The following is a 114,570-nucleotide window of genomic DNA, read 5'->3' as shown; positions in this document are numbered from 1 at the left end:
ATAATGAATGGATAGGCACATTACTTTGACAATGACTGCAAAATCTGGGTTATCTACTCCCTATTAATCAAGTAGGACAGTGATAGAGGTCAAAGCCAGGAGTGTTTCTCCAAGGACATGGATGCAGTACAGGAAAGAATTTAACACTCTGTCATGAGTAAAGTTGACTGAATTCATCTTCAAACAGCTGCACTTTAATCTCAACTAATCAATTCACTAGAAACACATCACTGATCAGTAATCTCTATCCATTGTGACTCCTACCCTAATTATGCACTGTTGAAAACCTTTCACCCATAGCTCCCAGTTTATGCATGTTGGCAGCTACTCAGTAATGCAAGCCACATAATCTAAACATATCACACAACAACAACTGACACCCTTCCTCTCTGCTGCAGGAGAAGGTAGAATACAGGAGAAGGCAGCAGTGTCAGAACTGGGGAGAACAAGCCACTTCCAGTTTTAAACCTCCATGTAAAATATTGTGCCTCCAGTAAACTACAAAGACCTTTGCAATGACTTCCAGCATCTGGTGAATTCATAATCATCTTCAGCGTTTGAAAATTTGTCAGTATTTAGTTATATTATTTCCCCACTGATATTAATGCTGAACATATTTCCACAGGTAATGCTTTGTGTTGCTTTGTTCCAATAGTCAGACTTAATGGGTGAGATCGGAAATTGATGGCACATTACCAAATGCAATCAGCTCCTCATGCAAGAACATAACATAGCAATTTCCAGCAGGTATCCCTGAATAGCAAATTGTACTTCCAAGGCCTTGCTGAGTATTCCCCTTCTTCCTGTGGCAGTAGAACCCTATGGCCACCTTGGATAAGATTAATTAATTTATTGCAAATGCAAGAATTAACATGGGACACTTTTGGTTTGTACATACTAATCAAGCTGTCTGAGGAACCACGAGCATTTTTTAAACACTGTGCTTGACATTTTTCAGTCCATGAAAACACTAATTAGTTATTACTCTCAAATTTCGGTGTGGAGTCTCTCCACCTAAAGGCACAGTGGAAATAATCTTCACTACATGACAAATACAAGAGAAATGCAGGCAACAACACCAATCACTACACATGGCCTTTCTGATCCCACTAAAGCCTTTGACTCAATTAGCTGGGAGGATTGTGGAACGTCGATTGACCAGTGTCAAACAAAGCTGTATTATTGGCCCAACACTTTTTTCAATCTTCCTTGCCATATTGCTGCATCTCAACTCCAAAACACTTCTCATAGGAGTGGAAATAATCTTCAGGATTAGTGGCAAGCTATTCAACCTATAACAACTACACTCCAGAATCAAAGTCACCCAAACCTCAGTCATCAAACTGCAATTTGCAGTCAGTGTTTGCATTTACACACACTATGAAACTGAGACACATGAAATGATGGACCATACACTCAATATCCACAAGACAATGGTTCACTATTAACCCACCCTGCTGCATCACACTGCCCTCTGACAACAAAGATTCAAGGCAAGACTTGGGAATCACCTCTCAGTGAAGGCAGACATCAGTAATAAAATTCACCATCGTCATCAGTGCACCAGCACAGCCTTTGATTGATTGAAGAATAGGGTGTTGGAAGATTATGACCTCAGACCTGACACAAAACTCCACCAGGCAGTGGCAAACCCTGTCTTCCTATATTTTTTGAGACTGGGCTACCTACAGTACAAGAACAAGAAAGTTACCACCAACACTGTCTCCACAAAATCCAACAAATTCACTGTAGAATATGCAAGTTTATTTCAGTACTTTCTCCAAGGCTGATATCCCCAGTGTTGAGGACTCAAGTTACACTCAGTCAGCTTGGCTGGGTAGGCCACATTGTTCACATGAATGACACGAGCTTCCAAACAGAAAGAGATTACCAGGTGACAAAGAAAAGGATTCAAGGATGTGATCAAAGCCTCCTTGAAAAATACAATATCCCCAATGATGCTTGAGAATCCCAGGCTAAAATTGAAGAGATGGCACTTGGATGGTATGAGTCCCCAGTATCAGGAGGATTTGGATGCCCTGCATACCTGGTGAAAGGAACACACCATCTAACAAACCATCTACCTGCCCACCCTGTCAGGCACCTATTGCCCCATTTGTGGAAGGGTCCGAGGTTCCTACGTTTGTCTCATCAGCCACCTCAGTACCAACAAAAACTATGGCAGCAATTCATTCTCAATCCCAAGGGACTGCCTAAAAAGGATGCTTCCATATATTTGTTTTTTCCCATAGGTTGCCTTTTCAAAATCTCTTTGCAGTATTAACAAGAGCATCATCTTCACCCACAAAGTTTACATCATTTTATTATTTTTCCTTACATTATTGGCTGTTGCTCCTGTGTATACCTATCGAACATTTGGTGGTTACTCAGTTGAATCTTCCAGTTGGATATATAATACACTTTAACAGCTCCTGACTTGAATTCACTGAGTTAAAATCATGGCTTAATCAGCCAGTGTATGTAAATATAAACATTCATAAAAGAGCAAGAAAGCCATTTATTTTTAGAAATGAACTAACTTTTGCTTAACTGTCTTGTAAAAGCCATTACAATTTACTTCAATTAACCAGTTTTATTCATGTAATTTAACAGGTTCTGTAAATACTGAATTAAAGCAATCTGCTCTCTTGATGCAAAATTATAGATCAGCGAAAGTAATTTTTGAACACAGATCTGAAGTTCAAAACAAGGCCAAAACAGACTGCCATTTCTTTATTAACATGACATTATGTGCTCATTGTCCCCTAAGCATGTTTGGCCACCATTTTCTGGGGGAGGATTATTGCATTGCCGGGTCCTTTTCTTTGTCTGTTCACACATCAGACCAGGGAGACCAACAGCTCCACTTGCCACCAACAGCCACATCTGAAACATGAAGAAACAGCCTTTGCCATGAGTTTGAACACACCAGAAATTAAAAAATAGAAATTCATAACAGAAAATATTAGAACAAAAATGAACATATTCTTTAGAATTATTACATTTCATTTTTTTTTCTATCCTGTATGGGTCCCTGTTTACCCCAGTTGTAAGTTACTCTAAAGCTAGCCATTAGGGGATTTATATTATGGGCCTAATTTTACATGAGTAATCATAGCATAGCAGCAAGTAACTGTAATACTGGCTATTAGTGGGTACACGATATTGATCCAGGAGTAATGGAGGTGAACATGTTGATATTTACAATCAATTCCTACAAAACCAATAGCAGCTGCCAAATTTCTATGTATTTGTACATCAGTGCAAAAGTTCTAAAGTTGCTTTGTACGATTTAGTAAACTTCCAAAGGTTTTGTCCTCTCCACCATGGTGAAGGGAGATCATTTGAACAGATGTGATTGTAAGTTCTTTATGAAGTAGTCTCACAGTGAAATACCCTGTACATAAGTAAGATAGTTTCCAATTTACGTTCCCAAAATTCATTGTTTTCTACTTTTTGCATTGTATGACAACTGACATTGAGATCTAGCAAGAAAGAGATGGTGGATTCAAATCCACTTCAGTGAAATGTATCATGCTAAATCTGCAACAGCATGTGACGGCTGACTATTGGTCTAATTTAGCAAGAAATTATCTTCTGGTATCAAAAATAACATTATCATTTTTCTCCTTAATGCAATTAGTAATGCTTACTCTCCCTGGCGGTAATCTCGCAGGCAGCTCCACGGAAACCAGCAGGGCATATGCATACACACTGGGTTCCTATAAAGATAAAATAATTTCATTACTGATATTTGACAACAAATTCAAGTTTAATTCTGTTGTCTTTCATTGTAATTAGCTGGTATCAACCTGTGCTGTCCAGATGAGTACAAGGATAGAGGTTGTAAAATGTGGATACCATTGTGTCTGGTTTAATAAGAAGAAAAGGGAGCTGGTTTGTCATTCCATTGGAAAAATGGAAGAAATTGTTGCAAATGGTTTTCAAAATAGAAATCAAAATCCAAGAAAATCCTATTATCCCTTGAAAAATGGGAAAAAAATACTTATTTAGTTTCCATGAAATAATGGCTCCCCTTAAAATTTCTAGCTTTAAGGAGTAATTGTAAAATTCCATTTTAAAATAGAATGTATTTTCTTCATCATTAATAACCATTAACGATCAAGGAAGTTTCATAAATTTTTAGAGAATGTGATTATTACGTAGAATAGAAAAAACCCATTCAGAGAACACAGACTTCATATTACCGTGATGGAAAGCAAGATTTTTGCTATTATTTAGGTCATAAAGTCATAGACAGATTGAGTGTGGAAACAGCCCATGAAATATTAAGTACCTTTTTACACTAATCTTACTCTAACCCATTTTATTCCCCACACATTCCCATCAACTTCCACCAGATTCTACCGCTCACCTACACACTAGTGGCAATGTAGAGTGACCAATTAATCTGCTAACCCACAAACCTTTGGCATGTGGGAGAAAACCTGAGCATCCAGAGGTAACCCGTGCAGTCACAGGAGAACATGCAAACTCCTCACAGACTGCAACAGAAGTCAGGATTGAATGCAAGTCACTGGAGCTGTGAGGCAGCAGCTCTGCCAGCTGTGCCACCCACTTGAAATTACTGTGTTAATTCTAGGGAAGAAGAGTTGTTCATGTTTAAGACCCACATTATTGATTGTCCACTGGTCACTGATTGGGTAATACCTTTAAGAATAACGACTCCATTGTTGTGACATGGAGCACATCGACAGGAACTGGATTCGATCAGGTACTCATCCAGGGCTCGCCTCATGTTGGCTTTGATTCTGTTAGCATTCTGAAATGTGCTTGAGGTGACTAGATCATAAAGTGGTGCTGGCTGTAAAGAAAATAGTGTATAATTAGTAAAAATACACTGCATGTATGAAATAAAGATCTTCTGTAATACAGAGAGAGCAGAGCCACAGAAAGATGGGAACCAGGCTCTCTGCCTTGCAATCACTTTTTTTCTGCATGCTCGAAGATTTAGATCCCAGAGGCGTGTGTGATCTGTCTCATATGGCTGGGGGTGAGAGTGGTCTAACGACATATGCTTCTAAAGTTATTACAATCTTCTGAAGGCTATTGGGGCAAACAAAGTAACAGATGACAACATATACATCGAGGTACATAAATCTGTGCCAAGTGACTGAATGATGTGAACCCTTGTATCACTGGTAGCATAGTATATTGCCAATGTGAGGAATATTCACAGCTGGACACTCTAGACATCTTCCCACTGGAGCACCCGGAGAAAACCCATGCAGACACAGGGAGAATGTACAAACTCCTTACAGACAGCAGCCGGAATTGAACCCGGGTCGCTGGTGCTGTAATAGCATTACACTAACTGCTATGCTACTGTGCTGTTGACTGGAATTAATGCATTGTCTCCAATAGGATGTGGGAAACGTGTTAGAATAGCACCAACCACGAGAGCTTCCATTGTACATCTACACAATACTAATTGGTAAACGCGTCAATTATGTTAAGAGAAATTCTTGTCTGGTAACCTGACGCTCATAATACTGCTAGCACAAATGAAAGTCCTAAGGCAAGCCTAGAGTATTCCATTGTTTATCATATGCACACCACATATATTGACAAACCCATACAGACACTCATATATACTGTATGTGTGCACATACTGCTTGACATATATGCACAATACACACATGTACGCACGCACGTATGCATGCACACACACATGCATGTGCGCATACAGTAATTCTTAGTACTTTGACTGTTTAACAGTCATTGTCTAGACAATAAATTATTTGATCACAGCTTTGCTCTAAAATGCATGGTCATATACTGAAAAACAGTATTGACTGCAGGCTGGGTACTTGCTAATTGTTGATCCCACAATGTCAAAATAATAAGCTGTGATATACTTAGAGTCTTTAGCCTTGAAATTCTGGATCTGAAAGGGGATTTTATAAATATCAAACAGAAGTAAATTTAAACCATTAAAATCAAAGTAAGCCAGAACAGACAGAGAGAATTAATTAATATTAGTGATTGGAAAATTTAGTACTGGTTTTAGCAGCAATCAAAGTGCAGAGTAAGCTTGTGGGTCAGATTGAAAACATGCAAGTCATCCATTAATTAATTAGATGCTGTGATGGGAGGACTAGATATTTCCGTCTGGATTCATAGACCAAGACTATATCTCTCATCGAAAAATGTACTGCGATCCTGTGGAAAAAATGGTAAACCAATAGGAAGCAGAAATAAATCCAAACATAATGACAAAGAAACAGAGAAAAAAAACCAAACAGATGATAAAAGAAACCAAATTTAAAAAAAACAGGAATAGTCAGAAAAGAAAGAAAAAGAAAGTACAATTATAAAAGAAAGAATTCAGATAACTGGAGATAGTTGAGAAAATATCAAATATATTTTTGTCCCCACGAAGGCTACTTCCAAGTTTTTGCATTTACACTGGAGGGGAGAACTTCCCCTTTCTTTCTCCCTTTGCCACAGTGGAAAATAATTGTTAATTTGATGTTTATGATCTCGCATTTTATGGGCTGTGGAGTTCATTTACATCTGGAAGGAGAAAGGGTAAGAAATCTACAAAGATGCATATCAAATTAAGGTCTGGAAGCTCCAGCATTCAGAGTGCAAAAGATTCACACCACTTGATGACTCCCATTAGTAAAAAGATTTACCTTAAACTTAATGACTTCTGGATTGTACTCAACCGCATCGCCCCATTCCTGCATCAGCTCCACAGTTGGAAGCTCTTTGTGAGCAAGAGCTGTCACATGCTCACTTGCTCCTCCTCGCCACAAGTATTATGAAGTCTTCGTGTATTTTGATTTGTAATCCCCTCTGGTATATAGGATAGACATTGAATTAATTTCAAAGGAAAAAAGTAATGAAAAATATTCCCTGTTATTCCACTAATTTTTTTCACCACTTATCTTCAAAGATGATGTATAAGTGCCTACAATGGAGTGGAACCTTCTGTTACCTCAACCAAGTAGCTCGTCTACTTGGATGTGATAGCATTGTCCAGCCTTCAGGCAGAGGAGCAATCCAAAGTGGCTTCAATCCTCTTCCACTAGACATCCACTTACATTTCACGGAAGGAATCACAAGATATTTAACAAGGATTGGATCCAGGACTGATCTTCCCTGTCCCAAGCCTGCCTGTGAAATCACCTGCCTTCCTGGTTGTGATCACTTCATCAGCAACTTGGGACCTGCCTGATCTCTGTATTTCAATATCAAATAGTACAGTATAGTTAACAATTGAGTTATAAATAGAGCCCAACATTTATTTAGATTAATGATTGCCTTTCGAATAAACTTGCATTATATGGATATGCACATCTTTGTATGAAAAGCTGTAATAGTAGAAATACCTCCTTTTACATTCAGAAGACCATCACAACCTGCACCATCAATTCCAAATCCAACCCAGACTCCTTTAATATTGGCTCCTATATTAAAGCCTGCCTTTGCACAGTCCTTTACATCATTCAATGTGTAACCTAAAGATTAGAGGAAGAAAAATGCTATCAGTCAAGATTTTAATGGTTAACATTAATTTTATGAATTACAAGGCTCAGAATATTATAAAAGTAATAAAGTAAACAAAAGCAATGATGTCACAATTATCAATACATTAATGCTGTCTACATTTGCATCCATCAAACAATTTTTCTTCAGTTGGAAGCTGTTTATGTGGTCCCCATGGATTCTAATGGAAATACTCCTTCCATTAAAATGACATTTTCCTCTGGGCACGATGGATAAACTGTCAGCTCTTCTCCCAGATGAATTGAAAGACTCCTTTCTAGTCTCCATCAGTGTTTTTGCCTCTCAGAAATCAATATTAAAAATAATAGTTAGCTTTCATGTGTGTTTAGGCACTTGTACATTTGTGGATCGTTTTGGACTGAAACTCATTGTTCTACATTGGTACCTCATTTAATTCTTAGGATGCATTTCTGGGAACGTAAGCACTAATGGAATCAGCATCAAAAGGGGTAATTACAGCATTATATATACACAGAGAGAGCTACGTTACTGGCACTGCATCTGCCAGTAAGCACACGAGAATCTCTGCCCTCCCACATGGATCAATATGCAGGGGCTGCTTGTGAGGGCAGATATTGGGTGGATTGGGGTGACCAGTGAGGATGTTCAACATTGAGATGTAGGGCTCAGGTTCGTGCTGGCTGGCACAGTGAATACAGGCCATTGTTGGAGACTGGCAGAAGCTACTCCATGCATTGACTGACCACCCGAATCTTATGGTCTCTCTCATCATCTCCTTTTGGATCCAGTGGGAGCTACTGTCTCCTCTTCCCTTTGTCTGCCTGTACACTTCTCCCTACTCAAATGACTTCTCTATGTAATAAAGCTTATTGACCAGTGACCAGAATGAAATAGGAAAAGCTAAATCATTATCTGAATTGTTTGAACTCAATAGTGAGCTTGGAAGGCTGTAATGCTTCTAATTTGCTGTGCTGCTCCTTGATGTTCTTTCGATTGTCCCTGCTAACATTGAGCGTCATTTGAATTGTGTAGGAGGCATAAGACAGAAAGCTCCATATAGAAGTGCAACAAAGAATTAAAATGACTGGCATCTCTAAAATTAGGGTCATGCATGTGGTCTGAAAGAAGATAATCTGCAAAGTGGTCTCCCGATCCAACTGGCTTCACAATGTAAAGGAAACTGTAGTGAATATGCTATAGTAAGAATTGCACTTATCTCACAAGGAAAGAGATTGCATGGTCCTGGGTGGTGGGAATATGGAAGGTATTGCATCCCTGGTGGTTTCCATAGTAAGGTAAAAGAGTTTGCGAGTGGACCCAGGTACTTAAGATAGTATATTCCCTCAGAATGCTGAGGAGAGAAGGGAGCGAGTTTATGTTTGCTGATGGTATCGTGCTGGAGATTCAGGAGTTGGAGGAACATGAAGGCTGGTGGATTTGGTAGTGTTCTCAAGGGAAACCCTCTCATGGTCCTGAGAGGGAGAGATACTGGTTATTGGTTTATTATTGTCACATGTACCAAGACACAGTGCAAAACTTTTGTTTACATGCCATCCAGGCAGATCATGTCATGCATAAGTACATCAAGGCAGTAAAATGAAAACAGAATTCAGAATATAGTGTAGCAGTTACAGAGAAAGTGCAGTGCAGCTAAACAATAAGGAGCAAAGGCCACAGCGAGGTAGATTGGGAAATCAAGAAAATTCATTGGGAAGGGTGAATGAGGAATATGTAACAGGCAGTAGAAGCTCCTGTCTATTGTGGTTTTTGATTCAGAAATATAGTAACTGCAGTTCTTTTTTCCTTTCAATTAATTCCCTTGATGTTTTTTTTCTACATCTTCAACATGCAAGCTCTTAAAGCTATGAGTTAGCTTCTCCTGATCATAATTTTGCTTCTATTGTTTTTTTTAATCACTTACAGTTTCCCACACTGTGGACTTTAAAACTTCAATAGACATACCAGGGGATAAAAAACTAAACCAAGAAAGGGATATTGAAATAGGTCCCCATTCAGTGAAGTATAAACAGCCACCTCTGGACAAGTGGTGTTATGTCATTCTGTGCATGTGCAAATTAATCAAGCAATCTTGGAAGTATTATGAGTTCTGCAATAATCAATTCTGCATGTAATGCACAGCACAGATAATATTCTTATCTATGATCCTTGCTACTCAGTCACAGAAAAATAGTGTGGAGCTAAAAGCAATGTGATTAGCTCGAAAGCAGCTGTGTAATTAATTTTGGATCTTAGGGCAGCACTTGCTTGGTTTGAACAATGGTCCTGTTCATTCACCGCAGGGCTCCATTGATAAATATGTCATGATTAGAACTTTTCTATACATCTACCACATCTTTTGGCACTCACGGGGTGCAAAAGGATACATTTTATCAGCTCCCAGCAGTAGTCTCCTAGCAGCGGCGAAGAAAGCTCCTCCTGCCAGCGAGTGAAAACATGACTCTATCTATATTAATACAGCCATTTTATTACCTCAAAAGGAACTTAAAAAATGGAAATACCTACTGACTTGGCAAAAAGATACATTAAGATTGGTTGCTATCTGACTATTTGAAATTTGCTATCTTATTATTCTGGAATTCATGAACATATGTGTCACCAATGTTCACAAAAAAGAAAAGGTAAGCATTTATAAATGTGACTTAGATCATGGTTTTGCATTTAGAAAATAGCTGTGAAACTGGATTTCAGCCTTCTTTGGTGTGGTAATCCTGCTTTGTGTATAGCATCAAAGGTCTAATTGGATCGTCCCAAAAAAAATCATTAAATTGACAAAAAGATACTAGAAAGCAGCAGTAGGAGGTTTAACCTAGAAACATGCACTCTAACTGCATCTATTTGGTTCCCACCAATTGGACCAAACTCAGCTGAAGGCAGCTTCCAACTACTTGCTGCACTTCAAGAAGGGCGTGAGCCCTTGAAGGCAGGTCTCCATGGCAGCCAGACAGCAGCAACACAAATTGTGGCTGTCATGAGGAGAAAGAGGCTGCAGGGTAGAGACAGACTGCTTTCACTTTCACTCAAAGGGACATGTGAGCTTTCATTAGAGAGGCACATGTCCCAAGGGGGACACCGTGTGCCAAGGGAGTCTGGAAATCAGCCTCGCTCACCATTCAAAGAATCAAGCAGGAGGTGGCTCTAGCTCTCTGCACTAGGTATGAGAATGCCAATTCATTCAAGCAATGCAGAAATAAGTGGAGATTGCATGAACTGTGATATCAACAATGTAAATAGAACATTGAAGTCAAAAAGCAAAAAAAAATGTGCAGATGCTGGAAATCTGAAATAAAAATAAAATAATACTGGAAACTCTCAGAGGTCAGGCAGCACTTGTGGAGAGAGAAAAAGAAATAATATTTCAGATTGAAGATTTTTCATCAAAAGTCGAAGCCATTTTGCTCAAGTACATATGGAAATGTCCAGTCTAATTTCCAATTGGCGCAATTTCACATCGTTAGTGTTGTTTGTGCAATCTACTTTATGTTAATTCAATTTATGCAAGATTTGCACATAGAAATGGGCATTAATCGATCTAATTTCTCAGCTGTTGTACTTAAATTCCAGGTTATTACTGAATCTATTGGGAATGTCTTTATTTTGGAAAGCATACACATGTAGAGTGGAATTTATATATAAATTGGTAAGATTTAAATGCATGGTAAAATGCACTACTAAAACTACTAAATGGTAATCTACATACATACAGCAAACGTTAAAAAAACGTATATTATGAAAATGATTATTCCATACCATTTAGGATAACTGAAGCACATACCCACTGGAATTATATAATGATATATTTGAACCTTTTTCTGTAAAATGATGAAGTTCAGAGATTAATTTATTGGCTTCTGGGACATGTGTGCAGTTAAGCAAAATAGAAAATCCTGCAGATAAAACTGAGAGGGATAATTATTTCATTTACCTGAAGAATTTCTTAAAGCAGATTTAATATCTCCGCTAAAATAGGACCCTGGGTTTAGAAGTGCATTGCAGAAGTGGTGTCACTAAGATTAATATGGATTCTGGATGTGGCAGAGATTGACCCCTTCTTGACTTTATTGGCGATACTAGTACACTTGGGGATGAATCTATAAAAATCCATTGTGGCCCCATCTGTGAATATTATAATAAAATAGAAGCAGGTAAGATACAAAATGTACTTCTTGGATCAACACTAGATGCCAGGGACACATGTGGGTCCTTAGCATCAAGCATTAAGTGGGCCATGTAATGGAATTTAAGATGGCGAAAACCACTTTCAGTTAGGGATAGTAAAATGAGGAGAATTAAGTTGTCTGCCAGGTTAAAAAAAGTTTGTGACATCTCTTGGAGCACTGCATGTACCCAGCAAAATTCAGGTACTCTCCTCCTTTACTCCTGCTGAGCCAAGTATCACAGTTTAAATAGTCATTCTAGTGTGGATAACTATTTAAAATGGGCTTAACTCCTGAATTTCTGCAGAGGAGAGTGATGGTGAGAGGCAATAAGAGATTACCCCAGATCCACTAAAAGGGAGGTATTAGGTGTTTTAGCAGGTTTAATGGTGGATAAATCCCCAGAGTCTGATGAGATTTATCCCAGGGTGCTTTGGGAGGCAAGGGAGGAAATTGCTGGGTTTCTGAAAGACATTTTAAGATCTTTGCTGGTTGCAGGTGAAGTGCCAGATGACTGAAGGACAGAAATTGTGATAGCTTTATCCAAGAAGAGCAACAAGGAGAAACCAGGTAATTACAAACCCATGGGTCAAATGTCAGTGGTAGGGAAGTTATTGGAATAAATGCAGGCGCAACTTTAATCAACTCTTGGAAAGGCAGGGATTAATCAAAGAAGGCTTTGTTAGGGGAAGATCCTGTCTGACCAATTTGATTGAATTTTTCAAAGAGGTAACAAAGTGTATGGATGAGGGGAGTGTGATAAATGTAGACTACATGGTCTTTGATAGTGGCTTTGACAAAGTCCCACATGGGAGACTTGTCCAGAAGGTTTGAAATCCAGGGCAGGTTGGCAAGTTGGATCCAAAATTGGTTTGGTAATCAGAGGCACAGGATGATGTTCAAAGGTTGTTTATGTGAATGGAAACCTGTGAGCAATGGTATACCACAGGGATCGGTACTGGAACCCTTACTATTTGTTATATACATTATCAATCTGGATGTGAATGTAGATGGCATGATTACTGAGTTTGCAGATGACATGGAAATTGGTGTGGTTGTTGATAACGAGGAGTATAGCCTGAGGCTACAGGACAATATTGATGAGTTGGTAAGATGGGCAGAGCAATGGCAGATGGAATTTAATCAATTAATAATTTAATGTAATAGATAAGGTGAATACACAGTCTTTTTCCTAGGGTTGGGGAATCAGAAACTAGAGGGCATAGGTTTACGGTGAGTGGGGAGAGACTTAATAGGAACCTGAGGGGCAACTTTTTCACCCAGAGGGTGGTCCATATATGAAATGAGCTGCCAGAGGAAGTGGTTGAGGCAGGTACATAAACAACATTTAAAAACCACTTGGACAGGTACATGGATAGGAAAGGTTTAGAGGGATGTGGGCCAAATGCAGGTAAATGGGACAAGCTTAGATGGGCATCTTGGTTGGCTTGGACCAGTTGGTCCAAAGGGCCTGTTTCTGTGCTGTATGATTCTATGAATTTATGACTCTATGCTTCTAATCCTGATAAATCCTGAGAAAGCATCCTATCTGGATGCATCACGGCTTGGTATGGCAACTGCTCTGCCCAGGACCACAAGAAACTGCAGAGAGTTGTGAACACAGCTCAGTGCATCACGGAAACCAGCCTCCCCTCCATAGACTCTGTCGATACCTCTCGCTGCCTTGGTGAAGCAGCCAGCATAATCAAAGACCCCACCCACCCAGGTCATTCTCTCTTCTCTCATCTCCCAACAGGCAGAAGATACAGGAGCCTGAGGGCACATACCACCAGGCTCAAGGACACGGTGATAAGAATATTGAATGGTTCCCTTCTTCGATGAGATGGACTCTTGACCTCACAATCTACCTTGTTTGACCTTGCACCTTATCGTCTACCTGCAATGCACTTCCCTGTAGCTGTGACACTTTATTCTGTATTCTGTTATTGTTTTCACCCTGTACTACCTCAATGCACTGTGTAATGAATTGATCTGTACAAACGGTATGCAAGACAAGTTTTTCACTGTACCTCGGTGCAAGTGACAATAATAAACCAATACCAATTCCAATACCAAAAATGTGAGGTCTTGCATTTCTGGAGGACTAATAAGGCTAGTACTTACATAATGTATAGCAGAGTCCTAAGGAATTGTCCAGCGTAAGCACAGTATTGAGAAATATAGGGACCTTGGATTCCTGATGGTGGTAGCACAGGTTAAGAAGTCATATGAAATAACTGCCTTCATTAGTGGGACATAGAACAGCAGAGAGGATATGGTACAACTATATAATAGATTAATTATGCCACAATTGGAGTACCATGCACATTTTTGGTCACCACACCACAGGAAGCACGATTGGAGAGGTGCAGAGGAGATTCACCAGGATGTTGCCTGGGATGGAGTGTTTCACTTATGAGAGAGACTGGAGAGGCTGAGTATGTTTTTTTTGGTGCAACGAATGTTGAGGGGAGACCTAATAGACGTGTACAAAATTATGAGGGGCATAAACAGAGTAGATAGTAGGAAACTTTTTCCCACACAGGTGTCTGAAAAGGCATAGGATCAAAATAAGGGATAAGAGGGGAATCAGAGGAAAAATTATCTTAATGGGCACTTGAATCACCAATGAAGGCCATGGGCTAAGTACTGGAAAATGGAATGAATATAGATAGGTACTTGATGGTCAAAATTACATGATGGGCCAAATGGCTTTTTTTCTGCTATGACTCTATGCCACATGCAGTGCCATAAGACCTCCATGGGAAGTTCAGGATAAGGGCTTATATTTTAGGAAATATTTTCAGTTTAAAACTTAAGTAGCATTGAATAAATACACACTTTCACTCAGCATTTTCTGACCGAGACATTCATCGCTCACCTAATGCTAACTTTATCTGTGTTGAGGGGGAAAATCTGCTCTTTTCCATCTGGATTTCACTACATTCAGCTTCTATCTATCTGTCTTTGTTCACAAGCATTACGAAGAAATGAACAGGATGTGACTGGAATTATTTGTTCCTTTTTATTGTTCATTCATGAGATATGGGCATTTTTGGTGAGAATAGCACTTACTTCCTCAACATTCTTAAATTGATTGGCTTTGCTGGACCAATTTAAGAGGCAACAAAGAATCAAAAGCATTGCTGTTAGTTTGACGTGACAACTACATCAGACTGATTAAGGACAGTAGATTTCTTTTCCAAAGGATCATAGTGAACCAAGTTAGATATTATATTAATCTGCCAGCTTCACTGCCACTATTGCTGAAACTGGCCTTTTAATTTCAGATTATTTGATTAACTGAATTTAAATTCCACAACTGTAATGTTGAATACCACCAGGTTCAGAAACAGCTTTTATCCTACATCCATCAGGTTCTTGAAGCAACCTGCACAACCCTAATCCTACCTCAACAACGAAACACTACAGACCACCTCTTGCACTACCACAGACTTGTTTTGCATTGCACTTTTGCACAGTCTTTGTATTTGTATATTTGAAAATAAACTCAGCTTGGACTTGGTGGGATGAAAACTCATGTCTCCAAGGCATTACTCTAGGTTGTCGATTACTGGTCATTAAATAACATTATGCTACTGTAACAATTGTACCCTTATATTTGTTCTTTTGATCATATATTTGATATCAATGCCAAGCAGCAAACAATGAAACAAAAGGGAGTTCCATCAAACAGCAGAAGGACCAAAAGCATGGCCAAAAGTAGCTTCACATATTCTTGTGTCCATTTCCAGCAATTCCTTGTGAGTTCACACAGATCATCACGCATTTCCCTTAACAACAAAAATGTTTAACTATCTCTAGTGCCTTGAAATCAAAGTTTAAGTGCAGTTCAATATTTTAGTGAGCTAAAACTAATACCTACCATTTTTCTCCAATTGCTTTGCATCAACTGCCCAAATATATTCATATGTTCCACCAAGTATGCCTTCACTCATGTAATGAGTTCCATAGTCCTTAAAGATTTCCCTGTATTCTCCATAATTGTAAGCTGTTGGCAGCTGTTTAACTCTTTGAAAAAAATCATAATGGAGCATCAAGTCCCTGGGTTTTACCTTGAACCGAGCCACTTGAGCGAGAATTGTGTATGGAATAATTGTTTTTTCTGAAATGAACCAAAAGAGTCCGATGATTGAAGAGCATAACTGGTGAAGTATTCAGACAGTGTAACTCTATTTGATCACAATGTGTATATGCAATATATAATCTGATCAAATGGAGCAATGATAAAGGAATGATGTCCATTCATTTCCTTAGTGATATTCTTTGAACCCATTTCAGATTATGATCATCCCCCTTTGCTTCTCATTTTTCTACAATATTCCATTTGTCAGTTAACACTAAAGTAGCACTTGACGAAGTGTGATGTCAGAAAGCCCCAGCAAAATTGACGTCAATGGGTAAAAGGAAGACAACATTCCACTGGTTTGGGGCATAATTGGCACAAAGAAATATGATTATGGTTGTTCCTCAAGGTGATGTCTTCAGACCTACCATCTTTATTTATGACCTCGCAATCGTAATGTCAAATAATTGCACAGTTGTGCAGTTGCAACTTTTCAAAGAATGGGGCAGTCCATGCTCGCATGCAACAAAACTTGAACAACAATCAGGCTTGGCTGCTAAATGGGTGAGTAACATTTACCATACAAGGATATGCTTGACCATCTCCAACAAGAGTATCTCCATTCACTTCTCCTTGGAATTCAACGAGAACTATCATTGAATGTCCTCACCATCAACATCTTGCGATTACCATTGCGCATTAATTTAATTGGACCAGTCACATAAATACTACGGTTTAAGAGCATGCAAAGGGTTGTATTCTAGCTAACATTAGTTGTTCTTGTTTCGTAGAACAGGTTTAATGTAAAAAAGATTAAATAATTGATAATCAAAAAATTCAACTCACCCTATCAGAAACATTCCCTTTGACCTACACATCCCACCCCCACCTTCTCTCCTACTGAAAACAAACTTAGATCTCTCTCTTTCACAGTTCTGATGAAGGGTCACAGACCCAAAACATTGACTGTTTCTCTTTCCACAGATGTTACCTGACCTGCTGAGTTTTTCTCAAATTTTCCTGTTTTATTTTAAATAATTGATACTTTGATATAAAAAAAAACAAACTGCTGGAGGGACTCAGTGGGTCAAGTAGCAAAGTAGTGAAATTTTTTATATTATTTCTCCTTGTCTGATCAGTCCTCCCCTATACCATATAAACATGCACTTCCTAGGAGAAGGGGGAAAATACAGTTCAAGAGGGAAACTTGGACTGTTCTCCTCTTTTGCTCAGCTGTCTTATTGTGTGAGCTTAGCATATATTTACTCAGCTGCCAGAGAAATTCCATTAATGAACTTTTATTTCCTAATCAATTTGGTGTAATGAGAAATTGTGAAGAGCAAGATCAATAAGAATAGTTTAAACTACACACTATCACATACTTACTGTTCCAGAGTATTTGAGGGTATTTTGCATCATTTTCTTGAAATTATTACTACTATAACTAATTCCAATTTCAAAATATGTTGGAATGTTGATTCCTAAACCAAAGTTGGTCTTCTTTTTCTTTGCTTCAAATCTGTTGTAGGTAAAATTTGAGAAAGATGTATATTCATCTAAGGACAGTTCAAATTTTCCTTCTGTCTGGAAAGAAAAGAGCACACAAGTGTGAAATGAGGCATAGAGTTGTAGAATCTGAATCATACAGCATGGAAATAGGCCCTTTGACCCATTGAGTCTACACTGAGCATCAGGCACCCATGTACACTAATACTATACTAATCCCATATCATTCTCCCCACATTCCCAGTAACTGCCACCAGATTCTACCATTCACTTACTCATTAGAGGCAATATACAGTGGCCAATTAACCTACCAATCTGCACATCTTTGGCATGTGGAGGAAGCTAGAGCATCCAGGGAAAGCCCATGTGCGACTATGTGCAAACTCCATATAGATTGAACTTGGTCGTTGGAGCTGTGAGGAAGGAGCTGCGCCATTGGGCTGCCCAATGAACTATTTTGAAATGATTCATGTGCAAAAAAATACATGTGCAAGTCACACTAAGATCATAGAATGCAATTAATATGTAAATGTAAATAATACTCAACTCAACTAAAAGTATCATGGATCAGGATTGTTGGTGTCATAGCAGATACTATGCAATGGGATGTTTTACATGATTCTTAATGAGTGCGTAAAGATAAATTTAGAACATGGGATGAGACTGCAGATGCTGGAGTCTAGAGCAACAAACAACCTGCTGGAGGAACTCAGCAGGTCAAGGATCGAAATGTCGACAATTCCTTTTCTCTCATAGATGCTGCTCATCCTGCTGAGTTCCTCTAGCAGATTGTTAAATTTAGAACTTATTGTGATTGCAGCACATGCAATTTAGACAATAAAAATTTCCAATGTGTAGTACTCTTTTTGTATAGCTTCACGGCAAAGAATAATTAGAGGCATCTAGATAGTTTCGGTCGATTATGTAAAGCTATCTTTCTGCCACATACGTAACTCCACAGTGTAAATCTATCTCTAGCACCAACCAGGGTGTTTTAGTATCCTTATCATGTGATTCATGTCACAGTACACTTTCTTTACATTGGGGCCAGAAATAATTTTCCACAGGAGATTCCTGATGCAGAGATCTTTACAAGTTTTAAGGAAATATTGTGTACTCATTTGAAGTTGTAGAGCTTTGCACGGAAGACTGTTTACGCCATCAAAGAACAATCTGATTAGGTTCACTTCCAAGCTCTTGACAATATCCTTGCACATTTTTCCCAATTCTCTTTTGCAGGCAAACATTGCCTTATCCACCACTCTATCAGGTTACGGAGTCCATATTCTAACCAATCTCTGTACAAAGATTTTCTTCACATTGCCTCAGGCTCTTAAGCTCTGCTCCCTCTAGCTATCCTTTCTTCAGCCACTGGAATCAGTATTTGCCAATACTTCATGCTTTTATACACCTCTACATCTCTGTCAAATCTCTTCTCTGTGCTAATGAAACTGAGTCTAGCTACTCCATTCTATCCATATAGCAGCACTTCCCCATTTCTGGAACCATACTAGTAAGTATAGGGAGAGGTTAGGCAAATAGAATTAGTTCTGGTTTGCTCAGGTGTAGCTATAAAAAATGCTCAAAAACTATAAAGATAATGGATAGTTGGGGTTAGCAAAGCAACACAGTTAAAGTGTGGGGAAACAGAGAGAACATATCAAACAGTAAAGGGTTAAACAGGTGGTATGAGTTTAAAAATACCCAGAGGATGAAGGAAACAATATGTGAACAGTACTGTATCATAAGCTCCCAAAAGAGAATGTGTATACACAAGGATATTCAACAAAATAGCCGATTAGATTCTGGCAGGGACTTTTCAGAAATCATTAGATATAGGCCAAAAAAATTAGGGAAAATGGAATCCAAATGGTGTTATTAAAAGCTGCGAATGAACAAGCCTAGAACTTAAATAAGGTTGAGATGTTTAAAATATGTTGGGGACATAAAAATGACATTATTAAAGTTGCAGAATATGTGTGGTCAATAGGCCAAGTCTACTTAACTCTGTGGATGTGGGGAGGGGTAGTCACAATTCTAATCATTTTATTGATACTGTAGCTTCAGCTACCTGGTTCATAAACTTTGGTATTCCCTATTGCCTCTCTATCTCTCTGTTCGTCTACACACTTCAAGCTTATCTCTTCCTTGTTTTAATTTCTTTTCAGGGGTCTTACGCTGTTTTTCTGGCAAACATCTTAAGACGATTAACTATAGGAAAAATTGTATGTCCAAGTTATTATTACTTTTGTTGGTCGAACACAAAACTGGTTACAAAAATAAGTAAACATATTCTGAACATTAAAAAAAGTTTTGCATTATTTACCTCAGGGCTGTAGAGTTCTAAATTGTATGGTTTTCTGAATCTTATGTTATTCATATAATATGGTGCACAGCTGCCTCCATAGTATCTGTTATCTAGAACAGATCCCTCCAAAGTCTCAGTTAAAATATTATATCTGTAAATGTATAAAACTGATTAATTAGACTACAGATTACATTCACTCACTCACATCGTGCTGAGCTTTCTCTTATTAAATTGATATTCTGCTCATAACTTTTCTCCCATTGCCCCAATGTTCCACATTTATTGTCCAAGACACTCTTCCTCTTTTCTGCATCATCTGTCACTGTGTTGGAGCATGATTCACCTCACAGTTTCTGGCTCTAATCCATTTTATCACAAAAGTATAAAACCCTGCATCACCCTACTAACATTAATAATTTCTTCCTCTGAAGCTTTGCATTACCTAATAATCATGTTTTCATTTTTGTCCCCTCAGTGTAGCATTGAGGAGGGCTCAACCCTTTGAAGTGCTATCTTTTGGGTGCAACATTAAACTGAGGGCCCATCCAATATCTAAAGAGGTTCATGGATTGTATTATGCAGAGATACAGCAGGCAAACCTGCTCTCTGAGTCCACTCTGACCATAAACACCTATTTACACTACACCTGACATTCATCCCATTCTTTTATTCTCCCCACATTCTCATCAACTCCACCCAGACCCTTATGCACCAACACATTGGGCAATTTACAGTGACCAATTAGCTACAACCTGCAAGGCTTTGGGACTTGGAGGAAATTGGAACACCCGAAGGAAACACACCCAGTCACAGGAAGAACTTACAAACGCCACAAAGACAGCACCCAAGGTCAGGATTGAACCCTATTATCTGGCACTTGAGGCAGCATCTCTACAAGCTGCACCACTGTGCCACACACTATGCCAAACCACAGTGGGTGCTGCAAAAATTTTAAATCAATAGAATGGGGATATACTATAACATTGACATGCCTCTGGGATCTGGAGATCCCTTTGGAAACGTACCCACTTCCAATATGTTGCACAGCCCAATATGGTTCGGTCTCCCTGGTGCATGCACTGCTAACTCTTCGGCATCCTTTCTCATCAGACTGATCTCCACAATCATCATCTCCATTACAGAGGAGCCTACGAGGAATGCATCGACCTAAAAAACACAGAATCTGCATTTCAGTCCAAAGCATCAAAATAAGGGGCGGTATTGAGCTTTACCTTGGTTGTCAGCTCGAATGGAATGCTGAAGGTTAGATGGCAGCACAGCTAAGTCCAGCAGCAGTTCCAGATTTCTGAGCTGAGGGATTGGATGCACTTCCTGCCCCCTTAAGTTCATGCTAGCCATGATTGGTATACAAGAAACAATCCCATTCACTTGAGTGGAGGCTTACTAAAGGCTAGGTACAGCTCAAGGCTTATTGTTTATTTCTCCTTATTTTGTGTTATATTTCTCCTTTTAATTACTTTACTAGGGAGTGGTGTATTTTTAATTATTTTAAACAAGATTTTTTTAATTATTTAAAAATGATTTAATTGATGTTAAATATCACTGAGTGTCAATAACATTTAAAACTAATGAGAACACTGTTGACCTCACAGGTGCCACAGCAGGTAAGATGAGCATGGGGATTGAGTGCCTGGTTGAGCACAATTTGGCCCAATTTTAGCTGTAATTTTTTGTAAATTATTAAATGATTGGAATACGTAGTGAACCAAATAAGGAAGCAACACCACTGCAGAGTATCCACAATATAATTACCTAAACTTCAGAAGATTTTAAAAGGTCCTCTTTTATTTAAAAACCAAATTATTCAGATAAAATGAGGAAGGAGGATGAGCACACGCTTCAGGGTAGTATTTTAACTAAGTTGATAGGAAGTTGAGGTCTAGTTCTCTGTTTAAAAAGGATACATTGAAACTTTGGCAACTAAGATTTTTCTAGTGCAGAACAAACATTAACAAAACAAGTTAGCACAATGTGGAGGCAATATGTAGAACACTGTAACAAAAATTTATGTGCATTCACAAACATGCAAGGTGATTTTGGTGGGATCTCTGAAAGTATCTATTCAATCTAAAGTATTTTCAATAAGACTGGTCAAGTAATGGGAATAAAAGATTCTTGAATGTCCAAAGAATTGACTATAACTTGGAAAGACCATTAATGAGTTCACAGTTGGAAACTTGCTTGTAGCTTGCTTGCAGATTGTTGTAAAAACTTGACTGTTCTCTCATGCCAACTCGGGAAGGGGAGTTGTTGTGCTGCTATGCCCTAAATGTACCTGCAATCTTCTTCTTAATGTTTGAGGGACAACCAGGGATTGGCAATAAATATTGACATGGAAATTTTATTCCCTTTTCACAAGAAAATTAAATAAAAGAATGAAGCACTACATTGGGTTTTAGAGAATAGATTTTCTCCAAATACATACAAGCTGCAGTTTCTGGACTGTCAAATTTTTCATTTCTTACTCAGCCATATAGAAACCTATGGTTCTTTATGGTGCAATGGTTTAGTTTTTGGCATCTCAATATCTGATGTCTATTTGCAGATCACAATATACTTAATAGACAGTTGTGATCTTTTCTCATTGGCTAGCCCATTGTGGAGGAGAGGACAACCACATTTTAACCACAGACTGAAAACAGAAAAACTATGGGAAAACCAACAATTACTCGTAAACAAAGCACAACAATCTTTGTTCTGCGTTCTGCTGGCATGCATTAGGATCTTATTTCTATTGTTAATAAACATCATAAATTTAAGTGAATTTCCAATTCTTCCAGAAAGGCAAGACTACATTTCACTGAAGACATTTGTTACCTGTTTCAGCACATACGAAGCCCTCACACAGGTTTATGGATCTGCAAGTGCCTCTGCAGGCCTTCTCTTCCCTGTCGGCAGAATCACATGATGCACCACCAAACTGAGAGGGCACCTCAAGTCTTGCATACCTGTACTTTATAAACAGAGAAGGGAAACATTAACATTAGCAGGTTGGTACCTAGAGATTGAGGATGCAAGATGTCAGTGATTAATTAAGTCTTCAGTGTGTGAAAACATGCCTTGAAGTGGCACTGTGCATTGACCTACTTTATTTTCTCTCAAAGCTGCGTGGAAGCAATATCTGAACATGAATGACATGCAAAGTGATCAGCAATACCAGGCCTTGGCTGAGCTACTGGGCAGAAGCTGCACTGATATTTTAGAGCCAGCATGAACCCAAGACTTTTCCCTTCAATCTCCTGCTATAGCAAGCTCTCTTAAAAGGGAAGTCCATACGCATTGGATCTACTTCACCAATGAATGAGTTGGGGAGTGTGGGGGAAGTGGTTGGGGGGGGGGGTCACGGGGGTGTGAAGGTGGAGTTTAGACATGTCCCTGATGGCTAATTGGACCAGAGCTGAGCTACCAGGGTAGGTTTAGTAGTGGTTGGGAGCCCCAGGATGAAATAGAATGAGAAGAAGTTTTACCTCAGGAGCACTCCTTGACATCAGCCCAAGTAAGGTCAAGATCTTAGAGTAAGGCCAGGTCCTGCAGCAAGACCCGAGCATGGATGGATCTTGGATTTGCCATGAAAAACTGTGAGAAGGGCACCAATAGGGCAATGAACATCATCAGCATGATTCTTTTGTGCCCAGCAGTCTCTGTGTATAAATGTATTATATTCTGAAGCCTGTGATCTAATTTCCAGATTGACACCATGCATACATAGGGTTCTGATCATGTTTAGCTATTGGAATTTAGATTAAATTTCATCACACATGTCATATCATAGAATTGCTAGTCATAGAAGGACATAGAAACAGGCCCTTCAGCCCACTGAGTCCATACTGAGTATCAAGCACCCACTTACACTAATCCAAGTCCACTTGTTTCCTCTGCATTTCCATCAACTTTCCCAAAGGCCCTACTGCTCATCTACACACGAGGGGCAATTTATAGTGGCCAATTATCCACACATATTTGGCAGTGGAGGAAACCAGGGTATCCAGAGGAAACACCCGTGGTCACAGGGAGAACATGCAAACTCCATGCAAACAGCACCACAGCTCAGGGTTGAATCCGGGTTGCTGCAGCTTTGAGGCAGCAACCCTACTAGTAGCAGGACCATGCTACCAAGATTTTATGTTCTTTAATGCTATTGGACAGTGGCTGGAGTGATATTCTGATTTTCACACAACCACATAGTTCTATAAAATATTTGGAACTCTAAATTTTCCTCAATATTATTCAAGCTGCATGAACCACATGCAATTTTTGGTACCATCCCCTTCCCCCTGAGGGGGGGGGGGGGGGTCATACACCCAAGGGTGGGAAACCTTGGCCTTGAGGCAGCACCAGGATATATCAAGATCATCTGGCTTGGAATGCAGCCACAGCTGTGAGTGGAGCCCTGGAAAATGTGGAACTGGTCAGGAAAGGCAATGGCATTTTGAATGTGGAGCTGAAGATCGGGCAGAGAGGTGGAAAATCTGGCAGAGGAAACCTGAAGCAGTTGTTTTAAGGGCTTTTGGTTTGGTATCCAGTCACCTGAGGAAATGATCTGCAGCATATCATGTGTCTAATTGTTCAATGGGAGACTGAAACCTCTGACAGAGCCCAGTCTGTTTGAGGGATGTGTGATGGAGACCCTTGGCGGAGTATCTTCAAATAAAGTGACTGATAGTCTTTTGGTTTAGAATGGTTTTACTTCTCAAGGTACGCTTTGGAAGAATAGAGAAGCTGTCAAGCTAATTGTTGACACAGGGTAATTAGCTCGTGCAGTACAATCGTAGAAATAAGATTTTCGGAACTTCTAATTTCTACCAACTTCCACTGCCACACTTACCTGCTTTTTCTGGCAAAGATTGCAAGTGCTCCATGAGGACCAAACTGAAAGAGTACAATCAATTGGCTGCGATGGATTCCTTAACGACCTTTTCCATTGTCTTCCCAACTTGTTAAAATTTACTTCGTTAGATCCATTAGTTAATTCCCCAAATACCTCTGTGCTGAAATCAGATGGTGATTATAAAAAAACATTAAAGATAGCATAAACAAAAGTTTCCCTTCTTCTGATCGCTGGTTCAATCGAGATTCCATAGAAGGATAACTGTCAAAAGCTAAGATTTTGACAAAGCTTGGGCTTCACATGGAGTAGCTATTTCTAAAAGGAAAAGGTTCAATTTTATAATAAAAAACAGGAATACTCAGATAATACTCAGCAGCTCAGGCTTCATCTGTGAGAAGGAAATGGAGTTATTGCTTCAGGTTAATGACCCTTCATCAGTCCTGGGAAGGAAAGAAAAGCTTATTAAGCTGCAGGAAGGCTTGTGAAGGTGAATATCTGTGATAGGGTAGCATCAGAGTGAACATGGGGATAACCTGTAACAAGGTTATCTGGTCAGTGGTGAATGGGAGCAGTTAGAGAATACAGCACAATGGCACAGCAAGTAGAGCCATTGCCTCACAGTGTCAGAGACCTGGGTTCAATCTTGACCTTGGATGCTGTCTGTGTGGAATTTGCACACTCTCCCTGTGATTGTGTGGGTTTCCTGCAGATGCTCCAGTTTCCTCCCACATTCCAAAGACACGCTGGTTGGTAGGTTAATTGGCCACTGTAAATTGTCCCTAGTGTGTAGGTGAGTTGGAGAATTTGGAAGCAGTTGATGAGACTGTGCACAGAATAAAATAGGGTTAGTGTAGGATTAGTGGAAATGGATGGTCGATGTTTGGTGTGGGCTTGATGGGCTGCAGGGCCTGTTTCCGTGCTGTATCTGTCCGTGCCAATATCACAGATGGATGACTGATACAGACAGAGAAATCTGAAGTTGTAGAATTCAATATTGAGTCCAGATGTCTTCAATGTGCCCAAACTAAAGATGAGGTGCTGTTCTTCAAGCTTGTGTTGGGCCTCATTTTAACAGTGCAGGAGACCACAGACTGATAGGTCAGACTGGAAATGGGATGGAGAGTTAAAGTGGCAGGCAACAGAATGCTGATTGTCCCCTGTGGACTGAACGCATTTGGTTTCTCCAGTGTAGAGGAGACCACATTGTGAACACTGACTGCAGTACACTAGATTGGAAGAAGTGCAAGTGAATTGCTGCTTTACCTGGAAAGACTGTTTGGCTCTCTGGATGGTGGTAAAGGAAGAGGTGGAAGGACAAGTTGCAAGGGAAAGTGCCATAAGGGGGGAGGGGGGTGGGGGTTGGTGGGAATGGAAGACTGAACCAGGGCCCCTGTGAAAGGGAGGAGAGGGAAAACATGCCTGGTGGTGGAATCACTTTGAAATTGGCAGTAATTGCAGAGAATGCAGATGCTGGTGGGGTGGAAGGTGAGGACCAAGGGTACTCTAAATTTGTTCTGTCGCAGAGGAGGAGGAGTGAAAGTAGAGGTGCAGGAGATGGATGAGATGTGGTCAAGGGTTTTGTTAACAATGGTAGAGGGGAAGCTGCAGTTCAGGAAGAAGGAAGACATTTCAGAAACACCTGTATATCTGGTTACCTTTGTTGAAAGTACAAGCAAATGTGAATCAATAGCAGGAGCATTGTTCAGAGAAACTGTTAACTGGTTTTACTATCTCCTGCAATTGTACATTTTCTACAACAGCAGCAGCATTCAATTCCTTGATCTTGGGAAATTCAGGTTATACGAAAAGTACCAGTTAACGATGAGCTCTTTCTTTCGATTTTCAGGGCTGATCAAATGAACATTAGAAGGAAAGAACCTGAACTGTGTTTAGCAAAATATGATTATTCAGGTTAACAAGACAGATAGCTAAAGCTTAATCATGAAGATGTGAGTGACATACTATAAAAATCCTTGCCACCCATTGCTGAGTCAAGTTTGAAGAAACAGTTCCTGACAATTTACAATATGTTGTTTCATCAGCTGTAAAACTCTCAAGCAGGTGGTGTTCATACTGTTTCTTTGATGAACTTGTGAACACAGGTACCTCTGCACAAGGGTAGTACCAAAAAGTGTTTTGTGGTGTCTCAGTTGGGACATGCAGGCAGGATTCAGAAACTAAAGGCAATGAGACCAATGCAGGAAGTTCACCTTTAGTAGCTAAGATTAACCTGACATTCTAAAATCCACTACACTGACCATTGTAGAACCCATTTAATTTCACCTCAAAGGCATTCAACTGAATGTTAACTCTCTTGTGCTTAAAATTAGTGAAGCAGGTCACAAGGTGAAACTGTTAGTCTTCCAAAAATACTGAAAGTCATTGCATGGCCCAATGGAAAGGGACATCCAATTACATGATGGCCATCAATGAACATAGGACATAGAACAGCACAGCATAGGAACAGGCCCTTCAGCCCACCTTGTCTGCATGAAACATGATGCCAATCTAACTAGTCCCATCTGCCTGCACATGATCCGTATCCCTCTATTCCTTGCCTCTTCATGTGTCCTGTCTAAATGCTCAGAAGGAGGAGACTATGGGTCAAAACTAGTCTTCTAGGCTGCAATAGGCAGATTCAGATGTTGCCAACCAAGTTCCTTAGAGCCCAACGATCCTGAAATTTTAAGAAATTCAGAAAGCTGCAGTAATATCAAGTGTACATGCCTGTAGGTCAGTTCATAGTTTAGAGGAGGTGTGCAGGTGGGTAAGTGTCATGACAAGTGGCTCTCTAAATGTTTTTAATGGTTTCACAGTCCAGAGAGGTCTCTACAATACAAACCAAGAAGTTTCGGAGCATCAAGAATGTACAAGGCTTAGGAAAGGACAGATTGAATGCTTATTACCTTCCTTCTTAAAAAGGTTCTAGTCCAGAGGCAGGATGTTGCATTAGGAAAGCAGGAGATGTTCACAGGATATTTGTGAAGCAGGTCTACATGACATCATGCACAGGATGAGAGAGGTTAATATATCTTACCTGCTCAAAGAGGAAACATGGGAGGCCTTACAATACACCACTCTGCTGGCAAAATAGTTCACTCATTGAGCTTGGCTGCTTCATTCAGATAAAACAACCCATGGCAAAACCCAGAAATAACATCTCATTACAACTCTGGGATTAAACAGCGTTCCACCCTCAGTTTTACAACTTAATAAAAGAGATACCATTAGAAATGCAACCAGCATTCAAAAGAAACACTGAATTCTTATCCTACAAGGTTTGACCTTCTCCCATTCCTCCTTTCATCTGTAGATATTGCTGACACATGCTGGAGTGCGGTCTGTATGGACACTGCCCACTATTTAGAACCGTCTCCAAACCTCTAGTCTTTACATGTAAGTGATTGCCAGCATTCAGAAACACACCAGCATGAACCAGAGCTCATTCCCAATATTGTCCCAAGCTCACATGCACTTTTCCTATTTCTTTCCCTTTATTATTGCCCAAGAATGCCAAATGCAATGGCATTGTCCCTACCAATCACTTTTTACTTTTCATCAACAAAACCTTTAGACAGAGGAACCTACCAGTAGCCATTGGGCTGCATTAATGCAGCATAAAACAGTATATAACTCACTGATTGAAGCATGATCTTGTAGATTTTCATAATACTCTAAACAGCGTACATCAACCAGCAGTCATAAGGCCTTCAGAATGATACATTAACAGTGATGCAATGTTTGCACCCTGCTCTTTGATCAATTGATTTTTTGATTTGAGCAGAGATTAACCCATCCTGTGGGTCATTTAAAAGCACTGACACATTTTCATATCATTAGTTTCAAAATTATGAACTTCATAATGGCTCTGGGTACAATTTCAACCCATCCACTTTCCTAAAATGTGTGTCGCATTGCTCCTTCATTACTCTGGATACTTAAATGATGCAACAAAATGATTGTGCAGTGGTCTTACCGGGATATTGGAGGCCATGCTGGTTTTATTGGTAAACGACTTCACTCTGAGCAAGTGCAAGTTGGAGAATCAGCATTGGATTTACATTTGAATGCAGGATCAAGGGAATGCTGCAATGTTAGAAGTGCTGTCCTTTGGATAAGACTTTAAATTCGGTCCCCAAATGTTCTTGCAGGAGGTGTAAAGTATCCTGTAGCACTGTTCTGAAGAAGAGCATGAAAGCCTTTCCTAATGCAGTGCTCCCATGGAGAACGGCCAGTTGGCTGCAGTGCGTGGGCCAGCTAGCTGGCTATGACCTCCATGCCTTTTCATAGCAAAGCTGAAGTCAGGAAATCACTGGAGACAGATGTTGTCACATCTGGCCTTGCACTCTGCTGCTGGACTCAGCATTGAGCCTGGGGACAAGGCTCAGTCATGCTGAGCTGAGGGGCTAGATACAGCTCAGCTCAACGTCAGCCGTGACTAACATTTAAAGTGTGGCCCCATACACTTGAATGGGACCCCCAGTTTGGATTGAAAAATTAAGTGCAGCTCAGCGTTCATTTTTTTCTTTGACTCAATCTTGATGTTTTTAATTGATGTCTATTATTTAAAAGAGTGTGAGCTGTCCAAAAGGCAATCCTGGGGTGGGACCAAAGGATCCACTGCCTGAGGCCTTGTTGCTGCTTGCAGGCTGCTCTGTTTCACAGGACAGCTGCTTGCCTGGGCTCAATTTGACCCACAGATCCACAAAAGGTAAGTGTTGTTGCAGGAGTAGAACAGGGGGCAAGATGGTTGAGTGTGCTGGATTGAGCAGGATCTGGCCCAATATTATTCCCTTATTCAATTGGCCTAAAAGTTGTCATCAGATTACTGTTCCTGGAAGCATGTTGTGAGCAAATTGACTGCTACCTTTCCCATATTACACTTCAGAAGTGTTTAATTCGATTTTGACTGTGAAAGGCATTATAGAATTACAAGTCTTTCTTTCCTTATCATTCAAAAGCCAAAGGTCTACCTTCAAACCACCTACTCTTTTAGGGAAGTCCACACAGGAATGGTGATTGTCTGCCTAAGTTTGCTCCCAGAGAATCTGGCCACAGTGAGATTCGCAAACAACACTTATTAATGTTTAACTCCCAGTGAGTTGGCATCATGGTCACTGCTCACAATTTGGCTCCAGGTTGCTAGATATGAACCTATATACTGGGATCAAAAAAAAACAAATTTAAGGAAAGTTCCCAGGAGAAAATGGAATAATTAGAGGTTCATGAGGTACAGTTCTTCCAGTTTGCATTTGGCCTGACCCTAGCAGGGGAGAAAGCTGAGGGCGGGTAGGTCGGTGTGGGAATGGGAAGAGGAATTGAAATAACATGCAATGGGGAATGCAAGATGGCCATTGCGGACAGAGTGCAAATGCTCAGCAAAGTGGTCGCCTAGGCTGCGCTTGGTCTCACCAATGTAGAAGAGGCCACGTCGAGAGCACCAAATGCAATAAACAAAGTTGGAGGAGGTGCATGTGAATCTCTGCCTCACCCGGAAGAGCTGTTTAGGTCCCCGGGTGGTGGTGAGGGAGGAGGTGTAGGGACGGGTGGTAAACCTCCTACGGTTGCAGGGGAAAGTGCCAGGGATGAGGAAGGGCGGATGGGGAGGGGTGAGTGAACCAGGGATTCACGGATAGAGTGGTACTTGTGGAAAGTAGAAAGGGGTGGAGAGGGTGGATGTGACTGGTGTTGGGATCAAGTGGGTCAAAAAAGACAATAAATGCAGTCTCTTACTGTAGGATTCAGTTCTCCTCTGCCTGCTTTTATTTATCTCATTCAATTTCAGTGAGCCTTAAGGCTCAGTCGAGGGAGATGAATCTATACTCATTGGAGATTAGAAGATTGAAATGTGATCCTATTGAGATATATATGTTTCTAAGAGGGATTGGTAGGGTAGATGTGAGAGGGAGTTTTCTGCAGCTGGAGAATCTTGTGTGTCATTGACCTGCAATGTTAATTCTATTTCTTTTTCCATCATTGCTGCCTGACCTGCTTAACATTTAAGCAATTTCTGTTTTTATACAGATTTCCAACAACTGGCGGTATTTTTTATTTTCAAATGGAATATTGGATTTTATTGCAAAGGGAATCAAGTATAAAAGTAGGGCAGTCCAGCTACAACTGTACAGGCCACATCTGGTGCACGGCATACAGTCTTGGTCATGTTATTTAAGGAGGGATGTCTTGCACTGAAGGCAGCTAAGGAAGGGAAGAGACATAAATGGACAATGTGAAATTATGAGCAGTGTCGAAAGTGGTAACAGAAGTTATGAAATTTCCAAGTTCCATAGGAGTGCAGAAAGCAACTTGGGTCCATGTGAGTTCCCATCACACTCTTGAAATGGAGAAAATGTGGGGAGTTAAAGGAGAAGCTGTTCAATGTGAGAACAAGTTCAGTCAGTCGAATGAGCATGTTGGCAGAGGGGAACTGGCTGGGCCTCTGTTCAAGGATGCAGCAGAAGGCTCTCAGACCATCCCGGTGTGGGATGGAGTTGTGGAGGGATTGTGCATAGGGCTACACTCAAACAAACAGGATCCAAAAGCAGGCAGCCAGCGATTTGGGGCAGTTCCCGATATTTCTGATGAATATCAGCTTAAATCGACTTTGGAATTTGAAGTATTGCACGGTTATACATCACCAATCTGATAATGTTATTTGAACAATTATTTGGAAAGAATTGTCTTTGTGTTGTTTCATAAGTCAACACTGTGTAGCCTTCACAGTATTTACAGGAACAAGGCAATGCTCTGAAAGAAACACATCAACTCAACAGCAAATCAAAATCAAAATAGTGTAGTTGCTGGAAATCTGAAAAGTAAATGGAAATGCTAGAAATACTCAGCATCTGTGGAGGGAGGAACAGTTAATATTTCAGGTTGACAACCTTTTATCAGTATTCCCTAATGAGAGGTTATTGACCTGAAGTGTTAACTGTCTTTCTGACTTGTCTTATTTTCAGCATTTTCTGCAGTATTGCAATTTGATAGTAGTGGGTTTAATGATTTAATATTAAATCCTTGGCTCAGAATCATCTACACACTCTCACTTCCTGTTTCCAGCAGGTAGGCTCAGATACCAGATTCATGCTCAATTAGAATGATGAAATTGACTCTATTGTCTTCTAATTCTCTTTAATTTTGGTGCTATCCAGTCCTTGGGAGGTTAAATATTCAGACGGATTCCTTAATTTGGAAACCAGTTGTCCTAAGGGGGAGTTTTAAATATACAAAGTTCCTGGAACAAGGAACATTAAATTTCTAAATCTATGTTTGCCAGCTGATAAATTAGTACAACACTTGCTAATGATGTTGTTCCACTAATGATTAGGATATGTTTGTGCTATCTTGTTTGCACATTTTACAGCACCGTTCTCCAATAATCAGAAAAGTTATGACTCAGAAGGAAGCCATTTCACATCTGTTGAAAATGAGCCACCCATCAGAATCCCACCTTCCATTGCCCTGCAGATCACAGCTCTTCACATACACATCTAATTACATTTTGGATATGATGAGGGTTTCTTTCTCTACCTGTTTCTCTGGCATTGAGCTCCAGACCCAGACCACCTTCTGGCTGCAAAAGAGTTTCTTCATCTTTAATCCTTCTACCAATTACGTTATACCTATGCCCCTTGTTTTTTTAAGCCTTTGCCAAGAGAAATACAAACACACGAATATACAAATTAGGAACAGGAGTAGGCCACTCTGCCCACTAAGCTTGCTTCGCTCTCCAATAAACTTCTGTTTGATATGACTATAATCTCGGTTCCACATTCCTGCCTGTCCCTGGTAACCTTTCATCCCCTTACTTTTTAAGGATTTATCTACCTTTGCCCTAAAAATATTCGATGATTCTACTTCCACTGCCTGAGTGGAAGTTCAAAGACTCATGACTGCCTAAGAACAAAGGTCTGCTTCACTTTGCTTTAAAGGGTGACCCCTTATCTTTAAATGGTGATCCTTAGCTCAATATTTGTATATGAGGAAACACTGTACCCCATATCTATCATCTCAAGACCCTGCTGAGTCTTATATGTTTCACTCAAGTCACTTCACACCTATCTTAGCTGGTCCAATGTTTCCTCATATGACAAACTGCCCATTCCAGGTGTCAGTCTGGTGAACCTTGTCTGAACTGCTTCCAATGCATTAATAACTTTACAGGAGACCAATACAACACACAGATTCAGTCTCACCAATGCTCTAGATAACTGAAGCTCCAAACTCTCTTATTTTGTGTCCAATTCCCTTGGCAATACGCCATTACATTCTGTTAGTTTTCTTAATTACTTGTCACAGCTGCATTCTAGCCTCTTGAGAATTATGTACGTGGACATACAGATCCTTCTGCATTTCAAAGCTCTGCAATCTCTCACACTTAGATAATATGTTTCTTTTTTTCCTGCTAAAATGGACCATTTTACATTTTTCCACATTATACTCAATTTGCCAGATACTTTCCCACTCACTTATAAATCTATATCCATTTTAAGCCTCATGTCCTCTTCACAACATACTTTCCTGCCTTATATTTGGACCAGCAAAAAATTTAGCAACCATACCTTTTGTGCTTTCATCCAAGTCATTTATGTAAAATGTAAAAAAGGATAGGCCCCAGCAATGATGCTAATGATATACCATTTGTTACATCTTGTCAACCACAGAAATATGCCCTTGCTATTTCCTCCATCTATTTGACTGTATTATAAGTATGGTTAGCACTGTAGCCATGTTACTGGACTAGTAACCCAGAGGACCGGATGAATAATTCAAAGATTTACATTCACATTTACCACAACAGCTGAAATTAAGTTCTATTAATTAATTAAATTTGGATTAAAAAGCAAGTGTCAGTAATTGTGATTTCGTATTTGACCAAATGTAAAAACGTAGTTTGTTCACTAATTTCCTTTAGGGATGGAAATCTGAAATTATTACTTGATTCTTTATGCATCCTTCAGTGTCTTGCTACATCAAGCTGTTGTTGTTGTATATTGCTTCATACAATGCAAGCAGTTCAGCACTTTAACTGGGTGCCTCTGATAAATGGCACTGTTAAACTGGTTTCCTATTAACTGTTCCAACTTCTGCAGCTACAAAATAATCCCTAGGTTCCTGTCTGTATCCTAATTATGCCAACATTGTTATGATGGAAATGACCTTCAAATTAAAGGCACATAGTAATTGCCCTGCAATGTTGTTTCTAATTAAAATACTGAATATTGTTTGGATATTTAAAACAATTACATTAAGATTTTCTCATTAACTCACTACAAGCCCAATTATTTTCAATCATTAAAATTCTTTGTTCCATCCCAATTTTCAATTTTATTATAAAATCAGCTGTAGCCGAGGAGGAGTAACCCTCCAAACAAGGTCCAATTTATTGAGATTCCATTATTTTGTGGTGTTTGAGAGTGTCATTCTCAATTTCACTATGTCTTTCATGCAGCTTAATCAACACCTCAATTATATATCTCCAGCAAATTGCTCATTCTGGTGAAAGGTCCAAATACCAAATGTCAGAGGTTAATAATTAGGATGTTCTGCGAATGCAATTAGCACAAATGGAAATAAATTGCAGATTAAATTATCAGAAAAGACCATATGTGTAAAATACAAGTGTGGCCAAGAGACAAGTTGATGTACTTCAGGAGAAGGAAAGCATTGAAGAATGTGATCATCAGATCTAGTGATCCACAACAAGGGGATGGATTTTCATACTCTGAAAGATCTTAAGACAAGAACAGAAAGTAAGGAACTAGTTCCAAAACACCAAAATTATACATTTAGCTTGATGGGTATAACATGATGACATAGCAGATGCATCAAATGTTCCCATTACCAAAACATTTCCTGTGAAAGCAATGGATCTTTGTGAAGATTTATTGTTGTATAATGCTGCACAGTAAACAGCAACTAATTTGCTAATAATGTAATTAAATCTCTGGCAAGAATGGACAAAGAAATGAACGAGGATGTGTGTTGCTGATTCATAACCAGTGCCTTCTGGTGGACTGGTTTAAGTATGACTGCTGCCCCTTCTGCCATCAAAGAGCCCACTAGCCTCGGCAGAAAATTAGGTAGAGATTCAGACAAGGTTAGCAACTGACAACGTCCCCATGTGAAAATTCTTCTTACTCTCTAGACTTAACAAGTTAAGTTCAGCTACTTGGGCAAGGCATTAGGAGTAGACTGCACTGGTAGTTTTTCTCAAAAAGAGTTAGTACTTCAGGAGATAATGGAAAGGGATTGCATAAAAAATTGTATATGAGAGGTCCCAATAGGCATTTGTTAAATATAATGAATTCCAGATAATGAATGTTGTTTTTACATATGTATATTTGCCACAGTATTACATGGTGAGTTACAGAAATCAATGTGAGTTGGTTTAAAAATCCATTGTATAATGTATTGTTTGATTAAGTTAAAAATAATGTGTAAATTTATATAAAGTGTTAGCTGAGGTAAGTTAAAATATGCAGAAACATACTCAGTCATATCCCTTTAATTTCAGTCTCAGGTTCAAAAATTTAAATTCTGCAAATGCAGAAAAATCAAACTAAATGAAAAGAATGGTTTGAATACCAATATTTACAAAAAGAAAATAATGGCAAATCAATAATCAAACTCCTTAAAGCCACTTTACCTAAAACACATTCAAAGTGTTCAATTGAACAGTGAGAACTTCTGTTTTTTTTATAAAATAAAATTTGTGTTTTGATTTTTTCTTTTCATATTGTACAAAAGTGATAAGAGTTTTGTCTGTTTTGAAAATGTCAGAATTTGTACTTGGTAACAAATTCATACTATTAATGTCCTGCTATAAATTATGTTGACGTTGTTGCTTCCTGAAAAAAAAGATTTTTTTTTCTGGACTTGTGGATGAATGGTTAATGTACTTTTCATTAAAGAACATAGAAGAGAGGTTGATATCTGCATAGTGATTCAGCAGTGAGCACTTGGACCTTGGATGACAAATCCGAATTGCTATAAGATTCAAACACGCTCTCCGTTTCTTTCCCAAGAAAATATTTCTAGCAGAATGTGATTTCTTATTAAAAAGTTCCACATCTGCAGCAAACTGTTAATCGACCCTTCCGATAGAGAGCACATCTCTTTCGACCTTGGCGCAATCAGCAGTTAATTCTTTAAAACAGCATCTGTCACAATTGTTTGCACAAACGGTAAGGCAAACCACTAATCCTTCATCGTTTCGTTTTTCTGCCAAAACAGAACGGCTTTGAGGAGGTGCAGGTCAGGCTGATGGATTTTATTTTGCACTCTGGTCCAATGGAGAACAGTTCAATGTTTTCCTGTAGCACACTCATGGCTCCAGCTGATTATTTCTTGCTCTTCTTTATCTGGGCATAGAGAGGCTCTACTGCCTGTGGGCAGACAGACACATGTTAAATTCAGAAACATTTTTTTTCATTGCACTGCACTTGCACATTGGTCTCTTTCCTCCTCATGCACCATAAGGATGTCACTAAACATTCATAAATGCCTCGAGGGATAAGGGTAAATTTCACCTGCTTGGTCTGGGCAGTATTCTGGTAAGGAGGCTTCCACACTCTTAGTAAAATCTGCCTGATTTTTATTCCATTGAAATCAATTTAAAGAAAGTTAGCCAAGAACTATAAAATTCATGTGACCTGATTAATGAAGTCAATCTACCTCATTGTAATGTTTGGTCAAAAGTACTCAGAATTTATGGTTTTATGCACTTTATTATCCGCCACCTTTACACCAGTGAGTGACATCATCAACCTGGGATCCAATGGTTTCCTACCTCACTGCTCCTACTCATGTTGATGTGCTTTCACACTCTTATCAAACTGTCTCTTATCTCACTGTCCTGTGGTTCAGTCTCTCTGCCCCATTTAGTTCAATGTGCTTTCTCACCTTTGCTATTTGCCCTGAGAATCAGCCTAACCTATCACCCCACCTGAGGTCTCAGTGCCACTTTTCGTCCTAATGTGTTGCATTTCTGCTCAACTTCTTCATTTTTCCGACTCACTGCCAACATTTGTTGAATTTGACTAATTCAGCCTTGATTGGCCGCAAATCTTTGCAAACCACTGGTTTCAACTTTTGAATTTCAGTTTGGGAATGTTAATTCCTTAGTTTTTTTTAAAAAAGTCTTCAGCAATAGTGCAGTCTGGAGCTTAACAGACATCAGTGAGTACATCCTTAGCAGGCTTACAGAACATGACATCTTAAATTAGAACAGTATGAATCCTGTTACAGTACATACATTCCATTGGTGCAGGCTCATGCGGTTATGAAGACTGATGAAAACAAGCCATGTTCAAACAAAAACGCACACAAAAGATGATAATACAACCAAAACAAACCACAATCCATGGGTCGCAGTGATCAGCAGCAGTGAGATGCGTGCACACCTAGAAAAGAGAAAAGAGATACCTACCCCAACCTCTTCTATCTAGCTACCGACCTGTGGGGTGAAAGAATCACCAAGCGAATCAGCGACTGCATCAGTGTTTGAAGGTGCTTCAGAACTAACAAGCTATGGAAGAGGAAAGGAAATCTCAGTAGTAGAAATGTCACAACAGGATAAAATGTCGGCACAACATTGTGGGCCAAAGGGCCTGTACTGTGCTGTAATGTTCTATGTTCTATATGTAATGTTGGAAAAGAATTTACAGTAATGCCAACAGTTGGCAGGGTTAATTAATTTCAAATGATAAAATGCTCATTTCCTCATCTTTTTTTTGTCCTTTTATCTAATCATTTCAGTTTCAGCAGTATATCCTGTCTATAGTTTACTTGTACAACTGTATCAAACCCACAGAACAATTCATCATTTGCCTGCCCTCTAATGGGAGTCTCCTCTAAATATCTAAAATGGTTGATCTGTTGTTTATTTCAATGTTGTGTGTTCTTTTGTCCAGAATTAACTGCTACAACCTTAAAACAACCAAATGGTAAAGCTGCTCACTTGATGGCTTAATACTCACAGCCACTTGCACTGTGCTGCTGCTCAGGTTATCTGACTCAGCCTCCACTTGGTCATCAGGGGCAGTTCCATCGGGGTGCAAGGTAGGTGACGTTGATGGTGTATTCTGATGGCAGCATGAAGTGGGAGAGGTCTGAAGGGGGGATGCCACAGGTGTACTCTGCCGAGGAGATGCCCCAGGTGTATGGTGGCGTGGGGATTCAGTGGGTGTGTGCTGACGTGGAGATGAAGTTGGAGCTGGGAGGTAAAGGTAAAGTTAAAATAAGAAAAATATTAAATGAAGATAAATAGTTCTTGTGCTGGACATTTCAATTACTTAGCCCAACCGTGAAAACATTTCTGTGGCTTTACACACAAGGAGACAGAAAGATAAATTACCATGGAACAAAATTGATTTTGTTTAAACAAGTTAATTTAAAATTACAAAATGTCACAAAACTCTATTGCTCTGTTAATGATACCCAATGATAATATCTAAAGACACCAAAGATATAATTCTAAATTCTCTTCCTCTTATGTACAAACAATGAAGGATAAGTAAAGAATTGCTATTCCATCCCATCCCTCTCCACAAGTGTGATACCTCATCTGTAACTCTGTAAGCTTCAGTGGAGATCACAGACCAGATAAACCCAACCAGATATGGAGGGAAAAAACCTTGCAAATTCTTCTCAGTTCTAGCTTGCAATCAAAACTAGACCAGTACATCACTCTGGCCCTGAATTCACACCAGAACCCATCTTTTCTACCTCTCCTGCTCCTAATTTGTCATTTTAATATTTGGTGAAATGTAGATGGGAATGTGAAATTGAGGTTACAGTGAGAACAACCATAATTTTATTAAATGGAGGAAATGGCTCATTGGCCTGTATAGCCCATCCCTGCTCCTAATTCATAGGTTCATATTGAAGGGATTCTTTGGATCAGCATTAGCAGACAAGTCAGTAGACCTTCTGGAAGTCTACAATATCCTGGAAGACTATTCTTAATTCTTCTCTCCCCTTCTGTCGGGCAGAAGATAAAAAAATTTGAAAACTCGCACCACCAGGTTCAAGGACAGCTTCAATCCTGCTGTTATAAGACTCTTGAATGAATCTCTTGTACAATAAAGATGAATTCTTAATCTCACAATCTACCTTGTCATGACCCCTGCACCTTATTGTCTACCTGCACTGCACTTTCTCTGTAACTGTAATACTATATTCTGTATTCTGTTTTTGCTTTTCCCTTTGTACTACCACAATGTACTTATATTTTGAAATGATCTGTATGGATGGCTTGCAAAACGAAGTTTTTAACTGCATCTTAGTATTTGTGACAATATTAAACCAATTATCAATTAATTCAGTCCATTCCATCATTCGAAATTTCTCATCTTCCCTTCCTCTGCAACTTGTTCACTTTGAAAAGTCAAGCAAACAGTTTCTCAACCACCAATTCTTAATCTATATCTGGTTAATTCTAATACTTGACCTTAATGATGTTCTACTTCACATACCCCGGCCCTTCCTGTGGATCTATGACTTACAAAAACACATACTTTTGAATTGCAACAGAACTAACAAACAAGATTTTTTCAGGCAGATTATGCCATCAGAATCTGATCCTGTAGCATTACTTTTTTGGGGACGACACAAAATAAATGAAATATTGTTGAAAATTGGGGATGTCATGCTAGCTGAACAATTGGGGTGTTGTGCAGTTTCCTGATTTTGGTTCCAGATCCTCCATGTGTCTGACGGGCAGATGCACAGTGGAGACACAAGAGGCGGCAGATGCTGGAACCTGGAGCATCAAAGAACCTGTTGGAGGAACTCAATGGGTGAGCAGCATCTGTGGAGGGAAAGGAACTGTCGATGATTCAGGTTGAAATCCTACATCAGGACCACACAGGTTCATCTAAACTGGAGTGTGCAATGTCACATCTGCATTCCTCAAACATGCATGTGGGCCACTTGCAAAGACACAGATTTTCACAGTGTCATGAAGCCTGCTTCTGCATGACTTAAAGGAGTACTGCCCAGGCAGACCTGAGGCCAGCACTGGGAACTTTACTCAGCTAGCGCCTCTTTAAGGTAGTTACACACAGGTCTCTCCTTCTGACCACTCAAACACCCTCATTTGCACCAGAACAACCTCCATCCCCTACAAGCTTTCAAATAATGCCCTACCAATACCCCTCCCTTCAATCTGCTGATCCACCCCAATTGCAACCATATATCCACTGACAATTGATACCCTCCCTAATCTCCAAACCCTTCTAATCAGCGTCAGGCTCTGTTAACCACTCCTGAACGCAGTCACCCACCAACTTTGATTATACCAGTCGATTTTTTGTGCATTCCACCACTAAAAGGTCCTTGATTGTTGCAAGATGTTTCAGTAATCGAATACCTTGGCCTTATGAACCAGTAAATTTACCAGTAACAAGCCCCTGAACAAATAAACTGACCAATGCACCTTTAGAGTTGCCAACCAGTTTTTGAATCTGCATTTTTTTAAATGACTGCACATCCCATCAATAAATTCAACACTGAAGATTCTTTTTAAAGAGAGATTTTCACTTGCTCACATTGTAATGGAGAAAAAAATGCCAATTTTAAAATTCTGTTATGATACCCCAATAACCTACATGTAAATACATTTAACAAAACACATTCAGAAATGTAGAACAATTCAGTCCACTTTGCATCCTGTGAATGTGTGTTCTCATTGTAATGATTTTTGGCCTATTGACACAATTACCATTAAAGGCTGCTGTGTTTTTTTTAAGGGGCATCAATGGCAAACTGAATATTAATATAGTTCAACTGCAACTATCTGGAATAATCATCAGTAGCTAATATATGAACTTGACCATGTATAGCCACATTTACCATTAAATCTAGAATTAGTTTGTGCTGCCTTTTAGAGTGAACTTTCTGCTGAGTTTTTCCTCAATGTGTTTGTTCAAGTAAGTTGATTTAGACTCTCAGATGGCTTACTGATTAAAGCCACTTCAAAACATGACATAAAGCTAAAGGGAGATCTTGGGACATGAAGCTTCGGAGATCTTGTCTTTGACTGAACAGCCAGCATTCAAAATCCAGTTCAGTGACCTTAATGAAAATCTTCATGTGTGAAATCAGGGATTGGCACCATCATCCTTTGCAATTTCTGCCAACTCCATCAAGATTCCACCACTGACCCTTATTCCCTTCCCCTCTGCTTTCAGCATTTTGAAGGGATCACTCTCTACGCAACTTCCTGTCCACTCTTCTGTCCCCGCCTACCCTTCCTATCTTATGGTACTTTCCCATGCAATCCCAGGAGGTGCTACATCCGTCCATTCACCTCTTCCTTTCCCATCATCCAGGGACTCAAACACTCTTTCCAGGTGAAGCACTTACACTTTCTCCAATGTACTGTACCGCATTCACTGTTCACAATGAGAGTTCCCCAATAATGGAGAAATCAAACGCAGAGTGGGTGATCACTCAATCCACAGGAGTGACCATGATCTTCAAGTTGCCTGCCAGTTTAATTCACCACCACACTCCCTCTCTGACCTCTCTATCTGTGGCCTCCTGCACTGTTACAATGAGGCCCAACGCCAGCTTGAGGAACAACACCTCATCTTCTGCCTGCGCACATTGCATCCTGCAAGACTCAATATCAATATTTCCAATTTTAGATCTTTCTGTTTGGATGAGAATTAGCCATTTTTGACTGCCATCCTTTTGTTCTTTTCCACTTTTTTGTACAGTCAGATGACATAACATCACCCAGAGTTCACAACATTAGCAACACATTACACAAAGAAGCTTAATGTTATCTTAACTGCCCTTTAATGCCTTATCTTGCCTTATAAGAGGAATCTCCTTGGTTCCACCCATCGCCCTCCTCCACCTCTCTTGCTGCCTAGACTAATTTGCTTCTTTCCTTCTCCATACTGATGAAGGGTCCCAGACCTGAAACATTAACTCTTTCTCTTTCCACAGGTGCTGCCTGACCTGCTGAGTTTTTCCAGCATTTTCTGTATTTGAATTGGGAGAACCAGGTTCAACTGTGATTATATTCTCAGACGAAAAACAATCAAACGTTCAGGTTCAGCTGTATGTACATATTGACAGAAATTACTGGAAAATAACAGAGACTTGAAGAACCGTGCCCAGGTAAAATGTACTTGAGGATGACAGAGACCTGTGAAACCATTCTGCAGTACCATGGAGTGACAGTAGAACCCTCATGGGCAGGTTTTGAGAGTGGCAGGGAGCAGTGGAACCATTCGCAGGATATGGGATGGGAGTGTGACAGGAATCTGTGGAATCTTTCCCTAGTGTAAAGTACTGGAGAGTGACAAATCTGTGGAACCATTCCCCAGTGTGAAGTATTGGAGAGTGGCAGAGGTCTGTGGACCTAAGCTCCAGTATAAACTATGAGTGTGACAGAGACTATGTCCCAGCACAATGTTAGAGAGAGCGACAGAGATCTGCAGATCTTTGCCCCAGAAAAAGTTAGTGGAGAGTGGCAAAACGTTGACAAGTCGTTCCTCAAAACAAGATGCTGGAAGGTGGCACAGACCTGTAGCACAGTGCAACACAGCAAGATTTTGGTGAGGGACAGAAACCCATTTTTCAGTGTCTCAACAAATTTGAAGAAAAGGAGTTTTTACAAGTTCACATTGTTACGGACTCAGTGAAAGTCCCTTTAAGATAGAGAGTGTGTGTGTATGTGTGTGTGGGGCGTGCTTACGTCAATAGAAGATAAAGGACGTAATGACGTTGTTGAAGAAGGCAGAAGAAGAAGGAGAGAGAGAGAGAAGGGAGAGAGACACCAGCCTGCTTGTTTTCTCTATCGATGGATGAGAAACAATAACTGTGTCTGCCACTGAAATCCATGTATGGAAGTTGGAAGTAATCCGGTGGAGTTCACTTTGTTGCTGACCTGTAGAAGGAAACAGGTATTTGTATGTGGACGACCACGGTTCGGATGCTTTTCGGGGTGAGGAAGTCACTACCGAGTAAACACTGAAGTGTCGTTTGGGTTCCATCGTGGAACATTTGGATTTCGTATGTACTCTCTCTATGTTTTTCTACATCTACATCTTATCTTCAGACAACGGTGGTTGTTGAAGAAGCCCTTGCTCATGTTTCACCTTATGGCTTGCGGAACTGAACTTTAAGAACCATTCCGGAACTGGGAGTTTTGGACTTTGTCACACACACACACGAAGAGTTTAGTTTTGGGGTTAACGTTCGAGGTTTAACATTCTTGAATTCTAACATACTAACATTTTTTTTTAACTTTTATTTTACGTATTATCATAAGTAGTGATTAATAAAATAGTTTTTAACACTGAATCATGCTCAGTGTGTTTCTTTTGTTGCTGGTTTGTGACAAAATGCAGCTGAAAGAGAAGATAGTAAAATTTAAGAAACTTACGTGAATTGTTTGATGATGGTGTGGAGTTGGAAGTTGCTGGGGTAAGATTTAACTGAGAAATATCAAAGTCATCTGCATCATCTATCTCCTGTGCCAATCCCACTTTGTTAAAGTAGCTTGTGAAGGCATCTGAGGTGCAGGAGAGAGAAGGTTGCTCATTTTTTCTCGATGGAACTGCTGGGGGTTTGGCCATCTGGAACTCTTTAAACATCTCCTTGCCCATTTTCTGTTTTGACTTCTCTTCTTGATGGCTGGCAATCGTGGGTTGACCAGCAGATAAGGCTGCTTTGAACATGGCAGTTTGTAGTGGCATTGGAGTTTGTGCTGACATGAAGACAGTGGGCTGAAATGGGCTTCCAACAGGGGCCCACTGCTGCTGCACAGCAAATAGGGTTGGCTGGCCCCACGCTGTAGGCTGGACTCCAGCTAACAAAGGATTGATGATGTTTTGGGCACCCGATTGCTGTGCCCAGACTGCAGGTGGTACAGCTCCCATTGTGACATATCCTGTTAAAACAATAAAAAAAAACATTAAAGTCAATTCTTGGCTGACTATTGACCCTTACTGACCAGAAACGTTGACTGCCTGATTTTCTCCATGGATGCTACCTGGCCTGCTGAGTTCCTTCAGCATCATAGTGTTTTTCATTTACCCTTACTTGCTCGGAATTTGGTCATGCCAAATAACGCAATCAGTCATAAGCATATAGTTTAACACCTTGGACTTTTGCTTGCTATCTTTGTAGATAAGCCAGAAACTTTGAAAGGTGTTGCCTCAGAAGATGAAATGAGGAGGGAAAAAGTCACTATTAAGTTGATTGTATAACGTCGCCAGAAGGAGTGGGCTTAATGCATTGAACAGACCTTTTTCCTGATCCAGCAGAATTGTTAACCGAGATGGCCTCCGTCTACTCTAATGGCTGGGTTTACCTGTGGGGACAGCAGCAGCATTGAATGGAACATTTCCAAACAAATCGGGTCTCCCAGGTGGCTGAGCACTTAGAACTCCAGAGGCAAATGCATCAGGTCCAAGGGCATTAGCTGGTGATGCTGGGGTCTAGATAAGATAAAAAAGGTGCAGACTTAATAATGGTGGTAATTAGATGCAGTACAAATGACTCTGTACCTGTTGAGCACAACTTTTTAAATAAAAAAAAATCCAACCTTTCTATATTCTTAGCTTTTGAATAGCTTTAAGAGCTTTATGAATGATGCCCGTGGTTGCAGAGAGATTACAAAAGTCACCTTATCATTGTTACAGATATTTTCTCCATATACCTAGAATTAAGTCTAATAAAATTGAAAAAATACATTGTGGGATTTCAGGACTTAAATATTTCCATTCATTTCATCTTAAAGTTGGTTTGAAGGTTCACAGCAATGACCTACTTACTGTCAGCTTTGCTGCTGTATCACATCAAATAAATGAAAATGCTTGATATTTTCCCTTCATATGTTATAGTAGTATAAAAATAGCAATAGCATTTTAAAGCTGGAACATTGCATTCAAGAGCCTTGAATATTACAATAAACCATCAATAATAAGGATTCTCAAAAGCAAAATAAATGCAATCTTTAACAATGAAATTTATTAGCATTTTCTGTACATATAATCCTGGGCAGTGGTAAAATTTGACAGCTTTAATCTCATCTAAGCCACTAAGATTGTGCTAGAATTATTTGAAACAGTATCAACCATCTGATGTAAACATTTACACAAAAGTTTAAAAAGTGACCTTGGATGTTGGATTATTCAATGTCCTTTCTTTACCTTGATTAGTTCTCTGTACAGTCAACAAACAAAGAGAACATAATTTTTGCCATGAAAACTTGAGTAATATTGACAGACATTAAAAATGATGGCACCTACCCCAGGAGATGTGATATCAGGGGGAGTCGACATATCACCAAAGAGGTCCAGTTGATTAATGGTCTGTAAAGAAACACATCAGCAGGACTATAGAGACATTTTATACACAACCAACATTGTTGTAAGCATTTAAACTGTGTGTTTTTTTTTGTTATAAATTTTGGTACAGTAGTGCTTTTGTACCCTATAGAGATCAAAGACAATCTGAGCATTTAAAGGGCATAGAATGATCTGATAGCAACAGAAATTATAAAAAATATTTTCACTTAGTCACTGCAGTTCCAGGGTACCTTAATCTTCTGATACATTAAAAGAGAAAGAAGGAAGATTTTCTTATCTGGGTGTTGAAACGTTTGGGGTGCCTTGCAAAAGGCTGCCAGAAATGTGCTGCTGATTGCAAAACTGAGTTGGAATGTCAGAGGATATCTAATGAACAACCAATCCCTTCAAGGTAGAAGAGCCTATCATGACTATACATTAAGAATGCAGGATACTATGTACCCTACAAACTCTTACAGTACCAAGAATGCACCCCATGAATACGTGATGTAAAAGGACATCTTTCACACCAGCAAGCCAGTCCTAAGTGCTCCTTCTCAGAGTATATTGGCCTCATAATTTAGAGGATACAAGTTTGAGAACTGGAACTCAGTTTTAAAAGAATTAGAAGTACGAATATCAGTAAGGGTAGGGTGACCAATTACTTTAAAAACTCAGTTGGTTCACCTTGTGCTTTGGGAAGTAATCTTGCTATCTGTAGCAGGTATAGCTCGATGTGTGACTCCAAACCCACAGCAACATAACTTAACCGTTCTCTGAAGTGGCTTATTAGACCCTCAGTTGTGTGAAGCCATTATATGCAGGATGTCCATCACCATCGTTGCAGGGCAACCATGAATGGACAATGAATGTCAGCCTTGCTACTCCACATCCTTGCAATGGATAGAATAAATAAATCTTGTTCAACATGCTTCCCCCCAAAAATATCCTTCCTTTATTACACATGCATGATGCAATCAGACCCACTGCAATCAACAAAATAGAAAAAAAGGCAGCATTTTGTTACAATTTATAATGCAGATGGACCATCTTAATTTGAAGAAAGACAAAGGGTCCACATTCAGTGCAAATCATTGAACGTTGGTGTGTGGACTTGGAATCCTGCCAGAATTTCCTCCTCCTTCACTGAGGAAAATTGAGGTCAAATGGATCACTTCTAACACTGTTTCAGCTTCACTGGAGATCAGCCCAGTCTTAGAAGTCCAAGCACTCTCACTTTGGGGCACATGAAAGGGGCACAGATGCATGGAAATTAGACTGCACAGTGGTGGTTTCTTCAATCTGATGTGATTGATAGCTATTTTTACCCGGAGTAGATAGTAACTGCAGCCATCTCCCGGTCACATCAGGCCAATTGAGAATTCAATGGGGCACCTTCTGGTGTGGTTCACCCTTGTGACCCTGACATCATTTCCACATTGAGGTACAAAGGATGATCTTATTCCTTGAGCAACACTCTTTCAGAACAATGCAGGGGAACTAGGACGACAATGTGCTGGGACACCCATTGTTCGGCATCTCTGGACTACACAGTGTCGGACTGGGAGGTCTGCAAGGTAAATAGTTTATGTACAACAAACAATCTGCTGATGGAACACATCAGGCTGAGCAGCATCTGTGGGGAGAAAGGAATTGTCAATGTTTCAAGTCAAAACCCTGCATGAGGATAATTCCTTCCCCCCACAGATGCTGCTCGATCCATTCAGTTCCTCCAGCAGATTTCTTTTGTTGCTCAAGATTCCAGCATCTGCACTCTCTTGTGTCTCCAAATAAATAACTTACCTACATTCAGAAAGGGAGGTGACCAGAGAGTGGCAATGATCAGGGGTAAATGAACAGCAGCTCATGTCAAGTTTAAAGTTAGATCTTGAAGAGTACTCTGTATTGTCCAACCGCTATTTTCAGGTGTTTACACTTGTAAATGTACACTTGTAGATGCAGTAATTAGTCCCTCACAGTTTTGGGCAAGATATCCGTAGGGGAAAGCTGCCGACTGGCACATTCCAGGCTGCAGGAGTACGTGCTGAGGGACACACTGAAACTGGGTGCAGCCAACGCAAGGGCTCCGTGGGGAAGGACCACAGTTTAGTGTTATTCCACTACTGGACAGGCGAGGAAGCCCCTTAAATATCATAAATATTGGACTGGGGTATCACCCCAGGGAACCACACAAGTGGCATCAGTGCTATGGGATTCAAAAAATAAGTTAACACTACTGAATGAACTGAACCCGAATGTAAAGGGTTTGCACTGTTTATTCTTGTATATATTTGTTTCTTATGATGAATAAAGTTTATTTTGTAATTAAAAAAAATTAGTCCCTCACAGTTAAAGGGACCTGGGTTTGATCATGCCCTCGGGTGCTATCTGTTTAGTGTTTGCATGTTCTCCCCATGGATTTCCACTGGATGCTCTGTTTTCCTCCCACATGACACGTCAGTGGGTTAACTGGTTAATGCATGTTTCCGCTTCATCGGTGGCAAAAGAATGAAAAGTGGAGTTATTGTGTGCATGCGTGTGCATGTATGTGTGTGAGAGAGAGAGAGAATGAGAATAAGTTGCTGGGTCACAGAAGAGAGGAAATAGTACAGATTGATTTGCTCTGCCGGCACAAACTTGAAGGGCCAAACTGCCACTGCTGAGTGAGCGGCAGTGAGTAAGACTTATGTTGATTATGACCCAACAGACAGCTGCCTGTTGCAGGCTGCCTTAGAGAAAACTGTTTAATGGTGGCAATCTCAAAAGGCATTTACCTGGTTACAGTACTGATATAAAGAAAGTACCCGACAGCTGATTCAGGATAGAGCACCACACATCTATTCTTGTGCCTTTACCAAAAAGGCTGTGCTGCAAGTCTGGACTTAACCATTCTCATTATATTCCAGCCATTGTCAACACATCTAAGTTGCATCTAAAATTATATCATTAGTAGCCTAACCAGCACCCCAGACCATGATGACCTGCATTAAGTCATTTTTCCCAGGCGAAACAGTTATTTCACAATGACACCTTTTGCATTAAGTAAACATACATCTGTTTGAATCCCACATATCAATACTGAAGCTAATGAAAGTTGGCTAAAAGCTTCAAACCACATTGACGACAAAAACAACAGAAAAGAAAATATAAGTCAAAAACTTGCAATAAGCAATTACAAGTAATTTTTGAATTTTGCATCAAATTAATTAATTGCAGCTAAAAGGCATGTTATTCACCAGGGAAGGTATGTTGGTTTACTTTAAACATCATAACATTAATCCAGTAAAATATTACTCTGTAATATTATGACACCAGATGGCCAACGATGTTTTTGATTTTGCACTCTTAATACTGAAGCAGATAAACAACTTTATAATCAAGATGCTGTAATCTAATTATTACTAACACATTATACTAATTAATTTCTCTACCAATCGCAATGACCTAATATCTCAACAGTTAATATTTAAATCAAACAGAAGCACCATTTGAAATGCTCTACTCTTTCAACTTTTAGAAAGTCTTAATCCCAGGATCACCACATTTGTCTCCCTCTTTTGTTGGTCTGATTTGTCCATTGAGGGATTAATCAAATTATTGACAAAAAAAGATACTGGTGTTGTAATCCAGGATTAGAACAGAAGAAAGATCTTCTTGGATTAGTAGCTATAAATTACAGATCAGTATCTCTTGACGCAATCTCACTAGCTCTCCACTCAGCTTTGGAGCACCCAGGCAACAGCAAAACACACGTCAGGCTGCTGTTTATCGATTACAGCTCGGTGTTCAGCACCATCATCCCCACAATACTAATCAACAAGCTTCAAAACCTGGGCCTCTGTACCTCCCTCTGCAACCGGATCCTCGACTTCATTATCGGGAGACCACAGTCACTGCAGGTCAGTAATAACATCTCGTCTTTGTTGACAATCAACACAGGCACACCTCAAGGATGTGTACTTAGCCCACTGCTCTAGTCTCTCTAGACTCATAATTGTGTGGCTAGACACAGCTCAAACACCATCTATAAATTCACTGCTGACACCACTGCTGTTGGCAGAATCTTAGACGGCGATGAGGAAGCATAAAGGAATGGGATAGATCGACTGGTTGAGTGGTGTCACAACAACAACCTCACACTCAATGTCTGCAAGACCAAGGAATTGATTGTGACTTCAGGAAGGGGAAGTCAGGAGAACACACATCAGTCCTCTTTGAAGGGTCAGCAGTGGAAAGGGTGAACAGATTCAAGTTCCTGGGCCTCAATATCTCAGATGATCTATCTTGGGCTCAACACGTTGATGCAATCACGAAGAAGGCATGCCAGCGGCTCTACTTCATTAGGAGTTTGAGGAGATTTGGTATGTCACCAAAGACTCTTGCAAATTTCTACAGATGTACAGTGGAGAGCATTCTGACTGGTTGCATCACTGCCTGGTATGGAGGCTCCAATGCACAGTGATAATAAACCGGATTCTGATTCTGAATCCCTACTGGTCCACAAATCATCTTCATTGTGTTTACCCTTGTTCTCCTTCAAATGCATAGATTAACACACAGTGGGAACCTTTCTCAAAAAAACGAAAGAATAAAACAATTGACTGGACAAAATGGAGTTGAGTTTGGTGAGAACTGAAAAAAATATGGGGCTTTGCCTCCACCCACTGGCATTCCACTGCATTTTATTTGCCACAATTAAAATGTAGGGCAAGGTTTTACCCAGCATTTCACCTGACAGATAACACTTTTGTAGTAGGTAAAACGCTTTCTGCAGTTGTAAAGGCTACAAACCCACTAGATGATTCTGAAGATGCAGGAGGTGATCTGCCATTTATTGCCCAAGCAGAGTGCAAGTAGAGCAAGTCTATTCACTTGAACAGAGAAGAATGACTGCGAGGGAGAAAAGTATACGAATTACTTAATAGGATTTAATAGGATAATTAAATGTACTTAATTGTTTTAAAACAAAAAAATGCTGGAAATACGCATCTGCAGAATGTTTATAATGTTTCTGTGTTTTTCTCATTTTAAACAATTTATTTTAAGAAATTTTAATGATCATTGTTAATCATCTTTGGATGTTTGTAACTGGGAGGGAGAAGATTGGGGAAATCAGGAACATGGGGGGGGGGGTTGGAAAAATCAATCAGGAACTTTGGGGGGATAGGTAGGCTGGGGGTGGTGTTACATTTGAAAGCTGAGTCTCATTGGAGTACAAAGAGTTGGGTTTGTGTTAAAGTGGGGGTGGGATTAGGAGATTCTCATTGTCTTGTGTGTGGGTGGTGAAAGGATCAAATGTAAACTTGAGACTTGCCTTGCAGGGAATTCCAACTATCAATATAAAACGTGGTTTTCCTGGTACTGCCCAATGACAGTCCCTCTTCTGGGACAACAGTCAAAGCTCCTCTGCAAGAAGGAGAAATATTTTAAACTATTCATTATTGGAACATGATTAATTGGTGAGGATCGTATTTATTGTCCATATCTGGTTGTTTCGATAAAGACTTTTTCTCTAATAGCTGCACACTGTGTATCTCAGTTGAGTGATGTATTAGACTTCCTCAGATCCTGTTCATTTAGATCCGAAGCTGCATTTAGGTAACAGCAGTTTCTTTGTGTTGCTTAAAGAATATGATTCAATCAGTTGGGTGGCTTAATTCAACAACTTCATCATCACTTTCATCGCTACCAATTTATTTATTTCAAGATTTTGAAATCCAATTCAAATATGACTGCAGGATTTGGACTTGTTTCCTCTGGATTATTACACCTCGGTAATACAACCACCTGCTGCACCTCTGAAGATGGCAAAGTAACCAAAAGAGAATAACAGAAGACCAACACACAACGAAAATAATGTAATTCTGAATCACACATGTTTCATAATAATTCCAAACCAATTTGAGGACTCAAGTTTAACCACACCATCAGAGTCCAAGAGATATGTAGCTGGCTGACTTTCCCTGAAAGTAAAATTTTGAAGTAAATATTTGGAGCTTTTTTCCTTTCTCAAATGATGAGAAATTTGATGTTGATGTGAATTTGATGTTAAGTCACTTCATTGTTTTTATCTCAGAATTACTATTCTGCAAGCAGGAGCGTGATTGGAATTGGAAAGGCTAGTCCAGGACATTTTATTTTTGAACTTTTACTGGTTGCTTCATCTCCTGGAAATGGGGTCGTCACCAAAGGGAAAGGTATTACCTGCAGCAAGTATTAACGCTAACATTACCAGTGTAGTATCATATTGAATTTATCAGCATTCAGTTGCTATTCAAACAAATGCAGATTGAGAACATGGCTTTGATGCTGTTATTGGTTAGACAAGCATGGGCCCCAATAGCGCTGAATTGCATTCCTATGTCTCTGCTAGTTTTTGGTCAGGAAACTGCCCATGGGTGGTTAAATGCACTCACTGAGCTCTGGTCACCAGCATACAGATGCTCATTAAATGTTAATAGTAACAATGAGCTGAGTGCATCATCTTGACACCTCAAGGAAATTACACAGCCAGAACCATTTTGCAGTGCTGCAGACTGTGTAAGCTGGCTTATTAATATACCATTATATACTGTTTACAAGTCAAATGGAATCATTGCCTAGATAATAGAGTAAATAATTTGATTAATAAACCACTGCTATTTAATTTCAGAAAATTTCATAAAATTCTGACTGAAAAAGTAGTCAATACTGACGGTTAAAAATGCTCCTATAATAAAACAACCACTTTAACAATCATATTCTTTAAGGGTAAGTAATAGGTACATAGGAGAAGAGTGCAGAAATACATACGTTATTAAGAAGATGGCCAACCATGAAAGCCTTCTCCAAACTGCAGTTAAGTAGAATGAACTTTCATATGCGAATACACCAGATATCAGCTACACTGCGCTAACTGGAATATGTACCTTCTTTTACATTGTATGGCATTTATCAATAGAAGTTTACAGCATGTATACCTTCACTTAAAGCTGCAGTGAAGTGAATCCTGGCCATTATAAATAAATCTATAGAACACAGTGACACACATACAACTAATGCAAATACAAGTCCTATTTTTGATATTTGTTTCAATAGATATTCTTGCAATGGAAGAATGTGGGGTATGTGATTTCTTTACTTTTTTTAAGAGGATAAAGTTGGATTTTCTTGACCTATACATCATCTTTGGTCAAGAGGGAGGCTGGGGGAACTGCTTATGTCATTGGAAGGTGCGCAAGACCAATCTGTGGTACTCCTTGAATATAATCTGGCCTTCAACTGATGCCTCTCATTAGAACAAAAGCTTAGCACACAAGTGCATCGATCTGGGATATCAGGTATGGCTACTTTGTAGTGCAGGCTCCAGTACTCCACTTTACCTATTCAAGATGTGTTTTTGTAATAAGGTTATAATGTAATTATGGATGCTTCAATATCCTTTAGCATGATTCATCTAAAATTACAACCTAACAACAGGCCCCATCCACCCACACAGTTAGTCCATCATGTTTGTGTACTTTGCCTCAGTGATTAAATTTTTCCATTGACTGTGTTACTAATCTTCTTCCCTCTACCTTTCCACTGTAATACTTCCTTACTTTCAGCTGCCATGTAAATCATACAAAGACACTGCTTGCTATAAAACAAGTGTCCGACATGTTTCTTTACCTCACACTGAATGGATAGGTTACTAAAGGACAACGGGCTTAAATCTACTGGCAAATTTATCAGACCCTTCAGGGATAATTGAATAAATTTATACTTTATTCTCCAAAGAATTGATTGAAAGGTTATAGGCAAACTGCTCTGAAAATTGACAAGAGTTCCAATTCATTGTAGAAGATTGAAATGTACTGTAAAAGTTAGATGTTTCTCTGTTTCTCTTCTCACAGATGTGGCCTGACATGATGACTATTTCCAGCATTTTCCATTTTTATTTTAACTTTCCCTACTTGAATGTTTACCCAATGCTGCAAATAGCTACATCCAATCTATTTACTGACAGCACATACCTTAACAGTTTCGTTCTGTTCCTCATCAATCTCCACCAATAGTCCGACATGCTGTAACAGTAAGGTCATTTTCATGTTTGAGAAATGAAACCTATTTTGTAAAGAAAACTGCCCACCGATTATGAAAACTTTGAAGATGACTGGGTGCCATTACCTTAATTGCTCATGAATGAAACTAATCTTTATTTAAAATGAATTTAGTTTGGCAGTAAATATAATGCAGCTTTATTCAAAATTGATTTTTTATCTACAGTAAGAAGTCTTCCTACTGTGTATCACTTTATTGATTGAAAGGACACACCACTCATAATTATTCTCATCATCCTCCTTTTATTGTTCATTGTTTCCTTCAGGCAGCAGCAACTCTGGTTTGGTAAAGATGGGGATAGTGTTCTCAGAAGGTTAGGAAAATAAGAGGAATCTACTACCAGAGAGGTAAAAATGAGACTTGTGAAGGTGTTGCCAGGTCTGGAGAATCTTTGCTTTGAGAAAAGTTTGCTTAGATATGGATTGTTCTCAAGGAGGCTGAGGAGAGGTTTAACTGTGTATAAAGTCATGAGACGCTAAAATAGAGCAGATAGGAAGAATTTTTTTAAATAAATTTTTTAAAATTTTATTTACAGCGTGGTAACAGGCCCTTCTGGCCCAATGAGTCCGCGCCGCCCATTTTAAACCCAAATTAACCTACCCATACGTCTTTGGAATGTGGGGGGAAACCGGAGCACCCGGAGGAAACCCACGCAGACACGGGAGGACATACAAACTCCTTACAGACAGCGATGGGAATCGAACCCCAATTGCTGGCACTGTAATAGCGTCGCGCTAACCGCTATGCTACTGTGCCGCCAGTTTCCATTGAAGAGAGGTCAATATAAGAGGCAGACAGATTAGTAGGAGTTGAGGAAAAACTCTCCAAACATAAAGTAGTATTTAAATGCAATGAGGGTTTATGAGCACTCTATGTTCTAGAACCTACAAATTTATGGATCAAGGGATGAGAAGTGGGGTAAAGCTCAGATCTCTTTTCACTGACACCAGGACAATTGGCCAAATACCCTCCTAGTGCGATAGAAATGTCCATGTTCTCCTGATAGTTGTCAAATATATTCCACCACACCATAGTAAGAATGTTTAAATAGTTTAAAACAACGTTATTATTCCCAAAATCAGAAACACCAATAAAAGATCTAGTTATCCAAATTGTAAACTACCAACCACAGTGTAGAATGCTGCAGACAGTAAGATCCTGGACTAAATGTAAAATGTGGTGTGCTGCAGAGGGAGAGGCAGCAAAGTTCCAGAGAAACTGTGCAGGGCAGTGTGGTGCAGAACCACAGACACAGCAAGATCCTGGATTAAATATAGAGCACAGTGCTGTGGAGCCAAAGGAACTGGAATTAGAATTGGAATTTGACACGTACAGTACTGTGAGGTACATGCCAGAGCACAGAGGTAGCAAGATCCAAGGTTCACTGGTACAGAGTGGCGTGGTGCAGAGACAAAGGAACAGCAAGATCCCAGATAAACTATACAATGTGGTTTGAAGCACCTCAGGACATAAAGACAGTAAGATCCACGATTAAGTGATGTGTGTTTTGGAGTCACAGAGACAGCAAGATCCCAGTTTAAATATACAGTCTGGCACAATTCACACTGAAATGCAGAGACTGCAAGAACTAAGATAAAACAGACAGTGTGGCGCATGTGGGAGCCACAGAGACAACAAGATCCTGGTTTAACTGTACAGAATGGCATGATGCATGCTGGAGCACAGAGACAGCAAGATTCCAGGTTAAGTGGTCTACTTGTTGGACATGGAGAATGACAGATGCTGGACTAAACATACTGTGTGGATTGAATCATAGGGCAGGATAAACCAAACATTACGTCATCTTATTACAATATGCCCCATATCGCAGAGCAGGAGGTTGAGGTTTCTGCCATACTCTCTTCTTCCTGCTGAAGGTTAATGAGAATGTGAACAAAATTTGGATAAGCCGTGAGGAATAATAACAACTTGCAATGTCTCCAGAGGACAAGAGGCACCCTGTGGAAGGCCACTGCTGCTCAAGTCACTGAAAATGAAAGGAAAGGTAACAGAGGGGAGAAAGTATTAACAATATCTCAACCTGTAAAATTTTAATGTATTTGATTATACTGCACTTTATACTTTTAAAAATATAAGGTAAAAGACTGAATTTCAAATTATTGCTTATGTACAAGAAAAGAAAGAACTTGCTCTTATGCTTTACAACTGAAGAAATCATTGCCTTGAGATACTTGAAATATAACCATTAGACTTAGTGTAGTCTAACAACAGAAAATTTGCACACAGCAACCACAAAGGCATTGAAGTTCCAACAACTAACAGAAAAATATTGGAATGAATACTTGAAGCAAACTACAGATTCACTGGTTCACTCTTACTCAACAAAAAGAAGAAATCTTCATGACAACTAAGGGGATGCACATTTACTACAGGAATCTTAGAACTTGGGCAAAAGTCTGAAATACAAACAAAAAAGTACTCAGGACATCAGGGCAGCTTTTGTGGAGATAGATACAGATAAAAGGTCATTGACCTAAAACAATGGCATGCTGCTGGCTGGCCAGCACATCTGTAGAGAACCATTGGCTAGCACCAGCAGCACATATCAGAGGAGCTGTCACTCTGCTCCTGCACTCTCCATGGGCTCCCTATGCAGCAAGCTTGCCTTAACCAATGCATCGATGTATACTTATGTTTTGAATTAATTTAAGTTTTTTAGTAGAGGTTAATTTTTATATTATTTTTTCAACTGTTTGCAAATGTCTCTAATCATCAATGGTATTCTAAAAGGAGCTGTCAGAAGGCCATCAGGGCATCCCATGAGAGGGACCTTACTTTCTGCTACCTGTGGCTGCTTACACCTTGCAGATTGGTCACAGTGGTCATACCAGAAGAAGCCATGCAGCTGCAAACATTTTGTTTGCCTTTCAACTGCCATGGACGGTGACTGCCAAATATGGAATTGGATAGGTATGATCCAGCCCATTTAACTGTTTCTCTTTCTATGAATGTTGCAGCCATGTTGTGCCTTTATAGCTTTCTGTTTTTGTTTCAGATTTCCAGCATCTGCAGCATTTTGCTTTTTAAAGTAATCAAATTTTCCTACCAATGATTAATAGAGATATGAGAAAGCACATTACTAGACAAGTTTGTTGAAGTAGATGAGTTTGTAGACAGAGGAGTGAAGAACTTGCTAAGATGGGAAGCTAGAGTTCATGTTCAGCAAAAGAAAAGCACAGTACCTTTTCTATTCCTGAGATGTGTTTTTACTCTCAGTATAAATGTTGGAATTCAGCATATTTAATTGAGTTTAAATGAGACATAATACATTAAATCTTCCTTTTAAAGAAATAATTTTTGTATTTTTTTAACTGATTTGTTAACTTTTACATTTATTCAACCCGTGAATGCATTGCTTTACCATGGTGCTGAGCCATAGAGGGGCTTATAAAGTATCACAGAGTATTGAAATTTGAGGAATATGTTCGAAGGGTGAGGGCACATTGATGGAAATTCTGTAAAGGACAGTATGAATGACATTGGAGCAAACAATGGGATGAAATCCACTTTTGAAATAGGATTTACTGAATCAAAACTTTATTCTTTGCTTTCTCGATAATCACCAGAGTCATTCTCTTCTCCTCACTGACTCATTCAGCTTAGCTGGTTTCCCTGTCAGGTTTTATAATGATCTTCATACAGATAATAAGAAGCACAGGGATTATTTTATATCATAAACTAACAGGTGGTTATCCCTTTTATGATCCAGCATTGAATATTTTGTGAAAAGCTGATTGTATCATTCAATGTTAATGCACTATACTTGAAATTTATATACAACTGGTTGAAGTAGTTCTTAGTTAAATAGAAATGCATTCAGGGAACAAATATTTGTTATAATAAACTGCTTAATATCTGGAGCTATGTTGAATTATTATTACAATCTCACAACTGATACATGCCTTTTAAACAAAATGTAATGAATTGTTGAATGGAGATTTTCAAAATATTAATTACATTCTATGTGGTTATCTGTCTTTCTCATTTGCATTACTTCCCTTCCCCAGCAAATCAAGATTCTAATATGTCCTACCCCACCTCTATCTCACTGACATCTAGCTTGATCCTTCCGCCATCCTCAGTCAGAGTGTTCACCCACACTGGATGTGTACAGTATGTTCCAACCATGTTTGGAAGATGGAAGCCGCAGACTGGTCCCTGACACAAGTGTGTTCACTGAACACCACTGCCATCCCTTTTCCTGGCAACTGTCTGAAACTAAACTTGGTGTTATTTTGACTCCAAGATGAGCTTCAAATAATCTTCCCATCTTTGTGATTTCCTCCAATCTATAACCTAAAGAAGTATTTATTATTTTCTAATTCTGGTCTATTGATCATCCTGAATTTCAACGCTCTACCAATTGTGGCTGGACCTTTTTCCGCCAAGGCTCAAAGCTCTGGACTTCCCTCCTGAAACAACTTTGACTCTCTCTCTCCCTTTCTTCCTTTATGTGGCATCTGCAGAAAGAAGGCAGGAAACAAACTGCCATATCGGAGATAATGTGTTCCTGTGAAAGTACAAAAGCCAGTACACAAAGTACAAAGGTATGATGCAAGCAGGGAACAGTAACAAGGGTCAGGGAGAATATAGGAGTTAATGAGCTAAAAATTATTAAGTAAAGAATAACATCAATAAGAAATAAGGACAAGAAAAAACTGTAAAGGAGCATAAAGATCTCATGGAAAATCAAAGTTTATTTGTGCAAGCTGACCTCATGGCTAGAGCCTGCACAATGTTTAAGGCAATAAGGAGGTGAGAAAGTCCAGGAGAAGGTGGTGATATTCTGCAAGATAAAAGCACCAAGCTCCTGAGGGATGAACACATGGTGAAAAGACACTTCAAAACAAGAAAGTTGACATGGTTTTGCCATGAGTTCTTAATTTTTTTGTGTATTCATATGAAAATCATTATCAACATTGTTTCCTTGGACCCTAGGAAACCTAGTTGCACCAGAAAGCACTTCCAAATGTTTGAGTGGTTTCTTTGGTGTTGATTTCTCCTGCCTTTTATATCATAGTTTTTTTGTCTGGTAATTAGATTTCCAGTATTACTAAGTTGCCTGTAATAGATTTCTTAACAATAAAATATCTGAATCAATTTGGATCTTTTGTATCCTTTGAAGCTATGCCCATATGAAGATAGGGTAGGGAATCAAAGAAATCATTTAGTATGCTTGCCTTAATAGGCTGAGGCATTTACAAGAGTTGGTATGTCATGTTGCAGCTGTGCAAAATGTTGGTTAGACTGCATTTGGAACATCATGTATAATTCTGGTTACTGCACTACTGGAAGGGTGTGGCAGAAATAGATAGAGTGCTGAAGAGATTCACCAGGATATTCAAGGGTCATTAACCTGAAATATGAACTCTGTTTCTCTCTCCACAGGTGCTGCCTGACCTGCTGAGCATGTCTAGCACATTTTCTGTTTTTATTTCAGATTTTTGGCATTTGTAGTCTTTTTGATTTTCAATTAATATTTTACTTGCATTGAAAGAGTTGTTTTGATATTTAATCAACAAAAACTGTTACAGCATGGAAGGGGGCCATTCAGCTGGTGGAGTCCATACCAGTTCTCTGTAAGAGTAATCCAGGCAGTCCACTGCACTGTTCTCTTCCCATAGCCTTGCAAATTCTTTTATTTCAGATACTTAATTAGCTCCCTTTAGAACACTACAATTGAATCTGTCTCCACTATTATCTCTTTCAGTGCATTCCAGACCCTATCCACTGCCCCTTTTGATTCTTTTGCCAGTCACATTTGTTCAAAGTATTGTAGTTCTTGACCCCTCTGACAATGGGAACTGTTTCTTAATATTTCCTCTGTCTACACCCTTCAAAATTTTAAGTATCTCTATCAGATTTCCTTGCAACCTCCCCTGTTCCAAGGACAACAACCACAGCTTCTCCAGTCTATCTACATAAGAAACATCCCACAATCCTGGAATCATTTTTGTAAATCTATTCCCCATCCTCTCCAAAACTTTTATATCTTTCCGAAAGCGCAATGGTTAGATTGGAAAGAATCTCCCAGCTGTGTTTTATATAAGTTCATTGTGACTTACTCATTTTTCTGCCCTGTACCCAGGGTTCTGGATGCATTTTTTAAACTACTTTCTCAACATGCTCTGCCACTCCCAATAAACTGCGCACATATGCACACTGTTGCCCTGGCCCCCCCACCACCCCCGGCCCCGAATTCACTGTTCTTCTATCCTTTTTAGAAGGGGTATCACTTCTTCAGTTAATGATTGCATTGCTACACCCCAAGACATTTTAATCTGGTTATGGGTAAAATCCATTTTTTTCAGGAGTGTTGAAATTATTAAATTGACGTATTTTCAAATCTCCTCTGGCCATAGAAGGGGTGAAAGATGGCTGGAAGACAGCAAACGTGGTACATTTATTTAAAAAGGGCAGCAGGAATAAGCCAGGTAATTGCAGGCTCATGAATCTAACATCAGTGGCAGTGAGTTTATTAGAAACATTCTAGGAAACAGGATTAATCTGCCCTTGGACTGACAGGGTTTAATCAAACATGGCTTTGTTAAAGGGAGATCTTATCCGAGGAACTTGGTTAAATTTTTTGAGATGACCAAATGTATTGACAGGGGTAGTGCAGTTAGTGTCATCAATGGAGACTTCACCAGGAATTGGATCCAAAATTGGTTTGGTGATAAGAGACAGTGGGTGATGGTCAAAGTTTGATCTTGCAATGGTATACCACATGGATCAGTGCTGGAATCCTTCTTATTGTTATGTACATTAACAATATGGATGTGAATGTGAGAGGTGCAAATAACATGAAAATTGATGGTGGTGTTGATAGTTCAATTGTGGAACAATATTGATCGATTGGTAAGATGGGCCAAGAAATGGCAGATAAAATTTAATTCCAAAAAATGCAAGGTGATGCACTTTGGATGAACTAAATGACTCGGATATGCACAATGAATGGTAGGACCCAAGGAAGTACTGTGGAACAGAGAGCGCTTGGTGTAAATGTTTAAGGATTCCTAAAGGCAGCAACGCAGATGGTTAAGAAGGCATAGGGATAGTTCTGTTCATTAACCTGAGCGTAGAATACAAATGCAAGAAGGTTATGGTACAACTTTATAAAGCAGGAGTACTGTGTGCAGTTTTAGTTGTCACACTATAGGAAGTTTTTGACTGTACTGGAGAGGGCACAGAGGACGTTGTCTGGGATGGAGTGTTCAGCTATGAAGTGAGAGTGGATAGGCTGAATCTGTTTTCCTTGGAGCAGTGGCGTCTGAGGAGGACCTGACAGAGGTAAACAGAATTATGAGGGGCACAGATGGATTACGCAGTGGAAAACTTTACCTCTTATCAGAGATGTTGAAAACCAGAGGGCATAGATTTAAGGGGTAGGAAGTTCAGTTGGGATTTGAGGAAGAATTTTTTTCACCCAGCGGATGGTTCAGATATGGAATGCACTTCCTGAGGAGGCGATGGAGACAGATACTCTCACAACATTTAATAAGTATTTAGAGGAGAACTTAAAATGTCAGGGCATGGAAGGCTATGGGTTGAGTGTGAGAACATGGGATTAGTATGGATAGGTAGTTGATGGGCAGCACGAACAATGGGCTGAAGGCTCTGTTTCCCTGCTGTAAGACTCTATGACATTGATGAAATTGATGCTAAAGTCAAACCCAATATGCCACATACCCAGAGATTAGATGAAAGCATATTTTAACATAGTTCAATAAGCTGACATACTAAGCTTCAAAAGCAGAATTATAGAGGCAATATATCTTTTAATAAAAGCTCAACAAATGATTAGAAATACAAAGATAGTTATTTTAGAACAAGATATATGATACAGACTTGACTCACTGGTTGGCTTTTTGGCACATCATAGACACCTTCCTTCTGATGGCTGGTGGGCACCTAGTTGTTCAGTAATCAAACAAATATTCTAATTAATACATGAACAGGCAGGGACTAGAAGTTAATGGACTATGTGCAGGCAGATGGGATTAGTTTAGATTCATATCATAGTCAACGCAGACATGGCGACTCGAAAGGTCTGTTCGACGTTCTATGTAATCAGAGGCAGTAGAAGTCTAGCAACTCCTCCTGGAAACAGCACCGATATTAAACAGCCAATATGCAGCCAATGTTGCCCTATTCTCTATTTACACATTTGAGAAAAATGGGGCAGAAAATGTATGTAATTTACACTTAACATTTTCAGTTTAGCTTAAACCACTAAACTAACAGCTGTTCATAAACACAGTATAAATTGCCTCTGACTTTTCACTCTCAAGCCACTTGACTTGCTTCCAATTTCCAACAATATTTTTCTGAAGAAGTGCATGAAATGAGTCTGGGATAATTTTTTATCTCATTTTTCTTCACTAAGAAAATCAATTCTCTACTCAGAGTTCCATTACAAAGAAGTGGCTGAGATCTGGAACTTAGCACACTAAGGGAGCATAGGTATATCACTGAATACAACACCTGGGTGCAAAACATCATGCTAGGACGTTATTATTAGATATATAGTTGAAATGAATCCCAAATCTACATGTAAAATATGGATCCCAGGAATTTTTATTTAATTCCTATCAAAATAATCTTAATAACATCAACCTGTAATATTCTAATATATATATATTTTTAAAATTACATTGATTAATGATTACTATTATCCAGTGGTGATTATATAATTATTCATAAGTAGAGTATAATAAAAATATTAAAGATGTGCACTCCTAACAAAACCACCCTCTGATAACCTGGTTTCAATAGTTCTCACCAACGCAATAGTCATTCTGACACTTCATTCAGTCCAAAGGAACAACACATGCTAGCCAGCAACAAAGGACATGTTGTTAGTGAGTGTCACAATTCTGTCATAACTTGTAGCATGTACTGAGTGCAAGGAGCTTGAGGACTTCTTTGTCACTAAGAACAAGCCCATCCAGCCAGCCTCTACAGTGGGACTACCTTTCACTACCTACCAGGGCAACATTCTAATATACTCCAAGTTTAGCCCCAAACCCAGATCTTTTTCTCCTAGCTACTCTCATATTGTCCTCAAACTCACCCTTCTGCTCCCTTGACCCTATTCCTATAAACTGCTGATCACTCAACATGTCCTTCTCTGGCCCATGATAGTGCTAACAATTCCTTGTCCTCCAGAATTGATCCCTTTTCTTCAAATCTGCTGTCATCACCCCTCTCCTCATAAAACAGCCCTGCCTCTCCAATCTTAAAAATAACTATCCAATCTCCAAGCTCACTTTCCTCTCCAAAGTCTCTTGACCTGTAACCTCCCAGAGTCCTGAAACTCGTTATTTGGATACCTCCAATTAGGTTTCATTTCCTGCCATAGTACAGCAGCAGCTCTAACCAAAGTCAACTATGATATCCTGTATGATTGTGACAAAGACCTCAACCTGTCTTCAGTTACTGATACCGTTCACCACAGCATCATCTTCCAATGCTTCTACACAGTCATCTAGCTGGTGAGGCTTCTTGGTTCAGTTCCTTTCTATCTAGTCTGGGCCAAAGAATTACTAACGATCGCTTGTTTTTCTCTGCCTGTATATCCCTCAAAGATCTATCCAGGCCCCTTCTGGATTTCATTTATATCTTGCTCCTCATCCAAATACAGAATATCAGAATCTACATGGACTCTGAAAACACACAATTTTAACTAATTATCACACAGCCTGACCCATCCTGTATCTAAATTTTCAAACAGTTTACACTATATACAATATTGGATAAGGAGAAATTTTCTTCAACTAAATACAGGCAAATCCAAGCCTTGTCCTCTGTTCCTCTCACAAACCTCATTTCCTGGTGCGACACCATTCCTTGTCAGAAACTGCCTGAAAGCAAAAAGACTTGCTTGATACCACTTTCGACCTAGGGGTGCTTTTCAACACTCATATCCTTACCATTACTGAGGTTGCCCTGTTTTCACCTCAACAACACTGTTGCCACTTCCTCAGTTGCTACCGCTAGACATGACTATTTCAATGCTTTCCTGAGTGGTCTTTTTCATTATACACACTGTAAAATTCAGATCATTCAAACTCTGCTCCAAATGTTCTGGCATGCACTAATCTCATTCTTCCAACACTCTTGTATTTACTAACCTACACTGTTTCCCAATTTAATAATGCCAATTTTAAGATTCTCATCCAGGTTTTAAAATTCCTTCTAGTTCTTGTGACTCTCTACTTTTGTATTCTCCTCTGAAATATTTCAATCCTCTAATTCAGATCCCTTACTCATCTCTGAATATAATCACTCCATTTCAGGGCTCTGTGCCTTCAGATGTCAAGACCCTAAGTTTTGAAATTCCCTCACTGAACTTCTTTGCCTTTCTAACTCTCTTTCCTCCTTCAAAGCACAGCTTAAACTACCCCTTTAACCAAGGATTTGTCATCTGTCCTACCTCCTCGTTTCCAAGCAACACCTCATCCAAAAACATGACACTAGTTTCAACACTGACACTGACAAAATCATATTTTACTTCACCACCACTTCTCAAAATCATTTCCAGTATTGTATTGTTGTTTATTTACACTCCACTGAAGCTTGGGAACTTTTTGTCATTTTGGAAGATATTGTGGGATTTAGAATGTGTCCTAATGGAGCAACATAGTGATGATTTATTCTGGTATTGGCCTTCACAATTCAAAAAAATCCATGGAAAATTTTTTGAATTGTGAATGCCATTACCAATATTATATTGAAGTAATTGTAACTGAACTGGTATCTAAAACCAATTCATAATTTCTTTGAGTAAGCTGCATATTTACTGCTGATTCTAGTGATGTAAATTCGTAATAATGATACAACATAGGATTCCATTCAACTTATCAGGCCTGCACTAGTTTTGTTTAAACTATCCAGTAAGTCCCTCATTCTTTTGCCATAATCCTTATGGTAAAAGTTAATATCATTCTCTCATTTTTTACATTATATTCAGATTTGGAAGACTTGAATTCTTACTTTATATCCAAATGGAATATTTACCACTTATTAGACAGTGGGAAATAAGCAAATTAAGGATTTTTATTTATTAAAAAAGGCTCTTGCAACACAATGTCAAGTTTTTGTGACCTTAATAATGGTGAATGTTGGGAATATATACCACACAGCAGAGGTTATATAGGCTTTACCAACAGAGAACACAATGCCTGCATTGAAATCATACAGAACAAGCTGTTGTAGCAATACTCCAAATTGCCATATACAGCAAACAACTTCAACATTTTAATTGGCATGACATTTGGAACAAATTCATCCTCATAAACAATGCTCAGGATTATTCAAACCATCAGCATGGAAACATGGAAATTAAATCGATGGCACAATAAGAGACTGCCTCACTTAGCAACTGTTGCTAATGCATTTACAGAGTCACAGCATCAAATCAGATTGAATTATTTTCTTGTTTCCTAGACAACAGCAACATGAACTGATGTCAGTAGTTATTTTAAAGTTAAAGCATATAACTTCCTCAATTTTGTTTGGAGTTGTTTCACACTGTGGCTCTTTTATGCCACCTATTTAACTGTCTTAGTGACATCTTACTGTAATCTCCCCACAGAAACCTATTGACGAGTGGTATAAAATACTGTCTTGCTACTACACTGAGAGGTTGCTTAATTTTCTATCAATCATTAACCCTTAAAATGATTATCATTTTAATGAAACTTATGTCAAAATCTTTATGTAAAAGCTTGCCAATAATAATTATAAATGATAACAAACATGTCTGTCCTTTGAACACTATAGTCGTGTTTGGTAAGAAACTGGGAGCTATACAAATGAAAGTATATGTATCAAGAAAATGACTCTGAATAGTTTAAGATCAAAAGTTTGTACCTGGTAAATGCTCTCCTCTGTTTCACGGATTGGTTCATGTCCAGCTTCAAATACAATGTACTGTAACATTGCCAGCACAAAGCGGAAAGCAAAAAGGCAAAAGAGTAGGAAAGCACATGGTGATTTAAGAAGTTGGAGCAAAGAAAAATCAAAAGCAAGAGTAAGATCAACAATCTCATAAGATTTTATAGTATAGCTCGATACACAGAGCTAAAGTAAGTGAGAAGCATGGGATCAAACTGGCTGCCCTGCTGGTTCTCCAGCAGTCATAGATTGTTGCTATTAAGTACACTTTCTACAAGACACCATGGTCTAGAAATTGGATCATCAGCACCTTTTTTTATTTAGTGTAAATCATACATAAAAGCCATTTAACCTGGGTTAGTTCACACGAGTCATCATCTCTGGGCAAAATTACATCCATCAAGAAACTGGACTGGGCATGTCTAAATTCACGTTATTGCATCTTATATCACATGTCAGGCATTGCATGTTTCTTCCTTTGCCAATATATGTCATATGTTGAACACTCACAATACCATGAGGGGCATCTTGCACTATTTTGTTACGTTTACTTCTGTTTAAAGAGACATTCTGCCGACATCTGGAGACCAGATTGGGCAGACTCGGAACTGACTGCAGGCTTCTCAGACACCTTCCATAATTTACAGGTGCAACTTTAAGATGACAAAATACTTATTCGCTGCCTCAGAGATGACATCATCTGGCATCACTTCATTACCGGAGGCATCGATCTGGCTGTGACTGACTATGCAAGCTGGGTTGGGACAGCAGGATAGAAGACACAATGAGAAGCATAAATGAAGAGCCTACTCCCAGACAGTTTTCAGAGACACCACATTCTACCAGGAGCTCTCTCTGATGAACGACTTATTCATAGCTTCAGTTATCCAAGGCTTTCATCACTGAGACATGTGTCATGATGTGGGAAGACCTTTAAATAAGGTCTTGCACCTAGACTGCTCCCTCAACAGGGGTCAAGATAATCTTGTCTCACAATTTGTTACTCACTGCAACATTACAGAGATCACTGAGGTCACAGAGATCCTGTATTTCTAAAGAGATAAATACAACTACATTGATCTCAGTGAGGAACAGGTGACACCTCGGGCACTGGGATTTGCCAGCATGGTTGGCTTCCCACATGCAGACAGCTAGTACCTGCTCTTGTGTGCCTAAAAGGACTCCTATTATTGACCCAGACCTTTTCCTCAATAGAAAGGGTTTCCAGTTTCTAAGTGTGCAGGTGGTTGTGGATCACCAGAAGATGTTCCTGATGGTGAAAGCCATTTTTCCAGGAAGCACACATGGTGTATTCATCCTCAGGAAGACTAATGTGATAAATATGTTCTGTGGCCAGTTCTGCCCAATGAGGTGGGTACAAGGGCTACTCTCTGTTCCCCTGGCTTTTCACACCAATGCACAGCCCTACTAAAGCTTCTGGGCACCACTACAACATGTATCCGAATGATGGTGTAAAACACCACTGGTCTTCTGAGACTGGGATTCCAGTGCTTGCATCAGTCTGGGGATGCCCTGCAGGACACTCCCTAAAGCTTCATTGCGTGCTGCACACTGAACAAGCTCAGAACCTAAAGACAGTAGCTGGTGCCAGAAGAGCAGCTTGGAGGCTGAGGGGCTTGAGATGCAGGCTGAAGGACAGTGGGACCAAGAGGAACAGGAGGATGAGGAAAGCTCCCAGGGGAAGACCCAGCAGAACATCACCAGCTCATCTCTGAGCAGAGTGCAGGAGGGAGGTTTCACTGCACATATGTTAAGGGACTTCATGAGAAATACCTTTGGTAGGGACACTACATAGTCCCCAGTGCAAGTTAACCCACTCCACACTCCAATCCTTAACACAGTTAATCAGTACACAGGTTACACATAATAAATCCTCACAACCTCCATTGCAAAACCATATGCACTGATCATAACACTACAATGAATGAATCCTGAAATGGCTGGCTATAACTATTTCTGTAGCACACAGCTCACTCATTTATATCCTGTGAGGCCATAGAATTTATTTCTGCTTTGCTTAAATGACTGGGGACTCTCACACCTGGAGGAGCCACCTCCTACCAGGTTCTTTTTATAGTGATCCTGTCTGATCTCCTGACCCCCCCTTGGCACTCACAGCCTCTGCTTGGCAGGTCTTTCTTGATGAGGATTTCTGTGTTTCTTTAAGTGAATCTCGGATCTGTCTTCCTTTCCCCAGCAGTTTTTCTCTCCTCTGTAAACGCCATATGTTCATTGGTATCTGACTGCCATGGAGAATGTACCTGCAAGGGCTGAAACCCTTCTCAGACTGGTATGCAGCAAATTGTCTGAAACTGCATCAAACTGAGTACAGTCTCCTTGGGAATTGTGTTTTAGCACATTTCTGGGTGTAAACCGCTCTAAAATTGTTTCAAACACCTTTTTAGTCAAATTCATGATGTTTTGCAAACAAATTGAATGGGTGATAACATTACTTGCAGTGCCATTGTAGCACACAAAAAAGGAAGAATCCAATTTCTAGGCATGAATAACAAAACAGGGCTCAGATATTGAAATTATTAATCACCTGTGCTTCACATAAGAGAAGATGCCATATATAGGACTTGGAGCTTTGCATCAATATTTGGCAGGGGTTTATCCAACACTTTAATCTCTTATGCAGTATATTTTCTTTGAAATTTCCTGCACTTCAACGCTTAGTACTTTTGTACTAAATACCCTTATTCAGCAAAAACAACTAATTTAACTTGAATTAGGGATCTTTCAATCATTAATAAAAAAATGTTTGCTAAAGAAATGAGTGTGAGCCTTTTTAATTATAGCTGACCTCAAGTTCAAACTTCCAGCACCCAAAGATATTTTAAAACAGGCATCAAAAATGGTTTCAGCCATGAAGCCTTTTATTAAAGAATGATTTTCATATGTCCATTGGACATATTTGATCTGCATCACACTATTTGAAGTGTAGTTTAGATGGGTGGAGGTGAATTCTATTAGACTGCCTTTCCCTTTAAGATGGAATACTTCACATTCTGAAAGTTAAAATAAAACTGACAAAAAAGAGTGGGTTCGAGTGAGAGTCAGCCCTAATCCTCTAGATGGGATTTAACTGTTTGATTGAATTGCTGGGTTTGCCCAGTGTGTTTTACAAAAGAAAATCACTAATACCACATATCAAGGTCTGACACATTCTTCTCTTTCTGGAGGATTATATTCTTTAGGGTGTTACTCTATTTGAGCTTTTGAAGGATTGTGAAATACAACTGATGAAAGGTGGGTCTTCTGATACATTTGGAATCCATCATCAGGAGACTTATGAAGTGAACAATTTCAAAGGAGAAAGACAGTGTTAGTGAAAACCTGACTGACTTCTGCTAACGTTTTTGGACTCAGTTTCCAGGTTGATTTTACTGTCAGAGAGCTTAATCAAAGGCTGCATCATCAACAGTATATTTTTCCATCCATTAAATCCACAACAAGATAATCTCACTTTATGTACCCATGACTTTGTGATTTGTTCGATCAGTGGGTGGGGCTCCCTATTGGTCATGCACAAATGATAATGCTTTCCCATTGTTTTGGATTTGGTTTCTTTGAAGAGGTAGTACAGTTAATTAAGATTGCTGGTTGGTAGGTTAATTGATGCTGTAAATTGACCTTAGTGTTCTTGGGTGTTGGGAGAAACAGGATGGAGTTGATGGGCAACAGGTTGCAAGGAGATATGGGATAATTGGTCTGAAGGGCTTGCTGCAAGAGCTGGCATGGGGTCAACGAGCTGAGTGGCCTCCTTCTATGTCATAAGAGAATACAACTCAAACAAACTACTTTAAAAAAGAATGGATTTAAGTGAAATCATGGGTTACTTTGGTAGATTGGTAAACTGGTTTATTACTGTGACATGTACCAAGGTACTTGAAAAACTTTGTTTTGCATGCCATCCATACAGATCAGTTCATAACAATAGTGCATTGAGGTAGTACGAGGGTAAACAATAACAGAATGCAGAATAAAGTGTTACAGTTACAGAGAAAGTGCACTGCAGGCAGACAGTAAAGTCAAGGTCATAACAAGGTAGACTGTGAAGGCAAGAGTCCATCTTATCATACTAGGAGACCATTCAATAGACTTATAACAGTGGGAAAGAAGCTGTCCTTGAGCCTGGTGGTATGTGCTTTCAAGGCAGTTGGTCTTTTCTTAAAAATCTGTTTTCACGGGATATATCATTCATACTGTCTCAAAGTGATTTAAAGCCAATGGTTAATTTGGGAAGCTGGCCATTCCCTTGCAGCCAGTTGGCATACAGCAAGATTCCAATAACAATAGTGAAACTACTAAGCAGGTAACTTGTTTTTGGTAGTATTTTTTGGATAGGTTTTCTTTAAATGATGCTGTACACCTTTCACATCTATCTGAAATGAGCGCAGATTGACTTCCTTGGCATTTCTGTCATGCAGAATTCCCTCATTATTGCCTCTCCCCTCCCCCTTATCCTTTTTCCTCCAGCTACAGCCTTCTGAGTTATCTGTGCTCCTTAAAACTCCCAGAATTAATTATCCCAGAATTAAATGGCTCAGGTCTGAAATTCCCTTTCTAAACTTCCATCTCTTCCTTTAAAGCACACCATAAAACCTACATCTTTGACCGAGCTCTTAGGCATCTGTCCTAACATCTTATATGGCTGGGTGTCAAATTTTACTTGATGACACTTGAGTTGTTTGCTACATTAAAGGGGCTTTCTAAACATTTTATTGTTGTTGAATAGTGTATCTAGTAAAATAGTGTGGTGTTCAGAAAAAATGTACTCATTGGAATCCTATTAGTTATCATATGTTCCACCTTCTCCCTACAATCTGCTCTTCATCCCACTCTCATTTATCCTGAATGCTTTTAGGGTTTTGTGGTTTGCAGGATCAAACCAGTTCGTTTGGTTCTGGCTAGTATACTATAAATGCCTTAAAAATGAGCATTTCTGCCATGCAGAATTCCCTTATTGTTGCACTGATGTGGGACTTGAACTTACTACTTTCTGACTCAGAGCCAAGAGTATTAGCAGACACCAATTTCTTGTTGATATGGATGTTGATTTGGATAGAGATGGCCAACCCTCCATGTTATTGATAAATTCAGCCAGCTTGTTCATGGACAGACATCTCAGTAAGCGGGGAAGCTTAAAGGATAATTCAGTTCAGCATATTTCAATCATTTGGGTTACTGCAGCTACATTAGAGTTATTCACCTGAAATTCTCTGATTCCAACTGAAATGGCTAATTTCATTACCCCCAAGAAGGTGTTGCTGAATTGCCTCATCGAATCACTAAAGTGTTGTGAAGTTCTCCAAAAGTGCTATTAGTGTAGAGCTGCAAGATTTGAGTTGATAACAATGAAGAAATGATGATATATTTTTAAGTCAGGATGTCATGGAACATGGTGAGAAATTGCAGTGCCCTTCCCATGTATGGTTTTTGACCACTAACTCACTTCCTTAAGGAAGAGGCCATTAGTTACAAGTAAATCTAAACAATATATCCAACCACAATATACCCACCATATCTGAACTGCGCAACACTATTACAGCGCCAGCAATCGGGGTTCGATTCCCGTCGCTGTCTGTAAGGAGTTTGTACGTTCTCCCCGTGTCTGCGTGGGTTTCCTCCGGCTGCTCCGGTTTCCTCCCACATTCTAAAGATGTACGGATAGGTTAATTTGGGGGTTTAAAATGGGCGGCGCGGACTCGTTGGGCCGGAAGGGCCTGTTACCATGCTGTAAGTAAAATTTAAAAAGAAATTGGAATTTGTTAATTACTATGAACCAGATCAGCAGAACTTGATGTGCTTTGACTAAAGTAAGGAAAATGAGGGTGCTTTATTACTAATAACCATAGAGTAATAACCATTCAGAGGCATGTTTATGTGGAGACTGAATGAAGTTGGGGCAGTTCAGATATGGTGGGTATATTGTGGTTGGATATATTGTTTAGATTTACTTGTAACTAATGGCCTCTTCCTTAAGGAAGTGAGTTAGTGGTCAAAAACCATACATGGGAAGGGCACTGCAATTTCTCACCATGTTCCATGACATCCTGACTTAAAAATATATCATCATTTCTTCATTGTTATCAACTCAAGTCTTGCAGCTCTACACTAATAGCACTTTTGGAGAACTTCACCACACTTTAGTGATTCGATGAGGCAATTCACCAACACCTTCTTGGGGGTAATTAAGGTTGAACAATAAATGTTGGCTTTGCGAGAGATGTCTACAACCCAAGAAAGAATAAGAAAGAAAATAAAATCAAGAGTGAAACAGACTTAAAATATTTTTGAACCTGGTGAATGCTTAATTGTCACCTGATTTTTCTCAGATAGTAGAAGGTTTTACTTGTTACATTCAGATGATTAATTATCTCTATGAGTAAAACAATGTTCCAGTATATGCATCAACGAAAGATTGTGAAAAATCCAAACAAATGCTTTAACCATTATCAAAAAACAATTCTATTAGCTTTCCAACATATCCATTGCATTAATTTAAAATATTTAAATCTCAACTTTACCAAGAAAGCAAATCCAGTCAGACTTATTTCTTTATTTTTAATGATAAACACATCTATCCATGTTATTCAATTTACCTGATAGACAGGATCCTCTACATCTTCCTCCAAAATTGTCTGAATTAGAATCAATCAGAAATGTAAAGAGAGAGGGACAATCAGCACAAGCATCATAACATGCAGTTTGGGAAAGCTGAGGTTACAGAATTTACAAAGTAGAAGAGAAGCAATTATTTATATATTGCATTCAATTAAAATCTTTTATTTCTGGATTAGCAGTTGGAAAAATTTAAACAAGCATAGATATTTTTCATAATTTCACTTTTGTTTCTTTTTGTATGCTCATTATAAGTGATTCATTAGACACCTCCAGATCGAGTAACCATGCTTAGAGAAGGTCAGAATAAAACAAGGCTTCCAGAACTAACCACAAACATTACCTCATGTAACACCAGAAGAAAAATCCCAACTATACTGGTTCATTAATTAGCATTCCATCCCATAGCCTCTGCAAACAAGACTTCCCATTCGATGCAATTTTAGCAATGATCTAAAAAGGACGATAAATTAAGTGTCCTTTCACAGCTAGATCGAGATAATCAGGATTCTTGATAAGTCTTGATAATGAAAGGCCTTAATGTCAATTTTTCAATCTAAGTCCAAGCATTGGGTCAGTGAAAAGCAAAGAAATACAATTAAATATCACTTCCTATTGAAATTTGGCATGAAGTTCACTTCTCTTATGACAGAATCCATTCGTACAAGATCGCTATCATTTTTTGCCACAATTGCATTACTGCCTGGACATCCTGAGTGATGTAAAATTGACTGGAAATGATATGGCAAAGCAGCAGCTTTTACATTTGACTACTAATGTGAAGATTGTGGTGGCAGTGAACACCCGAGGAATTGTCTGGAATGGCACAAACACATGAGAGTGGAGAAAACTGATCTTTCAGACACTGAAGAATTGTAAGTCTTGCCTGGATATTGTGGTGCATTAAAGGAAGCTGTCCCACTTAGGGCATTTTCCAGGAAACTGCTTGGACAGAGGTTATGGATCAAGTCAATGAGGCCACTTAAGTGAAAACAAAGATAGAGTTTATTGGTGTAGGCAAAGGAAAGTATATTTGCTCTTCACTGAGCAGACCTTGTGAGACCATCAACCATGGCAGAAAGCTTGTTTGGCCCCTTCTGTACCCTCCAGGAGGCATTATTTACAGCATTGTGAACAAATGCTGCTTTTTTTGTAGACATTCAATCATTATATGAAAGCCATAACATAAAACACAAGGAGTTATACCTACAAGTCACTATCACAATTATAAATACCCAGATTTAACTATTAATAAAAATAGCTATTATGAAAACAGAGGACAATGCTTTCTAAAAATGATTGGAAAACAGGATGTTGCCAGTTGAGATCATCATAACAGCACGATTGAAAGCATGGTCATGTTTACCTGATAGACTGCCTGTTCACATTGTTTGTCCTTTTGAGCTAATTTTTCCTTCTCTTCTCGAAGTTTCAGTTCATAGATGAGTTGGAAGAGATCTCGTAGATCAAGAATTACAGGTTCAGCCTAGTAGTCAAAATGAAAGAAAATTGGACATAGTCTGCACAATAGAAGATTTTTAACAAGAACACAATCAATTTGGCATCACTTAACTTATGATATATATTATTAAAGGAACAGAGTGTACAACCAATGGTTGTTAACAATTAAACACAATGTTCTCATTATTTTTAGATGACTTGCATTGACATGATCCATAAAAACACATGTTAAAAGTTATAGGGCTTATACTCACTGCCTGGGATGTCTTTATTGCTACAAACCGATGATTTCCTTCTTTGCCACATATATAGCCAAAGGCGCGGTGGTCGGTGATATCCTTAGCAATGTATGATACTTCATGAACTGCATGGTGATGCTGCATAGCCTACAAGAATAAACACAGTAATATGTACAGAAGAAATGCAATATGCCAAAGAAATGCATGATGGAAATTTTGGCCATTATTCAATCATTTAATGTCACCCTTAGCTATACTTATGTGTTGGGTTGCATATTGGTTCCATATTCTTCGCTAAGCTAACTGATGTCTATTTGGCCAGAAGAGGTGAAACACCAATTGGCATTGGCACTTTAGTGCTAGAAGGAAAAAATAAATCCCACTCTTGATTGCCTTTGACTGAACCCCACAAATAATAGGATTAAGCTCAGTCATGATGGCTCTGTGATAATTGTACAACACGAAAATTGTTTCTTTAGCCCAGAAGTCCAAGTACATGTATATCCTGGCCTTGAGCTGCAGACCATTCTCTATCTCATTCTATTAGCCATTTTAACTAATTATCACATTTTGTGTGGGTGATATGTTGGACAAACAATGTGAACAGGCAGCGTATCAGGTAAAAAAAAAACCATGCTTTCACTAGTACCTAAAGAGACATACCCGGAAACCAGCTTCTGACAAGTGAAGAGAAAACTGGAGGGAAAAGAGATGATTATAGATTTTACTGTATGCATTTAATATATCTAGTCATGTTAACTTTTGTTAACTTTTCACTGATGAATGCTAGCTTCTTAGACACTGTGCAATTTTATTTCATTATTCAAGCTTTCTTGAATATTTGCTTTCTGGAATATTATGTTTCTTATACTCTGGTTTTAATTCAAGAAATTGGGTCACATTATCTCTGGTGTGTTCAGCACTTCACGAGGGAGTATCGCAGCCATAATATCCAGTCTATTTCTGGCAAATGAGCAGTTTCTTCATGGCAGAAAGGAACTTATATAGTGATAGCAATGTGGATCTATATTTGGAATTGTACTAATTTCACTAGCTCTCTTCTGGTTTTATCCCAACAGTCCTTTAGCTAGATTATCATTGTAATTCATCTCACGATTTTCATTGTCCATTTAAGCTTTTGGGATAAATGAAGCCAACCATGTTAGAAGGTTTCATTTCTTCTGAATCCTTTAACTGCAGCATGGATTTAAGCAGGCTTTACAAGTGAATTTGGAGCAGTGAGTGAAAATGACCACTGGGTTCAAAGATGAATAATGTCTACTTGGACAAAGAACTGTAGTGTGACTGGATATGGTGGAAGGTGGGGGTGGGGTGGGAAACTGTTGGTGCAGTGGGGGGAAGTTATTTTATTAATGGCACAGCCCCTGTGCTATCCTTCTCCTTTAACAGTTGTTCCACTCTGGAAGAAGCCCTAGCCTAATGAACCAGCAGTCTTCTGCAGGAGGAATAAATCAGCAAATGTTTTCTTTAAATCAATGTTCCAATTAACGCCAATCCCATTAACTGGTGTAGACTATGCTGTGACCTTTTATTTCTGGTGTTAAAATCCTACAGAAGACCTCAATGTTGCAGACGTTGGAGACTTCTTATTTTCATCTTCTTTATTCTTCCATATTTCCAGTGTTATTCAAAATATCTTCCTTCAGCACTAACCTTTTTTTTACTCGACAGAGGCACAAGAGACTGCAGATGCTGGAATTGTTTGTTGCTTTTTACTCAATAATTTAGTTCCTTTTTAAAATTTACCTGAATGATTTACAATATAATATGCTACATTATCTTTTCCTGTCTCACACACTAGAAGCAATCACTCATAATGTGCTTCTTTGAACTGACATTGTAATCAAATTCTGTGCCAAATGACTGGCAAAAAAGTGATTGACTAACAGTAGTACAAACTTACTGCAAAATTTAGAATGTTTTTTCTTCTTAACTGGTAAATAAACAATGACAGTAAGGCACCTTATTGGCAATCCAACTGCTCATTCTTGTCCCTTTGTCTTTACTCTCCCATATACTTTTACTTCAGTTAGGGAACAAATTATCTCCAGGTCTTAAAAAGGTAGATTTTTCAGTGATGACTTCTAAACTTGTAGATTTCCCAAAGCCTACACTACTGGAACAGCTCTGAAAACGACACCATATAATGACAGTATTGTGCCTGTGTGGTGATTCACAGACCCAGTCCTACCAGTCTTTCGAATCTTAAATCAATCCTTTTTTCTGGCCTTACAATGTTATGTGCTGACCTTCAACCTGTGCACTGATAGAACTGCATTATCTTGCTATGAGCTAAGGGTGTTTCCATTATTTACCACATGAAAGGTGATATCCCACAGCAAATTGAAGCTTAACAATAATACAGTGCTTCTCCTGGAGAAGAATGTGAGGAATTTAGGGGTACAAAAGAAGAAATGACTCTCAAAGTGGTAAGAGAAAACAGATTTGGGAGAGATGCACAGTCACTATGGATATAAAACTAAATATACAAAAGAAATGGTGGAGGAACAAAGGACTGCGTATGCTGGAATCTAGAAGGAAAACATTATGATGCTGGAGGAACTCAGCAGGCCAGGCAGCATCCGTGGAGAAAAGCAGGCAGTCAACGTTTTGGGACAGGATCCTTCTTCCGGACTGAAGATAGGAAAAGGGGAAGCCCAATATATAGGAGGGAAAAGCAGAGCAGTGATAGGTGGACAAAAGAGGGGAGGCAGGGTGGGCACAAGGTGGCAAGAGGTAGATGCAGGTAAGAGATAGTGATAGGCAGGTGTGGGGGAGGAGGGGAGAGCAGATCCACTGGGGGATGGGTCAAAGGTAAGGAGAAAGAAAAAAGGGGTGGGGGGTAGAAAAAAGAGAGATAGGCTAGGAAAGGAAATGGTGAACAGGCCCCTTACATTCCTTCTCCCCTATTCAATTATATCACAAGTGATCTGTATCTCAATTTTATTTGCCTCCCCTGATTACACATCCTGTATAAATACCCACCAATATTAGTTTTAGCCAGTAATACAGAGTCAGAAAAGTGCCAAGCCTTCAACTTCATCAGGTAAATGGGAGGGAAGCTTTCTACAGTCTTGCCACTGGGGAAAAGCTCAAAATTTAGATTTGAAAATACAAAATGAATCTAATCACCAAATTTCCATCCTTGCATGAATAAGCAAATAGGAAGGGAATATTGTTAAGGTGGCCATAGTAGAAGTGAAGAACAATGTAAATTCATTGTAATGTACTTTACTACTGGGTCTATGGGTAAACATCAGAAGGAAGAACAAAATGGACATACCACCATTTATAAAGTTGGGTGTTTTCTTAGCCAAAAAAATTATATAGCATTGCTCCCACACTACTGTTATTATTTCTGATGGGTTTTTACCAGAAATCTACTCAAAGAGAACCTCCAAATATTTCCTAAACTCAGAGAACAGGAATCAACAACTTGAAGTGGCTTTTCTTTTCTCTCTATTGTCACTGAACACTTACTGAAGGTGAACACTCATGCTGTGGAATCTTTGAGATAGTGACATACTGGATGGTAATGGGGAGAAATCTGTCTCTGCTACTGGCACTAAATGTGTGCAAGAATATTTGTCACGGGTTTGTAGTCACCTGCTGCACATATGATTCCACCAAAGTCGGAGGAGCTAGATCTGTGGAGGTGAGTAAACTCAGCAGTTGTTGTTCTCGCATGTTAAGCATTAGTGACCAAAGACGAGTTTCTCCCTGATGTCAGAAAGCTATTCAACTGGGGATGCATCAGAATTCTATTATAACGGAAAGATCAAAACAATGCAGATACTGGAACTCTGAAATAGTAACTGCTGGAAACCCTCAGTGGGTCAGGCAGCATCTGTAGAAAGAGAAGCAGAGTAAACATTTCAGGGCGAACCAGTTTTGATAAAATGTTTTTGACCTGAAACAATAGCTCTGTTTCTCTTTCCACACGTTCTGCCTGATCTGCTGAGTGTTTCCAGCATTTGTGGTTTCTGTATCAGAATTCTGTCCTTGCTTAACATGGACATACATTTTTCAGGAGGGTTTCAACATAATGATCAAGAATGTGAGACTGAAAGAATTTTTCATTTTCTAGCTTAGGGGCACAACTGCAGTGTCTAATGTCTGCAGACTGCTTACAGGGACCCATTCTGGTCTAGACAACAGCTTAGTACCAGAATGTGTAACACACTTAAGAAACAGGGCCATGGAGAAAACCTGGCAGACAACTGTTCCCATGAAGGCTGTTCTATTCATTTATTTGTAGTGTTCTACAAGAGGCTTTGGAGAGAATTGTAAAAGCTGATATTTATATGTTTAAGCATCTACAAAATACTCTGTTTCCTTTCTCTATATGTATTTGTTTCAGTGCGAGTTATAAATGAATGCTATGTTATGCCAGTCCTTCATCATCATAAACTGCTTTCTTTAACTTCCTTCCAAGTAGGCTTTTTAACATGCAGGGATACAATTCTGCCAAAGTTTTATCATGTAAAAATAACTTCCAATTATGTTAATCATACCAAAATTAATGCAATAACAGTGTAATGACACAGTTTGAACCAAAATATCACTGTTCTTTGCCTTTGAAAAAATTGAGATCAGATAGCAAAAAGGCTCAAATAGACATTAAATCTTCATATCTTCCCATCCTCATCAGGAAAGATAGGGAAATTACTTAGTTTCTTACTTACTCTTTCTGTCAGCGTGGGGCTGTATATGGTAGACTGGCATGCAGTGATGTATAAAGACAAATCATGTCATTCATAAGAATTCAATTTCATGATTAAAATAAATGAATCTAGGTGGTTGCATGAAGCAGGATTAGAGGCAGTACTGTGGAAAAAAAAATATTTTTGAATGCACTTCCTCTTAATTTCCCATTCTGAAAAGAAGGAATGGTGTTTGGTTTTGTTCTCCTCTGTCATCCAAGGGTTCTGAGACAGGTTGTGGCACCCTTGTTCCATCTGCCCGTTATTCTTCCCTTATGTGGTTCCACCTATTACCTACCAGCCTTTGCCTCGACCCTTCCCTCTCCCCTGCCACACCTGGCTCCATCTGCCTAAAAAGTTCTTTTTTTTCTTTTTGTTTCCACCTATCACCTGCCAGTCTAACAGTCCTGCTCCAGGTCCATCTGCCCATTAATTCACCCTCGTCTGGTTCCACCTATAACCTAGCAGCCTTTACCCTCCCTCTACAATCTCAGTCCTGACGCAGTGTCTCGAATTGAGACACTGACCATCCCTTTGCCTCCACAGATGCTGCTTGACCCACTGAGTTGTTCCAGCAGTTCAGATTTTGCTCCAGATTTTCCAGCATCCGCAGTCTCTTGTGTCTCCTGCAGCACCCTTGTCTCTACTTTAACTCATTCAATGCAGACCAAGGTGGGGTGGAGAGGACTGTGAAGGAAGTGGGGAAATAGTTATTTGTGGGGGAAAGGATGCAAACAGGGATTAAGTGGGTGTGAAGTTAATAAAGCACACCAGTTTCAAAGTGTGTTTTAGCCAGCAGGTTTGAGCTAATTGCTAATTACCATAATTTAAATGTGCCTAGGGCTGCTAAGTAGGGACCTGCAGGTTTAATGTTCAAGCAGTGATTAGTAGGAGCTTTCCTGGAGTGTTATTTATAGATTCCAATGAAAGCACGGTGTACTGGCAGAAGGAGCAGAACATTAGCACTTGTCAGGGTGACTCAGGATTTAAAGAGAAGGACATGCAGCTTCTTGGATAAGGCAGTGGACACCCTAATGGTGAAGCCACAGTTGAGGAAGAACGTTGGTAGCCACAAGGGAGAAAGACACCCCACAGCTCTTACATCATGAAGAATCTCAAGGAGATAAGATAAGCTATCTTTATTAGTCACACGTACATCGAAACACACAGTGAAATGTTCGAGTGTTCTGGGGTCAGCCCGCAAGTGTCGCCAAGCTTCCAGTGCCAACATAGCATGCCCACAACTTCCTGACCCGTACATCTTTTTTTTGGAATGTGGGAGGAAACCGGAGCACCTGGAGGAAACCCACGCATACACAAGGAGGACATACAAACTCCTTACAGACAGCGACCAGAACTGAACCTGGGTCGCTGGCATTGTAATAGCGTTATGCTAACCGTTACACTACCGTCAATATGCCTGTCAAGTCATACAGTTAAATTCACCACTTTTCCCTTCCTGGACAAACAAGTGCACAAAGCAGCAAAGAAAACTGTAACATTAGACAGAGTCAATATGGTTTAATAAAAGGATAAAATAGGCATTTAGACAGGCACATGAACAGGCAAGGGATGGAGGGATATAGACCATGTGCAGGTAGATGGGATTGGTTTAAATTGGCATCATGGTCAGCACAGTTATCATGGGCCAAAAGGCCTGCTCCTGTGCTGTACTGTTCTGTGTTAAAATAAATCCATTGTATAAATTCATTATCAAGCAATCAAGTATCTTTATGTAGAGATGTTATGTCAGGGATGGAACTATATGAAAGCAGATTATCATGAAAAATGAAGAAGAAAGTCCATGGATCCATGTCTGAGCAGAATTCCCAGGTGCAGTCAGCGACACTCACGGGCTGCCCCCAGAACACTCTACGCAAAAGATGCATTTCACTGTGTGTTTCCATGTACATGTGACTAATAAAGATATCTAATCTAATGTCTGCAGCCTAGGGACAAAACAGTATCAGGATCTGACTGATATCGGACACTGAATGTTGCCTTCCCGGTTAATTGGCAAGTTTCAAGTATCCAGCATTTATTCAGCTCATACTCATTATGAAAATTAGGCAAACTGTGGAGATATTTAAAGTTCTATCCCACTTTGTAACTGGTGGGCATGAACCACACACTACATTTTTCAACTCAGCATTCTGACAGAGTAAAAACACTGGGCTTGAGTTAGAGCTGGTCAGGAACACAATGGTACAACGTGGGTTGCAGTAGACCATAAAGTCTACAAAACTTTCACAGAGGGCAGTGAAGCTCTGAAATTCTCTAGCCTGGAGGCTTATGGAGGCTAGATCATTAAGGGCATTTAAAATAGGAGGTAGAAATTTTTTGAAAGAACAGAGAACCGAAGGTAATTGGGAACTGGCACAAAATAGGAGATGAGACATGGTCATATTGACTGGCAGTGTAGGTTTGAGGGGCTGAATGGCTTACTTCTGCTCCTCTTATGTTCTTGTGAAAACTACCCAGAGAGGTTAAAGCATGCTGTAAGCCACTTGAAAAGGATTTAGTGGGTGTGGAATGTGAGGGAGGCATATCTGACAATGAGTACAGGGCATAACAGAACCTGGAGTAAGAAAGTGGAAATCAGCAGCAATTGCCAAGTTATTTGAAATGGGCAAAGGGGGTACCAGGAACCGAAGGGATAGTAAAAGACTAGTACAAATTGTAGGAAAGAGACAAAGACTATATTTTCAGATTGACATTAACCATGCTAATTGGAAAATCTCCAGTCTCAAGGATTGCAAATGAAATTCCCCCAATATAAAATAGTAGCTCTGTGAAAAGGGTCATTGTGTGTTGATTATAGCACCAGCTTTTATATGATCTTTTCCTATGCAGCAATCTTTATTCACAAAGGTGAGTTCTTTACTTCTGAAGATTACAATTGCTGGCTCCTCCTCATCAGGAAACTTAATGATAATGCCCCCCCTCTATCCCTTTATCCTCCAGCTACAACCCCCTGAGTTATCTGTGCTCCTCTAACCCTCCCAATTATCCCAGAATTAAATGGCTCAGGACTGAAATTCCTTTCCTAAACTTCCATTCCTTCCTTTAAAGCACACCATAAAACCTACATCTTTGACCAACCTTTTAGGCATCTGCCCTAACATCTTATGTGACTGGGTGTCAAATTTTATTTGATGACACTTGAGTTGTTTGCTACATTAAAGGTGTGTTCTAAACAAGTTATTGTTGTTGAATAGTGCATCTAGTAAAATAGCAGGGTGTACAGAAAAAAATGTACTCATTGGAATTCCATTGGTTACTGTGTACTCCGTCTTCTTCCTGCAATCTTCTCGTCATCCCACTCCCATTTATCCTGATCGTTTTTAGGATTTTGTGGTTTACAGGATTAAACTAGTTAATGTGGTTCTGGCCAGTATATTATAAATGCCTTAAGGTTAATCTTTCTGTGGATCATCATTAAGTATTAGTTGAAAATCCAATTATTTTCTAATATCTTGGTGACAATTATGCTAAATTGCAGACAATGAACTTGTGAGTGTTAGTAATTGGGCTGAGATTAATCTCACCTGTTTCATAAAAGACCAATGGAAAATGTCACATCTGTTTTAAGTGCATCTAGGTCCACATTCTGCAAGGGAGAGGGTAGTGGTCCAAACCAATGTGCAGCAATATAATCTACCCAATCTGATATTATCAAGTAGATTGAAGGCCAGTGCTTCGTAATGTGATAAAGCAAATAATATTTCATTAGTAGTACATGAAATCCCCTATGGTTTTAGGATAATACAGTGTAATAAGATAAGTGTTAAATGAAATTAGAAGTCAAGGTGAAATAAAATAACATATTATGTTCAGAGTTACAGGGATGGCCAATTTGATGAATATGATAATTCAATTCTTTTATGCTTCTCTGGGATTCATGCTTAGAAATGGAATCACAATGTGGTGATTTTACAGACAACTGAAAATTAAATTAACCCTGAATACATCGCATTTGCGATGTTTAAGGGCTAAATTGCTCCGACTGGATACATCTGTTGTGAGTCATTCCTGCGACCCCAAATCAAATTCCATTGGATGACTTTGTTCCTTGTGCAATGATCCTTTCAGGATTTCTCAGGGGAAGTTCATCTATGTTGTCCTGGGAATGCCTATCATTGGACAATTGTAGCACAAGTGTAAATTCTGCAGTTCTAGTGCTCCCTCACTTCCCTGACTTCCCCCTCCAATATGCTGCTCTCCTCCTACCCAAGGTATAACCAGTCATCTGATGAACCTTCCCCCCCACCACCTGTACTAAACACTCTGATTTGCCCTTCCCCTGTCCTTTCCTCTCAACCTCAGGCAAACTACTGATTTTCCCCACTCCAAAATTCAAGTGCCATGCTGCCTGGAGTCCACATAAGCTCAATGTCACCTATTAGATCTCCCTTACTCCAACAGTCAGAGGCCCAACCTCCCAAACTCAGCCTTGGAAGAGGAGGATTGGGCAGAACTTTTTTAACTTTGAGTCTTGGTCTGAATGAATGCATTGGGACAACATCCAAAATCGTTACTGTCCTAATTACTACCTCCTTCTTGGGACAGTTTAGGCTGCACTGTACTTTCAAGGCAATGGTGTTAGCTGACTGTTGTATCCCTTAGAACAAGTTTGTCTGGTACACTGTGACAATGTTAAATAAGATTGGCTTGAGATAATTGTCTCTTTGAAAGCAGCTTTCTTTATCGCCAGATGATTGACATAAATGTCCGAAAGTCACATCCAAGAGTAAGAAAAACTTGATGCCTACCCATCAAGTAAAGTTATCATAAAGTCTTCAAAATGTGTTTAAAATATTTTCTGCTTTGTAAACTAACAGCTGACAAAGGATGCCAAATAATTCATCGACTTCAGTGTTGAAGTTATCGAACTATTGATCCGAGTTAGGGGCATAACTGTAAGTGTGTAAGAATACTCTCACAGCATTTGGCTACAGGCTCTTGGTACTTCCAGTTTTTAGGTTAGCAATACTATAACGCTCAACTACAGTAAATAGTTTTTTTCAATATACATAACAAATAGATGACATCATTTGTGTTGGCATCTGACACCACTTTATGAATGTGATAAGTGAGGAAATACAACAGTAATGCATATAGTTCCTCATATCACTTGGGTTTACTTTATAACCGTAATAATAATTTATTGTGGGCTAAAGAGTGGACCTTTTAAACGTTTAAGTGCTTTCACTAGCTCCTTTCTCCTTCATAAAGTAGTTGCTACAGCAACTTCACCCAAAGCAAGCAATCAGTGGTAACAGCATGAGGGCTGTCCTACTTTTGAACAGTTAGCTGCGTCCCACTGGCAGTGAGCTCATTCCTTTCTCTGTGACACAGATAAATTTAGAATCGAGACGAGTCTAAAATTGTCCCTGGAACTGTGAAGCATTTGTCTGTTCAATGATGCTTGTTAAAATGTGGTGTAACTTCTTAAGTAGGTTACCCACATACAATATACCAAATTGGAAAGGAAGGCCATAAATTCAAATAAATTCTATTGTTATATGCAAAAGCTTATTCAATACAGAGTAGCTGAGATAATATTTAAGGCCAACTCAACACCAGTTCAATTAAGGTTTCATTGTCTTTAATGGTCATTATTTTTTTAATTCCTCATTTATAAAGATTTTAAGAAGTTTTAAATTTTATTTTATTCTCAGAAATGAGAGAAAATTGGGGAGCAGTGGGCAAATGGGCCAAATCAAAATAGGTATAAATGAACAAAATACATATTCGGATTTTAGCAAGGAAACATAGAAAGAAAGGATAGTAGGTTAAATACCTGGCCACAGTCTTGACTAAGTCTTGTAGTGGCCCAGATTCATCAACAGCACACACAAAATGGCATAGCAAGGCTAAGCTAAAGGACAATTAGGATAAACTAGTACAATAATTTCAGGGAACTGAAAAAATACTTCCTCATGTTCAATTTGATATTTATTTTACAGCAATCCTTAAAGCCACTTAAAGCTTCATAGTCCAGCAGTTCTTCATATTTATAAACTTTATAATGCACATTCAGTTTTATCTCAGATTTCATAATTTGAATCAAAATCTCAGTCCATTTATGCAACTAGTTTATTGTGTGCATTCAATGACTGCACTTAGAGGACAATAATTGTTGAGATCACTTTAAAAGAATATCTTCAAAGATGCACATCAATTACTTTGTTCATTGTGCACCCTGCCCTGTGTGTGTGTGTGTGTGTGTGTGCGTGTGTGTGTGCGTGCGTGTGTGTGTGCGTGCGTGCGTGTGTGTGTGCGCGTGCACACACACACATGCATCTTCAAAACCCACAATCTGAACATAGCTTATATGTCTCTTTTAAGATAGAATTTGGAGGAAATTATTTACTGATCCACCCAACAACAATTTATGATGTACATCAATAAAAGTTAACCAAAAAGGTTCATTTCAAATGTTATGGTGCTACAAATAAATTCCATGCATAAACTTTTCTGCTTAAATAGGAAAGGGAAGAATAGGTTTGAATTATAACAAACTGTATTTGGAAATTTTATGTTTCTCATCTAAATGGAATTATATTTAGGAAACTCAACTCTCAAGACCCAATTTCTTTGTACATATTGTAACAATAATAACGCACAAAAAATTGGTGATGCCAACTAACTTAATAGTGCATCATGCAGCAATCAGCCTCAGGGAGATTAACTAACTCAGCACTGTTCTATGCGTTACTGGGGATTGTACTGACCTATTAAACTATTAGGGATTACTTAATATTTCCTGTATACCAACTTTTATCATGTTACACTCTGTGGAAATTGGAGCATGTCAAAATGGTTACAAGCTGAAAGTTTATACTCTTAAGTAAAATGTAAGCAGAGCATGAAGCACATAATTTTGTAAGTAAACTATTGAAGGGTGACATCTTAAGAAAAAGGTGACAGTTGCCTTTAAGTTGTGCCATTTATTTCTACACAGTTCAACTGTTTCATGTGTTCCTTTGGCCCAGTTATCTACACCATGGCATCTGTGACAGAATGACACACTTTTCATTTCACACTAACATAGGTAGCATATTGCATTTTGTGAAGGTGTATAAGAACTATCTCTAGGAGGTGGTCTTGCACCATTTCTGCTTTATGTGGGCATCAGCATCATACCAATAAGTGAATGTCTAAACATAATTTTTAACTTTTCAGTAGTAACGAATGGTTGGTAATCTACCCATCAACTCTTTGCTAACAGTGAAAATTTATTGAGCTCAGAATGTGCAAATGACTTTCATGCATAAAGCTTCCTTTGACTGGCAAAACAAACAGTATAACCTGGCACTGCAGACTCCAGACTTCAGGACATATGTTTTATTGCCTTCAACTTTCAACCCTATTAACACCCCATACTCTGGACCTTCATCTCCCAATAATAAATATTATGTAATGGTAAAAGGTGAATAAAACCAACCGTATAACAGTTGTGGAATGCCTCTATTTAGTCTAAATCATTACCCGAAACATCCAGCTGCCCATAATTTTAATTCCCTGTCCCACTCCCACTCTAACCTCTGTGCTAGGCCTTCAACAGACCTCAGCATAAGTTTGAGGAATGGCTCCTCATCTTCTGATTTAGTGCATTACAGTTTCACAGATTTCCAAATGCGTTCAACATTTTCAGATAACCAGCAACAGCACCATTCTTAGTATTTTACTCTAGTAATTTTAGGTAACAATACTGTGCCCATTTACAGCTTTTTCAGGCTGACATTTTGTTCCTTTATTTGTCCTGCCATCTTTTGCCATGCACTATCAAGCTTTTGGTCATTTATTCTTTCCTGCCTCCCAACCTAACACAGATTTACTTTACTCCCTGTACACTCATGACCGTATGGCCAGATTCTGCTCCAACTCCATATACAATTTCGCAGATGACACCACTATAATAGGACAGATCTCAAAAAATGACAAGATGGAGTACAAGAAGGAGATAGAGAGCCTAGGGGCATGGTGTCAAGAAAACAACCTTTCCCTCAGTGTTAGCAAAACAAAAGAGCTGGTTATTGACTTCAGGAAGCAGGGCAGACTGCACACCTCTGTACGTATCAATGGTGCTGAGGTGCAGATGGTTGAGGGATTCAACTTCCTAGGTGGAAATATCACCAATAGCTTGTCTTGGTCCAACCACATAACACTATGGCCAAAAAAGCACACCAATGCCTCTATTTCCTCAGAAGCCTAAAGAAATTTGGCATGTTCCCGTTGACTCTCACCAATTTTTATAGATGCACCACAGAAAACATCCTATCTGGATGTATCACAGCTTGGTATGGCATCTGCTCTGCCCAGACCACAAGAAACTGCAGAGAGTTGTGGACACAGGTCAGTACATCACAAAAACCAGCCTCCCCTCCATTGACTCTGTCTACTCTTCCCGATGCCTTGGGAAAGCAGCCAACAAAATCAAAGATCCCTCCTACCCCAGTCATTTTCTCTTCTCACCCCTCCCATCGGGCAGAAGATACAAAAGCTTGAAAACACACACCACCAGAATCAAGGACATCTCCTATCCCATTGTTATAAGACTCCTGAATGGACCTCTTGTATGACAAAGATGAATGCTCAATCTCTTAATCTACCTCATCATGGCCCTTGCACCTACCTACACTGCACTTTCTCTGTAACTGTAACATTATATTCTGCACTTTGTTAATGTTTTTCCCTTTGTGCTACCTTGATGTACTTATGATCTGTATGGATGGCATTCCAAAACAAAGTTTATCACTGTGTCTCAGTACATGTGACAATAATAAACCAATTATCAATTACCAACTATCTCTTTTGTTCTCTCCATCCCTGCCTTACTTCCTCAGCACCTTAAAATCTGCTTAGTTCTAACTTTTCCAATTTCTGAAGACCTTTGACCTGAACATTAACTCTCTCTCTGTCCCACTCCACGGATGCTGCCTGACCTGCTGAATATTTCTAGCATTTTCTATTTTTATTTCAGATTTCCAGCATCATATTGTGTTTTTTTTAGGAATAACACCACTGAGGAATAAAAATAGAAAATGCTGGAAACACTTGGCGGTCATGCAAGACGTGTGGAAAGAGAAACAGTTAATGTTTCAGATCTGGGACCCTTCAGCAGAACTGGAAAAGAGAGAAAACAAGTTGGTTTTCAATAGCACAGAATGTGGGGGCAGAGGGGTAGAACAAAGGGAATATTGTTGATAGAGTGAGACCAGATGGCTTATTGTGTCAGTTAAGTGGGCATTCCTGGAAGAGAAATGACAGTGAATTCCACAATGATTTTCATAAGCTCCATTTCACTCATCCTCACCTCCCGAAGTAATGAGGACTCCAAGCTAGAAATATTTTAAAGTCAGACTTTGCTGGAAACTTACACCTGTCTTTTCATCAAAGATTTTTATGCCTCCAAATGAAATGGTCAGAAAGATTCTTTGTTTGTGTTCTCCTTTCGAGCGTGCTGCAGCTGCAATTCCCTGTTGGGGGTAAAACAACATAAAATAAGTGTCAATGAGAAAAAGCAAAGTTCAATCAAGCAGGTCTTTGGTTTACATCCTACCAAGCACAAAAACACAACAGAAACACAATAGTATTCTGTCATTATTTCCTGTGTAGTGCAATTGATTAATGTATTCCTCGGTCCAATTATACTGTAGTTTTTGTGATGAAATGGCACCGTTTTCATTTCATGTCAAAGCAAACCCTGGGGAATGAAGTAACTGAACATCGCATTTGGGCAAACAGTAAATGTCTGTCTCAAAGTGGTCATCTCATGTCAGTTCAGCTCCAGGAAGCTGAAAAGTAAGATTCCTTACAATATATAAATTGGTTACTTTTGTTCTCAAGTAACACATGGTAATGTTGCAACATTGAAAACAAGAATACAAGAATAACATACAATTATTTAGCGCTTTAACATATCTTTCAGAATAACTCAAAGTGTTCCACAAGGGCTTACTTTGAAGTGCACTAAATGTTACACTGACAATCCAGGACAATGAGGTGAACAAAATCCTATATGAAAAATAACCAATTAGTCTGTTTCATTTTAATTGTGGAGAGGAGAAAGTGGTTAGAATGCAAATAAATAATTCCTTACATTGTGTGATGAAACTTACTGAAAAGAAATAGTTAGCTGGGGACTTGGTTTATGTAAATAAGAAATAGAAGCAGCAGTAGGCTATTTGTCCCCTCATGACTGCTCTTCTATTCAATAAGATCACAGCTGATCTTTTCCCTCAGCTCCATATTCCTGTAATAGCTCCATAATCATTGATTCCCTTAAACACCTAAAAATCTATTGATTTCTGTCTTGAATATACTCGACTACTGAGCCTCCACAGCCCTCTCGGGTAGAGAATTCCAAAGATTCACCACCCTCTGGGTGCAGAGATTTCTGACATGAGCAGGTGACTCCTTACTTTGAAACTTACTTTGAAAAAGAGAAGCATCATCCCTGCATCTACATTACTGCGCCCTTTAAGATGTTTACGCTTTTCAATGAGAGCCTCTACTGTCATGCAGGAGGTACAAAGGCTGAAGTTTCACACTATCAGGTTCAGGAACAGCTACTTCCTACAACCATCAGGTTCTTGAACCTACCTGCACAACCCTACCCCTACCCCAGCAATAGAACGCTATGTTTACCTCTTTCATTACCATGGACTTGTCTTCAATTGTGTCTCTGTTTTTGTTTGCACCTAGGTCTTGCTTTTGCACAGTGCTCTGCATGGTATAATTTTATGTATAATTTATATTCTGTGTGTTGTCAGTACCTATGTACCTGTGATACTACTGCTAGCAAGTTTTTCATTGTACTGCACCTCACCGTACTTGTGCACATGACAATAAACTTGACTCGACTTGAGATATCCTCTTATTCTTCTAAGCACACGAATGTATAGGCCTAGTCCATTTAATCTCACTTTACACAACAAACCTGCCTTCCCAGGAATCAATCTTGTGAATTTTCACTGCACTTTCTCAATCCCAAGTCAACATTTCCTTGGTTTAGGGAGTCCAGATCAGTACACATTATTCCAGACAGACTCTCACAGGGTCCTATATAATTGGACTCTGTTTCTATTCTTGTACTCAAATCCTCTTGCAATAAAGGTCAACATACCATTTGTCTATGTAACTGCATGCTGTAACTCCATGTTAAGTTTCAGTGATTCATGTATAAGGCCACCCAGGGCCCTCAAAGCTCCAACACCTTCCATTCTCTCACCACTTAAAATATATTTTGCTTTTCTTTTTTCTCCTAAAGGGAATGCCCTTAATTTTTTTCCACATTATGTTCTATTTGACATGTCCTCACCCATTTACTCAATCTCTCTGCACCCCACTGAAGCCTCTCTGCATCCTCCTCAAGGTCTACATTGCCACATGGCTATATATCATCAGCAAACTTGGATGTATTACAATTGGTTCCCTGATTCAAATCATTAATATAGATTTTGAACAGCTGGGTCTCCAGCATCAATCCCTTCAGCATCCACTATTCAGTGCCTCCTAACCTGAAAATTACACATTTATTCCCACATTCTGTCTTCTGTAAACAATCCACAATCCATGCCAGTATATTACCACTAATATGGTGTGCTCTGACTGTGCTTAATAATCTCTTGTGTGGCACCTTATCAAAGGCCCACAGAAAGTTCAAATTCACCAAATCAACTGATTCGTTTCTAACTATTCTGCTAATTACAACCTCAAAAAATTTTTGATTTGTCAAACATGGATTGCCTTTCATAAATCCACGTCAACTCTGCCCAATCCTAATTATTATTTTACAAATATTACAGATCTTAGTGCTTCAAAACTACACTAAAGTGTCAGCCTTCATTATATTCTCAGGTCATTGAGGGACATTTCCTCTGTCATTTGTTTAGATCCCATTTCAAATGTCTACAGCTGTGGCAAGGAACCTCAGCGATCAGCAAGTTGTTATGTCAGAAAAATATAGTGATACACATACAGGAAAAAAATAAAGGTGATGCTGAATAATTTATCCATCAGCCAAAAGAATCATTCACTTTCCCAACGATAATGTTAACATTGAGATCTCTTAGCTCCTCTGCCTTCATGCAGTATTATTTCATTTGACGATGGATTCTTTACTTACAGGAAAAGCATAGAAAATGACTACTGATTGAAGTCAAATTGCACTAGGAATAATTCCCTGACCACCAACAGCCAATTCCCTTTTTGACTTGGGTCATGTCCCCGATAAAAAGGACGGTGATATGATCTGTTTTCGTAAACTATGCCAGGTCTGTTCAGGCTGAGCATGGTACCCTGTGTGATAGTTCAGAAAGGATCACTTGGACACAATGTAAGGGGGTAAAAGGGTTTAACACTGCTGTACACTAAAATGAATAGGGATAATCAACAAGTTGACAAACAGACAGAAGACCCCAGTCAATATGACTGAACAAAATCCTTTTGTTAAAAACTTAGAATCACACCAGTGTAAGAGGGTGTGAATGAAGGAAGTTCAGAAAAATTACAATTGTCTTAAAAATATAAGCATTTTAAAAACTGGACCGTACACAGCATAGATGCCATGCTAACTTACTCCATATAATTCTGGTGCAGTAAACATGTTCAATGAAACCAGGAATAAGACTTCCAGCTTATAGGTACGTCAGCCATATTTATATTTTATTGGTTAGTAATAGGCACCAGCTGTACAAGAACCAATTCATTTCCTCGTCCACCTTTTAATGTTAAAGGGGATGCCATGGATGTAGGGCAGAAAATGGTGAATAAAAGATGTTGCCTGCTTATCACCTATGCATGTCATGTTACATTTTCTTGAGGAAAATACCCTTGAGGTCATAAAGATTGGGGGCACACCACTGAGATTAGTCTCAAGCACATCACAAGTGTAATGGGTAACAGGGCCTGAAATCTGAAGTATAGAATGGAGGAAAACTGAAAGGAAATAAGAAATATTCTACTGTCATCAAACCCTGCACAGAGCTGGGTGCGATCAGTGATCTGGGTATGAACTGTAGTCAGAGTTGCTTGAGAGTTTTTAATTGAATTTTTCTACTCAAGTTTCTGTTCAAACTCATTTGCAGATCACTATCAACCAGCATGATCTGGTAGCATTTTTGGAACTAACCACGTATTTGTGTATGCTTTTGACATTTGAAAGTTTTCCTAGATCAACTGAAGAAGTGACCTTAGTGAAGTGAAGAAGTGAAAGAAGATTCTGAGAGGGATTGAAAGGCTGTTTGCTTCCACTGGAGACTGCAGAACAAAGGGGCAGAGTCTCAGGTACAGGATTGGACATTTAGTACTGAAATGAGAAGGAATTTCTTAACTTAGTGGATTGTAAATCTTTCAAAATTTTCTACCTCAGAGGGCAGTGAATGTTCACTTTTGAGTCCGTTCAAAGCTGTGAGCTTTGGTGCACAATGGTGCAGCGATTTGTGCTGTTGCCGCACAGCTCCAGCACCCCTGGTTCAGTCCTGGCCTTGGGTGCAGTCTGTGGAGTTTGCACATTCCCCTGGACGTTCCAGTTTATTCCCACATCCCAAAGATGTGCTGGAAGGTTAACTGGCCACTGCAGATTGCTCCTTGTATAGGTGGGCGAGAATCAGGGAGGAGTTGATGGATATGTGAGGGAGAAAAGCTCACAGAGATAAATATTGGGGGAATGAGATTGATGGGGATGTTCTAAGGGCTGGCAAAGACTCGGTGAGCTGAATGCCTTTTTCTATACCATATAAAAATATGAGATATGAGATGTGATTTTGGGCATGAAGGGAATCAGAGGATATGGGGACAAGGCACAGGATCAACCATGACCTTATTGAATGATGGAGCGGTCTTGAGGGGTCATATTGCCTACTCCTGCCTCTGATGCTCTTATTCCATGAGCGGTGCAATTTTATTAGTATGGGTGAAAACAGAGATAATACAAAAACAAGCAATTTTGATGCTTGTCTCTAGTTCTGTCAGATTTAATTTTAAACTGAAATAACTTTACATAACTATGCAAAGCCTTTCACTAGATTCCTTGGTGTATACTAATTTATTTCTAAAAGGCCCACAAACAATTGCAATTAGAAGAAACTCAGCACGGTGATTAATTTGATCCGATCATGATCAGTTTTGTGGATGGGGTGGAATCCAACATGTATGTAAAAAATTCCTTAATTTTCTAATGCTTGGGCATGGTAACCTCACTGCCATCCACTTACCCATTTAAAATACTTAATTACAAGAACTCACATCTTTTAAAATAATATTTCATTTCTAAAAGAAATCACAGTGATAGGAAATAAAATTCACATTGTAATTTAAACCTTCACAAGAAAAAGCATAATTAGATTCTTGATTTTATTAGGAAACTAGACTTGTCACATTGCAACAGTTAAAATGGTTTTAACTGAAATCAAACGTGATATCAGTCTATACTGTTTGACATTTTAATTCAATTTGTTTCAACAAACTAATACAGTTACTATTTATCTGAGTTATCCTGACAATTCAAATAAGCAACCACCTTATTTTTGCCTTTGAACCATGCAGACTGTGTAGGTTGCTGCCAACTGGCCAGAGGTCTCAGAAAGATCCTGAACTTTCTTTCTTCCTGTGTGCACAGTACCTGAAGAGTGTAGACATTGTACAAAAATGAATACAGCAAAGCAGCCTCATTTAAAAGTCCATTCCTTCATGTTTTCATTAGAGGAATAATTGCAAGGAATTACTTTTCATCCTCTCTGTAAAAAATGATGTGAAATATTGGCTTATGTAGTAAAAATAATTAAAAATCAGGTAGAGCAATAATGAGACTCAATCTCTCCAGAGATGGTAATCTGTTTCCAAGAAAATTTAATATTGACAGTATGCTTAAAGAGCAATTCACTGCCATACAATTGTTAGGATACAACACCCTGGATCACCATATGCTGATTCACCAGTTGCAGTCATGCTGACAGGTGACAAACACGTGCCTCGGGGTGTGAAGGCAAATGGCATGCAGGCCTCTATTCATGGCCAAGAGCTCTTGTCTGCCTCTTAGAAAGAGTTCCATAGGACCTCCTACCTGTGGAGGGACCATTGAATTGTACAGAATGAAGTGAAACTTGTATTCTGTACAATGCAATGTTGTCTGAGGCAGTAATTTTAAATTAATTGGAAAAATGGAGACTTTTGGCATATGAAGTGTCAATTTAGGCTGACCTCAACTTGTAATTGGGATTGGAGCCCTGAATCTACTGACTCAGGGACAAAGGTTGAAGCAATGGTCGAGCATGGGTTGCTTCTGTGACATCCAATGGTGTGCAACTGTTGGAGCCATAAACCCTCTGAATAATAGACAGACTAAATTCAGCTTCAGTCCTGACCTTGGGTGCTGTCTGTGTGGAGTTTGCATGTTCTTCCAGTGTTTCTTCTGGGTGCTATAGTTTCCTCCCACATCACCAAGACATGTGGGTTGGTGGGTTAAGTGGCCACTGTACACTTCCCTCTAATGTGTAGGTGAGCAGGAGAATCTTGGGGAAGTTGATGAGAATGTGCGGAGAATAAAAAATAATTGGATTAATGTAGGATTAGTGTACAGGGTGGTTGATGGTTGGCATGGCTTCAGTAGGCTGAAGGGCTTGTTTCCCTGCTATATCTCTCTCTATGACTGATTGACGATGACCAGGAGCAAAGGATCAACTCACCAAGAAAGGCACTATGGGAATCAGCCGCAGGGAGAGTGGGGCGATTGGAAGTGGACCGTGAAATGTGAAGAGGCACAGGATGACGAGCCACTGCACTGGTTTGGGTGAAGTCTGAACAGGCTGAGGAAGCAGAGTGAAACGAGAGAGGACCACGTAAGGTGAACCAGGAGCAGCGGGGAGAAGAGGAGAGACGGCGGGACAGGTCAGAGTGGATCTAGCACAATGGCTGAGGACCCAGCAGGGTGGAGGAGAAGCGGACTGTGTAAGGTGAGCCAGGACCGAAGGGGCAACTCACCACGGAAGGTGCTACAGGAGTCGTCCGCAGGGTGAAGCGGGGAGAGCGGGGCGATTGGAAGTATGAAGAGGGCGCAGACACTGGCAGGTGAAGAAAAGATAATGCGGGTAAATAGGATTAGTGCGGATAGGTAGAAGGGTGGCAGGGACGTGGCGGGTCGAAGGGCCTGTTTCTGTGCTGTATGTCTTACTCAAAGTGGCAGGTATTGAGGAGTGCCTTGGAGGAGAGGTTAGGGAGGAGTTCAGTGCTTGGGGACTTGGTAGCTGAAACGTGCAATGGGCAACTGATGTAAATTGGGAAATGCATGGAATGTCTATAAAAAGGGGAACATAGCGATCTTGGAGGGGTTGAGGACAGGTGGAGTTTGCAGAGATGGAGAGGAAGAAGACCAGGGAGGGATTTAAAAACAAATAGAGTTCTTAAGTCAAAGCATTACTAGATGGGAACAGTGTGGGCATGAGCTGAAGGGTGACCAAGTCTCAGTTCAAGTTAGATTGCAACTGGTAAAGGACATGCGGAGTAAAGCTAGTCATCATGTGTTTTGATATTATTCGCAAGGAACCACCCTGAAGTGTCATTGGAGCCTACAGCCACTTGAGGGGGCTTTGTTTATTCTTCTCTCTGGAAAGCCAGAGTTTCATTATAATTACACATAATTATATTGAACCAGACTTGGTGCTTTGTATATCAACTTACATTTTCTTGCCAGTTCTCCAACAGCACAAACTTTCATCCATACAAAAGAACATGTCAAATACTAGAGGACGTGCATTTAAGGTGAGAGGGGGAAAGGTTGAAGGAGATGTGCAGGGAAAGTTTTTTAAACAGAGAGTGGAATGGGCTGCCATGGACAGAGGTGGAAGTAGATACAATAGTCATGTTTAAGAGCCTGTTAGGTAGACACATGACTATGCAGGGAATGAAGGGATATGGAACATGTACGGACAGAAGAGAATTTGTCTAATTTGGCATCATGTTCGGCCCGGACTTTGTTGGCCGAAGGGCCTGTTCCTGAGCTGTGTTGTTCTATCATGCTCATCTGTACCTGGTGCAGATCTGAGGATTCTCTCTACCCCAGCGAAATAGAAAGGACTAGTCACACAAAATGTGAAAAATGCCAAATTTCATGTAATACTTCCCAGTAAATAAAATACCCACTGGATGATCAAGAGCACAGTCTTGCATATTTAGTTAATTCCTAATATAGATCAGTCAAATTTACTTGGCCCTCCTCATGACTCACTGGCTAAATGCAAAGTTTCTTTGCAGAATGTTTCATTAAAGATAATTAATGATAATGTTTGCAGCATTCTAGGGTATTACAATAGGGTACTACAAGGCAAAATTTTACTCCATCCAACTTCATCCCAGTACGTTTAATATTCCAGATGCCTGAATCAAGAAATAACGTTGGTTACTTCTTATCCCTGTCCGAACAAGACCACTTGAATAGTAGATGCAGATGACTATATGGTTATCTGCTGCTTGACTGCGTTCTATGTTCTACAATCCAGCCTGGCCCATATATCCTGAAGTACTAATTTTAAGTGAATGCTGCCTTTGATATTTAAACGGATATGGCAGTCCTTTACAGCAGGTGCAGCTGCGTTTGGTTGCCGGCAGGCAATAGGCAGAACTGATGGGATTTCTGTGGGAGCCCAGTATCCAACCTTCATAAATGACATTATGATGAAAGACATTCACCGCTGCCAATCATAATGTCTCACTGGTGTCAGGAACGCAGGAGGGAAACAGATTGTGTCCCAGATACTTGCTCCTCCCCTTCAAATGGCACGGAAATAATTCCCTTTTAATATTCAGGAATGTTGCAGCAGGTGTGACAAACATCAGAAATTATTTGAAAAGTCAACATTGCAGTGAAAGGATATGTTGCTTCCCGGTTATATTTCTGCATGAAATCATTGGTGGAGCTGCCTTGTGAGAATATGAAGCAGAGGCGCAGCATAAGGAAGTCAAAACATGTGATGCCAGGGAACACTAAGATGGCAGAAGGTGAATGGGTGGGGTGGCTGACTTGCAGGCCCAACAGGCAGCAGGTGAAGGGGCTAGTATCACTGCACAAAGATACTCAAGCTTCTTAAAGTGGTCTTGACTTAACTATCTTGTCATTTACCCTTACCAGCATTAAACTATCTGACAGGCACCACCAAAGGTTGATAGAATCACTTTCGATCCCAGTGCTTATGCCAGATGGGATTTCTTAATTCCATAGATACATTACATTCCTGGCTTTTGGTCGGCTTGCACAGTTTTACAGCTCATTAGGATAACAGACAAAAAGATATATTAAAAGAGGATTTAGTAAAGTAATTTGTGTGGGATTTGTGCTTGATGTAGTTAAACCACAGTGAGCCACAAATTCCTCCATGTTGGATACTAGTGCATCTTATTTCCGCGTGCTCATTACATTACTTCATGGATATCTGGTGGGAAACATGACAGGACTATCCCGAAGCACAAATTCCCTCAGAAAATACTATGACAGCATCTGTCCAACACTGACTGCTTTCCTACTGCCATACTAATTGCTTCTGACTAGATAGTGGAAGAGAAAATCTACCCAAATTCCACATATGTCAGTGATCCCAGACTTTTTAAACCCCCTAAAATAAACTATTCAAAAATATATCATAATATAGAGGGAAGGCTATTCGGTCCATTTGTCTGCACCACCTCTTTTGAAGAGCAATACATTTTGTCCCACGCATCCTGAATGCCTGAAATATTTTTCTTCATAATCTATCTACCTGACTCCCTTCTGACGGCCATGGTGGAATCTCTATTCACCATCCTGTCAGCATAATGCTTTACAGCGCCAGTGACCCAGGTTCAATTCAGGCTGCTGTTTGTAAGGAGTCTGTATGTTATCCCTGTGTCTGCGTGGGTTTCCTCCGGGTGCTCCGGTTTCCTCCCACATTCCAAAGACGTATGGGTTAGGAAGTTGCTATGGGCAAGTGTGTTGACACTTGCGGGCTACCCCCAGAACACTCTATGCAAAGATGTATTTCACTGTGTGTTTCAATGTACATGTGACTAATAAAGATAACTTATCTTTTTGCATAGAAAAGTTATTTCTTGCATTGGCAAAAGAACCTGAAAACAAATCACCTCAAACTTGTATCATTTGGCCTTTGACAGTTATCCACTGGAAACAGTTATATCTAAACCATGATGTATTATAAAAGCTCTAAAGGAACTTCTATTCTCAGCAGTTTGCTGTCAAAAAGGGAAAATTTGAAGCAAGAATAGCTAATAAAGAAAAATAGGATCCAATATCCAGTCCTACTGATATTGCATCCTTAAAGATAGATTGCTAAAGTTTAACAAATATATTTTTTTGGATGCAGAAATACTTGCAGGAGCTCAATACATTATTAATTTTCATCCCAAAAAAAACCCTTTATCTTTAGTTCCCTCACAGTGCTCCAAAAGGAGTGTTGCCCCTATACTCCCCCGATCCAGAAATTGCTTCAGTGGTGCATGGTTCGCCCCAAGCCGAAAGTGCCCAGTTGAATATCTGGAGGGTTATATTCAATATTTGTCACTACATCTCATTCTGGAAAATTGACTAATAACCGCATGACATCTTTTTCCAATGTTATACAATTGAGAATTGATCCGAGAGTAGATTCTCCAGCAGATTCTGAGCTTAACTGCCAGCAACACTTGCAAAATCTGGGCCAATGTAATTATATTAGAACCTTCATGTGGTTCTGAAATTTTGGTTATGGGTGGTCCAAATTATAAGGTGATTTTTGTTTGGGGCACGAGGCAGGTGCTTGTTTTACAGCCCACCATCAATGTTATGTGCCAATGGGAGGCAGCTGAACACATTGTTCCTCTCCAGGCCATTTGCTTGGCCCAGAGGAACTCCAGATGGCCTAATGGAGACCAGCAGTCTGTAGGTTGTGACTGCATCCAAATTCTCTGAGGCTGACAAGCACAGATGAAGAAACCCACCTGTCCGTTGTCCAAATGCTTTCCCAGATCTCTATCAATCCTCAATGGGAAAACACTGGCAAATCCTAGCAGAGAATTCTGAAATAACACTCTGCCAGATTTTCCTCAAAAATGTGGAAAATGTGACTGCAGAATTCAAAACTACATTATGCAATTACATTGAGAAACATCGGCAATTCCTCCCCCCCCCCCCCCCCCCCACAGATGCTGCTTGACCTGCTGAGTTCTTCCAGCAGATTGTTTGTTGCTTATGTAATTACATATTTGTTTAGCAGGCAGAACCTGTCACGTGATGCTGCTATTAATGTTATAATCTCCTGGCGAAGATCAACTTGATGAATAAAGTAAAAATTGGCTGTTACAACAAAGGAAGCACACAGAGACAGCAATAAACCATAGAAAATTTGCACTACTGAGGGTTGCTATTTGGCCTTTTGGACCAGTTCATTCCAAAGATAATCCCACTGTTTGCATTCTCCCATAGTCCTTTGCCTAAGGAAATGAATTCTAATGTTTTAACTACTTTTTGTGATTAACCACCTTATATTTCAACACACACACTGCTTGTAGAAACTCCTCCGTCTTCTTTATACACTTGCTAAGTGACAATTTAAAATTGATGGTGATTGTCCAACCAGAGAAAAACAGTCTTTCCTCATCCGCTCCATCAAAGTCTTCAGAATTTTAAAAGTCTATTATATCTTCTAACCTCCTTTATTCCACCGGAAGCTGTCTTAGTGAGTGGTCTTTTCTCAGAACCGTAATTCAAATTGGTGATTTGAATGAGTGGTCTTTTCTCAAAACCATACTTAAAATTGGTGATTTGAATTATTGCTTTTTGTTGTTTGTTGTTTGTTGTCATTCTTATTGAGGCACCCAAAAGTTCTTTAACTGTGGCCTGTAAAATTATACCTATTTCCTGGTACAAATTCTCTTTAGGTTTCTGCCTGATGATTTCATAAGCCTGAGTTTACCAGTGGAATCCTTGCCCATCCCTGCTGAAGGCTCAAGACTCCATCCATAGCGTCAATGATCCCAAAAAATGTCACAATTTGCAGAGCTGAGACAAGCTGGTAGTGCTTGCAAGAACTCTTTATGGTCTATCTGCAACTGAACTTACAATATAATTATATAATGAAATATAAGTATATGGAATTAATGAAAATTGTGAGGTGATTTCATTGAAACATGCAATATTCTTATGGGGCTTGACAGGGCCAATGCAGGGATGATATTTCCCCCTGGCTGAGAAATGTAGCACCGGAAGCCAGAGCCTCAAAATATGGGCTTAGTCATTTAGAATTGAGACGAGACAAAATTTCTTCACCTACAAGGTAGTGAGTCTTTGGAATTCTCTGCCCTCGAGGGCCAAAGAGGCTCAGTTATTGAGTATATTCCTGATAGACATCAGTAGGTTTTTGGATATTATGGGACATGAAGGGATATGGAAAGTGGAGCCAAGGTCAGATATGATCCTATAAAATGGTGAAACCACAAGAGGCCAAATAGCCTACTCCTGCTTCCATTTCTTATGCTCTTACATTGAAGAGACAAAGAGAGAAGACAAAACAGATACTTAAATTATCCAGAAATCGACACATTTTGTCCACCGCTGACAGTTAACTAAATACCTGGTTTATCATTCTTTCTATCTTGAATAGAGATGTGATATTGGCTATTTTCCAGTTCCCAGGCACAATATGCCTACCTAAGGTGTGAAAAGATGTGGCACTAGTCTTTGTTATCTCTGCTCTGACTTCCTTCCAACAGCTTAGCATGCATGAGTTATTCATCCTCTGCTCTGTTAATTATTTTCAGAATCAGCTTCCAGCCTATAGTTACCTTTAATAATTGTTCCACATTATTATCTAGTGCACCTAAGCTCACTTCTACAGTCATTTTAAAAGCTGACACAAAATATTCATTTACTATCTCCTGCATACCTTCATTCTCATCTAGATTTACCCTTTCAACTTTGAGCTGTCACAAGATCTCTTTAATTATTTTTTCAGTATGCTTGCAAGAGCCCTTAATATTTACTTTTACAATATCTGTAAACCTTTCTAATCTAGCTGCCAACAGAGAATCCTGCATCCAGACTAACACTGTTTAACATATTATAGCAGTGTTGCTCAGTATAAAGATTGTTAAACAAGGTCATGTTACAGAATTTTAGAAAGACTACCTCATTAATTAAAGTCCTTAGAGAAAAGCTATTTATTGTAGCTTATCTCTGAGGAGAAATGGTTATTGTAACAATGGGGGTTGGGAGACACATGTGGGTTAAAACACCGACTATTTCCATCCAGAACTTGGATTTCATTTCAGCTGGAGTGATCATAAGTCTCTGCTAAAAGTTAGGCAAGAAGGAAATTTGAAAAGAGGCTCAGGCAATCTAAACCTCATATTCATCTGGAAGTGTATCCCCAACACAAAATGTCATTATTAACACAAGCCGATAATTTTACAACCCTGCTCCAACAGCCCAAAACAATGCCAAGTGAAGGAGAATGTCACAGGGGGATTCTTTTCTGAAACTTGAAATTTATGGCACAATGCTGAAGCAAAGTATTTTTTTTCCGATTTTTTCCTAATGTATATATTCTTCAAGGGATGTTGGCTTCACAGGCTGAGCTAACGTTTAATTGCCCATATTATTGCTGCACAAGATCGAATTAGATATTTGATAATGGTTAGACACCCAAAGTGGAAAACATTTCATTTTAAAAATAGCTCTTTTCTTTTTGGAGCCCAGAAAACAAATGACTTGAAAGAGGAATGTTATAGTTCATTTTTTTTCTGAAATAAAGTGCATTTTGTTTTGAAAAATGCATAGCTCCACAGACGATGTACGGTTCAATTTTACTCCAATTGAAGGACAACAGATGCTTTAACTCTTAGGCCTGGAATCTACTGTTACCAATATTGCCAAAGACAATATTCCAATGCCAGGTGTCAGATTTGTTGAAGTCTGTTCAGTTCCCATTCCCTTACACAGACACTGTCTAGAATGAGTACAATTTAAAATGATGCTACCATTTAAAGACAAGTAGCCACAAGGGAAACAACTTCTTACAGTCTCGATACATAAGCTATTAATCATTTTTTAAACTAGTCTTCAGCCTTCCTAAATGTAATAAGTGTAGATAGCACAAAAAAAGATAAAACCTTGGGTAGCAAAATAACTATAGAGCGGATTGTTGGCAAGTGATGGTGAGGTGCAACATGGAACTCCAGTCGATGACCAGAAAAATGGAAGCACTTTTGCAAGTTTGGCACTCGAGGATATCCTCATTGGATGATGGCAGTGTAACCTGCCTGGCAGGAGGTGGCAGTAGAGTCATCACTGTGTGCAGGAACTGGGATCAGAAGCTGCAAAGGTATAATCATCCAACAGTGACAAAGAGCTGGTCACTGGCACAAGGACAGATTCTTGTCAATCAGTTTGCATGATCACCTAAAATGATCCTGCACACACCTTTCCAGTTCCTTCAGTGTTTTTCTATAAATATGAAAACTCTAGAAAAGCATATATTCAAGCAATCACCAAGCACATAAAATAGACCAAGATCAACATCGTGCCACTTAATTTCACAGATACCACTGTTCAATGAGTCCAGGCAACTATACACCCTCTGACGAAATTCAAAGTGAAGGAAGATGAGGTGGCTGGCACTGGATCTGCATGTCTCTTCCCATTTGATATATGTGTGAGCACCACATTGGATGCATCTGTAGATGATCCTAATGTGGAAAATGGTGGGGGTAAATCAGTGAAGAAGTGGCTGACTAGGCAATATTTTCCCATAGTTTAGTTAAAGGAGATGGTACAGACCCCCAGCTGACTCCATAATGACTTAGGAACTGTGGATCCAATTCTCTGCAATCACTGCAAGAGCTGCCAGCCAGATGGCAAGTTTTTCTGGTTACTTCTTAATACACAGCACTTTGTATCTGCCCTCTTTAAAACAGTGATTGAAAAACTTCCACACCAGTCTCCAGCATTACTTTTAACTTGAATTTCCAATATTACTAAATTGCCACTTCCAAATTCCTATAAAAGTTTTTATTGAAAAACCTCTTGCTTAGTCAGCTCTCACTGTTGTCAGAAGGGCTCCACTTTCAGTCACCGATGCCATGAGTTCACAGTCTTTGATTTTTTTTTAATAGGCTCCACACTTTGTATTGTTAGGAGACAGAAAAATGATCAAATAAGCAAAAAGGAAATTCAAATGAAAATGTAATAACAGGATTAAAAGATGTGAAAATTGTGGATGCATTGGTGATCATTTTCCGATGTTCCTTAGATTCGGGGTCAGTTCCTGAGGATTGGAGAATGGCTAATGTTATCCCACTTTTTAAGAAAGGAGGGAGGGAGAAAACGGGGAACTATCGTTCAGTTAGCCTAACATCTGTGGTGGGGAAGATGCTAGAGTCCATTATTAAGGATGAAATAGCGGCATATTTGAATAGCAATGATAGGATTGGGTCGAGTCAACATGGATTTACCAAGGGCAAATCATGCTTGACTAATCTACTGGAGTTTTTTGAGGATGGAACCAGGAAAATAGACGAGGGAGATTCAGTGGATGTTGTATACCTCAACTTTCAGGAGGCATTTGATAAAGTGCCGCACAGGAGATTTGTGGGTAAAATTAGGGCTCATGGAATTGGGGGGCGGGTATTAACATGGATAGAAAACTGGTTGGCGGATAGGAAACAAAGGGTAGGGGTGAATGGATGTTTCTCAGAATGGCAGGCCGTGACTAGTGGGGTGCCACAGGGCTTGGTGCTGGGACCGCAGCTGTTTACGATCTATGTTGATGATTTAGATGAAGGCATTGTGAATAACATTAGCAAGTTTGCTGATGATACAAAGTTGGGTGGCAGTGCGACATGTGTAGAGGAAGTTAGGAGAATTCAAGGTGATTTGGATAGGTTGAGTAAGTGGGCAGATACTTGGCAGATGAAGTTTAATGTGGATAAAGTGTGAGGTTATCCACTTTGGGAGCAGGAACAGGAAGGCGGATTATTATCTGAATGGTGTGGAGTTAGGTAAGGGGGAAATACAAAGGGATCTAGGAGTCCTTGTTCATCAGTCACTGAAAGTGAATGAGCAAGTGCAGCAGGCAGTGATGAAGGCTAATGGAATGTTGGCCCTGTATTACAAGGGGAATTGAGTACAAAAGCAAAGAGATTCTTTTGCATTTGTACAGGGCCCTGGTTGAGACCACTCCTGGAGTATTGTGCTACAGTTTGGTCTCCAGGGTTAAGGAAGGATATCCTGGCTATAGAGGGCGTGCAGCGTAGGTTTACGAGGTTAATTCGAGGGGATGTCGGGACTGTCTTATGCTGAGAGGTTGGAGAGACTGGGATTGTACACGCTGGAATTGAGAAGATTGAGAGGGGATCTGATTGAAACATACAGGATTATTAAGGGATTGGACAAGATAGAGACAGGAAATATGTTCCAGATGTTGGGGAAGTCCAGGACCAGGGGCATGATTTAAGAATAAGGGCTAGGCCATTTAGGACAGAGGTGAGGAAAAACTTCTTTCTCCCAGAGGGTTGTGAATTTGTGGAATGCACTGCCTCAGAGGGCAGTGGAGGCCAATTCTCTGGGCACTTTCAAGAAGGAGCTAGATAGGTTTCTATAGATAGGGGAATCAAGGGATATGGGGACAAGGCAGGAACAGGATATTGATTGTTGAGGATCAGCCATGATCTCAAAATGGCGGTGCAGACTCGAAGGGCCGAATGGTCTACTTCTGCTCCTATTGCCTATTGTCTATTGTCTATAAAGTTGTGAATATGGAAAATAATAACAGACATCTATTTGTAACTCATTCTCACTCCAGACAGATGGAATTTTTTCAGGCCAGTCTGAAATGTCTGCCAGATATCTGCACTTGGCATTAACTTAGTGTATGAATTTTGGACACATTTTCCACTTCCCTCTCATTCTTGCACTGCTGCCTTAGTGACTAGAAAATCTTCACCAATACACATACCCTGCCATGCTAATGGCAGCACACATTTGATGCAAACTACATGCCGAAGGCTCAGACACTAGAACCTGTTGCTTCCCTAATCAAGCTATTCTAGTGTAAACTTTATATTGGCAGCTTCTCAACATATGGTGAAATGCCCAAGTTGACAAAAAAACCAGAAAGGGAATATGGGGTAATTAATAGTATCGTAAATGACAGCACTCATTGATATCTTGTCCACTGACAGTTTGGGGTAGAGACAAAGATAGCTTAGTATCGTTTAAAAGCAGTGGCCTGAGAGGCCCAACACGGATGCAGAAGTGAAGTGCCAGAGGAATGGTTGGTTATTATCATAACCTAAAGAGCATTTAAATAAGCATGGCACCAAGGACCCCTATCTCATCTAAGATCATGGAGCAGAGGAAACAAACCCTCAGTACTTCAAGTCATATCTGACACAGCAAGATGGTCATGATTGTTTGAAACCAATGTGGCTCCCTGCTGAGATATCTTCAACCCAACCATCTTCAGTTCTTTATCATTGATCATCCTACTGTTCCAAAGTCAGGAGTGCTAGTGTTTGCTCTTAATTCCATAGCATACAGCACCATTCATCACTCTCCAGATAATTTATTTGTAATTATAGAAACAAACGGAATTCAGTGCAAATAATAATGGGATATTGCATTGGGGGAGAGCAAACACGATGAGGAAATTACAGTCAATGGTGGGATACTAAGAAAGGGATTGTGGAGTGCTCGTGCATTGATCCCCGAAGGTAGACAGACAGATTGTGCTTTAAGATGACTTTCAGGATGCTTGCCTTTACTGGTTAAGGCAAAGAACGTAAGAGCAGGGAAGTTATACTAGAAGTGGCTAATTTAGTTAGCCCGGTAAGAGTACTGTGTACAAATCTTGCCACCAAACCAAAGGGTGGATGTGATAGCATTAGAAATGTATAGAGGAGTCTTTCAAGGAAGTTGCCAGGATTGGTAAATTATAACTATAAGGAAAGGCTGCAAGGTTGAGGTTGTATTTTTTGGAACAGACTGAAGGCTAATTTAAACAAGGAGTGTAAATTACGAAAGGCTAAAATGGGCTAACCAGGAAAGACTAATTTCCCTTGTCAGGGAAGGTAACGAGGTAGAGGACACAGCTTTAAATAAATTAGTGAAAGAACTAGAGGGGAGTTTACAAATTTTTGTTCATTCAACTTGCAATGGAGGGTCTAGAGCTCACTACCTGAAAGATTAGTGGAGGCAGAAACCCTTATCACATTTACAAGGTATCTGAATGAGCACTTGAAGTACCATAATCTCAAACCAACAGACCAAAAGCTAGGAAGTGGGAGCACCATTAATAGCTCAGTATGTGACCAGCATGGATATTATGGGCTGAGTAACCTTCTTCTGGCCAAACATTTACATATCAATGAAGGAGCTCCTGCCAGCAAACGACAGGATTAAATAATATGTCACTGGGTTTAAAATGGGCAAATAAATTTGTTACACAATAATTACAGGCATTGATCACCTCTAACCAGAAAAGAGACAGCTAAATCCCATTTACCTTCAACAAACGCTATCATTGCTGATCTTTCCACCATCAATACTTTTTCAGTACTTGGGCACAAGAGAAACAATTGGACTAAACATTTTTGTTACATTCTTTCCCTGTTCTCAGTGTAATATGAATTATTTTGTGTGAAAATCTTTATGAAGAAATCTGTTGGAGGCAGGTACTGCTGACCACTGATATAATTTTTTTATTAACTTAAACTATACTCCTTAACTGGCAAAAAGGTTGTGCGTTCCTGTGACATATAATTAGTTCCACTGAAAATCCCCCTAACTGCCATCATCTTATCTCCGTTGCTGTGAGGTACTTTTTTGATTCAGTGTTCCCTTTGCTGGCTGCTGCATATAATTATAAATACCTTCAATAAAACTATTCATTTCTTTATTAGATTTCAACACCTTTTGAATTCTTTGAGATTACCTTTAGTTTCATCATTGAATCTTGACAGAGCTTATCTCCCCTTGCAGCTGAAACCTCATCCACACCAATTAGCTTTGCCCTGTACCGGAATCCATCTCCTTTAAAAACGTTTTATCAGACCAGCTTCACTCCGATCCTGACCTGCAAGTTAAAAAGAAAGGAAGGTGCTACAGTTAGAAGTTACTTACTTAATGTGCTTATTATGTGATACACTGAATATGCATACAAGTCTTGTGAATGCAACTAATGACTATAATATAACAACAATTTTCAATTATATAACATCTTTACACTAGAAGAGCATACTGAAGCTGTTCGTAGGAAAGTGAAAATCTGCACAGAGCATTCAAGGAAGTTAGGAGAACTGACCAAAGGTAAAATAACATGGATATGTTTGAAATAATATTTAAAGATAAGGGAGAGGGAAATGGAACTTCAAACCGCAGAATTAAGACAGGTGCATTGATAGTTGTTGTAAGAGAGGGATTATAAAGGAGCCCAGGGTTAATGGCAGTGAAGGTTTGGGGTAGGAATTTAGGGATGGAGATGGTCACAGAGCATGGAAGGATAAAGCTTCCTCGGGATTTATGGATGAAGAAGAGGATCAGGTAATTAATGCTTTGAAGAAAGTGGGGACTAATGCAGGTCAGTGGGCATTAGTGATGGGCAAATTGACTTGGTTCAGCAGCACTTAGTATGAGACGGAAGGTGTGCCGTAGTATGTAAGCAAGCTGGAGATTACGGAAGGAGAAACTTGCAGGACCATGGAGAAGATTGTCGGAGAAATCAGGTATGGAAACAAATAGATTCAGGTTTTTACCGTGAGAGAAGTAGAAAGCAGAAGTAGAGAGAAGTGATGAATAGCTGAAGATACAGTGTTTGAAACTCAGAGATCTGAAAATGAAAGTGGGCATTCGATTATCTGATGTAGCCGGAGTGGTTAAATGGAGTCACTGGCATCACAGAGTTCTGGACAGTGCCCAGAAAGATAATTTCAAATGTCCCAATAAATCACTGAAGGGATTCTAGCTTACACAAACTTGATATCACACTGGCATTGCCATTAGTGCAAAAGTAGCTGTGGTGTCAAAAAATGGGATAGGGCTGCTTGTCAGTGTGGAAATTAACCCCAACCTTATGGATGATGTCACCAATAGCTAAAGGAAGCAGCAAGGATGGATCCGCATTATCCTCAGCAATGGTGAAAAAATGGGTGAAAGGGATGTAAATACTGAAGAAATAGTGGCTGCTTTAGGACAATTATGGGCAGAAGTAACTATGTATTGACATATAGAGGTGTACCATGATGAAGGGGAGAAAAGTAGCATGATTGATCATATCAAATGTTGCAGAGAAGTCAAAATGATATACAAGGGCTATGTAGCAAAGTTGTACAGACAGAAATTATTGGTTGCTCTGGTGGGTGGCAAGAGTGGCTGAGAGCAAGGAGTCAAGGAGATCAGGTTTGGCAACCGAAGTGAAAATGTGATTCAGAAACCTTGATCATAGTCCTGAAAATAAAACTTGTAACTTGTTAACTGAATGTTAAGCAATATTTCAAATGAATTTAAGTTAAAACATGGAAATGTTTTTGCTTGCAATATATAAACTACCATTAAAGAAACACTGACTCTGCACAAAAAAAGTCGAGTGCATTTAATCCACTCAACTGGATTATTTATTTCTATTTTCCATTCTTTTACTATGCTCTGAAATGATAAAACAACATGAAGGTACTTCAATTAAAATGCATAGCAATTATTCACCAAACCACACATTTCCAATTTCACCACTATCTGTGGTGTCCCACAGGCTCTTTAGTGTTGCTGCTTACCCAAGGAAAATAATAGAGGTATAGCAATCAATAAAATAACTTTTATTGAAGACAATAAGTTCTGAACTAACAACTCTCAACTACAGCGGCCAGTACAATAATGTATCAAAAGTCATACTACAAGGTACATACAAACAACCCTGCTTTCCTTAAAGAAAACTTACAGCTATCTGAAGTGCCAATGGCCTCAAGTTTAACCACTATGGCTACACCAGGTAATATAAATGCCAATTTCATTTTCAAATTTCTGAGTTTCAAACACTGTCTTTGGCTATTCATCAAATTCCAACTTTGCAAGATCACTTATTGCTGCTCTACTTCTCTCAAGGTAAAATCCTGATTCTATTTGTTTCCAAACGTGATTTTTCCAACAACCTTCTTGTCACATGCTGGCTACTGTGTATTCGGCTAACATCAGCAAGTCCATGCCTACTCATTGGAGCTTTGAATCTTTTGACTGCCTCCACTTCACAATGCAGTCCTCTCTTATGCTTCGCACTTAATCTGCACTTGATTCAGGATATTCTGTAATTCCAATAAGAAAGAAAATCCTTCTGGATGAACAAACAATCCGCTGTAGGAACTCAGTGGGATGAGCAGCATCTATGGGAGTCCTGATATAAGAACATAAGAATAGGAGCAGGAGTTGGCCATCTGTCCCGTTAAGCCTGCTCCGCCATTCAATAAGATCATGGCTGATCTGGCCGTGGACTCAGCTCCACTTACCTGCCTTTTCCCCATAACCCTTAATTCCCCTGCTATGCAAAAATCTATCCAACTGTGTCTTAAATACTGTGTATTTAATGAGGTAGCCTCTACTGCTTCCCATGGCAGACAATTCCACAGATTCACTACTCTCTGGGAAAGCAGTTCCTCCTCATCTCATTCCCCCAAATTCTGAGGCTATGTCCCCCAGTTCTAGTCTCACCTACCGGTGGAAACAACCTTCCTGCCTCTATCTTATCTATCCCTTTCATAATTCTATACGTTTCTATAAAATCCCCTCTCATTCTTCTGAATTCCAGTGAGTATAGTGCCAGGTGACTCAATCTCTCCTTGTAGGCTAACTCCCTCATCTCCAGAACCTCCTCTGCACTGCCTCCAAAGCCAGTATATCTTTCCTCAAGTAAGGAGACCAGAACTGCATGCAGTATTCCAGGTGCAGCCTCACCAGTATCCTGTACAGTTGCAGCATAACCTCCCTGCTCTTAAATTCAATCCCTCTAGCAATGAAGGCCAACATTTTGCCTTCTTGATAATCTGTTGAACCTGCAAACCAACCTTCGATTCATGCACAAGCACTCCCAAGTCCCTCTGCACAACAGCATGCTGCAATTTTTCACCATTTAAATAATAACCTGATCTTCTATTTTTCCTTCTAAAGTAGATGACCTCGCACTTACCAACATTATACTCCATCTGCCGGACACTTACCCACTCACTTAACCTATCTGTATGTCTCTGCAGACTCTCCGCATCCTCTGCACAATTTGCTTTTCCACTCAATTTAGTGTCATCAGCAAACTTAGAGACACTACACTCGGTCCCCTCTTCCAAATCTTTAATGTATATCGTGAACATCAGCAGGCCCAGCACCAGCCTCTGCGGCACCTTGCTCACCACTGATTGCCAACCAGAGAAACATCCATTTATTCTAACTCTCTGCCTTCTATTGGTTAACCAATCTTCTATCCGTGCTAATACATTACCCCCAACTCCATACATCCTTACTTTATGGATAAGTCTTTTATGCGGCACCTTATTGAATGCCTTCTGGAGATCCAAGTATACAACATCCAACCATTCCCCTCTATCCATTGCGCTCATTATATCCTCAAAGAACTCCGGTAAATTTGTCAAACAGGACCTGCCCTTCCTGAATCCATGCTATGTCTGCCTGATGGAACCACACATATCCAGATGTTTCCCTAGTTCTTCCTTAATGATAACTTCAAGCATATTCCCGACTACAGACGTTAAGCTAACTGGCCTATAGTTACCTGCCTTTTGCCTACATCCTTTTTTAAATAGTGGCGTGACATTCGCTGTCTTGCAATCCGCTGGGATCTGCCCAGAGTCCAGAGAATTTTGGTAAATTATCACAAATACATCTACTATAACTTCCGCCATTTCTTTCAGTCCCCTGGATGCATCCCATCAGGGACCAGGGGACTTGTCTAACTTTAGGCCCACAAGTTTGCTCATCACTACCTCTTTAGTGACAGAGATTGTATTGAGGTCCTCACCCACCCCACTGCATCCATAACATCTCTCTTTGGCATGTTAGATGCGTCCTCCACTGTGAAGACTGACACAAAATAGTCATTCAAGGCCTCGGCCATTTCTAGATTACCCAATAATAATTTCCCCTTCTCATCTTCCAAGGGACCTACGTTCACTTTAGTCACCCTTTTCCGTTTTGTACAATTATAAAACTATCTGTTTTTATATTTTTTGCTAGTTTACTTTCATAATCCATCTTCCCTTTCCTTATTGCTTGCTTAGTGGTTCTTTGTTGCTTTCTAAAGTTTTTCCCAATCTTCCAGTTTCCCACTACTCTTGGTGACTTTGTATGCATGAGCTTTTAGCTTGATGTCTTCTTTTACTTCCTTAGTTATCCAAGGCTGGATCTCCCCACCCTTACTGTCCTTGCTTTAACTGGTATATATTTTTGTTGAACACCATGAAAAATCTTTTTGAAAGTCTTCCACTGTTGCTCAACTGTCCCACAATTATAGTCTGTGTTTCCAGTCTATGCTAGCCAACTCCTCCCTCATCCTGTGGTAGTCTCCCTTGTTTAGGCATAATACACTGATTTTAGATCGAACTATTTCATGAAAAATTCAATCATACTATGATTACTCTTTCCAAGAGGATCCCTAACTACAAGGTTGTTAATTTTACCTGTCTCATTGCAAAGGACCAGATCTAAGATAGCATTTCCTTGGAGGTTCACTAACATGCTGTTCAAGAAAGCTATCATGGATGCATTGTATGAAGCCTTCCTTAAGACTGCCTTGACCAACTTGATTCACCCAATTTATGTGGAAGTTAAAGTCTCCCATGACTACTGCTATTCCATTCTTAATGCATCAAATATTTCCTGGTTTATTGCTCGTGCCACTGTAATGTTATTATTCGGGTGGCCTTTAGACAACTCCCACCAGTGATTTTTTTCCCTTTACTGTTCCTAATCTCTACCCAGATGGACTCAACATTCTGCTCCCTAGGTCTTATATTGTCTCTCACTATCACCCTGATCTAACTCTTAATTAAGAGCACAACCCCCTCTCCCAGAGGAAATGGTTGGTTTGATGCAGGGTTTTGACCCAAAATGTTTAGTTCCTCCAGAAGATTGTTTAGTGCTCCTGATTCCAGCACTTGCAGTCTCTTGTTTCTCCAAAATCATTGTGGACTTTGAGTTCAGCAAAACTTGCACCACTTCACCTTCTGCAGCATTACAGTTCACAACACTGTACCCAGTGCTGCATGTTCCTGCCTTTCAAAGAAGATGCTCTTAATATGCTCTTTATGTTATAGAGAGCATATTCCCTTGTTGATCCTGCCAATTCGCATTCCCAACCCACTTCAAAGGAAATCAGGTTTCAGTTCCTCATCATGAGATTTTGTCACAGCCTTTGTGGAGAAAGGCACCCATCTTTGTTTATTTTCACCTCAGATCATACTCTCTCCTGCTGTGCCAGAAACTGGTATGGTAGCCATTGATATTTCATTTTCCACAACTTCTTCATTAAGCCTCTCAAGGGTTAAACGCCCAAGAGAAACTACTTCACATTTTTAAGTGCAATCAGTATCCACATACTGATGCTACTCTGTACACCCAATTGAATGTTAAGCTCAGAGAGTCAAATAGTTTCATCTGAATTCCCTCATCAGCCACTCGCCACACCACTGATCCCTCAGCACCTGATCTAAAAGCAACTTTTGCCAGCATCTTTATGTATTCACCACCATTTCGTCTGTTCTTGGCTGCACATCCTAAACTTGTAGCTCTTGTAAATCTCTGAAGGTGCTGATTAAAGTTCCCCCTTCAATATCTACAAAGAGCTGTGTAAGAAACCTTGTCCATTGTTCATGGTGCTAATAGACTCACCAAGGTCTTCTATGCCTCAAACAATGGTCTACACTATGAGCAACAATATTGCCTTCTTCTTTTCATGTATGGCCATGTTCTCAGTTCATTGTCCTCCCTGGGAGCTCAACCATATCGCCGGTCCATGGAAACATTGCCACCTGTTCCACGTACCAGGGAAATGGCAGAAAGAAGTCTTATTTCTTAAATTTAACTTAAGAAATCTGCTGCCTGACATCCACTGCTTGGACATCATCACTACTCTGTGTTGAGAAACCATTCTCTATTAACTCATACTTGATTTCTGCTCTGCTATTCCTCAAATAGCAACATCTCAAACTCATTGCCAATGTGCATGGGCTGTTTGCTCTTACTGCTTGCTAAGATCAATAACAGAGCTATAGTTATCAACAAAACATTCTTTGCTGAAAGCAGTAAATTCCTAACAGTAATAATTGCTGCGCCAACCTTTTGAAAGTCACGTTATATGGAAACACTTGGTTCTTAAAGGTAGAATAATTCTCACCTATATTACACCATGGGTATTTAAACAAAATGGAGGTTAATCCAATCTGGCTAAGTACCAGTTTATTAGTTTTATTCTGTATCAGTAAAGTGATGGAAAGTTTAGATAATAGTGTTATCAGGCAGTACATTCTCAACAATAACTTGCTCATGATACTAAGATTTGGGTGGCACTGCGCTTGCCTACACATTCTTATTACAATCATCCCAAACATGAACAAAAGAACTAAATTCTAGAGGCAATGTGAGACTGACTGCCCTAGGCATCAAGCGGCATCTGATAGTCTGTCATCAAGTAAACTGGTCAATGGGACTCAAGGGGAAACTCTCCATTGGCGGACTCATACTTAGAATAAAGGGAGATGGTTGTGGTTGTTGGAGGTGAATCATTCCAATCCCAGGACTCTGCTGCTTCACTAACAACATTTCCTCTATTACAAGGTCAGAAATAGGGATGCTTGCCACAGTATCAGTTCCACTTGAAATCCTTAGAAAATGTAGCAGCCAACAAATAAGTTTTAAAACAGAAATGAATCTTTGCGCCACAATACTGAGTAGGGCTGGATAGTCTTGCAAATTTTTTCAAGTGGTAATTTGATAGGTATAAGAATTCTCTACGTATATGTAAGGGATATACACCTCCTCACCAGCACTTTGCTACACATAGGTATTGGCCATTTTATTTTTTAAGGAGTTTCAGATGAAACTGAAACTGTGCAAACACTCCCAGTTCTGACCTTTGTAGCAGAAGGAATTATAATGAAACAGCAATATCCTGGAGCTTACATGATTGACCTCCAACAATCACAATCACCACTCTTTATGCTAAGTTTGAATCCAGCCAGTGGAGAGTTTTCCTTAATTCCATTGACTTCAGTATCATTAAGGCTCCTTGAAGCAGACCATTAATGTTACTTTGAGTCAAGGGCAGTCAGTCTCACGTCACTCCAGGAGGTTTGTATATTGCTAATGACAATGGTATGGGACATCTCAGGTCCCTCTAGGTGTAGAACATAACTGTATGAAACTGGTCCTTTTTTCTCTCATTATTGCACCTAAAAATGGATATGATGAGTGTTCATTTCTGCACTAAAATATATAGGGTGTCGTCTGATATTATTAACATGGTCCCAAGTCTTTAGAGGTTTATTATAATTTCCTGGTACAAAAACCTATCTAATTAAACCATCACTTGATAAACCAATTATAAGAACAAAAATTATTATTCCCCAAGCTTTGTAAAAGAGCATTTAGATAAAAGTGATTCTATAAGATCTGTGCAGTAGTTCAATGTTTAAATGCACTGTTTTGATGAGATACTGAAGCATTCATAGGACTTCAAGAGCCTATTCTGGGATAAATGGCTTCAGTCAAGGTGATAGTGGGAATGTTCCAGTTGCCATTGAACTAATCATATAAACCCGTTTAATTACCTCCATTTGTAATCTCATGACTCTCCCTCCATATTTTCACCTGATGTTACGGAGGGAAAAGGCATTTTGTTAGAGTTATCAATTAGAGGAACTAGTTTCTGGTTTTATATCAGACAAAAAGCATCCATCAGGAACTGATCAAGATTGCAATGGGAGCACCCACTGGAGTTCCGGAGGCACTGTAACTAGTATCTTCAGTGGTTTGTTCAACTGAAATGGAATGTTTATGCTTCACTGCGCGTTACCTGCTTGAATTTTCTCACCAACAACCTCAAATACCTTTACAATTCTGAAGCAACATGTTACTTAGAAGGAAGAAAATATACATATTCCTTGCAGGCAAAGTAATAAATAATTTAAAGCTGTCTCAAACTGTGCATCTAGTCACCTAATTCAGTTGGTTGCTCAATTATACAATAAGTTAAATTGATTTTGAATATGTTAACTTTTCAGGTATTTTCTTAGGGTCCATCTAAATGCATTGAAGACTTATGTAGTCATCGACAGTTTATTTGACCAATTACTGAGATGAGAAAATCAAGGAAGTTCCAAATTTTTGGATACTGGGTTATGGCAGAATTGGGTTCAGAAGTGGAACTATTCCCCCAGCAACAAGTTAACGGGTTAGAACTTGCATTGAGAATAATGATGAGGCTATCAGTGCTCATGGCTGTATTGGCAGAGATCTGATAATAAACACAGAAATCCAGAACTTGCTGTTAGTGAATCAATACACCCTGAAAAGGAGCCCTTTTGCATAATCTGCAGAAGTTAGTGAAATAACTATAATTTAAAATATTACTGAACTAACCTTGTTGTAAAATCCTGGAAGGTGTTGCACTTTATTGCACAAAACATAATTGCATTTGTAAACTGCTTAATGAACCATAATTGCTGTTTAGCAACCTCTCCAGCCCCA

The 114,570-nt window shown here is 39.5% G+C and overlaps 1 protein-coding gene across 1 annotated transcript; it reads right to left on the bottom strand.

Moving 5' to 3' along the window:
- Window positions 1-2,305: 2,305 nt before the first annotated feature.
- On the bottom strand, window positions 2,306-107,837 carry dab1a (DAB adaptor protein 1a). Its single transcript, XM_052010718.1, is given in 29 exon segments — window positions 2,306-2,842; window positions 2,844-2,886; window positions 3,654-3,722; window positions 4,672-4,825; window positions 6,660-6,776; window positions 6,778-6,822; window positions 7,197-7,207; window positions 7,359-7,487; window positions 15,559-15,798; window positions 17,142-17,343; window positions 19,592-19,724; window positions 20,599-20,740; window positions 22,412-22,547; window positions 24,420-24,582; window positions 26,235-26,305; window positions 36,880-36,951; window positions 37,403-37,638; window positions 42,826-43,332; window positions 43,756-43,882; window positions 44,696-44,758; window positions 60,686-60,748; window positions 64,712-64,771; window positions 71,365-71,403; window positions 72,750-72,869; window positions 73,099-73,230; window positions 87,194-87,292; window positions 105,767-105,871; window positions 105,873-105,907; window positions 107,765-107,837. Coding segments are annotated over 29 exon segments (3,492 nt in total). The 3' UTR covers window positions 2,306-2,736.
- Window positions 107,838-114,570: the final 6,733 nt, after the last annotated feature.

This window comes from Pristis pectinata, chromosome 3, assembly GCF_009764475.1.
Source record: "Pristis pectinata isolate sPriPec2 chromosome 3, sPriPec2.1.pri, whole genome shotgun sequence".
Lineage (NCBI taxonomy): Eukaryota > Metazoa > Chordata > Chondrichthyes > Rhinopristiformes > Pristidae > Pristis > Pristis pectinata.
The sequence above is the reverse complement of the archived record's forward strand: the minus strand, read 5'-3'. Positions and strand labels throughout refer to the sequence as shown.